The following is a 140,810-nucleotide window of genomic DNA, read 5'->3' on the forward strand; positions in this document are numbered from 1 at the left end:
AAATTAGGTTCAGTGAAATACTTACAATTAGCAAGTCAGTGAAGTGTCAGAGTACATCAAATATGTGCCACTAAGTAAACCGCTATTCCATTCCTTCTTTAAACTCAACTCCAGGCCATTTAAAGGGTGCACGACATCGCCACGGAATTTCGACTTCCGGTTTCCTCGAAGGACGTGTCATTGACTTATATCGTGCGAGGGGGGGAGGTCTACGACTCTGCTGTATATCGTTTACTCAAAACTACAATAAAATGATTTTCAGGTCATGTTACGTGAAGAAACAATTACGGTTATTTGATTGCAGGGGCGACGCGAGGATATCTTTTAATCGGAGGGTGGGGAACCCACTTCAAGCGAGTTCATTCAAGTAAGGGGGGGGGCGGCAGACAAGAAGTTGCGGAACTTATTGTATGTGTTGAACCTGTTTGGGGGGGGGGGGGGGTTAAGGAGGTAGCTACTTCTCCGATGCTGATGCCCCTGATTGGTAACTACCAGTAAGTATGAGAAGCGAAACTTACCTTTTCCAGGGCTTTTCCGAGGCCTTCGACAATGGCTTCGAAGGATTCTGGGGCATTTTAGTCCAAGAAACATTACTTTCAGCACCTTAACTGCTTCTCATATACTGTCAACCCCTTTAACGTTGTATACTTATAGAACTTCAGATCATTACAAATACCTGAACCAAAATAAACTTTGCCCCCAAAGCCAAGGTGTTCTGTTCGATAATGATTTCAGCATGTTTTAAGAGCTGTATGACGTAAAACACGGCCCGCAAAACTGGAGTATTCCGGTAAACCCAGTCCAAAAAGACATTCTTTTTCTTTACTACTTTACGAGCATCCATTGTAGAATACCAGACCTCGTCACGGCAGAGATGTCAATTGAAAGTGTAGAGATTACATTTGTATCGCAAGTTGTAAGACTTGCCCACTGAACATCAGTATCTGGTAGTGTACCATTAGTTAATTGGACAACGGGTGGAGAAAAACACGTCTACATAATGGATTGCGTAAGAGTAACAGAGTATTCGGCTTACACGGATGATGATGATGAAAAACATTTATTATAAAAGAGAGAGGTACGGGGCCAAAGCATAACCCCGCTACATGGTCGGCGTCCTTAGTCCGGGACACCGCATGACGAGGCCCCTACTCGCGCCCGTCTCACCAGAGCCCGTTGAGACTCTAGTGATGAGCAGTTGAGGAGGGCAGTATCCCATGCCTCTCGGAAAAGGGTAGGGGAAGGGGGTAGGTGGGGATTTTTCGGACATGCCCATACCATGTGGAAGATATCATACGTCTCCCCACAGTGTGGGCACCAGCCATCTGTGTTCGCATCGAAATGTTTTAGGATTGCAGGACAGAGTAGAGTACCTGTCTGCAGGCGCCTTAGAGTTCGCTCTTCCGCCTTACTCAGCCCCTTTGCAGGAGCTGGGTAAAGGTGGTGAGTGTCGCGATAATAGGTCAGAATTTCTTTGAACCGCAGCAGCGGTGTATTGGCCTCCGAGTCATAAGAGCCAAGGTGAGGAGCCCGGTGGGTAAGTGCTCGGGCGGCCGCGTCAGCGGCCTCATTACCTCGTAAGCCCTGATGGCCAGGAGCCCATACGATGCGTTTCGGGGCTGGATCAGCGAGAGCCCGTTTTAGAATTTGGCTGGCTAGGGGGGATATCTCTCCTACCAAGTAATGAGCACATGCTTTCCGGGAGTCCGTGATGATAACTTTCGAGTTGGGGTCCACAGCAGCAAGCGCTATCGCGACTTCCTCAGCGCGCTCTGGATTTTGTGCTCGGAACGAGAGCCCATTAATTGACATGCTTTTCCCGGTGAACTACAGAGGCCGTGTAAAATCCCGTGGGCGAAGGCCCTGCTATATCTACGTAGAATACACCAGGTCGGGAGCCGTGTTGCCTCTCAAGTGTCCGAGCCCGCGCCTGTCTTCTGCTTTCGTGCGTGTGCTTATCCATGTTACTGGGGAGTGGAGCGACCGAGAGCATATGCCGCCACAGTTCCGGAATACGCTCCGCCGCCTCTGCAGTGCAAGTGTGCTGTATATGTAAGCGGTTTAGCAGGCGGCGCCCGGGAGCCGTCTGCACGAGCCGCGTATATTGATTCATAAGGTGGGCCTCCCGCAACTCCTGGTAGGAGTTGAGCACACCTAACGCCCTCAGTTTGGCGTTGGAAGTGGCCACCGGGAGATCCAGAGTTCGTTTAGTAGCCTTACGAATGATGGCATCTATTCTTTCGTCTTCTTGCTTGTTAGTGCGAAGGTATGGGACGGCGTAGAGGATCCGGCTAGTCACGAAGGCATGGGCGAGCCGAAGCGCGTCCCTGCCCCGCAGACCACCCCGCTTGTTGGAAACGCGGTGGATCATGCGCCCTACCTGTTCGCCTATTCTCTTGAGTTTCGCGGCTTACACGGAGTGTTTTGTTTTGAGAGTATTGAGCACTGCGAACCACTGGAACCAACACTTCGGCAAGCAGTCTCGTACAAATCCCCCCCCCCTCTCCTCCATGATGGTAGGACGAGTTGTCGAAACAGCAGCAGCAACACCCAGTTTTGAATATTGATCGCTTCTCTTAAGCCGCATCTTTCGAAGCTCAGCTTTGTATTTATATTTTCTCAATATGTCCTTGCATTTGAGTAACCGCTTATTCCAATGTCTCACACGCTCCTTTTATGAATGACTAGCTAAACGACTCTGGTTGTGCCATATTAGGCTTGACGTACCAGTCCACGCTGCAGAGAAGTATTGGACTGGCTGAGCACCAGTGACCACTAAATAAGAAACCGTAACACGCAATGTACCTTTTCTTTTGATTAGTTGCACCAAGTTTTGAACGAAGAATAAACGAACAACACAGCACAAGTCATTTGACAAAAATCAGTTTAGGAACCTTCACGTAGTATTAGGGCAAAGATAACCAGGCTTGATGGGAATTCATACTTCACTGTGCAAAGCCGACATAGGGTATTACTACAGATTAGGATAAACAGCGTATTGCATGCTGTTACATACTCAATCAAAAAAAGCCGTATGCAGCAAAAATAAGCCAGAGAAAACAAAAATAAAATGCAGAAATTTTAGATGCGTAAAAGTACTTAGTAAGTGTTTAGCAATAGAAGAAAGACATTGTATAGTTGCTAATGAGCCGAGCAGCATACAACAAGCAAACAAAATCTCAATATTGCTGAACACGATGTCGCTCTAATCAAGGCGAAATGAAACTTGGCAGCCTTCTAGACCAACTGATACTAATTTAGAGGTCAAAGGCATTTCCTTCTCAAAGGAGGATGCACGCAAGCCGGCACAGACAGGAGTGCACTTAAGTTTGACGTCAACAGCCGGTCCCCTTTCGAGAAAGTTATCGAGTGCAGGAGCATTAATCACTGAGGTGACCATCTGCCGTGCTACAGTTGTTTTGGTCGGGGCATCTCTATAGTCGCCGAAAGTCGTATTCGTCTACATCATGATCGAAATATTTAGGAACACCTATTCACTGCATGTATATCTAATACACAAGCATAATGGCGATATGTATTATTTAGAAGAAACCAACTAGACAAAAAAGTTCATCACTATAAAAATGCACTCTCGCTCATTAACCATCCCCTGATTAAAAATATGTGATTATTCTAGAACTTTCCAGAGAAAAACAATATGACACGTACAGCCGTAAGCACCTTTACCTTGAACGCTCCGACGCGTGGCCTTGCTCGCTTGGACTGAGGTCAACGCCACCAAGTGTTGAAAATGGTATGCTTGCTGCAGTTAATGATAGATGCAGCGCACGTCGGTTTCACGAATAAATTTTCATTTCCAGTCTACCTGACCTGAGGGTCGAATCAATTGGCATCTCATTTTCGCCACGTTTCGCTCGTGGCTACGTTATCGCGCACCCACAGTGTTAGTTCAAACTCGAAAGGCGCGTAAGCTATCGCACGCAATGGTTCATTGCCGAGATAAGTATAAGTTAATAAACGCTATGGGTGCGCGCAGTAACGTAGCCGCGAGTGAAACGTGGGGAAAACGAGTGCAAAGTGATGCATTCGACCTGATGGTCAGGCATACTGGAATCAGAAATTTACTAGTGACGCCGACGTGTGCTACATCTATCATAAACTGCAGCAATCGCATCATTTTCAACGCTTGGTGGCGTTGACAGTCCAAGTGAGCCGAGGCCACGCATCGGAGCGTTCTAGGTAAAGGTGCTTACGGCTGTACGTGTCATATTGTTTTTCTCTGGAAAGTTCTAGAATAATCACATATTTTTAATCAGGGGATGGTTAATGAGCGAGAGTGCATTTTTATAGTGATGAACTTTTTTGTCTAGTTGGTTTCTTCTAAATAATACATATCGCCATTATGCTTGTGTATTAGATATACATGCAGTGAATAAGTTTTCGGAAGTTGTCGGTTTGAAACTCATCGACAGAAGGGGAGGTTTTTCTTCCAATTTAATTCGCTTCGATTAAAGCACTGCACACGACAGTTATAGACAATGTTCCCTATGCTTTTCTTGGGCTGACTGATTTATTTCGTTGTTTGTATAAAAATGAGACGCTATGAAAAGTTTTCTTGTTCATTCGTAGCGGAAACCTCGCTTTGGTAGAAATAATTCCTTAGGTTAGCACATTAGCTTTTAGTCGTTAAATGCAAAGGCCACGTAACATCCTTCGATGACAGTTTCTCCTTGGGCACCTTGCCTAGAAGTGGCACTGGCTAGTACTTCTGGAGAGGCCTAATTAAGCAGACGGAGGCACTAAATCAAAGTTCGATTGGTAGAGCGTTCGACGTGTACCTTGATGGATGTGCAGTCGGGTCCTAGAGATGTAATGAATGTTTTTTCGTGTAATTTCTTTCTGCTTATTTTACAATATAAGACTATAATTAAGTCAAGGAAAGCATGGTCAACATCATATGCTTAAGTGTCTGTTAAGTCATTTTGTACAGCACACATATTAAGTTTACAGGGGACACCACATATACCAGAAAGTCTAATGTCTAGGAACAGTAACAATTTTCAGCCTTTGGAAGTCCAAGTCCCCAAAGCATATGTCCCAGAAGCACCAACGTGCATCAATTCATGGATAAAGTTGGGTGTTTAACTTACCAGTAAAATGTATTTCTCATGAGTGGTTGCGTCCATGAAACTATAGGTGAATGATAGTGGCTAGCACAAGCAGTCTTCGAAATCTAGTACACGGACCAAACTCATGCGTTACCATGTATCTTGCTCACATGTATGCTGCTCTATAGTTGCTCATAATAAATGCAGCGTAAGTTACAAAAACATAAACAGCAGATGTAGGATGAGGGCCCGTAAATTGGAGAGTCTGGGTCGGTTAAGGGGATAAGGTAAGCAAAAATATTGAAACGAAGATGCGCGAGCCTACGGGGCGCGGAAGAAGAAGAAGAGTAGTGGAGCGGCGCCTGGACTGTGTAGTTGGGTGGAAGCGTTCTTGGCCTGTGTCAGAAGTACGCTGCTATTTCACAACGCCTTTTCACCTCATCTGTAAATAAACACAGTCACTAGCAACAGTTTGGTGGAAGGTGCCGGGTACATCGATCTGGACGACCCAGCTCTACCGATTTTGCGACGGAGCAGACGCTTGGCAGGCTTGCCACCACAGCTACCAGACATGGAGGACGCAGGAGCAGGCCATAACAACCTCGTTGTTGATGAGCAACACGCTCACCCGCCAGGACAAGATCGCTGCGGCATGCCGGAACCTCAGCCGAGGACCTTTTCGGGGCAGCCGGATGACGATGTTGACGACTGGCTCAAGCACTACCAAAGAGTGAGTCGCAGCAACCGCTGGAGCACTGCTAAGCAGCTCGAGAACGTGGTGTTTTTTCTCGTCGGCACCGCGTCTCTTTGGTTCGACAACCATGAGAGTGCATTGACCACATGGGACATTTTCGTGGACGAGCTGAAGAGGTGTTTTGGTGACTCAACAGCTAAGGTCAAGCAGGCGGAGCAAACGCTTTCACGCAGGGCTCAGTTACCTGGTGAAACATGCACCACCTACATCGAGGCCGTCTTGAAGCTTTGCGGAATCGTGAGTGCGACCATGTGTGACGAAGACAAGGTAGGTCATCTCCTCAAGGGAATCGCGGAAGACGTGTACAATTTCCTTATCACTAAGGAAGACTTACACACACCTTCCGACTTAAGGAGACACTGCCGAGCGTTTGAAACCCTAAAGAGGAGGAGAGTCCTACCAAAATTTGGACGTCTTGACAACGTGCCCACGATTGCAAGTGTCAACCTTCCATCGCAGGACGAGATCTCTTCTCTTATAGGACGAGTAGTTAAGGAAGAACTTGCTCAACTGCAAGCTGTGGACACCGCTAGTGTCTGCCATCAGTGTGCATTCGACCAACGGCCCCGTGAACCACTGGTTCCTCGGATGCGACAGAGCTACTTTGAGCCTCGCCCGAATCACACCGATCGGTTCGAACGGAGGAGTGAACGACCACTCGGAAACCAGGAACGCAGACAAGCTGCGTCACAGTGATTCACTCCTCGACCACCATCGCCCGGCTTTTATCAACCGACGAGGTTTACTTCGCCGGGGACGACTAGACGCGACACCCGTACTTGCTACAACTGCGGGCTACCTGGACACATTGCTAGGTACTGCTAGCGTCGCCAGCAGCGAGCTCCACGTTTCAACGTGTACACGCCCTATGTACCTGCTGGCGAGTCTCGACCATTTCAGGGCTCTTTCCAACAGCAACACGCAGCACGTGCTGACTCGCCTTGCTCCGACCGCAGCGTTACCCCACCACCAGCACGCCAACAGCGATCCCCGTCTCCGCGTCGCCGCTCGGGGACGCCACCACCACTGGGAAACTAACTGGTGCGACCGATGGGGGCGAGGCCGCAAAATCATCTTCCGCAAGGCCCCCTTGTGTTGTAATGGTTGAGAACAAAGTGAGTGTTTTTGTAGACAATGTGAGTACTGTTGCACTAGTTGATACCGGTGCTGCCGTTTCCATAATGAGCATGTCTTTTAAAAATCACCTAGGACGAAAGTAATGTTTGCTTGGAATCGGAGTGCTACGTTCCGAGGCGTAGGGGGAGAAACGTTGAGCCCGGTTGGAGTTTGTTCTGTTTTACTTTCTATAGGAAATGAAACGTTTCGAGCGGAACTAACGGTGCTTGCACGAGCGACCGATGACGTCATTCTAGGTATAGATTTTTTGCGGGAATGTGGTGCAACTCTAAATCGTGGTAGTGGTGGGATTATTTTTCGTCCCGTGTTGCCACCTCCATTGACAAAAGATACCGTTGATGACTGCTTGGAAGTGTTTTCCGTGTCTGAAGACGTCTGCTTGGCCCCATATACCGCAATGTTTGTGCGTGTAAACTCTTCGCGTTCTTGTGCGGGTTCTTACTAAGGTTTAGCCGAGCCGAACCTCAGTAACGCCCTTAAGAAAATTGTTATTGTGCCTCGTTGCCTCGTGCTCATCGTCGATGGTTGTGCCGATTTGTGGCCTGTGAACGCTTCCGCGCAGCCCATATATCTGCCTGCAGGACTTAAATTGGCAAGCTTTCAGGAGCAAAGTACTCTTACCATACGGTCACTCCAACTGTCGGTGGATGGAAAAAAACCCCACGCCAACTCGTACCGCGACTATTCTGCCAGCATTGACCGTATGATTAACAAGTCACTTCCATCAACTGAACGGTCGCTGCTGCAGGAGGTGATCACACGCTACGCCTCAGTCTTTGACTTTGCCCAAGACGAGACGTCTACCGTTACGCCACCGTCTTCACGTACGCAACACTGCATCTATACAGGCCAAGCACCACCAATACGCCAGAAGCCCTATCGTGTCTCGCCTTCCGAAAGGAAAGTCATCGCTGAGCAAGTTGAAGACATGCTAAAGAAGGGCGTCATACAAGAATCGTGTAGTCCATGGGCAGCTCCTGTCATTCTAGTGAGGAAAAAGGATAATTCATGGAGATTCTGCGTAGACTATCGTCGCCTAAATGCCATCACAAAAAAAGACGTCTACCCTTTGCCACGTATAGATGACGCCGTGGACTGCCTGCATTCTGCCTCCTATTTTTCTTCTGTTGACTTGCGTTCTGGGTATTGGCGAATTCCTATGCATCCCTCAGATAAAGAGAAGACGGCCTTCGTAACACCAGACGGTCTCTTTGAGTTCAACGTTATGCCCTTTGGTTTGTGCAATGCTCCAGCGACATTCGAGAGATTTATGGATACAGTACTCCGTGGACTAAAATGGGAAATTTGCATGTGCTATTTAGATGACGTGATTATCTACGGCAAGACTTTTCAAGAGCATAATCACCGCTTGTCGCTTGTGTTTGAATGCTTACGCGAAGCTGGCCTTGTTTTAAACTCAAAGAAGTGTCATTTTGGAGAACGTCAAGCCCTCGTATTAGGCTTTCTCGTGGATAAAGAAGGCGTGCGACCAGACCCACAGAAAACCGCAGTGGTTCGCAACTTTGAACCACCACGAACAGTGAAGGACCTGCGAAGTTTTCTGGGTCTGTGCTCATATTTCCGCCGATTTATTAAGAACTTCGCACAACTTGCCTCCCCACTGACGTCCCTTCTTCACAAAGACACACCGTACTTGTGGGATGATAAATGTGAGGCTGCATTTCAACAGCTGATGTTTTTATTGACTTCAGGACCCATCCTAAAGCATTTTGATCCTGATGTTTTGACTGAACGTCATAGTGATGCTAGTGGGCCAGGGGTTGGTGCTGTGCTGGTCCAACTCTGCAACAGTCGCCAGCACGTCGTAGCATATGCCAGTCGGACACTGACCAGAGCAGAGACGAACTACACCGTCACCGAGCTCGAGTGCTTAGCAGTCGTCTTCGCCATTCAGAAGTTCCGACCGTATCTACATGGCCGCGAGTACACAATAGTGACCGATCACCACTCACTATGCTGGCTTGTGGGACTTCGTGACCCGTCTGGCCGGCTGGCTCGTTGGGCGTTGCGCCTCCAAGAGTACAGCTTTTCTGTTACCTATAAGAGCGGACGATGTCACACAGATGCCGACTGCTTATCCCGCCTTCCTTCAGTACACACCAATGCTGACGACAATGACATTGATGACTATTTAGTTTCTGTCTCGTCCGACTTCCCAGATACCAGCAGCTTCAAACGTGAGCAGCAGCGCGACCCTACTCTGAAACCTTTGCTCGAAGCTGCACATAACTCCGTCGACAAGCACTTTAAAATTTCAAATGGCTTGCTGTATAAAAGAAACTATTCAGCCGATGGCCTCCCGTTGCTTCTAGTGGTGCCGGAAAGCCTGCGCCAGGTCGTTCTTCGTTCTGCGCACGATGACATAACATCCGGTCATCTCGGTTTCACACGTACGCTGCATCGACTACGTGAGAGGTTCTACTGGCCAAAAATGTGGAAGACCACAAAACAGTACGTCACCAGCTGCGCTATATGTCAGCGCCACAAGCCATCCACCACTGCCCCGGCGGGTCATTTGCAGCCCATCTCTCCACCGACATCCCCTTTTGAAAAAGTCGGCATTGACTTGCTCGGACCCCTTCCTAAGACTCCATCGGGCCACCGATATGTTATAGTGTGCGTGGATTATTTAACGCGTTATACGGAAACGGACGCACTGACATCGGCCACAGCAGCCGCTGTTTCTTCTTTTCTGTTACAACGGGTCATACTGCGTCACGGTGCTCCACGGGTTGTCATCAGTGACCGTGGACGACAATTTATGGCCGATGTGGTTGAAGAAATTTTGCGCCTCTGTGGCTCCTCTTATCGCCACTCCACCCCTTACCATCCGCAAACTAACGGTCTCACTGAGAGAACAAATCGAACTCTCACGAATATGTTATCGATGTACGTTGATGCTGACCACAGGAACTGGGACGCCGTCTTACCGTTTGTTACTTACGCGTATAATACCGCCAAGCATAAAGTTACTGGACATTCACCCTTCTTTCTGCTTTACGCACGAAATCCACAGAGTTTTCTGGACACTCTATTACCTTTCTCGCATCAGGAAGATCTGTCCATCGCTCAGACGTTGTGTCGCGCTGAAGAAGCACGTCAACTAGCGCGCCTTCGAACATTGTCTTCGCAAGAACACAGCAAGAGTCGCTACGATGCCAAGCATATCCCCGTAGAGTTTTCTCCTGGTGACTACGTGTGGCTGTGGACTCCTGTTCGTAGAAAAGGATTGTACCGGAAGTTTCTAGCAAACTATTCCGGCCCATTCGTGATAGTCACTCGTCTCAGTGACGTGAATTACGTTGTCGCCCGAGTCACAGCCAATAACCGGCGTTCGCGCACTACGCAAGTTGTTCACGTAGCCCGCCTCAAACAGTACCATCATAGGCCTATTTAACTCGCTCGGCGAGCTTCGTCTGCCGCCGGGGGAAATGAAACGAAGATGCGCGAGCCTACGGGGCGCGGAAGAAGAAGAAGAGTAGTGGAGCAGCGCCTGGACTGTGTAGTTGGGTGGAAGCGTTCTTGGCCTGTCTCAGAAGTACGCTGCTATTTCACAACGCCTTTTCACCTCATCTGTAAATAAACACAGTCACTCGCAACAATATTTTGAAAAATTGTCTTGTTTTCTTCTTTATTTCAAATCTGCAGCATCTTTTGATCCAGAACCAGGGGCTCCGCTCATCCTGCTACTTATCATCTAGCCAACCATAGCCATTCATGTGGATGTAGTCCAGACTTTATTGACACCTTCGTTCTTTCCCGTCATCACTATAAAAAGACAAGAGAAATAATAGAAGCTTTCACATCAACTGATTGAAACAGAAATGCATTAGTCAAGCATCTATAGAACTTTCATCTAAACAATGAGATTATCTTTTACAGACGTACATAGCATAGTGCTGCTTCGTATTGCCTCTATCTGCTGTATACTTAACGTTGTTCACGTGACACCTCTGATGACAATCATTTGGATGGTTCTAGGTATATAAGTGGCATTTTTCCAATAAACATTTAGTTACGAAAGCAGCACTTGTGTATTTTTTCGCTCGTGTATTTGTGCTAACGCTGGCCCATACAATGAATTACGAACCCTAAGCAAATAGGCCACCTTTCGGTTATTCTGCAACCAAAGGACCAAGCGAGATTGCGTACTACCTGCTGCGCAATAGACCATATTCCTACTACCAATAAAGTAGTAGAGAAATGTGCGGAATACAACCACCTTTCAGAAATGACAAGTCGTCTGACTCAGTCAAGACATCAGGAGTAATGCAGGCACTAGGGAAACAGGGCATCAAGAAACCCGACATAGACATACTAGAATGAATCTACAGTGAATCCACTGCCACTATAGTTCTTCACGAAAAAAAGCAACAGAATCTCAACAAAAAAGTGTATAAGGCAGGGAGACACGATCACTCTAATGCTATTCACCGCATGTGGTTTTCGGGGCCCCACATTGTGAAGAGTTAGGGATAAGAGTAAATGGAGAGTATATTACCTGCGATTCGCTGATCACATTGCCTTGATAACTCAGGGGACCAATTAAATCTCATGATTGCTCAAATGGACACTGAAAGCTGAAGAGTAGATATAAAAGTCAATATGCACAAAACTAAAGTAATGTGCAACAGTCCATTTTCCCTACAGTAAAGTGCTCTGTAACAATTCTAAAGGATAACTTTGTACATTTAATTTACTGTTTTACACGCAATATGAAGTTTGTGTTAGTATAGCGACTGGTATACCAAATTACTTGAGATAACAATGTCGATACTGATGTACGTACTCGTGTAGACATTACGCCGATACGACTCAAATTTAAAACTGGAAAATAAAGTGTGCAGTTTCCAAACGTCGTTTCAAATAGAGAGTACTGTACTTGGGCTTACGCGAAACACTGGAGATCGTCGAGCGAATTTTCATAAGAACGCAAGTGGGCGCTAGCAGGCAGATTAAACGCCGCCTCCTGGTGAACGCCGTCTTCCATGGCTAGCAAAGGCCTGGATGTTGTACACGCCCTTGCGGGACGGTCACTCGCGTGTGCCAGGTGCGAACATTGGCAAGCTGCAAGAAAAAGAGAGGTACCTTCATGTTGATATATCGGTGTACACACCTGAAACCTGATTATAACAAACTCAGATGTAACTAAATATTCGTTATATAGAAAGAAATGAATGTCTAGCAATAGCTTTAGCGTTACGAGTATACTTTTATAACTAAATTTTTATAGACAACCTTTCTTTTGTGGGAGATGCAACTGTTACAATGTGTACAACGCTCCTGGGTTTAAAAGACACCGAAAGTTCAAGGTGCGTAATGACTGGCATGTTTAACTGGTAGAGAAGTGCATGAATTTTTCAAAACTCCTTCCACTGCAAAAAAAAAATAGAGGGCTCCGGAACATGCGATACTTCAATACTAACTATTTCTGAAATTTGGGTCATGTGATACTACCAACATTAAACTCAGGAATATTATTCAATGTCAATTCTTAGGACTACACCAAAACGAAGACAGCAAAGGCTGCGACCCGTTTTCTGTAAACTGAAAAATTGAATCGGGCCGTTCTCACACGCTATCAAGTTGAATTGCATCACAAATAATAGCCATGTCCATTAAAGCATAGCAATTGTCACCATGCACGTGATTCACCTCAAAGAACGCCGAAAAACCACAAATGTTCAGCAGTGAAGAGCTTGCTGGTTCAGCGTTAAGCACCTCGGTATGTCACTGGCATTTATTCACACTAACAAAACTGTATTGGTTGCCATGAAATTTATGCTTGCTGAAGACCTTTACCCCGCGAATATGAACTTATCGACAAACACGGCACACTTGAGGTGCAATGAGGCTAAGAGCTGAAAGGTTTCTAGGCGATGTGCTTCATAGACGAAGTACGGATATAATGACACACAGTGTTCTCGGACTGCCTTCAAAATTACGTGACTATTTTCTATACATAGCTGACTAGACAAGAATATTGACTTTCATACAAGTTTTTTTTTAATAAACCGTAAACCGCATGCAAAAAGTTTGCGCTTCGGCGAGTTTTCACTCACTACTTGCTTTAAAAAAAAAACTGGTCTTGAGCTTTAAAAATGTTGAAGTAAAGCTCTAATATTGATAACTGATTGATTGATATGTGGGGTTTAACGTCCCAAAACCACCATATGATTATGAGAGGCGCCGTAGTGGAGGGCTCCGGAAATTTCGACCACCTGGGGTTCTTTAACGTGCACCCAAATCTGAGCACACGGGCTTACAACAATTCCGCCTCCATCAAAAATGCAGCCGCCACAGCCGGGATTTGATCCGGCGACCTGCGGATCAGCAGCCGAGTACCTTAGCCACTAGACCACCGCGGTGGAGCTAAAGCTCTAATATGTAATACGTGCCCAAAGGAACACCCTTCCGAATTTGCAAAGAAAGAAATTGTTTTTCTCAGATTTTGCTCTATCGCGTGCCCTTAATGAATGAAGAAAAACACTGTCTTAACTCATTTTATTGGTTTGTGGTCTTTGACAAACCCATATCTTGTTTTTCATAGAAATAAATTCACTAGAAGAAACCGAAAATTTTTAAATGAACACATCCGCGGCTAACCAAGTCAGCCATTGAAACAAATAACCATTTAAAGATTCCCTTTTTCTAGGTGTTACTTGATGTTTTGCACTTTTAGGTGACCTGGGTGTGCATAAGTGTGTGCCTTTTTCACCAATAAACAGGTGGAGCGTCTGCTTGCTTGCCTTTTCTTGCATGTATTCTTACTCAACGTGGATTTACTTACCCAAGTCGCTGCAGATTGTTGAGCAAATGCAGTGTTCGAGTGGTGTGAAGGCCCCCCCGAGACAGAAGCAGTGTCTGCTGAAGGACAGTCTACAGTGAACCTCTTCTCCAATGAAGCAAATGCGGAACAAAATACACAAACCTCCGGGAACGTCCATCGCATGCACCAGATGCACAGTTTCAAGGCGAAGCCGGCGTCCTGTAAATAAAAACTTGCGCAATGTTACTCCTTCGTCCTACTCTCTTAACAATATACTATTGGAATCTACCCCTTCTCATCGCTACCTTGGTGTCCATATTTGTAGTAACCTTTCACGGAAACATCAAGTTTATTACATAATAGCTAGAGCAAATCTAACTTTAGCATACTTGAAAAGAAACTTCTATCTTTCCCCACCTGTCACTAAATCTTTTGCTTCATACTACCTTCATCCGTCTTCAGCTTGAATACGCCTCTTCTGTCTGAGACCCACATAGTTAGTTCTTCATTAATACAAAGCATTGAGGCAGTGTGAAGTAGCTGTGCTCGCTTCATTGCTATCAATTATATTCGCAATACCAGTGTCACAAACATAAGAGCTCTTCTTAATCTTCCTTCTCTAGCAACTTGTCTACGTATATTGAGATTTTAATGGTACTTAACAAGTATTCAGCAAGGCCAATTAGTGCAAGATTGAATAGCGTCGGGCTAAGAACTCCGCCTTGAGAAACACCCTCAGAAGTATAGCGTCGCGTAGTTGGGCCATCTTCTGTTAACACAAAGAATGATCTTGCAGCCAGGTAACTCGAAATCCACTGAAAGACTCGACCACCAAGGCAAACCACCGCAAGAGCACCCAAAATGGCTTCATGTAGTACATTATCATACGCGCATTTCACATCTAGAAACAAAGCTGTATATAGTCGCTTACGGTATCTTTCGTGCTGAACGTACGAAACTAGATCAACGACATTATCAATAGAAAAGCGGTGGCGTTGGAAACCAGCCATGGAATTCGGATGAATCTTGTAGTATTCAAGATACCACTCCAGGCGGCCTAGTATCATCCGTTTCATTATTTTCCCTACGCAGCTGGCCAGTGCTATTGGGCGGTATGAGGCGAGTTCGAGTGGAGTTTTGCCCTGCTTCAAGATGGGTAACAAGCGGCTTACTTTCCAGTCGTCAGGAACATTGCCATCCTGCCACGAGATGTTGTAAAGGCTCAACAGTTCTCTCCTTGCACCTTCGCCAAGGTTGCACAAGGCTCAGTACGAAATACCATCTGGGCCCGGAGAAGTTGAACGCCTGCACAGAGCTAGTGACGCCTCGAGCTCCTCCATTGTAAAAGGGAGGTCCATGTGGTAGTCACGGGAACGGGGGACGTCACCTTTCACTGGAGAATCAGGACGAGTGGCTTGGTTGGCGAACTGCGCAAAGAAATCTGCGACATCGATGTCAATTGCCACCCTTGAAACAGCGCGAGCGCTTTGAATGGAAAACGCTGTTCCGTAGAGTGACGCAGACCTTTCACCGTTTTTGAAATGTGTGAGAGTGGCTTGCGAGGGTCTAGTGACTGGCAAAACGTTGTCCATCGTTCCGACGCTAGTCAATCCACGCGACGACAAATCTTATTTTGCATCCTCCTGGCTGCCCTAAGATTTTGTACGCCGATACCGACGCTTCACCCGGCGTCGCAGTGCTCGGAGTCACTCCAACTCTAAATCAAACTCGTTTCGTGTGGAAGATATCGTCACCGTGCGAGTGGCGTTCTGTATTGTGCTCCTAGTTGTTTGCTCTAACCCAGATCGTAGGCCATCGCTGCAAGCATCTTCCATGTCAGATTTGAAGTTGGTCGATTGGACTGCTTGAATGGTCGTCCGTGGACCACAACCAGACAAGCCTTTGATGTTAAGGTAGATTGGAATGTGATCACTTCCTCGTTTCTCAACATCTGGAAACCACTTGACGTATCTCGCGAGGGATTGGAGACAAAGGCAAGGTCGAGGCAGCTGCCGTATGTCACCCCTCGAAGGAAAGTGGGGCTACAGTCGTTCAGGAGAGTAAGGCCATAGTTGTAGGCGATGTTTGCTAACCTGCGTCCTCTTGCATTTGTCTGCGTACTTCCCCATGCGTGATGGTGCGCATTGAAATTACCTATGATGGCCTATGGTGCAGGACACACTCTCAAAATATCCGCTAATCTTCTGGAATCGAAATTATTCGACGGCAACATATAAGCGCCTATGAGAGTTTGTTCTTTTTCATGAGTTTGTTTTTTTTTCAGATATGCAGACATACTGATTGTCATCGTGAGGCGCAATTGGTTGCACAACATACGTCAGTTCACGAAGAACAAAGACGATGATTTTGCGTCACGCACATTTCGTTTAAGACATTACAGCTTCGTACCCCGATAGTCTTGTTGGTTTTGACGAATTGGGTTCACAAATGACGATGAGTGGAAACACGTGGGTAAACACAAACTGGCGAAAATCTGAAAAGCGTGATTTTAGTCCTCTGGTGTTCCGTTGGATGACGGATGCAGCCTTGAACTCTTTACGAAATGATGAGGTGTGAGTAGCCATCTTCCTAGTTGAGAGATTCAAGCACTGGGCTTAGGACGTGCAATAGTCCAAGTGCGCTTCGAGCAGATGGTCTCTTCATGTCGACTAATATCGCTCGGATGGCTTCTATGAGAGAACGAAGCACTGAGATCCCTTGACGATCTGTTTTAGGCAAATCTTCCGTGGCTGGAGACTGTATAAATTGCATAATGGTATCCCGATTGCAATATAATCCACTACGACAACCAGTACAAGATTTGTTACCTCTGCAACCAACCTGCGTTGGTAGCCGGACTGGAAGTCGGCAACAGTGATTTTTGTAGTAGGGTAACGGACCAGCACTACGAAATACGAAGAAAATTAAACAGGCAAATTAACGCACTTTCCTCACGTGCTTTGTCTGGAAGCTACCTACCACGCGGTGCATGCGGATGCCAAGCAACAAGCGGCCCCCAGAAGACTAAGTGTTATATAAACGCATGCGCCTAATACGTCACGGCGACCGCACAGCCAACTTTTCAATGTTGAGCTTAATGAAACGAGTAAGACGCAAAGCCACTATACGGTGGCGTCACCCTTTGAGCACCCCTGCACTTTTCGCGAAGTTCGTATTACAAATTTTCAAAGAGCAATGACAGCAATTAACAAAGCTTGAAGTAATACTGCGCTTCGTGTAAATATATGTATTGTTTTTTTTTCCACGGAGATGTGAGAGTAATGCTTACTTGACGCAATGCCGGTAGCACGTCCGCCATGAAGACTTCGTTGGCCACACTGCAGAAGATACGCCAGAGTGGCACGCGGCTTGTCAGTACTCACGGATTGAAATAGGACACTCAAAACGCGTGGCCCCCGGCACAAATATCGCAGCTTGTGGGTGCTCGGGCAACAAAGGTGTTGCATTGAACGAGGGGGAGAACATTTGAGGAGCAGGATTGCTGCTTCCGGTCGCGAACGAGTTGGCGTGTAGTTAACCAGGTGCACAATGCTAGCGTGGCGCTGCTAGGCCTGTGACTGATTATTTTTTACTTGTGACGACGGAAAGCCCGAAATTAACTCATGCTTTTGCGCAGATATTCATGTTTACCATGCCTGGAAACGTATGCAAGGCGCAATCTCTTAGTCGAATCGTGTTTCTTACTTACAGAGCGTGTGTGCCGCATCACCGAAAGGCGCAGAACGAGAGTGTCGTCTGCTCGCACCGCAATATAAGTACTGTACACCAGCGATAGGGTGGCTACCAGTCAGCCGTTTTGGTTGAAACTATAGGTTGAAACATAACTCACTATGAAACTATAGTGAGTTATGTTCGGTGAACAAGGCCCCAACACTTCGCCGGTCTGTGACATGGACACTCACCCATTTTTTTTTTTGGCGAAGACGAAGCTTGCAGTGGTGCTTGAACGTGGTCACGCGGTTCCTGGTACACAGTTCCATAGGGCCAGATAAAGGCCTCAGGTAAAATCTACACACAAGAAAAAAATCTGGAACGCGACTACGTTTCACGTACGTACTACGTACTACGACTACGACTACGCACGTACTACGATACGTACTACGACTATCGCACGCCCCGTGCCTGAACCAAGCCATCAAATATGGCACCTGAGAACTGCTGTCTGCAGCATTCTCAGCGTGAGTGGCAGCGATTGAAAAAAAGGGAGGTGGGCAACCTGCGAGTAAAAATTTTTAACGGTGATCCTTCGATCATTGAGCATGCCCCGTTGCAGCCACATATTGTGGCGTCAATACGTCATGGGGTCGTTCTTCGCTGTCTTATCGGCGAGATCTGCGTGAGGCGTGCTTCAGGGGAAAGAAATCGAAAAAGTGACGTAGAAAAACGAAATCGCACGATATGATCAGCACGAAACGTAACCTTTGGACTCGGAAATCACTAGAAGCGCCTAAACAACAAAGCTGGAGCTGTTAAATTGCCTCCATGCGCTCGCCTTTTCGTGTATACCTTGCGCTCTTGGATTTTAACTCAATCACCAGTATGACTTGAAATTATGTGACAAAAGTGAGCAAGTAGTGAAGCTAGTTATATTTGTAGCCATTGCTTCAACTTTTTCCTGTTTAGAGAAAAATTATTGTCACAAACGTCAATAACACTCAACAGAACATTTACTTCTTAGACATACTCTAACGATGATGACAAAACAGACGTCATTTACATTAACATGAATATGAGACGACGTTAGAAGAACATGTACATTGGATGGTTCACACAAACACAACTACAAAAAATATTTCAAGGTAAACAAGAGACACAAATAAAACATGAATATGTACATTTTGCATCTTTACACATCGGCATACCAATTCTGCCGGCGCATCGACACATCAGCCTACCAATACCAGACCGGCCGAAAAGCAACTTTCACTAGTCCGTCACATATCGAGAGAAAAGGGCAAGACCAGTGCCGAAGAAATTCATTTTCACCTAGGAAGAAGAGCTCCTCCGACAAAACAGACAGCAGCTCTGAGTACAAGCGCTCTAGAATTGGGTAGAGTGCGCGGCGGCGGCGGCACGCTGCAACCGCCGCAGCGGTTGCGCCAGAGGCAGATAGAGCCGGCAACAATGAGAAGACAAGCGAAGTGGCCTCGCCAACAACGCCCAGAAGGAACGAAGCGATTTACTCTGAGGCAGCGAAATCATGCATGTACGGCTCTTCAAAAAACGCGAACAATGGCACAATACCTCAGAAAATGCTGATTTGTTTTCCGAAGGGAGCAGTTCGGACATGTTGCTGACTGGACCATTCTCCACCCTTTGAGGTGGTCGAGAGTGGGAAGCAGACCATATCCTAGGCACCACATGAAGTCCTGGAGGTGTCCAGGCAGAAAAGAAGCCGTTAACGTGCTTCAAGACACCCGTCTAGAGCGAGCACGGCGGGCTGGGGGACCAACGAAAGCCACAAAGCAGCAGTTGTCTCAACTACGTGGTTGTTCAAAACATCTATGCCAGGACAGCTCGAGTGGACATGGCGAAAAAATGCAACAGTTGTTGCATAAAACGCAGGAAGTGTTACTGGCTGCGGCCCCCTGCTAAGGTGCACTTTAGGCATCAAATGCCGAAGGTGAGTACCCAGAAAGTAATATGCAAGCGTTCGTGCGTGAGATTCCCCCCCTTGCACTAGGCGCAAAAGAAGCGCAGTGCCAGCAGCCGACAGTGTATGGACACTGAAGGCAAAGCAAAGCCTCCCTGAGAACGCTGCTGTCCCAGAGCCATACGAGAGACCAATTCAGTGCCGCCTGACCAAAAAAAAATGGCAGCATATCCACGGAGATAGTGATGGACAGTGGGGCGAAGCATCCGTCCGTCCATTCGTTCTTGCTTCCATCCATCCATGCGTGTGTCTGTGTGGCCGCCCATGCGTCCATCCACCCGTCCGTGCGTGCGTCTGTTCGTGCGTCTGCACGTTCATCTGTGCCTCCGTCCCTGCTTTCGTTCATGCATCCGCTCCTGCGTCCATCCTTGCGTACATCCTAGCATGCAGCCATCCGTGCGTCCGTCCATGCATCTGTCTGTGTGTGCGTTCATAGACCTATTCAACACTCCAAGTACCACGATCTCGCATCTTTTCATTATATGTTCCTCATATAGATGCACCGCCATTTAGCGGACATTCTAAAGACTGAATGAGAGGAAAAACACGCACAATTTCTTACGGCTTGATCTTCGTGTCTACTTCCCACCTTTAACCACCTCGAGTTCATGGTATATACTAGTTCACTGTATCCATGGCACTGCGGCTTAACGCTTGCTAAACCTTTCTAAAACCTAGGAGGTTACGCCCAGCGAGTATAACGTAGGGGCGTCCTGCGAATTTCTTTATTGTTCAACAAATCACAGGAGAAATCTCCCACCGGCACCACCTTGGAGGTAAAAGCGTAAGACTGCTTACACACTACGAATACGAATACGAGAGACGAACGGGTGCCACTATGAGGAGCTTCGCCCCTAGAAATCATTACACTGTCCAGCTTGCGATGGCCCATACACACACAGTATCCTTAATCTGAAAGAAAAGTAGCTACAGTCTAAAGCCACAACCCTGCCCACACCTTCGTAAAAAGCATGATGATCACGCAATAGAGCCCGAATAAAAATAATAATACCTACTCTCGTGAAACAATATGTAGCGAAAGAGAAATAACAATCTAGGTTGAACTTTCGTTTAAAATCAAGCACATCAGATAGCGAAAAAGAAATTCGTTTCCTGGAGGCACAAAACATCACAATTTTCAGCACGGGTGACACTAATTAATTCAGCCTACTTTGCCGGACTGCGAAAACCCTGAACGTTCAATGAAATATTATGCGGTGTAGTAACCATATTGAAAAGTAAAGACTAACCTGGACGCATAGTTCTAGACGGTGTCCTGGAACATGTCCTGGGGACACTTCCTCAACCAAATCACAACGAACTTTTCGACCCTCCAAAAGAGGGTCGAGGTTTTTTGGACCGTTGGGATATATCACGGCCATCACTGCGTTAATCAGAGCAAGAGCTGGAAGTGTGCCTTCGCTTTGTTTTACGTGGAGCTCCCATGTCGACGTCAAAATCGGCAAGGCTAGACAGTCCGATGCAACTATCCATTTCCAGGCTGAAGCTGTCTTCCGAAGACCTGTCCTGTGAAGGTACGGACTGAGTCACCGGCAAGCTTGGATCCACATCCTTGATACTGGTAGCACTGTCCACGTCTTGGCAGGCCGGTGTAGGCACCCTTTGTGTGGGCGATTTTTTACGTGTACGACGCGATGTCGAAGTTGTCGGAGCGGCAGCAACAGAAAAGGCTTTGGTATTTTCGGCACTGTTTCCCAAAATAACAGAGGTCGTAGGGTCACCTCCAACAACAGCAGCCTGAGAACTGGGGTCATTTGTGCACTGAAAAACTCCCATGCATTTCCCCGAGGGTGAACATGGTTAAGTGCGAATGCACGGGATGATGCTATGAGGGGTATTTATTAATTCGCACTATTATAATTATTAATCGCACTATGGTGCCTTTATGGTGTAATTGTTCCTGGGAATCGCAATTTGATCACACGGGGGGGGGGGGGAACGTCCACTCGCCGTTGACGATTGCGAGCGGCGTCTTGATGCCGGCCTTCATCGCCCTTCTTCGCCTGACGCTTGCGTTGTCGTTCCGCTTCTTGGGCCGCGTTCGCGGCTCGATGCTGACGCCTCATCTCGGCCTCGCGAGCGCGCAGTTGACCATCCGCTGCACGCTTCGCCCGCTTGTCCTCGGCCTCGCGAGCGTGAAGTTCGGCATCCTCTGCACGCTTCGCCCGCTTGTCCTCGGCCTCGCGAGCGCGCAGTTCGGCATCCGCTGCACGCTTCACCCACTTACGTTCGGTCTCACGAGCCCTTCGCAGCGCCGCCTTGTCTTCCAACGTCGGCGAAACCACCGCGGTACTGTCACCTCCAACGACGGGTGCAGTGCTGGCATTCGGTTGTACTGCATTCGTTGTTGATGGTAGCGTTGTCTCCGGGACATCCATCGCACGACCCGCTCTCGACAGGAGACTGAGAAAGAAGGCGGGCGCGCGAGAGAGAGGGGTGCGCGCGCAGCTGCAGCGAGCGAGGAGAGCGGAGGAGCGAGCGAAGGGGGAGGGGGTATAAGGCGCGTTACTGACACCGATATCAGCGTCGCGTCCGTGGCTTATTCGGTAGAGCGTCGCGCTGCGGCCCGCCAAGTCCTCTTTCTTTTAAAAATAGAGAGAAGACTGCGGACGCCGCCGACGGTGGTGGATGGTTTGGGGTCGCTTATAAAGTGTATTCACACTTAATATCAACTGGCTTCAGAGAAGAGACGCCGACGCCGTTTGCAGGGTAGTGCGTTGCGTCTTTCGAAGCGCACGGTTCCTGCACCAGCGGGGAAGTCGACGCGCCGAGCGTCCCATCGACAATAGCGCTTTCGTTGTGCGCTTCGTTTGAAGAACTTGTAGGGGTGAGGCCAGCACAGCGTCGGTGACCTCCTCCGCGTCCCTAAAGTCGGTATTTGGTTCCGTTGCGAGTGTCAGTGATGGAAAGGCACCAGCGGCAGCGTCTGAGTAAGAGTGGCGTACAGGCCAAACCACAGTTGGGTGGCCGTCCCCGCCGCGTCGACACGGGCGGTCACATCCTTCACTAACGTGACCGTGCACACCGCAGGAACCACAACACGGTGTCGTGCACTGGGCTCGTAGATGGCCCCGTGAGCCGCATCTTCGACATACACGCTGGAGGCCACGGTAGTCGAACGTGGCACGGTGACCGGAGATGCGCAGGTAGTTCGGCACAGGATTAGCGGTGTTTATCTCCATTCGAACAAACCGCGTTCCAGTGAGTACGCCTTGTCGCCCACTCATCAAACCACTGGTGACAGTGAGCACCTTGCCATATGGGGATAACACTTGGACGAGAGCTTCGTTTGAGACGAACGATGGCAGGAACAGGCAGGCGACGTTGGTCGCTTGTGGGTCAACGGAGACGAATTGAACACCCTCGCCGCCAATCACCAGGCAGCCAGCATGGACCATTAGAGACATGGAGGCCATGCTCTTCACTGTTACTTGGAGCTCCCTGATGCTGCACGCAGTATACCTCTGAGAGGCCGACTATTGAGGCCGTCACATCAACGACGGTCTCGGCACTAGTCCACGTAGGGACAACAACGTCGAAGACAAGCGCCTGCGAAGGCGTCCAAGACGCGACGGGTACCATGACTCCTACTGACGGACGCCCCTGACGTAGAACGCACAGGGACATCCTTAGCACTGGCAAACCGGAGTCCGGAGCACGGGATTTTTAGGAGCGAAGCTCCTTAAAGCGACAGCCGTTCATCCCTCGTAGTAGTGCGTAACATATCTTACGCTTTGCCCAGCAAGGTGGTGCCGGTGGGAGATTTCTCCTGCGCGTTGTTGAACATTGAAAAATTCGCAGCATGCGCGTTAACTAAAAGCCCAATTCTCCTGTCTCTCATTCCCCATTAGCAGCCATTGGCATGTACAGTACAGTTCATTGTTATGGGGAAGACGCGAGCGCGTGGCCGGCGTTCCGCGGGGCACCAACTGCTGCCGAGATTTGGAAATGTGGAGCATGCGCGCAGAATCAAGGAAGGTGCTCGCCCGCGTCTTCTGCTACTTCCCCGCCCTACGCTCGGCGCGTCTTGGCGACAAGCTTTATGTGGCAGCTTCATCGACCATCAATTTCCATGTCTATTATCAAAAGCGGCTGGCTGGCTCGAACAGCGTTTGAAAAACTTACGATTGCCCCACAGCGGTGGTCTAGTGGCTAAGGTACTTGGCTGCTGACCCGCAAATCACGGGATCAAATCCCTGCTGCGGCAGATGCATTTCCGATGGAGGCGGAAATATCGTAGGATCGTGTGCTCAGATTTGGGTGCACGTTAAAGAACACCAGGGGGTCTAAATTTCTGGAGCCCTCCACTACGGTGTCTCTCATAATCATATGGTGGGTTTGGGACGTTAAACCCCACATATTATTACCATATCAATCAAAGCTTACACTTATATTTTGGTGGGCATAAACACCACGCTACGCGAGTGATGGGCTTCGTTATCACTTTCACAGAATTCCACTGCTGGGGCGTATTCATTCGCTGATCGTATTTTCGACGGAGCTAGTGTATTTAAAAAGTGGGTAACGATTTAGAGTACTAGGTACTCTACTCTACAGCGAGAGAGCGTTCTTAGAAGTGGCACGGCTAGAGTATCTGAGGACAAAAGGCTTCGAATAGTCGAGCTGTACACCAAAGAATACAGCCAGCGTGCTGTCACTGCCATCGCGGAAAGGCCACTTTCTCATTACCAGCGTAATCATGAGCATTACTAATATAATTTTTTGGTGCCTAGTACTGTCACGCGTAGTCTTCTTTTGTTTACACAGATCTGCATTTCATTTTGTATTTCACAGGGCACAGATGTGTTTCATTACCTTTGCATTACTCAAATGTTTCGAGGCTACAAATCTAACTTCACTCGACCTGTCTGTCACAAAAGTTTTAGGGACAAAATTCTTTGTTTACTTCGTAGTTTTGTACGTACACCGTTTTTCAGCGCGTGCATAGATGAACCGTGATGATTTTCGGAAAAGTGAGTGCTATCGCACATTCCTAATAAGGTGTTTCTGGCGTGTTTGCTTCAACGAAGAAAACGAAAGGTAACGCTAGTTAGAACTAACATTTGCTGGGTATTGCGATCCGCAATATCTATATAATTTTGTATCACATCGTACTGGGATACATTATTTTGAAACACGTGTTTCCATAACGTTTTTCTAAATACTAAAGGCACGCGCTTTTTGTTTGCGTTTCGCCGGTAATATGAAATCGGCTGCTGTGGCCATGAATGGAATCGCAACGAAGCTGTCGAGAAAGCCCAACAGTAAACAAACGGTACTTTTTTTCTGCGCGCCTATTACCCGGGTACGGGCAGGGAGAGTGGCGGAGACATGAATCGCACCGCGGAAAAGCGAACGCCGTATCCAGCGCACTGCAAGCGCCGAAGCGGAAAGGAGCAGACGAAAGGCGGCAAGCCCCACAATTTCGCGTCTATGCGCATGCGCTGCGTTTACGAATCTCGCCATCAGTTAGCGCCACGTGGGCCGCCAGCCACGCGTTGCCGTGTTCCTTCCAATAGTGGACCATACTGTACATTGAGCACTATCTGACAAGAAAGGGTTGCTACGTTTTACTCGCTGGGCATAACCTCCTTGGTTTTAGAAAGGTTTAGCGAGCGTTGAGCCGCAGTGCCATGAATACAGTAAACTAGAATATACCATGAACTCGAGGTGGTTAAAGGTGGGAAGTAGACCCGAAGCGCAAGCCGTCGGAAAGTGTGCGTGTGCCACGTCTTGTCTGGTCCTTTGAATGTCCGCTGGATGGCGGTGCTTCTATATGCGGAATATATGATGAAAAGTTGCGAGATGATGGTACTTGGAGTGTTGGCTAGATGGACGAACGGACACACAGACAGATGCATGAACGGACCACGAATGGCTGCACGGACGGATGGACGCATGGACAGACGCAGGAGCGGATGCATGGACGAACGCAGGGATGGATGCATGGAAGGACGCGCGGACGCACGAACAGACGCACGCACGGACGGTCACACAGACGGATGATTGGACGGACAGATACTTCACCCCACTCTCCATCGTTCACCCCGTGGATATGCTGCCATTTTTTATTTATCTATTTATTAGTTTTGATTCATTGCAATACTGACATTTTTTAATGGCGTACGCAAAGCTTCGTGTTAGATTTTCACCCCCTGAGCATGCGTCGTACGCTAAGCGCTTGCGGACACCCATTAAGGGACGGACATATTGGGCGAGCGTAACAAACGCTAACTGAGTGAACGCTACTCGAAAACTTCCTAGTAAGAAACCACGTGTACGTTCTCTTATTTTTACTCATGCCTCTATTCCGCCATTGTGGCGCATGGCTGCGGTGGTCTGATGTTCCGAAGGTCGCAAGTTCGATCGTGGCAGTGACGGTCGCATTTAGATGGAAGTGAAATGCCAGAGACCCATCTACCGTGCGATGTCATTGCGTGTTAAACAATAATTTTGCGGAACCCTTCACCACGGCGTCGCTCAAAATCACATCAAGTTTTTGGCACGGGAAACCATCTAAAGAAATATATCATGTTTTAAATCTTGACACAAGGTTCCGAAAGGATATTACAGGCTAGATAGACAAAAAGAAAAGAAAGAAACAAAGGCAGTCTCTCACAATGGATCTTAACAGCTCAATTAAACTGGTTGTAATTTGGTTACAAGGCCACGTCCTCTGGATACGAATTGGCCCTGACCATATGCGTGCACAGACTTCCCCTTCAGGGGTAGGAAGGATCGTCGCAGCGCTCCCGATCCCTGTAATGTCAATGTATGGGACTGAATTCACACCCCTTCTTGTCCCCCTCCTTATTACGTCGATGTATGCTTGGCGCACCTCCTTCACCTCCCCTTACCCCATGCGCGTGCCTATGGCCCTGACACATCGATCCCGGCGAGATGGCGGTTAGCAATTTTGAGGTGAATTTCAAAATAAAACAAATAATGTATTTTTTGGTAAGTCCCAAGTGGTGCGAGTGGACGCCATAAATATAAGGCTTCGTCGACAACGGCGCCATGATTGATGTGATCAGATTGACTTAGAAACATAACTTTATTGGAGCCCTGGGAAGAGGCGGATTTTGAGCTCCCACGCTGGCGCCAGGAGGCCAAGCATGGTGCCCTCGCTGTGGGCTTGGTGGAGTGTCCGGAGATGGTCGACCAGGTGTGGTCTGCGAACTGCACCCACCCACCTGACCCAGAGAGCATCAATTCAGTGCTCGTGCACCTCGCTTCGCACTTCCAGAGCACGTGTTTTGAGTGTAGCGTCGTTTTCATAACATATGAGCATGGATCATTGGGGCAAGTGTCGGGATAAATGACGTCTTCGATTGAACGATCTGATTAATCACTCTGTCGTAATGGAATACGGGAAAGATTTTCGCCATACGTCATCCTGCTGGAAGTGAGGCAGCACACTGAGCCACCACCACGTTGCCAAAACGGGTGGCCTCTCACGTCGGGCACTCCCTGTTGTGCGGCCAAACTAATTAACGAAATCGATATTCGACATCGCTTTCACCAGCCACTTTTTTATGACGGTGACGCGGAACACCATTACTGTGCCAGACAAGTCAGTGCTCTCTGTCGATTTCACTAGTCCTCTCTAGCACTCTTCTCACATTCATTATGCCATACAGACATGCCAATGCTTCCACGCTTCAAATGTTAAACTTCATCACTAGAGTGGTGGTCCAGCATACCCGCCCATGTACCGAAGTTAAGGCGCAGCGGCCGTATTTGCTCCGGGCAAATGTAGGCACCGACTGCCTTGTGCTGCTGTAATGCTCAGTGCGCTAGCGCCCGTGCGTTACGTTAGAGCAAATAATGCGTGCTCTATGCACTTTCACACTTTCACTATCTATCTATCTATCTATCTATCTATCTATCTATCTATCTATCTATCTATCTATCTATCTATCTATCTATCTATCTGTCTATCTATCTATCTATCTATCTATCTATCTATCTATCTATCTATCTATCTATCTATCTATCTAGCCACCTACGTTTGAATGCTCTCGTAAGATGGTGTTTGACGAGTATGGTTTCCTGGCCATGACATGAATAATGTCATAATTTCGTCACGTACGTCGCAAAACACTTTCCACTAGACTGTGGCCCATACCTGCGAGCGGGTATAGCGAGAAGGTTAAAGGGGCCCTGCATTACTTTCTGAGCATGGTCAGAAACCGCTGCAGATCTGTAGAGGCTCCCGACAACACGCGAGCCGATTATAGCGCAGTTGCGGCCTGGAATTCAAAATAAATTATCAGTTGGCTAAGAATCGCCTTCTCTCGACAAATCATCGAAGAAGCCCAAATATCACTCGTTGTAAGCCAATCTATCAGCCATTGGCTGATTTGAAATTGGCACACTCGCTCGTTACAGAGATCGCCTCGGGAGGCTGCTACTTCCACGGGTGCGCGCGCGATCGCACTGAAAAAGCCGCGCCTCCAAAGAAAAAAAAAGAAAAAGTGCTCAAGGCGACGAGGAACGCGTAACGTTTTTCTGTGGCCCTGCCATTCTTCCCTGCTTGGCTTACAATGCTTCCGTCGAGACGAGAGAAGAGCGAATGCAATCGCAGCATGCGACAAATCTTTGTAACTCTACTCACACTGCACGGATCCTTAAAATTTTTTGCGGCGTTGAATTCGTGAGGCAATGAGCTCTTCCAGTGAATTTATTCCATGGTTACTTGAAAAAAGTGTATCAGGGCCCCTTTAAGAAATGGCGTGAGAACGTTAAAGAACGGCGTGAGCATTATGAAAAAGCTGGCATCGTTGTGTGCCCACCGAATTCAAAGAAGAAATGTCAAGGTCTCAGCCAGAATCAAACTGCAGTATTCTGCGTGGCGAACAAGTATTTACCACAGAGCTACGCCAGGTCTCGTATGTACTTTTCAAACTTACTGTAATGTTTCTAAAACATCAATTGTGCTCGCAGTCTTGGCTATCCAATTTTATAAACATTTACATGTACTCTTTTAATACAGCCGTCACGTCGTCTTGGCGTAAATTGTAGTTAAGTGTCATTTACTGAAGTTTATTTATGTAGCTTTGTCCAGGATTACCATCCTCGCGAGCAGCTTACCACTTCAGATGTTTCTAATATTCGTGTTATTGTGCCCATTGTTTCTTAAGTGTCAGCTACTGGCTATATATATATAAAATATGAGTGACTGCCTAACATATGTCTGTGTGTGCAGTTGTACACATTTTAGCACCACTTCGTAACGTTTCGCTCAAAAAAAGTTACAACACAGTAACTTTCTGTCGACATACTTCCATAACATCGATTTCCAAGGTGCATGGGATTTGGCTTATTTTTTATTTCAATGAATATGGGGTGCGACCCGCTTTCACTAATAGGAACCCTGCAAACATTTTCGGGCTACCCAACCGCCTATGTTAGAGGTATGTCCAGTGTCAGAGTTGGCGTGTTGGAAGTGAAACCGGCCAGGCTTCCCCTCCAGCACGCCTGCCTTTTTCCGGCGTCGCTTCCCACGCCAGCAGCAGCGCATGCAATTTGATTCGTCTGTTTCAATTATGCGTTATGCCCTGACAAGCGGCGGTGCGATTTCTCGCTCGTTCGAGCAACGCATGGTGCTATGCTAAGCACACCATGCTTGGCCTTATAGAGGGGAGCAGTTGAGTTCGTGAGCCGGTTACGTATGTTAAGCACGAGGTACGTTTCTCTGTATATGTTGCAGAAAAGCAACATGAGAATGCACCAAGAAGCTTCGCCTGCTGCTGTGGGTAGGTGAACCACGAGTTTCGGAAAGGCAGATATTAATTATTATAGTGCGCGGCAAAGGCTGAATTCCCAAAGATTTTAGTTCATTGATAATGTTAGCGATTTGTGGCCCACCTCTACAATATTACGAGCATCAAGATTGGGTGGATTTTATTTGTATTTATTTAGTACAATTCGTACCTACATGTATTTATTTTGTGAACACTGGTCCACATTCATGTTCACGAAAATAAGGCGTATGTGGCTTACCTCACCGTTCTAGTAGTGCTCGTTAGCATCACTCTTCTTCTGCCCCTGCCGGTGCAGCATCATACGTCATACCTTAAACATGAAGTAATTAACAATATATATATCAATAAACCACATGTAAAAGCGACAGAATTAGAGAGTGTGCGAATTTTCTTGTCTCTCATTCCCACTTAACAGCCATTGACATGTACATTGAGCACTATCTTTTATTGCTCAACAACGCACAAAAGAAATCTCTCACCGGCACCACCTTGGAGGTCAAAATGTTATACTTGTTACACACCACTACAACGTCTACGAGGGACGAACGACTGCCGCTATAAAGATCTTCGACCCTAAAAGGAAGAAAACAACGTTTCACAAGTTCGAAAGCGAAACGCAGCTCGGCCTCAACGCGGGTAACACGAAGTGATCGTAACACGGAATGCAAGCTATCATGGTTAAGTCAATAAATCTGGAGGTTATATCTTAGACATTGAAATGTGGTCGTCGTAATGCTCTAAAGCCGATGCAGTTCATCAAAGAAGCCCGTTCAGCAAACATAGTTTTTGAAATATATTCTTGAAGAAAAAAAATAGTACGAGCTACCGCTAACAAAACCGATAGTGAAGTGAAATTTCCGTCTGCGAGTCAGCTGGAGTCAATTGGCTCACGATAAACTGCCTCACAATGGCTTTACATTCTTACCACATTACTGATAAACGCACAGAGCCAAAATAAAAATGAGCTTGGCTGTAAAGCAGCAACGCAAATGTTCTGGTTCGCCCTGCAGTTCTTTTGATAAGGATAGCGCGTGCATTTTTGTACCGAACAAAGAGTGCATGCGCTTACCTGTCGTCCACTGGATAGCGGAAAAGTTTCCCTGCAAAGTTTCTTTCCGAGTTGTTGCACCACAACGCAGCGCAGTACGCTTTTTGTCCTATCTTCATACGATAGTTTTTCTTGTGGACCTTCTAGGCAAAAATTTTGCTCTGTCTGTCCTTATGTATGTATGTAATGTATGTATGTATGTATGTATGTAATGTAATGTAATGTATGTATGTATGTATGTATGTATGTATGTATGTATGTATGTATGTATGTATGTATGTATGTATGTATGTATGTATGTATGTATGTATGTATGTATGTATGTATGTATGTATGTATGTATGTATGTATGTATGTATGTGCGTATGTATGTCGGCGCACATGTGTATTTCTCCCCTGAAGTGATACTCCAAACGGCCGAAATCCTGCCCCATCTGCAGCGCCCACCTATAATGCTCAAGTTTCGGTGTTCATACTTGTGCGATTGTACGTTAAAAAGCAGATATTTCACATATCTGGGGCACAATAACAACACGTCAATATTTTGCATGTGTCTCTTTATACTAGAGAAGGCATGCATAAGTAATCCTAAGGACCACAGCGTTTATCACGCAAAGCTGACAATGCAACGCTATGCACGAAAAGGCAAGTGTTTCTATCGCTTTGCTAAAACGACATGGTTGTGGCACCTACCCGTCGCCTTGCGCTCATCACGTTATGGCCTCCGAAACAAGTGCGCACGCCGCGCGCTTCGTTTTCCGAAATAACTGCCAGATAGCGCTCATGTCTCGCGTGCCTCAATACGCTCATTCGCATTCGCTGCATGCACGCAACGAGGCACTCGCAGCGCCTCCAGAATACCATTCACCGAATTTCTCACACAACATCGAATAAATGTTTTCTTTCTTCTCTCCAGACGCAAGGTTATCGTCTTTTAACGAAATTTGCAGTGAAACATGCAGACACGGAAGCAATTCTTACTTTCATCGACATCTTGAGCCCGTTCGCACTCGCAAACACCAAAAATTTTACCTTCAAGGCATTCTCAAAACTTTCACATGTGCACAGTGAAAACGGCTGGAGCAGACGAACGGACAGAGAAAGAGAGAAAATATTTTATTGAATTATCCGGTGGACGACTATCCTTGTCAAGTTAAGGGGGGAGCTGACGAGCAGAATGGCAGCAGAATTGATAAGAGCTAAAGCTCCGCACGTCGGCACAACGAATTCCGAGCCTGGATAAAGCTATAGTTTGTTGAAAAAGAAAAATGGCTAACAGCACATTTTATTTCTACACTTAATTACCTAACCTTTAAATGCGTAAGTTGGAAATTAAAGGCGACACATGCAAAACTTGCTAATTTTTTGCGCCATACCAAAACAATGGCGGGTGCTTTGTTTCCAACACCGAAAGTAGTCGAAGTGACCGGCCTCTGGCTAAGCAACAACGCTTTGTTGTCCCAAATGTATATAAACCATGTGAATGCGTCGTACCGACGAGAAAAAAAACAGACTTTCATTACAGCACTGGAATTCGAATGCAGGCCCTCAAGCTCTGAATGCGAGTACCTTAACCAATGAGGTAGGCAACAACCCTTCCTTGGCCCAAATATACATGATCCATGTGAATGCATCCTGCCGAAGAATATAAGGCTTACCTTGTTGGTCAGAAGTGCGCCCACCATCACTTTTCACGAAATTGAACAAATCTTTCAGAAAGCAAGAAATACACGATTTCCAAAGCTTATGTGTTTCCTGTTTTTTTTTTATCAGAAACGCACTTACAATCAGTTTTCACAAAATGGCCAAATTATTTAGAAGCCGAAGAAATACAAGATTTTCAAAGGCTATAGGCTGTACGCTTACCTTCTTTATCAGAAACGTACTCACAATAAGTTTTCATTCAGCTAACTGCCATCGCTTGTTTTTCCGAATGCATAGAAATAATGTGTATGTGTCCTACCAGCGCAAAAAAAATGTAAATTTTCAACCTGGTTCCTCACGCTCCCAAGGCGCGTGCCTTAACCAATAAACTAAGCACGAACGCTTTCGTTGATCGAATGCATGTGGATCATGTGAATGCATCTTACTGACGAAGAAAAAAGGAGTTCTATTGCACAACTGCTATTTGGACCTAAGACATGATGGTGTGAAGGCAAGCGCCTTAACCACTGATGTAAGCACCAATTTTTCTTCCTTTATTACTTGGCGATGGTACCAAACACATAATACACATGACACTGGTCAGAGGGCACGCGTGGTACGAAGTTTACATTGAGACTTGGCAGTCAAGCAGCATCGTGCTGCTTTTGTCAGGCTAAAATCCCGCATGTTCAGTAGTGGCTCTATAGTTTGGAGAACCACTATACACTGCTTGCGCTGCTGCTTTATAAGTCTCAAGAAACCAGAGGATGCTTTAGCAGCATGATGATGTGGCAGCGTAACCCTGGCACTAGGCATAGGCGTGCGGCCGTCCGCCTTGGTCATCAGAGGGGAGGGGGCGAAGTCTGCTTTATGCGGCCACCGTGCAGAACGAAGTGAAGACAAACGGGATGGACGCAGTGTAAAACGGAAATGTTAAGGAGTCCAGTAACACGTCAATTTTTAGCTCACGCTGATGCCTAACTACAAGAAAGTGAAAACATTCACAGCTCCAGCCCCACTGCGAGACAGCGCAGATACGCGCTGTATGTTTACCCTTGAGACATAACACAAACATGAGACTGAAACCACGGCCAACTTTGGCGTACCAACGCCTGTTTTCATCGGATGACGCCGTTTCGTCGTCGGGGAAGAAACTTCCTTTCGGCGTCTCTGAGCATCCAGCCGCCTCCTGACTTTGAACAACGATGGAGTCTACAGGGGACGTGTTCCATGTGCAGCTCACGCGTTTAGTGCTAACACAGCCGTGATGAGGGAGACGCACCCTGGGGAGTTTCATCACACGATGAGACGGAAGTGCAATCTCCACTCGCGCACCTCCTTTTCCTCTTTGTAATGTCTCAAGTTTCTGAGTGTTTCCACCAAAAGGAACACCTGATGATTGCTGTGTTTGACGTCGACGATTGCCTCAAACCACCTATAATTTTCTCGCTTCGTGATCATCTGTACTAATAACCAAAGTTATATTTCGTCACATGCCAACTCATTAAAAACAAGTAAAAAAACAAAAAGTAAAAAAATGGTAGCTCACGCTTTCAGAATACTGTAGCAAAGGAGCAAACATTTGCCGTCTGTTAGATCAAATATAATCGTTCCGTTTTATAAAAGCCTAGAATGAAAAAGACGGTACGTCAAGAAACACAGGATTGGAAAAATGCTCACTGCGATCTGGTTATTCCAAAACATATTGAAATATTTTTTGTCGGAAAACAAACATTCTGTAGGGATCTCTCGCCCCGTATTTTTGTTGATGCCCCTGTTAGTTTATGAGCTTAGGTTCTTTGCGCCGATTGAACATGCGTATTCGGGCAGGTTGGTTGGTAACACACAATTGAATATAAGAATAGTGCAACACAAAAAGGCTGGTGGAGATAAGGTAGGGCTGCCTTGCATTTGCACCACTTCGTTTTTTGCACAACTCATGTTGATGCTGAAGCCACCGACACTGACAGTGAATTCTACTGTTTGAGAGGATATTAAAATTTTTCACCTCAATAGGTAAATATGCGCAAAGCACGTATTGTCTATAAAAAGTAAACATAAAACTACTTGGTTCAAACGTTTCTGACGATGCATTTCAAAGCCTTTTGGTATATTTCTATTTGCAGCAGTCTCGCGGGTAAAGACATTAGTTCTCTATGAACAGGTGTAATACAGCCCCCAGGTTTTTTATATCATAATAGGTAAATTCTTTGCAGTCACTGCAGATTGGTCAGTACTTTCGTTTTATACATGATAGAAGAGCAAGGTTCAAATACAATAAACACATAGTTTGTCTCCAGAATGCTAATGCTAGGTCATGTTTCGAAAAAAAAGGTTCCACTGTACTCTACGTAAGATGAATAGCGGCATTTGTAAAAAATAGTATGTAGCCACCCTCGTTCGAGCGGCGCGCAAGCCAGAAAGCGCGTCACTGAGAGAGAAGAAGATGAAGACTGCGTGGACGCGCGATGAACCAACGCGTTGTATCGCACATGGAACGCGCAGGGACGCGCCAGCGAAACCTGTCCAGCGTGTGTCTGTGTAAGAGGCTGTGACCTCTCCTGCTTGCACTCTCTCAGCGATCCCGTGATGGCATCAGGGAACGATATTTTGTAGACGTGCCATGAACCCACGTGATCTCGTGTGGCGTGGCAACGAACCCGCGTCCCGATCTACAACAAGAGTTCGGGACGAGTAACAGCACCAGAAACTGCAGTGATGTGCTGCGCCTTCAAGGAGGACACGTGAAAATGGCCGTGATAAACGGAACTTTAGGCCGACCCATGCGCTGCTTCGCATGCTGTAGACTCATGGTTCACTTTAGTAGGATAGTGTAATTTTAATGATTTAGAGTACTTCATACTTCATTATCGGAGAACAGGAAGCCGTTCAAGTTACACGAAGTTTTTGTGGGTAGAGATTGAGTCAGTGAAATGACTTTATTAGGTCCACAATAGTCGTGAGCTAACTCAGCGTCACCTGGGTAGGCCCAATCGGGCATGGTTTAAAAACGTTTTAATGATTTAGAGTACTGCATTTGGAGCACTTGGTGTTCATAAAAATGAATTTTTCTTCTCCGACCAATAAAATTTTCTTGTTAGATGCATACATTAATGGTGGTGGCAAAACATTCTTCATTTACATGACCATGGATATGAGATGGCGGGGAAGGAACATGTACATTCAATGTTAAGAAAAAGTGTTTAAAAATTCAGAGTTCTTCGCTTTCTACTATGGGAGAGCATAAAGCCTTTCCGTGGGCCTCACAACTGATGAAGCCGCATCGACAAAAATTTCATTGCGCCCACCTTGTAGGTAGTCGCAATGTTACAGGTGATGCCATTAGGCACGGTAACATTTCGGTGTGTTTGAAAAAAGCTGTTAACGATTCAGAGTACTAGGTACTCCATCATGAGAGAGCATAATACCGCCCCGGGGGCCTCAACATCGTTGTTAAGCAAAAGTTGTTAACGATTTTGAGTACTTGGTACTTTATACTGTTGGAGAGCATAAAGCCATCCCAGGGCCTCACACTTTATTAGGCTCTGCCGACAAAAATTACGGCGTGAGCCGAGGACACAAGAGCGTTCGGCTAACACGCTCTTTTAACGATGAAGAATCGTCTAACTTGCGTCACTTCCGGCTAAAGAAGCGGCACGCGCGCAATCTGCGCGCTCGAGCTCATTTCCGGTCCGGCCGTGCCTCTGTTTAGAACAACGTGTTGAAGAATTTTGAGCACTTCGTTCTCAACTATGGAATTGATTGATTTGTGGCGTTTAACGTCCCAAAACCACCATATGATTATGAGAGACGCCGTAGTGGAGGGCTGCGGAAACTTTGATCACCTGGGGTTCTTTAACGTGCACCCAAATCCGAGTACACGGGCCTACAACATTTCCGCCTACTCTACTATGGGAGCAAAGTGAGTTGTCTCAATTACCGAAAATGCATTAATTAGACAATATATAACAACCAAACTTAACATTGCCGAGGTAATGTTAGTAGACGAGGATTCCCTTATAAATAGCTTTAATAGGCATGAGCACACATCACGTATTGTTGCGGCGCTATGTTAATCTCAAAGTAATCACTGTAGGCGTCTTGGTAAAACAATTGAAATTATCCTTCAACAATTTTTCAGCAGTTGAATATTCGTATAAATAATAAACACTTCCAACATATATTTAAAAGCAACGCATGTCTGCAATGCTACCTCGCTAAGGCAATCAAACCAAATGGCAATCAAGCCGATAAAGCCGTGCGAGGCATTGCAGTTTTTAGCTGTTGTATATGGCTATAATTCTGACACAAATGAGGAGGAATCAAAGTGGACAAGAGGACAACTTGCCGCCAGCCGGGACAGAAAATGCCATCTTTGCATAACATGCCCAATGCTCTGCCATTTGAGATATGGTGTTTTTATTTTATTCTCGTCCACTTTACTGGGTATTCTAGTCCGTACAATCCCAGTAGTGTTAACCAGCGCCACTCGAAGCCATAACGGTGAGTGTGGAACTTTTACTTCTAGTTTTTTTTGCCAATTGGCCCCTCCCAGCATGTGATCAATCGACAAGCATGCAGCTGAGCTATTAATACTTACATACAGCCTTAAGGCATCATCTGCCAGGGCGGGTTCCCCGTTATAAAATAATAAAAGGACAGGAATGGATCAGAGCTCAATACCTTGTTGGAGACAGCCCAGTGAAACTGCGTGTTTAGTTTTAATGTGTGTTGATTAGATGTATCAGTGCAGTGACTCCTGACTAATACAATTATGTGAATAGACAGCCCTCTTGTTTTTTTTTATACCGTTAAAGAGTTCAGCAAAGAAAGTCATAGTTATTACCTGTCTTTGCCATGTCAGGCTTCCACTCGTAACCACAATAAATAATCAAAATATTTTCATCGAAAATGATGCGACATATGCGCCAGCAGCTTTTACAAATGTACCAACAAGAGAAAAACTTTTAAGAGCCTAGACTACAAGAAATTTTTACTCACGAGTGATAATAATGACTGGTTCTTGATTTATACCACATTGAGAGTAAAAATATAACGTCACCTCACCGTTATCATTCAATATTTCCTTGAAAAGCACATAAAAACATTTTGTTCTGTGAGCGTTAGCAAAATCTCAATTATCATTCTTATTAAATGTCAATGCCCTAAGGAGCTGTAATCAAGTAAAAGTAAGTAAGAACTTGATTATTTCTAAATAAAGCGTGGCATGAACGCCTAATGAGCGTTTAAGAACACCTAACCTTTCCAAGTGCGGGTAAGCTGTTGCACTAAGTGATCGCTTCAACGCTTCGATTAAAGCTGATAGGCGTCCATTAGTGGGGCTAGTGGAAGTCCGCAATGAGAAAGCTGATATAATTTTGCTATTTGAAGCAGGATGTCGTACGTGCTGACGCATATCGTGCGTCGGCGCTAAAGCAAATGAAGCGACCCGGTAAGCCACGAGCCCTGCATTAGAGACATGGTTAATGACATAGGACGTACTTTCTTTTTAAGCTGCTTCATATCTCTTCTTTCTCTTAAAATCATGGGCGCTTAAGAAGTGAGAAAAAAAAGAGCTCATTTAGTGTTGGCCTTTGGACCAAATTTTTTCAGTCTGATCTGAAAAGCTTTTAATACGTCTAATCGGTTTACCCCGTAAACAACCCGCGGCTAGCGGCAGGGGCATGTCAAACATCTTTGTGGCGTTTGCTTTGCGACTTAGTAAATATATATGAATGCGAATCAGAAGTTCTCCGGCGGAAGGACAGAGTCTTATTCAAGCAGCATCACGCTGCAACTTATCACGTAAACAATCATTTACTTTACAATTAGGTGCAGGCGAGTGATGCTCTTGCTACTCCAACATTTGCTTCTGATGAAAGGTGTTGAAGCTTGCAAAAATTCCATGCTTGGCTGGTGGAATGATGCGTTGACGAAGTTAAGAAAGAGGAAGCGCAGTAAAGAGATATGCCTGATAATCTGGTTAAATGACCCATGTTAAAGACTTCACGCATGAAAGAGATGCGTTGCTGAGACAGCATGATTTAAAATCAAGGCTACGACGGATGCTCATGGGATCGGGAAGAACGATTGAGTAAAAACTGGCAGGTTCCACGTACAGCGGGAATCAATGGTATGCGAAGCACGAATGAGAAAGGTTGATATGTCACTTTAAAATCAGCACAACGTAACGTGGTGTAGGTAAATAATGCCGTACATGACTTCCGCGCCATTATTATCATGTTTGGATGTGTTATTTACCTTCGCTATCTATTCACACCCCGTGATACCAAACTTAGTATATGTGGAGCTAGCGAAACAACCGCGAGAACGCTACGAGTATGATATGTTGTCATGTTCTTACATGACACGCGTGTCAGGATTATCATGTTTACACCAGTCACATACCTTCGTCATTCACTGACGTCACGTAATACCAAACTTGGCATATGTAAAGCTAGCGAAACGGCCGCGAGCATATCATGATAGTGGCATGTGGTCATGTTGTTACATGACACGCTTGTCGTGATGATCTTGTTTGTGTGTAATTTACCTATGTCGTCCATTTGCTTTGCGTAATAGTGAGTTTGGTACATGCGAAGCTATCGAAACGGCTGCGAGCGCATCATGATCGTAGGGTGTAGTCATGTTGTTGCATGACACGCATCTCATGTTTATCATGTTAGGGTCTGTCGCTTGGGTTCGATATGCAATAATTTCATAACATACCAGTTTCGCAACATGCCATGTGAACGAAACCACCGCAAGAGCAGCAGGATCATGAATCGTGACATTGATGGCATGATTTTTATGTTATGACTTGTCAAATATGTTCTTCATACAGTAATGCTATGCCATACCGATTTGGTATCGATAACATTATCGAAACGGCCAGGAGAGCTATAAGTCGTAGGCAGCTAGATAGATAGATAGATAGATAGATAGATAGATAGATAGATAGATAGATAGATAGATAGATAGATAGATAGATAGATAGATAGATAGATAGATAGATAGATAGATAGATAGATAGATAGATAGATAGATAGATAGATAGATAGATAGATAGATAGATAGATAGATAGATAGATAGATAGATAGATAGATAGATAGATAGATAGATAGATAGATAGATAGATAGATAGATTTGTGTTTGCGGCAATTCGCACGGCAGGCCTATCACGGAAACCAGAAAATTGTCATTTTTGTTACAAGGAATAAAGTTCCTCGGCCACCTTGTTAGGAATGATGGTATTCGGCTGGACCCAGAAAAAACATTGGATGTCGCAGATTTTCCACCACCTGCCAACAAACGTGATGTAAGTCAATTTTTAGGCCTCTGCGCATACTACAGATGTTTTGTGCAAAATTTCGCAAACATTGCTGAACCCCTCACTCGTCTGACAAAAGATGTTCCCTTTGTGCGGGGCCCTGAGCAAAGACGCGCTTTCTCCGAGCTCCAGCAGCGTATCTAGGATGAGCCCTCACTCGGACACTACGACGAAGATGCCGACACTGAACTACACACAGACGCCAGTAACATCAGCCTTGGTGCAGTCCTCGGTCAGTGGCTAGGTGGCGTCGAACGCCATATTACTTAAGCAAGCCGGATTTTATCATCTGCGGAGGCGAATTACACAACCACTAAAGAAGAACGCCTCGCTGTTGTCTGGGCAATAGCTAAATTCACACCATACTTGTATGGTCGCCCGTTCAGATTTGTTACCGATCATCATGCGCTCTGCTGGTTGGCGCACCTTCATGACCTTTCCGGATGTCTGGCCAGGTGGAGCTTATGCCTTCAGGAGTTCAATTTGACAGGCGCGTACAAGGCTGGCCGGAAGCATTCTGACGTGGACTACCTTTCCCGAGCTTCTCTTACGACTGCCTCTGGTGATCACGATCTCGACGGCCGTTTTTTCTGCGCCGTTAGTGTATCCGACTTGGCTGAACAGCAGAAGAACGATTACGAGCTTCGACAATTCATCGAATATCTTGAAGGTCGTAAGCCACATCCACCACCAGCATTCGCCCGCTCGCAATCATCGCTCTGCGTTCGCAGAGATATCCTCTATATATAAAAGAAACTTCGACCCTTACGCGACTGAGAACCTCTCGTCGTCCCGCCAGTGTTACGAGCCGATGTCTTGTCCACCTGTCACGATGAGCCTTCCACAGGCCACCCAGAATTTGCACGTACGTTGGCCGGATTTGCCAACACTACTACTGGCCCAAGCTCAATCGAGACGTGAAGCATTGCGTGAAAACATGTCACGAGTACCAGCGCCGTAAAACACAACATCAGCGCCCAGCCGGCTGTTTGAATGCCGTCGCTCCTCCAACACAACTGTTCCAACAAATCGGCATGGATCTGCTCGGACCTTTTCCCAAGTCTCGTGACGGCAATCGCTGGATTGTAGTCGCTACTGATTATATGACGCACTACTTCGAAACGAAAGCATTAAAACGTGGCAGCACGATTGAGACTGCACACTTTTTCATGAAGAACATCGAACTCTGAGATGGAGCACCAGCAGTTGTCATAACTGATCGTGGCACAGCTTTTACCGCTCCGATGATACAAGACGTCATGCAGCTTAGCGGCACACTACATCGAAAAACAACTGCATACCACCGACAAAGCAACGGCCTTAATGAGCGACTAAACAATACGATCAACGACATGCTATCCTTGTACGTTGACCAACACCACAAAAACTGGGATGACATCCTCCCTTACGTCACGTTCGCTTACAATACCACTGTGCAAGAAACAACTAGATTCACACCATTCCGGTTGCTTCACTGCAGGGAGGTCACCACAATGCTGGATGCCATGCTTGTACCAGACAGGCACTAGATTAGTGTGAAGACGAACGAATTTATCAGACTGGAAGACGCAGCTCGTAAGCTTGCAGTCGAACGTAGCTATAAGCAACAACGCATTGACTCGCAGCGGTACAACGCTCGTCGTCGCGATGTCTCTTACCAACCCGGAGAACGAGTATGGTTGTGGACTCCCATTCGACAACGGAGCCGGTCGGAAAAGTTGTTACACTGCTATTTTGGTCCCTATAGAGTTTTCCTTCGTCTCAGCGTAGTGAACTATGAGGTTCTTGACGAGGGCATGGCTCGTCGATCTCGCCGTTCACAACAGCCACACGTCGTCCGTGTTTCGAGAATGAAACCGTCTTACCAACGTTGACTATTCGTCAAGCTCTCTTGAGTAGACTTACAGTGACTGTGAACACCCCCTTGTGTACTGCTTATCGTATGTGTTTTGTTTTCATCTGGTAATTATGTTATGACATCGGGACGATGTTCTTTGGGAAGTGTGTTAATGCCACTAGTACACATTCTGCAAGTATTATTTCCATAGATTCTGGCAGGCTTGTATGTGCCGCTGTTAAAAAGAGAATGAAGATGCACTTGAGGGAAAACGATAAAGTCGTATTGCCGTTGTTCGAATCAGTTTGACGTCCTTGTGAGCCATTATCTACTGGTTGCAGTTACGATGTAACGTGACAACAATGAGAGCGTACATCAGCTACAACGGAGAACCATAAGGTACTTCCTTCAGCGTTTGTGCAACGTCGAGTCATGTAAACTTACTTACCAGTTTTTGACAATTTCGAATTCCGCAACTTCGTAGAATGTTCTCAGAGTCACCCAACCCTCTTGCTCTTGTGTTTTTTTTTTCTTGCATTGGTCGAGCCTACTCTCATTTTTGGTTGTCTACCACTAAACAGTATGTAGAGTGCACGGAAGTCCTGGACATATATACGTTTGGCTAAGCTTCATATTTGAGGGAGCATACGTAACGTTCGGTATGTCTAATTTATTCAGACGTTTTTTCTCTCGTGTTTGTGCTGTGTAGGCACACATACCAAGGACAGAATCCTTGGATCCCTTATCCATCATCGCGCGATGTAAGTAGCTCTATTAATATTTTCTTCAATGCTATTTTACGTGTATGCGTGTCGCAAGAAAGGGGTGACATGCACGCGTAATAAAGTGTATGCTAGTAAAACACAATAAAGTGTATGCAAGTTATGCGGCGCTTCTTACATCGGTCAAACTAGGAGATACCTCTATGATGTTGAGCCCTATTGCGTAACGGGAGCGATATTTTTTTTTTTTGGCGCAACATGTCAGCAGATCTAGATGTAATGTTCAGTTTGCACAACTGTGACTGATAATGGTAAAAATGACCACACAAGTATAATTATCGTGGCTGAAAGCATAATGAGTGAGCACCTGGCATGTGTGAGTGCTCGCTCATGCACTGTCGGATAAAGAGCTCCTGTGCTTGTCATATGCCGTAGGAGGTAGCTACTTTATTCATGCAATGCACGCTTTGGCAAGGTGTGGCAGATATTCTTAGTGTGGAGCACTTTATGGGGCCGGATGGTGCAATGCTGTCGTATGCTCTAGTATGCCGTAGTGAGGTGTAGTCGTCACTTGGCTTAACGCGACCTGTGTAACATTATGAACATGTGCCCGCGAGAAACAGAGTTCTTCTTCCTCTTGTTCTTCGAGTGCCTTAATAATGATAACTTATGCATAAAAAAAACAAAAATACCTAGCACGCATAGCGTAACGCAGGCAATGCCATGTATAAAATACAAAAAGAAAGGGGCAAGCAGGCGCGAAACAGGGCGACATAAAAAGAAAAATGGAACAAAAAACAGAAACGAAACTAAATAAATCAGTATAGAGGAAGGAATGAACATAAATCAAGAGAGAAAAAAGGACACAATAAAAAGGCAAAGAAAAAAGAAAGCAAAGGAGAAGCACAAAGAAGGTTGCCCACCTCCACACTTCCTCCAGGCTTTGCACAACTCATGCGAAGCTCTTATATATATATATATATATATATATATATATATATATATATAGATGATCAGGGTTTCTTATATATATATATATATATATATATATATATATATATATATATATATATATATATATATATATATATAGATGATCAGGGTTTCTTCCGGCTACCGTAAAACAAGTGCTGTGGTTGTGCTCGACAGGACTGACTACATCAAAGAAGGGCTTCGCCAACTGGCAGATGAAAATTTCTATAAACAACTCCCTTGTGATCAGACAGAAGAGTATGAAAGTACTATTAAGGCCTCACTAATATCAATACGTAAAAGTGGTAAGATAACCTACCCTATGCTTAAAATGATGTCCCCTGGCAAATCGTCTCCCGGGCGTTTCTATTTACTACCCAAAATTCACAAGATTAACAATCCCGGCCGACCCATAGTTTCCAGCAACGGTACTGCTACTGAAAAAATTTCTAGTTTTATTGACTCTCTGATTAGGCACATCCCACAATCATTCCCATCATACATCAAAGATACCAGCCACTTCCTTCGAGAAGTCTCAAAACTTGTGGTACGTCTAGATTGCTATTTGGGCACCATGAATGTCTCATCACTGTACACAAACATTCCCCACACCGAAGGAATCTGCGCCACAGTCGCCGCCTATGGAAAAATTAAATCGACGAGTGAATTCGACGAAAGCGCTTTAGAGGTGCTCCTAAATCTGGTACTTAAACATAATAACTTTGAATTCGACCAAAAACATTATCTGCAAGTAAACGGAACTGCCATGGGAACTAAAATGGCCCCAAATTACGCAAATATTTTCATGGCCTCTTTGGAGATTCCTTTCCTCGAAAATTCTCCATTCAAACCTATATTTTGCCGACGCTTCCTCGATGATATATTCTTCGTGTGGGCCGATAGTGAACATAATCTTTCCAAATTCATTTCCGGTTTCAACTCCGTGCATCCTTCGATAACATTCACGCACACATATTCGCAGAAGAGTGTTCACTTTCTGGATGTCACTGTATCACTCAGTGGCACCACCATATCTACTTCCCTGTATAAAAAACCAACAGACCGCCAACAGTATCTGCATTTCCATAGCAGTCACCCCCATCACTGCAAAACAGGTGTTCCTTACTCTCAAGCCCACAGATACAGAAGAATTTGCTCTGAAATCACGCAATTTGACACCCACGCACAGGAATTGAGAACAGCCTTCTTGCGTCAAAAGTACCCCGAAAACATAATTGACAATGCAATTGAGCGCGCTCACTCTTTGGACCGAGAATCAACAATCAGAGAAAAAAGGTGGGAATAAAGATGATATAACTTCAGGGGCAAATTTAATCCTCACATACTGCGCCGCCGCCCCTCGGCTGAATTCTATACCAAACCGCCACTTCAACATACTTAAACACCGCCTCTCTGCCATTTTTCAAACTCCACCCAAGGTGGTTTACCGAAGAAATAAAAACCTGAAAGACTTACTGGTCAGGGTGAAAACACACAAATCCGACCACCATCAGGGCTGTAGACCGTGCGGGAAACCTCGCTGCAGGGTGTGCACACACATGGTGACCACAGATACGGCCGAAGCCTCCTGTTCAGACTATGTGTACAAAATTAAGACGACCTTAACTGTGACTCAGCCAATGTGGTATACAAAATTCGCTGTGAGGTGTGCAAACGGGAATATATTGGACACACGGAAACCGCGTTCCGTTTGCGTTTCAACAACCACAGGGCACACGTAAAGAGTCTCCCCAATTTGCCGTTCTCCAAACATATCAATCTTCCTTGTCACTCTTTCGAATGCGTAAGTGTCATACTCCTACAATCCGGCTTCCAGAACACACGGGAGCGCGAACAGCGGGAGTCATACTTCATAAAGAAATTCAGATCACTTACCCACGGAATCAACGAGAGCCCTGTGCGACTGACGTGCCTTCGCGACGTTTCGTGAAACACAGAAATTGAATTAGTGAATTAGTTTATTTATACATACGGGAAGTCGCACACGCAAGTTGGTCAATATATCGGGTGAAACTAAACGAATTCGATGCTACGTGAACCAAACGGCGTGTGTTAGTATTATTAGACTTTATTTTCATTTCTGAGTACTTTTTTAGTATTATTTATTTTTATATATTTTTTGTTTAAGTTTTTGTTTGTTCATCCTTTACAAGAATACCCATTCATTTATTTTCAGTACGACTGGTTGTACATTTTTCTGCAAGAGATGGCAGGTGGAGGGAGGGGGAGAGGGCACATTAGCTTTCCAACGTGGCCATTATATTCTGAAAGCTGGAGCGGGTCGTATGCTTCTTGTGTGTGTGTGTGTGTGTGTGTGTGTGTGTGTGTGCGTGCGTGCGTGCGTGCGTGTGTGCGTGCGTGCGTGTGTGTGTGTGTGTGTGTGTGTGTGTGTGTGTGTGTGTGTGTGTGTGTGTGTGTGTGTGTGTGTGTGTGTGTGTGTGTGTGTGTGTGTGTGTGTGTGTGTGTGTGTGTGTGTGTGTGTGTGTGTGTGTGTGTGTGTGTGTGTGTGTGTGTGTGTGTGTGTGTGTGTGTGTGTGTGTGTGTGTGTGTGTGTGTGTGTAACTCATCCCCTGATGAAGGGAGGACCCCTCCCGAAACTGTTGGGAAATAAATATATTTATCCTTGTTGACAACGCTCCCGTTGTGCCATATCCCATACCTTCACGAAGAATAACTGGCCCATTGAATTATTACTCCCACTATATATATATATATATATATATATATATATATATATATATATATATATATACTCATCCCCTGAAGAAGGGAGGACCCCTACCGAAACTGTTGGGAAATATATTTATCCTTGTTGACAACGCTCCCGTTGTGTTGCCATATCCCATATATATATATATATATATATATATATATATATATATATATATATATATATATATATATTGCAGGTCTCTCATCCTCTCATCACTTCGATATCTCAGTCGTGTCTGTGGCTCTCTGTTGTTTAGCCCGAGCTTGTCTGCGCCCTAAGAAGCAACCTTGAAAAACCTTAAAACTGCATCACCTACTGAGAACGCCTTGCAACAACAAATAGGTCACCATATTAGTATGTAAGATCGTGCAGTTTCGCCTATTCAAGCCTTGCTTGACTTAGTGCAAGTTTCGCCTTTCTTTGGTTGTGATCAAAGGCAACATAGAATGACAATTTTTCAGATATGAAAAACCGCTTCTTGCTTTGAAAAAAGTCAGTGGACAGCTACATCACGAGATGCCAGTTCGCAGCCGTCGTAAAATAGCACAGTAGAGATGATAAGCAAACAAGCAAGCGTATGTGCGTGCATTGTTCCACATCCAAAGGGGATGGGGCGAGGTTCAGTCGTAGTCATACCCTTCCCCTTCACCTTACCGTTGGTCGTGTTCGAACTAGAACAGACTTCGTAGTGGATCCGAAAGTGTAAGTGAAGCTATGACGCGCTGCCCACCACGGCCTGCCTTCGGTCGTTCGTTTTCATGGGAAGTAAGCAGCTCCTGGAATGCAACGTCAACGTCCCTCAGCCGCCATTATCTGCATGCTAGAAAAGTGCAAAGCTGTCACCTCACACTTCAAGGTGGGGTGGGACATGTCAAACTGAGTAAAGGTATGGGGCAAATTTCCACCCCACCCTCCCTCTCTCATGTGACTGAGTGTGGCGAGTGGGTGAGCGTGGACGCCTCCTGTGTCCTTGTCGTGCACACGCCTGCGATGTCAAGGACACCTTTTACAATAAACTATCCGCCTGTGGAAACGTCAGAGAGCGTGCCTGAAGTAAAGCGAAGTTTCATTCTACCTTGTTGTGACCGCTCGATTGAAATCTTGACATTAGATTAGCAAATGCATCGAAGAAAGCCACTCATAACGCGCTGCATATCATAGAAGCTTGCCTGGCTTAGGAACAATCTAAAAAAATCATTCCTGTATAGGCGTACTTCAAAAGACAACATTGCACTCCTGTGTCAGCCTACAGAAGAGTTGTGCATCTTTGGAATGAATTACTCTGGAAAGTAAAAGAGATAATGAAGAGCTAAGGTGTTGCGATAAGGAAGATGACGTGCTCACTCTAACTTAGTTATCGAAAGAAAAGAAACACAGCGATAACTTAGATCTTGAAAGAAGGCGTACGTCACTGCCTAAATTAGATAGAAAAACTTCAAGGAATCCTTCTTCTCCAAGGAACTCTTTACTTTTACTCTTACTCTTACTCTTTTCTCTTTACTCGACCAATGGGTCGAGTAAAGAGAAACAGTGCTGAAGCTTTAACAGGAAAAGGAAAGAGAACAAAACATATCCGCAGCATAATGTGACAGCTTCTCGAGTAGATTCGAGTGAACGTGGCTTTAAAAACGACACCATCTCGCGATTACAACGGCACCATTTTCGGAAAGTTACTCCCACCATGAATACTTCCGACACGTGTGACACGAAAAATTTAATGCAGCAGGCAAAAGCTGCAAGGTGTCGTGGGTGCTCGACAGCCGACAAGAAATTTATCTACGGATGCAGAAGGTAGCTCGAGCCTTCCCGTAACACTCTCATCTTTTCTCTTCTTTACGATTTGGTCAAAGGCATGCTTTGACGTGCAGCGTTCGCATTCTTTTTGGCGAGGAAGACGAAGTGCGGTGGAACGGGTCTGCTCTGTGGGTGCTTGTCACTGAGTCGTGCTCTCAACTATTTATTTGCAGAAGTTGTGTCTTTTCTTTTTCTCAACCTCGGTCTTTTTAGCTGCTCGCAATAAAATAGACACATTGCAAGTGATTGGTGGTTCACTTTGAAGAGACATGCATAGTGATCTTGGCATGGCGATTTTGAGCGACAGTTTTCCTCTTATACCCAGTGTTTTTCGGAAGAGTTGACAGTCAACGTTGTCAAACCGGAAATCTGGGCAAGGATTGGTCTCGATATTCTGACGTGTGTGATGAAGGCAGAGAGAGGATGGAAGATAGAGGTATAAGTAGAAAGTAATGCTGGAAAGAAAAATAATTGAATCAGGCTGGGAGAAACGGGGAGGTTGAGAAAGATACAGGGGTTTACCCGTTTGGCTGCTGCCGGGGGTGGCCTCAAGGGCTATAAGGGAAAAAAGAACGCCCAAGCTGCACTACATCGAGGGCATCACTCATGCAAAATGAAAAACAAGCTCTTGTGCACTATGTGGGCGTTCGTATGAAGCACCCATTGGAATAAAGGGCAGTGGTGTTAAGTGCTAATAATAAGTTTATAATACGTCATCTCAATGTATTTTGTGCTCTATATGGGGCACTTTTGTTTCAGATCACTGCTCAGCCTCTTCCATTCCTGAAAAACATTTGAGAGACATATTTGACAAAATAGCGGGAAGTATGTATAGAAGGCGACAGAAACCCTTTAATATGCTGCTGAGTGAAATTACGGTAGAGCAAGCACAAAGGCGAAAAGCGAATAGTGTATAGGCAATCATTTTTTTCCGCAATTAGTACTTGAACAGTACAGAAAGACGGCGATACGTTAAGACCGCTTAAGACATAACTTGTAATTCGCGAAACAAGTTTTTGGCCGCTGTACAGTGTTGCGACGAGAAGAAAAATAAATATGGTGGGGCAGTGAAACGAATAAGAGATGCTCTTGCATGATGGCGAGTTCAGGCACAGGAAATGTTTTGCTATTTACATAACAGCACACCACGGCAAAACAGTTTAGTGCACGCGTTCGAACAGATGATGTTTGGAAAAAAATAGAAAACACAGATGAAAATGAGACATGCTCTGAACGCCCCAAAAGCGTACAAGAAATTTCAGGCTTTCAAACACTTTCATTCTGTCCATTGAAAAACAATCCGGTACGCGAGGATAATTTATCACTTGCTAAAGTAATGGCCTTCAGAAGCAGGGAAGATGCTTGCACACATGGAAAAAATAAGCACGGAGTTTTTCTTGATTTATCTATTTCTTTATTTATTCATTCATTCATACAATCATTTATTATTCATACATTATGGTGTGTACCCGATGCAGTACGTGTATGAAATTATATAGTTGAAGTGTAGCGCGAAAAGTATGTAAGCTGGTGAGATGAGGGATATATCTTCTGGCCTTGTTGGTGCGACATATCAGAAGTTGCAGTAGGGTTGACAGGCGGGCTAGTTGGTACAAATTCATAATGAAATAATTGGAAGCGCAAACCAACGTTGTCCTATTGGTTTGCGCTTCCAATTATTCCATTATGAATATCAGAAGTTATTTAGCACATATGTTTGCTAGACGGGACAAAATGAAAGTACCTTCGAGCTTGTGTATGTGCCTTTGTCCATTCTGGAAAAATCTGCGCAAAATTACACCAGGGGCAAGTTAACTAAGTCGTATTGAGTGTAATGGGTGTGGTGGCTATTCGGCAAGTATTCTGCTCGGCGTTACCTTTAAATATCTACTCTGTCCTTTCATTGTAATCATTACTTCACCTGCAACGAGGAGTTGTTGAAGGTAGTCATCATTACCCGTCAGTATGAAGAGCATGTGACATAGGCCACATGGGACCAAAGTAGACCAAAGCACTTTCTTCGTACAGGGGGTGCATGTTGCGCTCGTAAAGGTCACTGAGTTATTCACGGACATAATCAAAGGGAAGGAAAATTAACTAAGTGAAGATAAGCCAAGGCACTTTTCTTCCTAATTATTCTTTTTTTTTTATTCACTCGCTGCCTTTTAGTCAAAGTAGCACCACCTCGTCATCATTTTTTTCTTTGTTCCTTCCAGCTGTTTTTTTTACTTGGCACTTTTTTTAGGATGCTCGAGGCTCAACTCGCGTCACTGCCTCTTCTGTACTTTTTTTACCTTAGAAGAACCATCTCATTCATCTTTGAGCAGAACGAAGCACTTACACGCCCCTTATATGGAATAAGTCTTGAGCAGTCTGCATCACTAAAAGCTTTCCCCGTTTGCAGACGTGTTAGTGAAATCACAAGTGCAACAAAAAGTCCGACTGGTCCCTAAAAAGAACGTACAACACAGTTGTGCAGCCTGTGCTTCAATTATGACTTTTATGACACTCCTATAATAATTATTATTATTGTTCCTCTGTTGAAGCAAAATCTGCAAAGTACTGCAACTCACAGTTTTCCGGTGACGCTAATGATGAAAGTTTAGAACGAAATATAGTGTGCTATTTTTTAACACAAAGCACAGTGTGGTAAATTTGCAAAACGCGCTGACTAACGTGTAGCTATACGCAACACACTCTTGTTTGATTGAACTACATTTGCCGGAAAACACTTAGATGATAGTGTTGATAAACTCACAGGGGCATTGTGGTACATCACTGAAAAAAAAAACGCATGACAGAGCAATGAAGAAGGTTGCAGTGCTTGTTAATGTCTTCTTTAGTGTCTTCTCCTTTGTTTTTTCTCTCTCTCTCTTAAAGCACTGTATTGCAATGAATATACCGCAACAGTGGTTGCAGAGCAGTATTATTAGTGCTCCAACATTCTGTGTTGTTTAGTTTTTTTCTGCGCTGTTCTGCAATTAACCACTGCAAACTGGCAGAGCTTACCACAATTTATGAGGGCAGATGATGCAGTACTGTATTTAAAAGTGAGGCATTAAAATATATGAGCAATGTGAAGAAAAATGGCACAAAAGACTGCGCATTTTGTTTAGTTGCAGGAACATTTCACCTGGCTCACAGTTATATTCGGCATTCTCAGATATGCTACTTTAAAAAGGAGGCTACTCTAGTGGTAAGTGATTCCTAAAGAAAAAGAAGATAAAAGTGAGCCCCGTAACTGTCTCTCAGGGGCAGGACACCTCAATAGTAGCTCACGAGGAATGGGGGTAAGGAGGAATTAAAAGGATGGGATCAAAAGGTATAGAGGTAGAAAGAGCAGAAGGAGAGAGCGAGGCGCTGGGACATCCGCATACGGAAGTAAGGAGAAGATAGGAAAGATGGACACTGTTGTAGGAGTCCGAGGACGGGGCCCCACTCGGCGAGAGCTCTTGTCGGCGTCGGGAGATGGCGTAGGGCGAACCAGTCGGCCAGAGTTGCGCTGTCATCGGAGATCGCAGGGGCACAACCAGTCGGCACGAAATCCAGCCAGCGAGTGCTATTATAGCTGAAAGTGTAACAGCGTTAAATGAGCTGGTTCGCGAACTTTATCGTATTAAGATTCTGTAAAAAAACGCACGTGCATTGGTCGGCTACATCCCTCATGAGATGACACACTCAGCTGGCACAAACTGGTATCGAGGCGTGAACCTGAGTCTGAAGCACCCTGAGTGAATAATAGTTCAGTGAGTTTAAATGTGAGTGATCCCGGACGAGAAAATTTTTAAGGGTCAGTAGAGTTCAGGTGAGTCTGGTAAAAGAAAATTTTGGTGAGTCTGAGTTCAAGTGAGTTTTAAAGGCATAAAATATTTTCTCAAATAAGTCTAAACAAGCATGACATTTTCTGCCGACTCATGCGTACGCTAGAAGATTTTCAAGATGATCCCGTACAGCCCTTCAAACGTGAGCGAAACTAATTTATAGCCTTTTTATCTTCAGTATCAAATTGTGTAGGCCTTTTTTATCCAGCAAACCTTCGTGCCTTACAAAAACTACGCCATCTTTCGCTAAGGGAAACCATGTGTGGATATGAAGCAGTGGGGAGGTGGAGAGCAGCACCCAAAGAAGCTCGTTTACGTAACTTTAAGCAGGTGCACCAACATTCAGAGCCTTTACATGACTAACGCTGCCGGTGACCATTGCCGTGAATGCTGTCACGGACCAACTCTGCTGGTGATCATGCCTATACCACTGCTAAACAGCCGGTTCCTCAACGCACACGCGAAAGACATCGAACGTGATCTCTTGCTAACCAAAGCCACGGAGGTGACCAAACCAGGCGTGCTCCGTCCCACGGAAACGTGGAACGCCGCCAGGCCGATGATCAACGACTATCATGTGATCATCTGTACTGAGGAAGCATCTCGTTGCCTTCGCCGACGACTTGGGAGGACGATAGGTGGGATCGTAGGAGAAGAGAGAGAAAGGGGGAGGTGACGTGCATGCGCTGTTGGGTTGTGGACGCCACAGGAGGAGGGAGTGACGGGCAACAGCCCCCGGCATAAGATGCTTCACATATAAAATGACGTTCTCACTTTAATGTATTTTCGTCTCTCCAGACCGATAATCTTCACTGGCGCGTGATAGATGGTTATTTTAAAATCTCATTAAAACACGGCTGGCGTTTACAGACGGGTAAACAACGTGTGTAAACGTTATCAAACACGCGAAATACCGAGACACGAGTAAAAAAAAACACAGAACAGCACGAACGCAGTGTTCTGTGTTCAATGTGTTTTCTACTCTTTTCTTTATCCCTTCACGCTGTTTAAGAACGTTCAACAGCAATGAACCAACTAGACTGCCTGAAGGTGCGTGTAAACAGCATGTGACATGCCATTCCTACTAGGGTGCCGCAGGAGCAGCCGCATTCCAATTGTAGTTCACCGCGTAGCTTCCATTATTGGCTAGCAGCTGCGAAACCTGGCTCACAGCCGTAAGAAATCTTTATGAACCGCGTGTTATCAATCACGCGTTGAACCAAGCAGCGTGCATCCCTGGAAATTCCGTGCAATGCAAATACATGCGCGTCGCGCACGCTATGCCTCATTTCTCGTGTAGTCGATAGCAGGTCCATCAGCACCCTTCCTTGCTTATCAATTCCTTCTCTATAAGATTTGAACAAATAAACAAAAGGCGGAACTTTTGTGTGTACTGTCTTTTCTTACTTCGGAAAAGTACGAGTAAGAAAAGCCTTCATAGGGAAGGAGCACAATGACTATTAGACTCCTCTCCACACTTGAGAAGATGACTATACGTGGTGGCATAATGGCTTCAGCGTAGCCTCTGCTTATAAGCTCGCGGACGTCGGTCAGATTACCTGCCAGTGCGACCACACATCACATGGAAGCAGAAACGCAAAATAGCCCGTGTATAGCAGTTTAGCCGCACCATAAGTAACTCCGAGTGGTCAAAGTTGTTTCGCTGTTCATCGGTGCAGTGTTCTTCACGATAATATTTAAGTTTTCGGCGCGTTAGTCACTCCTATCTTATTCTGATTTGAGAACAGACATAAAAATAAAATCCTAAATCGGTGCATACGCAATGAGAGGAGTACCAAATGATAGCTCTCCATCTACGTTTACACACCTGCCGTTGACCTGTTACCAGCGTCACTGCAGTCTAGAGAAGCCGGGATCATAGAATCGTAACAGCATTTGCCTTCGCGGTCATGATATTTTCTCCTACGGTTCCTCAGGCGCAGCAGTAAAGTTTGCACTGACACTGAAGTTAAGGGTTGCACTGTAAACGATAAAGCATATATATATATATATATATATATATATATATATATATATATATATATATATATATATATATATATATATATATATATATAGAGAGAGAGAGAGAGAGAGAGAGAGAGAGAGAGAGAGAGTAGAAGTACAAAGTTACTCTACACATTATGTAATTCGCTACATACACGGCACTCTTTATCGAAACGCGATATCCCTATGCGCTCTTCGCGAGGATCGCTTACGGAGCATGTTAAAGGCCCACAAATACTTCATCAGATGCCGCGATAGCTTCTTAAACACGTCATTGAGCAATACGGGTTTCTTATGCGCGTAATGTTATATCTCGTAGGTTGAATGTTGACGCTGCGAACGGAAAGACGTAACACCAATCTTATGGCTCATGCAAACATAGCCCAATCGAATGGGAGGCCTCCTATGTCTGTATGCTATGCCTCCTGTGTCGAAACACATTAAGGGAGCACGAAATCTTGGGTTTGTCTCTTTACACTTCGGGAATCGCACCATTAGCGTTATCTGATCCTGCCCTGCATGTCAGAGCTGCGGGAGCGATCGGTATGAGCTTATGTTCCCCCGAATCAGTGGCAGGGGCGTGTCTGGTGATCTCTGGAGCAGCTAATGTGTAGGAATGCTATACATATAGCGCGTCAGCTCAGTGCCTATATACGCCGAGTCTCGCGACGCAGACAATAGCGTCGTCACTCGTCATGTGCGGCTGCAGTGAACGGGGCTTCTACGTACTTAGAAGACCTTCTCTAATCTTTGACTGTAATCGCTAGCATCATATAGTATCGAACGACATTCCAATGACATCGAAGATGGTTTGTTATCACAGCTGTCGGTTTCCCATTTATTGGGATGAACGATGTTGCAAGCAAGGATTAGAGCTTGGCGAAGTTGACAATGATGTTATTAAGTTCGCACCCGTGAGCTGTGAATACTGTTGATATTGATTACTCCCATATTGCTGCTTCCGGAAGTGTTGAAGTGGAAAATTATAGGCAGCAAAAATATTTCGAGAGAAAAATTGTGGTGCTGTTCTTACGTAATCACGCACCAAACGCGGGTGACTTATGGTGAGATTGTGAAGGGTGACGTTACTCAAAGTTACCTTCGCGTTACAGAAATACAGGCACTCAAGATTCACAAGTGGTGGTTTTTATGTGGTGCCAGCTCAGAAGAAATATTTCACGAAAAAAGGAAACTAGAAGATTGCCGTTACCAAAATTTAAAGCATGAGAAGCTATGCCAAGAAACCAAAGCTATCGATTTTTTTTAAAGTTCATATATACTGGTATATACTGGTGGCCATAGCCGGACCCAAGCAACAGTCATATACAAAAATGTAAATTGAAAACATGAATGGTGCGTTTAGCCTGTAAAAATACAACGTCACAGGTAAACATAAAGTTAGCTGAAATATACAATATATTTGCAGTAGATTGTTGCGTTATGAATAGCTCCAGTAATAATATAAGGCATTCTACCAAACAAAAGCAAACCGGAGAAATGAAGTGATCGTTTTCGAAGGATAAAGTTTGATTTGAACGCTACAAATGTGATGAGAATCGTCTTGGGATGTAAAAGACAAGATGATAATAATAATAATAATAATAATAATAATATGTTATAGAGTATATATATATATATATATATATATATATATATATATATATATATATATATATATTATTAACAAAACATCACATCATCATCCTACATTGCTGATATTAGATGTAACTGTTTATTCTTCTTTTCTCGTAGTTTATTTTCGCTATCTCTACATGGTAATTATCTAAAAACTACTTAGGCGAGTTGAATTACCTCTATTTTTTATGTTGTCTCATTTCAGTTTTTGTTGCTGCTTTCTGCTAATGTTTTTCTTAAATAGAACGTCTTTTTCGTTTTTATCTGCGATGTATTTCATTACCTGTTTTCTGTACCACTGTTTGCTGCATCAATTAGTTTTTTCTACATTCGCTACTGTAGGAGGTCCCGATTCAGTCTCTGACTATGGGTACTCCTTCTGTATACACAAATTTTTGTAATTGATTCGATGACAAAATAAAACCATTTTGACAATTATTATTATTATTATTATTATTATTATTATTATTATTATTATTATTATTATTATTATTATTATTATTATTATCTGCATTACTATTACTATTATTATTATTATTAAAACCTGACAAATGAACGTTCACGAAAACACTCCACTTAACTTATATTAAGGACTTAGCAAATGACAGCTTGCAAACTACTTACAGGAGGCGAGCACTTATTCGCCGCATTCAGCGAATTTTAGCCAATCAGGAGGCATCCAAGCAATAAACTTGAAAAATTGTAGTCTACTGAAGATATTAACCACTAAGGTTATATGTGCTACGTGGGAGCGTTGTTCACTGTTCATTTATTGTTTACTACTAGCAAGCACTCATCGGTAAAACGCATTTTGGCCTAAGCTAAGCACTGTTGCTCTGATGTGGCTGCTCTACAGAAAGGACAGTGACGGCATGTCTCAGCTTTTTCTTTTTTGCAATCCTAGTCACTTTGGTTAAAAAAAGGAGATATAAAATGATGTTCCACCATGGTACTGACACAGCTCTTCTAGGCAATTTTGCGGACCAGTGCGCGTTAGGGTAAGTCCTTATACGGCACTGTTGGCAAAGGAAACAAAATAAACGCACATTGAAGCTAGTGACAACAAAAATGTCCATTTTAATCTCCAAGCTGGTTATTTCCTCATTTTTTTCTATGCTGATTTCGTCCAATGGCGTGATGGCGAAAAAATAAGGCTCTTGAAGCTCTTCAACGGCTAGCACTTACTGCAATATATAAGAAGTATATACATATAACATCGTTTCACAGCAACACTGGAGTAATAAAGATGCTGCCAGTACAGTATACAAAATTTGAATATAACCATACGTAATTGGGCACTGCGTTTTGTGCGTTTGCGCAGTTCTGCTGCATGGTCGAAATTACTTCGCATGGAATACTAAGGAGGAGTGGAAGCTTCTGTGATTATAGGACTGGGACTAGAATCAAATCGAGGAAGCAGGATTCAGTGAACAGCATCGTCAATAGCCCGCCGACTTATTAATCGCCCATGGTGGCTCAACTTCAGAGTGACGATAAGGGACTGAGTTTGAGCAGGAAAATATGTTTTGCCTCTTGTTTCCAACTGTGTTGGGACGGCACCGCACCTCTTTGTGTATTTCCACAATTTATATTTCACAAATGGTGAGAACGAAGCTCGCTAAACATATTCCTGTTATGAAGCGTGGAAACTAGGGCAAGTTCGTAGGACATGACTTAATATACGAACTGCGCAATTTATGATTAGTTACAGCGTAACTTCGGAACAGAAAAAAAAAACAAGGATAGAAAAGTGCGCTGAGTTTCAATATTCTCAACAACTCAGCGCTCTTTTCTATCGTTGTTTTTTCGCTTCCTTATTTATGCTGTAACTACTTCTAAGTTGCGCTGTTCGTATATTCAGTTTTTTTTGCATATAACGCTTCGCCATTGTTTATCTACGTCGGCATCAGTGAAATAGTTGAAAGAACCTGTAAATGATGGGTTATATACAAATTTCTTTTGCTCATTTTGTGTCATTTTTGTACCCCTTGCTTTGCATATTTTATTGAACAGCATGAAAATTAAATGCTTTATTGTCAAAATCTATCTTCCGTCTGTCGTTATCTTTATAGAGGTTCTAAAAAGAGAGAGAGAAAGAACTTTATTCGAAATGGCAAGCTTCAGATTAATTATATCCTCTGCCCTAAATGGCAGCTAAGAGTACGTGGGCCCTAGCAGCATCTTCGGCTTGCCTGATAACTTGTATCTGAGAAGGAGAAGTTTTATTCAACTGCGAAAAAAGAGGAAAAAGTACATGAAGTATTACGGGTATGGGCCCAAGTCCAGAGCCCCACTGGCCTAAATTGCTCGCCGACAATGACCCCAAAGTTTCAACTGCACCTAAATATCTGATCCGAAGCACTTTCCAAAGATGGATTTTTTAGGGGAATTTCGAAGATTACGCATGAAAGAGCAGTGCATGGCAGGGTAGCAAAGAAGCCAGGGCGTGAATGCTAAAGCATTCAAAATCACGCGCACCTGCTATTTTCATCAATACTTGCCGTTGGGCTGGTTGGTGCGTGTTTTATGTCATGTTTTTTTTTTTGTCCGTCTATGCACTTCTCTGTTCAAGCGTGGTTGCATTTTTGGAGCCGAGTAGACTACTGCGTTTCCTCAGCAATATCCCTGTCTTTTTCATTCATTGAGACAAAGCGTCCATCTCTCCAGCTAGCTTCCGTTTCTCAGCATGACCTGTTACAGCCGCGCTACGTGTTTACGCGCTTCGTAGACTGCGTCTGAGCAGTCGAGACTGAACGACAAGACGGGGAAAAATAAAAGTAAAAACATCAGGAATATCACATGGAATGAAAAGATGACAAAGCGTCCAGGAAAAAGCACGTTCTCCAGCTTATTCGCGAAATCGAGGCCCTCGGGGTCATTTGTGTGCAGCGTGCCGCGGTACTTTTTGTCGTCCACATGCTTTGTTAGCTTTTGTGGCATCGTTCAGAGCCTACTTTGCGATAGCCAAGGCCTATCAGCTGGCTACTTACTACGCTTACTTGGAAGCTAGGGGTCTTTATGAGCACGTAGCCTCAGGTTCGACGTTGTTCAAACACATCTAGATTGGGAGGCAACGTCAGGTGGCATTAAGGGACAGTTATTGAGGCGAAACTTCCCATCTCATCATTCAAGGAGCTTTCGAAATTCGGCATGACCAGACGCTACGTCACGAGAAGTTGTCAGAGGCGTCGGCGTAAGCAGCAGTGATGAAAATAATACAAGTAATAAAAGTCGGTCAAAAGGGACGCAATATTTAAGTGGAACCAAATACTTTGCAGTCGGCTGACCATAAGCCACACATCTTCAATAAAAAAATGACAATGCGAGTGAGGGGTTAAAGTGCGCTAGGCTTGTGACGTCATTGGGACGTAAGTTTGACGTCATGGTGCCGTATCTACATGATCTCATCACATGACATTGTCACTTGATGTGTTGAGCCTGAAGGCGCCGTAGAAGCACGTGAGGTGCAGAAAACATCAACCACCTAACTTTTAATAAACAGTGCGAAGAAACAAGGGTGAATAATAGACAAAGACTTCAACTATTCTTGTTTTCCTCTTGGGCCTTGTACATTTATATATAGCCTTTCAATTATGTCATATGGTACTAATACACGGGCCCTCATGTTATTGCATTTGGCCAAAAAGGGCTTACATTTGATATTGGTACTTCGAGCAACCGTGCACTATTTTTATCGTGTATTGTTTTGCTGCTGGCTGTTGAATACTGCCTTGTTTACTTCGAAGTTCTATTTGAGCAATGTCTATGACACAACATGTAGTTCACAGAGACACCCCCCTGTGCTTTTATTTTCTTTGTAAGCATTGATTGATGTGCTCTGCTATTTTCATAGAGTCAATTTCTCGGTCCGTCCAAGAACATTTTTGGCGTATAAGTTCCGTTTCTAGAGTGAACAAACGCCTCTAAAACCCAGAGTCCAATTTGATCTATTTAACCTTTAGATTTGCTATAGAACCGGCGTTGATTAGTGCCTCTTGCTTCACCGTATCACTTATTAACATTGCATGACAGAGACGCTCTAATTCTGTAGCTTATAATTTTAATGATTTCTAAATTCAAGTATTTTGCATTCCATTGATTTGCTGACTCTTTGAAATGGTATTATAATGACTTGAATATTTTTTTATTGAAGTGATCTTGTACTTCAGTGATTTCGAGATGCAGCTGAATGATATCAACAATTTCTTTATATACCTTTGAGCAACGCATAGCTCTACATGCGTAAGTACTGAAGTGATAGTTACCTCTCAGGGGACGCCATAAAACAATATGCATGAAGAAAAAGCTCGAATTAAAAAAGAAAAATTCCAGTATACTAGTGTCTCTCTAAATGTGTCCTAGGGTGCAGACTTAAATTTAATTCACGGCACTTCTTAAGAATTTGTTCAACTTTCTATCGTCATTTCCTGAACGTCTTCTGCCTGCTGCAGACAATAAAGCACTTTGATTTGTTGAAGACTCAAAAGCTAGGATAGGGCACCATCATAAAAATTTCATGCCCATACAAGATAGTGGTGGTGCTGTTCATGCACCGGCGAGCTAAAAGAAATGAACTAACGCGCCGGGTGTTTGCATTTCTTTTCATAGCGCTCTTACTATGATGGCGATTTGAGAATTATATATGGCAGTTCTCCGTCGTATCATGAATGATCCCACGGTGTCTTCATTAGCAGCCAGTTAACAAAAAAGCGCTTGAAAAATATTCAAACAATTAATGTTGAGGGTGCCATGCTGATCATTTTCTTTTTATTAGAATAGTTTTTTTACGAGAGCACCCTACCCTTCAGCGTTTGTATGAAACGAGAATGCAACATTTGTTCTCATGTCGTCACTCAAAGATGAGTGAAGACGGCATGTTAAAACAGAAAAAAAAACAAAAGACAGTCAGCATGAACAACTTGCCAAGGATTGCAGAAGACACGTCATAAGAGCGAAATCGGTTCGCCATATTCATTTTACTTGAACAACATAGGTTAATTTGGAAGGAGAGTGACGCGAACTTATCTCATAGTTATGAATTTTTAAATTACCTTCCTGGAGAGAACTTCGTCGCCACAGTAAATTGCTCGCTTTGTAACGATGTAACTGTTCTTTAAATAAGAAATACTACTTTTCTAAATACACGTGCAATTCTACAGAGCGTGCAAGGAGGAAACACGTGGGCGGGAAAGATTAAGATGAAATTTTGAGACAAGGAAAACTCATTTGCGCGACTAGAACAGCAGGCAAGCATTGAAAAAGTATACGAAGGTGGCAAGAACAAAGATAGAGAAGCGATGGTGGTGGCAGCGGTGGCCAGAGTGTGAGTGTGGCGGCATCGTGGAGCTGCTGATGATTGCGTCAGGGACTGGGAGAGCATGTCGTCTCCTGACAGACATAGGGCCAGCTGACAAACAGATGTCTTATTTGATCCAGCCTTCCCAGCCTAAGACGGCAGCCGCTGGGGCGAAAGAGAAATCACCTCCAGCATGAGCGACATTTCTTGATATCAGGTCATTTTCTGCTGCGTGTACGAGAATACTCTGTTTATTGATTGATTTTGTTTGGAGTAAATCTTTCTTATCTTTATTGTGAGAGTATTGCCTTTCAATGACGTGAGATCAGCATTTCCTCATCCGACACTGTTCGTTTACTCTACATTAAAGTAATTTCTCGGGACATTACTACGACGACAATTATGTGGTCACATTCAGCTGGCTTTTCTCGTCATCATGGTGATTGCCTTCAGGCTTCATGTGCCGCCTTAGATCCAAGTCAATAACTGTACCCCACACGTCACATGTTTTGATGACAAAGTGCTCAAGCGCTGGCATTGAACGAGGTTGAAGCAGACGTGAAACGAGCTGGCCATGTGGGTTGCATGACCGGTGCATGCGATAACATCGACCCACGGGCGAGGCTTCTCAAGTAGAGTTAACGCTCCGCTATTCTTTCGTTGGACGAGAGGGCATGAAGGGGCACCGGAATTTGTGGATTTGAAGAGGCGTCGTTCAAGCAGCAGTTGCAAACTCTGACCAAAATAACATGGTGACGAGCCCTGGCTCGTGTGTTCACCCGGCAGAAATTAGAAGACAACTCTAATGTTGTATTGACTCCTGTGCGCTCACCGTTTGCTTAGAGTTACGTTAAGCCAAGAGACAGGACGAAAACAACTTTGCTGCTTGGAGCGACCGCATTCCATCACACCAGCATTTTTTTAGAGTTACACGAGGTCCGATCCAAGGTAGTTATGTGCGAGTCTTACTTCGCATAACGTTACAATTTGTAGCCAGCTCATTCGTTTCATCGTACTTGCAGCTAAAGTGTGATTTTTATCTCATAGTTTTGTGATAGTTTCGTTCAAAGTATATGTACGACGCTGAGTAAAGCGACCTTTACAAAGCGCGCTGACTCGCAATGATAGACAGTTTAAAAAATAAATTTCCTTCCTATAAGTTCACCAAAAAAGGAAAAAAATGTTTTTTTTTAATCAGCAGAGATTTTTGCAATACATAGAGGAGCAGAACTTCGCCACGCATTTCATTTCTGCATGGCTTCAGAGATTCGCTGCAACAGTATGATAAAGCAGGGAATTAACATAGGTACTACACCAGAGCACATGAATGTCGACACCTAACTAAAAAACTACAGTTGCTTACAACGCTGCAAACAGATCCGAATCTGTCGTTTGGTTTAGATGTTTCCAAGCATGTTCCCTAGAATTTAAACGGAAAATTCTAGAGAACTTAAACTGTATTTTGTCCCGTTTCTAGACGTAAACGAAACTTCAGATTATGCCTTGAAAGAGCTTCCGATTTCAAGTGAGAGGGTCAGTAAAAAAGGCGAACGAAATATGAATAGAGTATAAAGTTTTGCAAAAGGCGAGACGAGACTCATCTCTGAATGTTATTTCCGTAACCTAGATTTCGAATCTTTATCGACAAGAGCGCAACGAGCGAACAAAAAACTTCATGGAGCGGTTACGTTGGGATTTATATTCACTCATCCAGCGAACAAATGAAGCCGAGATGGAAGAACGCGACAGTGCTAACGAGATTATGATTTTCATAGAGCATTCCTTTTTCGTTTCAGTCGGAAGAGTTGCTTCAACATCAAAAAGCTTCCTTACAACTAATTAAAAACAAGACGAGAATCAACATTGTGACATATATCCTAGTCGAGGATCAAGAAAAATGTGTCCGTAATGTAAAATTCCCGTACATCTTTTGAAGATGCAAGATGTTACAGGCAACCCAAAGAAATTGGGAGGCATGATCTGTAATCTGAACGTACAGCGTTCAAAGCAACCTCGTTCACTTACCGAGTCCCGTGTCGAAGCACCTCATGTAGTCTAACTTTCTCCACTTTGTTTTTTACCTGACTTACATATCGAATTAAAAGCACTTTATACCCATGACGTTCTTCTTTTACCTATTACACGAACAAAAATGGACTTTCTGGGGAACAATATTAGATTTCACAAGGCCGGAGCGATTTCAATCTTGTTGTCGAGCGGGTCAATTTGCATTTAAACGAGGTAGAAAACTCGGCAGTGCTTTTCAAAAAAATAAATGCGCTCCTTCTCTTTACTCTTTAGGGGTAGCTTTTACTGTAAGCATTCCTGATGCGCAGATCAATACATTGCTCTCACAAAAAAATTATTTTTTGCATTTCGTAGTGCCATTGTTCTTTTGGAATTGCGTTCTGCTCTATTATTGCCCCACATCGCACGGTGATTCCCACGAACTTCACGCACGCAGCAAGACCGTCGTTACCATTGTGGTGTCTACATCCACTGGAAGCCCTGATAACCATCCCCGGAATGCAAAAGAAGAAAAATTTGTCAAATTTGACCCTAAAACAAACAACATTACTGTTTCTGCATGAGAAACACAGTGGACGGATTCACATTTACACAGATGGGTCGGTCACTTCAACAAGTTCAACAGGCGCAGTGGTAATTCCGGAGAAATCCATCACGATAAAGTTCAGGACCTCGCATCTGACATCATCCACGGCGGCAGAACTCGCCGCCATTCGTGCCGCTCTGGAGTTCCTAGTTGAAGAACCGCAACAGACATGGTCAATATTCTCCGACTCCAAAGAAGCTCTCCAGGGAATTGCCTCGCCATATCGCCATGGACCAAACGAACAGCTAATTGCTGAAATACGACTGCTCCATCACCGGGCTATAGAGAAACAACATGACATAGCATATCAATGGATACCAGGCCACTGCAGCATTGATGGAAACGACCGTGCAGATGAAGCAGCCCGAACTGCTCATGACGATGCCCCTTGTGTAGCTATACCATTATCAAGAACGGACGCCGCTGCAAGGCTTCGATCACTTGCACGAGAACTGACACTCGCTCAGTGGAATTCACCGGCATTCACCAACGCCCGCCTTCATAATTTGGACCCACACCTACAGCTCCGTCTTCCATCAGGAATAACCAGAGCAGAGGAGACACTTTTGTGCCGTCTGTGGATTGGGGTGGCCTTTACGAATGCTTATTCGCTTCGAATCGGAATGGCCAGAAGCCCGACATGTGACAACTGTGGCTGCGCAGAGACTTTCTCCCATCTTCTCTGCGAGTGTCCCCGCTTCAGCGTGCCAAGAAAAGAACTGTCGAAAGCTTTAGATAGAATAGACAATCGCCAATTGTCGGAAGAAAGGGTATTAGGACACTGGCCGAGACCGTCCTCTGCACGGAAGGCATTGAGAGCGTTGTTGCGCTTTCTGCGGGCAAGTGGTCTTAGAGACAGACTGTAAACAGCGTCGTGGATCGTCTGATGACCTTCTCTCCCTTTTTTTTTTACAACGTCTCTTTTCTCTCATCTTTTATCCCCCTTACCCCCTTCCCCAGTACAGGGTAGCCAGCCGGTCTGAGAACTGGCTAACCTCCCTGTCCTTCCTCATTTATTCCTCCTCCTCCTCCTTCGCTACTCGCTCAAGAACAAGTTAGGTTTGTTGAAACTGAAATAGTGTTGTTTGACCGTTGCTATGTGGGCATGTCGCAGCATTAGCGATTAAAAGTGGTCTCGCGGTGGTTGTTTTATGAGAGAGCTTTGTTTGCGAGCCTCCTCAGGCTTTGCTAAGTGAGGCGCGCCTTCGTGGCGCCGCCTGTGCAAGCGCAGTGAGTATAAGCGCCTGCCCCCACCCTCTTTTTTTTTTCGCCATTTTTTTAACTACAGCTGAATCCTCGAATACACGATATAAAATGTCACAGGACCTCACCACTTTCTCCCCGATCGCGTCTCTTAGCTGTCTCCTCGTTCAAGTACCGAGCGTATGGGCTGCTCTGATAAGGCAACGTCTGCGGTGCTAGTCTTTCCCTGGAGGGACTTCCTGGCGATGTAAGATGAGGGTGATTTTTTACCTCGTCGCTACGTGCTTGGAGCGCTCTATTTCCTTTTTTAGTGCTTTACGTTTAATGCACATTTGTGTCGGCGGGGCAGCACTTACTCAGTGCTGCCCCGCCGCGGTGGTCTAGTGGCTAAGGTACTCGGCTGCTGACCCGCAGGTCGCGGATTCGAATCCCGGCTGCGGCGGCTGCATTTGCGATGGAGGCGAAAATGTTGTAGGCCCGCGTGCTCAGATTTGGGTGCACGTTAAAGAACCCCAGGTGGTCTAAATTTCCGAAGCCCTCCACTGCGGCGTCTCATAATCATATGGTGGTTTTGGGACGTTAAACCCTACATATCAATCAAATCAATCAATCAATTACTCAGTTCTGAGTAAGTGTTTTCCACTTACTCAGCACTCTTGAACTTAGCCGAGATTTGTGCCTACGTCCCAATTCTGCATTTAGTTTACAATTCTTTCTGTTTCCTTACAAGCCGTCTATCAGGATAGTATCATCATCATCGTCGTCGTCATCACCAGCCTGACAACGTCCACTGCAGGACAAAGGCCTCTCCCACGTTCCGCCAGTTAACTCGGTCTAATTTATACCCGCAAACTTCTAAGTCTCATCTGCCCACCTAACTTTCTTTCTCTTCCTAACACGCTTGCCTTCTCTGGGAATCCAGTTAGTTACACTTAATGACCGGCGGTTATCCTGTCTACACGCTATATGCCCGGCCAGAATAGTATACTATGACTCTGTTAATGGCTGACTCTACGTCTTCACAGAAGCGTTCAACGAAATGGTCATCATTTCAACCAAATGAAGCATTCGGTTAACAAAAATAACTCACCTATCGATGCGCGTGTGTGTGGGAAGGGCAAGTTACGGAAAGGGTGCGCTGAGATAGAGAAGCGAAGTAGTACAAATGCCAAGTAGGCCCCAATGCGCTTCAGACAGTAATACCAATAGCGTTTATAAAAAATTCAATGCTTCTGTGTTTTTAACTGAGCCCAGTCAGTAATTTAAATTTAACTTAGCTAGGGTACGCTACCGATTCTACGCTTACTGCCTGCAGTTTCTAACAAAATAGCAAATGGTATGAAAGACAGTTACGTCGAGCGGACAGCCATTCAAAAAGAAGCTTTTCTGAAAGGCAGGATCATTCACAAATGATGTAGGATGGTGTGTGGGGTTTAACGTCCCAAAACCACCATATGATTCTGAGGGACGCCGTAGTTGAGGGCTTCAAAATTTTTGACCACCAGGGTTTCTTTTAACGTGCACCCAAATCTGAGCATACGGGCCTGCAGCATTTTCGTCTTCATTGAAAATGCAGCCACCGCAACCGAGATTTGATTCCGTGACCTGCGGATCAGCAGCCAAGCACCTTTTGCACTAAACCACAGCAGTGGGGCCGCAAAAATCGCGGATACAGAATGGCCTAAAAACTGACGCGCAACTTTATTTCAATAAATAAATAAATAAATAAATAAATAAACAAATAAATAAATAAAGCAAGAAAAGCCGGATGTGAGATCATCATTTGTGGCTGTCGACACGTCTGCATGAGTGGCCACTATAGTACTGTGGATTAAAGATGTGCAAGGTTTTGACGTTCATGTTTTGTGCTCCTTTTTCTTTTTGTCCCGCTGTGACACGAAGCAGGTTGATCACACATCAGAAAGTGATGCCAGTTTGTGAAAGTTCTCGCTAGCTTAATGGGGCCATGACACGGTCAATCAACAATTTGCCGGTTTCAGCAGAAAACTGAGGTAGATGATCAAATATGCCTAGACACGCGCAAAGACTGGACTCTAAAAGACTATTTCAGTGTAAAATAGGCTGCAGAAATTGTCGGCCATTAACTCCACTCACCGACGGCGACAACCATCTTGTCGTGGCGTGCATGACGTCATGAGAGGCGCGGAGCAATGCTGTCGTCTGCTACCAAACAGCCACCTACGCACGCGGTCAGTGTGTAGCTGTGTTGCTTGCCAGGGTGTCCGCACGTTGTTAGTGGGTTGCGAGCGGTATATGTGTGACGGCGTGATACCGTGGTACCATCCCCATGTCGTCGACACCATCAAACGATTGGGGCAGTGGGTCCCCTAGCAGCAAAAACAGCGAGAACGTCGTATACGCTGTGCAGTTTGATTATGACCCCATAGCCACGAGCTCAAGCGACGATGAAAGCGTATAAGACGTGGCCAACCCAGTCGACAAGGACCTCAGCGTTGTTTCAAACGTTGCTGATGGTCTCCCCCACTGGTAAGCAACCTCATTTCATTATTTAAAGCATGCATGGTTTCTTGAATAGTGAGCCGCTTCTGGGATATGGGTATCGATCAACGCCGCATTCGCGCGCACGTGTTACCTCGCGCAATGGAATCCGCAAAGTGGGCAGAGTTTTGTCCTTTGCTTTCCGCGCATGTTCAGCTCCCAAGCTTTGCGCTTGGCGGGCTCCTTCGGGTACCTGAAGAACGACAATTTACTTTCCCGGCTCCGTATACGCTTTGGCACCCCACAGCACTACAAGGGCGACGCAGCGGGATTATTTCGACCGCTGCAAGTCACTCCGTTCGAATGACATGTTGAACGAAGCTGACACCGCTCAATTGGCCACGCATCGAACCAAGTTGTCCTCCGGCATGCTCACACACTAATTCTCTCTCTACGTCACGGCTGGCGAGCGCGCCAGTTTTTCCCGACTCTCAAGCCGCTCGCTCGCTCGTTTATAAAGAAAATTCAATTATACAATAATGACTCAACCAAATGCACTGAAGTTTCGCCAGCTTGTTTGTGAACGTACAAGGATTAAACGGCGCGTCACTTATTATGATCGAATATTAGGTGTCATGACCCCTTTGAGGACATGTGCACAAATAAAAACATGGAGTATTTTGTACCCACGTAACAGTGCAATGCCAGTAAAGTTTGTTGGACAACACTCTCTGAACAATTCAGTAAAACGGTGGTTTTGCTCATCAGTGGTTTTTCGAACGGTTTATGCTCTTAATAAAACATCTGTGTATACACGCATACAATCGAGAACTGTAAATTACTGACTAGCAAGATATACGACAAGAAGCTTCATAAACTAACCACAACCATGAAGTCTAACTTAGTGCTTTGCAATCTTTTCTTATTTGTCCTGGCAACAAGTAATTTTTGTCTGAGTATTTGATTACGTTGGAAATAATGTCGATCTCACAATGCAAGAGAGACAACTGAGACAGAGAGGGAAGGTGACATGCTGATTAATTAGTACACGTATTGTGCTTCCTATATACATGTCATGCCCCACTAACCATCCTTATCCACTGCTATAGATTACGTTCAAGTTTCTCGCTCCCAGTAATTTATGAGCAACTGGTCGACCAACTTTAAGACACATGGCGAACAAAGGCCCATATTGTTCCTTGCTTACCATGAGAGCAAGATAATTCACTCTGTCCTTCGACTAAGGCGTACATCACGTACGGTGGCAGCGCTTCAAAAGGCTGTCTCGGGCGTAGTGCCTTTTCGCTGTTTACTAAGTCGTCCTCGAAACTTTTGTGTTTGGTCTGTAGGTGCTCCTGTACGTCACACATCTATCGGTACACAACGTCGCTTGCAACACTTTGGTTTATTTCTGCGTTAAGGTAATCCTTTCGCGAAGACAGACTGGCCGGAAAAGGTTCGTAAGAAAAAGGCGAAAAAACAAACAAAATGCAAGAGAGAAAGTGAAAATAGATTAAGAAATCCAAGCAGATTTAATTACGCCATCTTTTTAGCACAGAAATAGAAAAAAAAACATGAGAGGGGAGCTCGGGAGAAGACGTTCTGCAGAATAAAACCAGCTGTGGCTAATGACGACAGGAGGAGTACAATGAGAAATGTAAAAAAAAATAGCAGCTTATCCACAGACTGAATGATAGATAGTGGGGCGAAGCATCCGTCCGTCCATTCGTTCTTGCTTCCGTCCATCCATGCGTGCATCTGTGTGGCCGCCCGTGCGTCCATCATCCCGTCCATGCGTGCGTCTGTTCGGGCGTCCGCACGCTCATCTGTGCGTCCGTCCTTGCTTTCGTCTATGCATCCGCTCCTGCGCCCGTCCATGTGTCCATCTGTCCGTGCAGCCATCCGCGCGTCCGTCCATGCATCTGTCTGTGTATCGTTCGTCCACCTCCAAGTACCACCATCTCGCATCTTTTCATCATTAATTCCTCATATATAAGCACCGCCATCCAGCAGAAATTCAAAGACTGAACGAGAGGAGGCACACGCACACTTTCATACGACTTGCTCTTCGTGTCTACTTCCCACCTTTAGCCACCTCGAGTTCATGATATATACTAGTTCACTGTATTAATGAAACTGCGGCCCAACGCTCACTAAACCTTTCTAAAACCTAGAAGGTTACGCCCAGCGAGTATAACGTAGCAACCCTTTCTTGTCTTCTGTGCGTTGTTGAACAATAAAAAACTCGCAGCGTGCGCGTTAACTAAAAGCCGAATTCTCCTGTCTCTCATGCCCCCTTATCAGCCATTGGCATGTACATTGAGCACTATGTTTTATTGTTCAACAACGCACAGAACTCTTTCACCGGCACCACCTTGGAGGTCAAAATGTTATACTTGTTACACACTACTACAACGGCTACGAGGGACAAATGGGTGCCGCTATAAGGAGCTTCACCCCTAAAAAAAAACATGGTAAGTACAAGGAAGTTCACGTATATGTACCACACTCCAAAAGTATGTGTGACCCCTTTCTGAGAGTCCCGAGTTTCCGCGTATGTGACTTTCTTCAAAGAGGTAAGTTAACTCTCCTATGCGTAAGAGGACACTAAGAAAAAGAGTATTATGACCCCAAAAAGAGTTGCCGTATTTCTTTGAGGAGAGTCATCTACTTAGCAAGCCAGGACAGTGAGAAGGTAGCCACTCGTACTCTTTTGCTTTTCTTACAGCGAATAAGTCCTCACATCGCGGAACCTATTGAATTCCGTAGGGAGGTTCCGGTAGCAATTCATTCGGAATCAGAAGGCAAACAAACCCGGCAGCCCACAAGCGTGTGTAAGCAAGTGACGGCAGTCGACGCTGTTCGATAAAAGAAAAGGTGAGATTGACGAGAAGATGGCTAGACGGCAGAAAAAAACAGGTCATCAACAGCGTAAACAAAGCGTTTGATTGGAGTATAGAGCAGCATGGGTGTCGATGAACAAAGGATTATATGGGATGATGCCACCCAAAGGAACAACATATGGGGACGGCTGCCTCTTTTGTTGCGAAGGAAGGAGGCCGCGTGGCACTGCCCTTCAGCTTTTTTGCGACCAGTGCCAGTGGCAGTTGCAAAGGCAGCCTTTTTGCTACTGGCGTCGTACTACGATGAATGCAAACTAGAGGAGACTCCAAAGTGCCTTGCTGAGAATAATGGGGCTTCGCTATACTAAACGGAAACGGTTACGCTTGTCCGTGGCAAGCTTAGGTTCACCAAAAACCATATTTGTGAAGCGAATCATACGCGTGTAACGCTCCTTTGCCAGCTGAGAAGGTGCGAGACATTTCTCGCATGCTCCGAGCATCACGTCTGGCATTAGTAGGGTAGAAATGCTTTTTGCTGGGACTCTATATTTCAACAGCTTTGTAAATATACAGACTACTAATAAAGAACTCCTACTTGGACTTCATGTGCATTTATTACATGAAATGTTTTCTTTCGTTCGAAATCAGGATATCGGAATGAACGCGATCAGTACCGTAACCATTAGTATCATGATCATTAAGTAATTTCCCGTGTCTTCATTACCTATGAGTGTTCTTTTTGAATGCGAAGCATTTCTGAGCGAACTTCGGCGACTTTGTGCGTATCTATCTATCTATCTATCTATCTATCTATCTATCTATCTATCTATCTATCTATCTATCTATCTATAACAACATATATCTGGCTTCTCCTGTGATCCCACCTTGATAGCCACAGAACTGTATGCATGATGAGATATTTGAGGGATATGGCTGTTTGGACGACATGAATAACGTGAAAACTTTGTCGTAAACACCTGGAAACCCTTTCCCCGACAGTTGTGTCATATTCATAGATACCAGGGGCCGCGGTACGTGGGTGTGCGTCACAGGTGATTGACAGTTCATATCTACCGCGAAACGACGAGCACAGACATTAGTTACCTAAGCGTGTGAGTGTTGAGAAAAAAATTGCAGCATATCCACGAAGTGAATGATGGAGAGTCGGGCGAAGAATTCGTCCGTTCATTCGTTCTTGCTTCCGTCCGTCCATGCGTCAGTCAGTGTGACCGTCCATGCGTCCATCAGCCCGTCCGTGCGTACGTCTGTTCGTGCTTCCGTCCCTGCGTTCGTCCATGCAGCCGCCCCTGAGTCCGTTCATGCGTCCATCCATGCATCTGTCCGTTCGTCCGTCTATTCAACACTCCAAGTACCACCATCTGGCATCTTTTCATCATATATTTCTCATATAGAAGCAACGCCATCCAGCGGACATTCCAAGAACTGAACGAGAGGAAGAACACACACACTTTCTTACGGCTCGCGCTTCGGGTCTACTTCCTACCTTTAACCACCTCGAGTTCATGGTATATACTAGTTCACTGTATTCTTGGCAGTGCGGCCCAACACCCGCTAAACCTCTCTAAAACCAAGGAGGTTACGCCCAGCGAGTATAACGTAGCAACCTTGTCCTGTCAGATAGTGCTCAATGTACATGCCAATGGCTGCTAATGGGAAATGACAGACAGGAGAATTCGGCTTTTACTTTCTTACGGCTTGCGCTTCGTATCTACTTCCCACCTTTAACCACCTCGAGTTCATGGTATATACTAGTTCACTGTATTCGTGACACTGTGGCCCTACGCTCGCTAAACCTTTCTAAAACCAAGGAAGTTATGCCCAGCGAGTATAACGTAGCAACCCTTTCTTGTCAGATGGTGCTCAATGTACATACCAATGGCTGCTAATGGGGAATGAGATACAGGAGAATTCGGCTTTTAGTTAACGCGCACGCTGCAAATTTTTTATTGTTCAACAACACACAGCAGAAATCTCCCACCGGCAACACCTAGCAGATCAAAGCGTAAGACATGTTACGCACTACTACGAGGGATGAACGGGCACCGCTTTAAGGAGCTTTGCCTCTACAAACGCCACAAAGAAGGAATACTTAAACAGGTTGAGCCAAACTACCAACTGTTTTATTGTCTGAACATCGTCAGTTACATAGAGAAAGTGAAGATAGCTTCACCGACGCGCCAGGGTATATTACATGCTAACGCACATTACTGATCAAAAAGGACATTTCTGCCCCATAGAGCGATATCGAGGCCTCACGTACACAGCCATCACTTTTCACGTTAATGAAAAACGCTTCCAAAACCTCAGGAGCACACGTGTGTCTGCTATGACCCAGTATCTTGGACCGGTGAAATAGCGCTTCACATCGACAGGCTGCGCAACGGGCAGGCAAATTACCCATTTCGTCATTTTTTATTGAAAGTTGGTGTTCCCGTTAGTACAGGGCTCAGGCAGTTTTGAACACCTGTGGTTCTTTAACCTGTCCGTAAATTTACCTCTGTCCATCACGGTGCTGTAATGGTTATGGTGCTCGGCTGTTGACTTGTAGGTCATGGGTTCGATCCCGACTGCGGTGGTCGCATTTCGATAGAGGCAAAAGTCCGTGTATGGTGCGATATCAGTGGACGTTGAAGAACAGTACACTGTGAAATTTTCCGGAGCTTTCTTTGACGGCATCCCCCATATACATATAGTATTTTTGTGACAAGAAACCCCAGATATTACTATCGTTAATAAATCTAAGCCCACAGGCCTCGAGCATTTCAACCTTTGTCGAAAATGAAGTCGCCGCAGCCGCGATTCGGTTCTGCAACCAGCGGGTCAGCAACCTATAAGTCAAACCTTATAATGTTTTTTAATGAAGGTAGTATAGAGATAGCGACGTAAGGATTGCACGTCATTAAGGCGAGAAAACAATGTAACCAAAAATTGATAAAAGGCCGCACGGTTTCATCCATTTATCTGAAACGACTCGAAAGCAAAAGCAGTCTTCGTTTTCTTTTTCTTCTATGTTATAATCTTATCCCACTCTTCCCCACTTGAACGCTTTTTGCAACTCATGTGGTTTTGCGTGCTTCTAACACCAACCTTAGCAACAATGTCACTTGACGAAATTATTGTGTGACGTCACGCTACGCTACATTATAGCAGCGTCGCGGTGACGTTATAAGGACGTCGAACATTTCTGGTGATTTGTGATGTCAAGATCACGTAACGTGACTAACGTAACGGTGATTTTCTGCACTAGATCTCGTTGACAACGACACCTCGGCCAAAAATTGTTGCACGATGACACTTAAAAGAATTTCGCTTTTCACAAAAGTCTACACATGATCGAAATGCATTAGAGCTCGGCAACCGATAAAGACAAAGTCGCGAGGATGTTGGTGACAGGTGCGGAGACGACCGCATCGTGCGGGCAAAGAAAAAGGCTGTATTGACTAGTTCCACAATTAGAAGGCACCCATAATTGCTTGCTCGTGAAGTATCGCAACGAAGTGTACGCCACATTGCAGCGTGATCGATCGAAGAACACGGCTAGCGTCTAACACGACGGCGAGCCTCCAAATCTGGCTTTGACTACGAGACGACACGTGACGCAAATGTTACGGTCATGAAAAAGCTAAGATTCTTTTCATTCTTTGATCATGACCAGGGTTTAGAGACATCTACACGTAGCGCCACCTCTCGTGAGCCACGGTGGTCTGCCGTAAGTGAATGGAAATTAAGCAAAAATTTATATCTGACAAAATACGTTAGTTGTCAAAAATGACTCGTGGTTTTTTACAACAGTCTGGCAAAGTTAGAGTGCTGCACTACCACCCCTGTGACTTCCCACAGCTTTTCATATTTACCAGTGAAATCCCGTATGTTTTATGGGCAGGGTTCAATTGCCCTGGGAAGCCAAACCTTTGGTTGTACGATACTGCAATTGTACCAAAATGTGCCAGTGGGTCTCCGCTGCATATAAACTTGAGTCGTTTTTGATAACTAGCTTTTTTCCCACTGATATGGTTTTTTTCACCTGTTTCCTATTCAGTCATGGCAGCCTGCTGTTCTTGCTGCTGGGAAATGACACCACATTCACGTGTCTACAATTCTACTATGAATGTTCGCTTTTAAATGCAGAGGGTGATATCTTCTCGATGAAAAATTAAATAACAAAACGATTACAGAGAGTTGACGCGAGTGCTTTTGTAAAGAGCGAAATTGCACGTCATCTTTTTATATGGGCGACCATGGTGGGTGGTGCGCATTGAGTTTAAGTTTCGTTTTACTTGACAACACACTGAAATAAAAGTTAGTTTGAAAAAAAGCCATAGTATAGACAGCAGCTATTTATACGGGATTTTAGTGTCTTTATCAAGAGATCGGAGGTCATACATAATTGCTAGCGTTGGTGTGCGCAATATCTGAGTTTAAACCTCGTTGGCTTCTTCCTGTGATATGCAAATGAAGAAGCCATGCTCAAGGCGCAGACGAAGGTGGCGAAAATTCTCAGTGAATGCGTCTTTTAGAATGGAATCGAATGGAATGGAATGAATGGATGGATGGATGGATGGATGGATGGATGGATGGATGGATGGATGGATGGATGGATGGATGGATGGATGGATGGATGGATGGATGGATGGATGGATGGATGGATGGATGGATGGATGGATGGATGGATGGATGGATGGATGGATGGATGGATGGATGGATGGACGGATGGATGGACGGTCGGACGGACGGTCGGACGGATGAATGGATGGAGGGATGGACGGACGGATGAACGGATTCTCCTTCCGCGCGCGGAAGGAGAATCATCGTCGACTTTGGGAGTCTTCGTGCAGCTCAGAAGCACCTGCGAGCTATGCACACGCTCAAGCCCACCTGACACCCGAACTGGACGAGGCGAACATATTCACGCCGCATCTGCAGAAGCTTGACATGAAATACCAACAAAATTTCGAGGATCATGCTGATTATCAGGAAACCTTCCAAGTGTACGAGAGCACTATAAAGTCAGACTCTTCCTACTACAAGAAGCGACGCAAGAAGCACAAAAGCCACCAGCATGAGTTTCCTTTTCCCCACTTTCTAATCTCATCTACCCCTTTAACTTTCTGCTTCCCCTTCACCCGCTTGCCTTCTCTTTGAATCTATTCTGTGATCGTTAATGACCAGCGGTTATCTTGCCTTTGGGCTACGCGCCCTGCCTATGACCATTTCTTCTTTTTGATTTTTAGTATGATTTCAACAGAGTCACTTTAGGTTTGCATATTCGCTCCAAAGCCAAATTTCAATGTCTGAGGAGGGCTTGAAAGCATTATTATTCTTTGCTAACATTGCGCATTATTAGCAAAGAGTCTATCAATTCTTAGCATGTTCTAAAAAAGCATGATTTGCACCATTCTAAGATGCGACACAAAGAAACGTGTTTATGCTAGTACCAGGGCCGCTACGTAACTTTGACTTATTATAAGAATCCTACGGTGACTCTAGAGTGCCAGTTTGACATTTCTTACCTGGCAACCAAACAACCGATTAACTGCATTAATGATCGGAAAGAAAGCGACAGTCGACAAGCTGTGTCTAAGACGGCGTACGAAAAAGCCATCATACTGAGAGAAACGGTGCTATTGAGGGAGGCTACTTTCCGACGTCAACTAGTGATGATGCAGGGCCACAATAAAACTTGCCGAGTGGGAAACGTCAAAGAAAAGTCTTACGGGCAAAAATCAACAAAATAGTTCAAGACCTCCTCAAAAACACAGTGCAGTCACTATTTACAAAAAAAAAAGCAACTGATGGCGCTACTGAGGCGAACAATGGCTCAGCTAAACAGGAACAAAGGGCCTTGAGAGACGAACGTCTTTGGTCTGAACGCTGACGCCCGCATATAAAGACGAGGTCTGCTTCTTTACAAGCCGCATGCTTGGAGCGATAATGGAGTAAAAGCTTTAAGAGTAATCACTTCAAGAACGTCACTAATAAAGAGAATGAAGAAGGGCAAATAACAGTGGGGAAACTCACGAGAAAGAATCAAGATGGTATAGATGTTCATTCCACAATGCCATTGAGGACAGCTGCATGCGACACTGAACAGAAAAAAAACTAATTAGCAAGAAGCTCTGGTACAATAGAATATATGCTAGGGTCGTGAAAGCTGAATTGTGGTGCATGATTAAATTCAAGACCACCACCACCAAAAACTACAAGTATTATTATTATTATTATTATTATTATTATTATTATTATTATTATTATTATTATTAAGAAGAAGAATACACAGCTTTCATCAGGCCAATACGCTATACATTCGCTGAACTCCTATCAGCTACCTGTACGGAAAAGCGCTACATCTGCAAACGCTTACCCTCATCTCATGAATAGTGCGCAACGTCTTCGGACCCAGCAGTTCCACTCCAAACAACGTATGGCAACAGTACGAGTGCAGCAACAGAATTTCAAATGACCTTTTGCCTTTGCTGGCAGTTCTTCCAAGTGCCGGCTAAAATGAGATAGCTGCTTTTTTATATTGAACTGGTGTTTTTTTTTACTCATACTCGTCGAATTCTTTGTCATCTTTTTTTCTTCCTCAACTTCTTTCCTCTTTCTCCCCTCTAATATTTGTTTCCTCTGTTTCCTTCCCCCCCTCCCGAAAGAGTGAGCAGTTGTCAGCTTGCTCTCTCCCTTTTTCCTCTGTGTCCTTGTGTATCTGTGTATGCAAATCTAATATTAATAATAATGGTGATGCCAAAAAAAAGACGGCTGAAATAAAAAAAAAGATTTTCAAGTGCTTACTGCATGCAACAACGACGATTGCTTTCTTTTCCACAAGCATAACATTCCATAAAATATAGTCGAAAATAAAAAAACGCATACATTCACGTAATAGGAAAACCTAAATATAATATGTGAAAATGGACGTAGCGACTCAAGTGGACAAGTACTCTTGCTCTTGGATCATATCCTGACCTCGAACCGATGCTTCGAATGAAAGAAACTGCACGAAATAGGAGCGTTCACATTTTTACATCATTCTGTAGAGTTTACACATTCAAGTTAGGGCTCCTAGAGACAGAGTTGTACTTGAGCACGCGTCTCAGTTTTTCATTCCCGGTTTTCTCGATAAAACGAGGCATATCCCTCCAAGAGCACGTTCCATGAAAGGACTCTATTCACATTAGCGCTGAGAAGCTCACAGACTGAGATGTACCTCACGGTAGAAATCAAAATACTTTATATGCCATTTGCTGATTCTTGTTATGCGTAGGTTGCCTCTTGGAGAAGAAGGCACTTTAAACAGGCCACTCATTCGCGTACGCACACTTTGCCCTCTACTCCTCCAAACAGTCTTCCAGAGTGCATAAAGACGACGCGAGCATTACTTTTAAGAGGTTCACTTGGCCAGTAGAAGCACCTTTTTTTTTACTTTGTTCCCTTTGCACCCACCAACTCCTCCTCTGCTTTCTACACTTTACGAAATAATGTCGTTGGAGAGGAATCACACTAAAACGGAATATTAATTAGACCTGACAATGAAGCCAAGAAAAGCATTGGACGTGTTATTAGGAGTAATTGTAATGTAAATACAATTATTCGTGACGTGGCCGAAGACAGGAGACTTCGTGTTGGGATTTAACTGTTTATTTGGGCGAACCTGTGCCCGGTAAACGGAAAGTCCAATTACAGCAGCAGTCTCGCACAGATAGCAGTTTCGGACTGATAGCGGCGAACGGAGCGTCGGTCTTCGATCAACAACTGACAAGCGGCGAAGCACGTCGGCATTTATACTCTTGCCGTCGAATGTTCTAGCGTTATCGCTGGCGGTGGCGTAGGTTCGAGAACAATCTGTACCGTTCGCACAGTGGGCGTGATCTTATCGAAATGATCTACTACAGTCCGAAACATTCTCGAAAACTGCAGGCGCGGTTTGCGCTGAGAATCGTGTGGTGTTTTGGGACAATAACAAAAACTTGGGAAATGGAACGTGGCAATATGTAGAAAGTACAATAGGTGAAAAGAGCACTTGTCACCAGCAGGATCCGAGCCTACGACCTTCCAATAACCCATACGATGCTGTACCTCTGAGCTACGGCAGCACTCATTACAGTCGAGCTTATAGGATTATAATGTGCATTTAAATGTGGGGGGGTCATTCAGCGCCACTTATTGCGATTGTGTGTGGAACACTCGTTGCGGCACGTCTGAAGTGAATTCTCAAATTTACGCTTCTTTTCTGCATTATTTTCTACACTTCTTTTCTACGTGATTGATATGTGGGGTTTAACGTTCCAAAACCACCATATAATTATGAGAGATGCCGTAGTGGACGGCTCCGGAAATTTCGACCACCTGGGGTTCTTTAACGTGCACCCGAATCTGAGCACATGGGCCTACACCATTTCTGCCTCCATCGGAAATGCAGCCGCCGCAGCCGGGATTCGAACCCGCGACCTGCGTGTCAGCAGCCGAGTACCTTAGCCACTATACCACTGCGGCGGGGTGCAAAAACGCAGTGGGTAAATGAACTTATTAGGTTTTACACAACGCCAACCTCCAACACTTATCTTATATACTTCAACAAACAAACATGTGTACATAACTTCTACGTGCACCTCTCAGACAAACAATGCTTTCAATGTTTTCTTTTTCTTGCTAGCTTTTACAGCGAGTGTTTATACGTCAGCGTTCTAGCAATTCACGGCTGAAGTGGAAATAATACGTGAAACAGCAAAATTTGGGACCTCTTGTGCTTCGCAACCTGCGATGCTTCTTAAACAGGTGTCGTGACAATCGGCTGGGGCACTTTTTTCCACTTGTTGCACTCCTTTGTCTCGTGACGTAAAGATTGCGCTCGTACAGCTGTCAGCAGTTGCTCTATCAAATTACGATCTGACAGACGCGTATCATTCGCTTTAGAAAAAATGAGCGGGAAGTGAAGGAGCGCTGAACTTACGAAGAAGCGTGAATCGTACAAAAACGATGTGAAGCTGCTGCCGCAGAACGTGCCATCGTGGCCTTCCATATTTCACACTTTTCTCATATCGGTAGTCTTCATTCTTCGAGGCAGGGTATGGAACACAACCTTAGTGGGACTAAGCCTTCTTTCTTTGCTATGTGTCTATTGTCGATCTCTATTTGATCGAGAAGTCATTCGAAGCTCCACAGTTTATTAGACGATGGAGCCACTTCAGAGGACGTCAGACATGAGATCACGCGTAAATCCAGCCATCCGATATCGCGGCTTCCCAAACCGGCGTACAGTCAAGAAAGGGGTCCTCCTTTGCTTTGAGGCCTGTCACGTTAAGTCTGCTTCCGACGGTGATCACGGTGGTGTGTCTCTTCTCGAGCAGACTGAGTCTGTTTGCTCGGCCCACGTGCCAACGCAGTCCCCCGTTCTGCGGCTCCTGTCAGCCGAGAGCCGCTATTTGATCGGTTAGGTCATCATCTCAGAAGAGAGGACACTCCGACAGTGTGTCTTTTACGATGCGGTAGGCGGCTACGCGTCACTTGCGCATACTGAGGAAAAAAACGGAAAAATGAAGACTATAGACGAGGTTCCCTATCCATTTTCAGACTGCTATAACAGACAAAGCCCCTGACGCACTTTTTTTATTGATTGATATGTGGGGTTTAATGTCCCGAAACCACCTTAAGATTATGAGAGACGCCGTAGTGGAGGGCTCTGGAAATTTCGACCACCTGGTGTTCATTAACGTGCACCCAAATCTGAGCACACGGGCCTACAACATTTCCGCGTCCATCGGCACTTCTTTTTTTTTTTTTTTTGAAGGGTACCGAAAGTAACTTTCTCTGCATGAGCCACCTGTCATAATATTTTCAGTACGCTGTCTTTTGAGAATAATCTTTTTCCTACAAAAGTTTGCAAAGCCTTATACTGTCGCATATGCCACGATGTATACCTGTAGTATCTTTTGCTGGTTATTCAGTATGCATAACCCATTTTGAGTTGTTACATGTTAAATGACTAGAGAGAGAGAGAGAGAGAGAGATAAAGATGCAAGGAACGGCAGGGAGGTTAACCACACGCACATCCGGTTTGCTACCCCGCACTGGCGAAGGGATTAAGGGGAGAAAAGAGGTTGCAGAGAGACGAGAAGGTACACACAATCACGAGCACACTCGGGGAGCACACACAGTCTACAGGCGGTCGCTCAGGTTTGTTGACTTTAAGTAAAGTAGCAGTGCTTTAGTCGCTCTCTGCGCAACTGAGGCAGATGCCCAAGGTCCTAGTATCTTCTGCACACAAAATGGTCCGGGTTCAAGTTGATTCAAAACCATCCGTAGCTGGCATCGCTGTGTGTCGTAGCAAGCGCAGCTGCAGAGGACGTGTTCGATGGTCTCTTCAGCTCCTCAGTACTCGCATGTAGGAGTGTCTGCCATACCGATGCGAAAGGAGTACACCTTTGTAAATGCAACACCCAACCAAAGGTGGCATAACAGCGTCGCATCGGAGCGGGAAAGTTGTCAATTTTATGAACTGGATCCTTATTCACTCAAGATAAAATGACTAGAAAGGTTCTAATTTTCCCCATAACCTGATCTCACTGCAAATTACTATTTATGTACACTGTCATTATTGCTTAAAGCTAGTTAGCTGTGGTTTGTCTTAACGAGATATTAGTTATTGATATTGCTTTTAATGAGTGAGCTAGGAGCATAAGAGAGTTTAGAACAAAATTTGAAAAAGCGTGGTTACTATTGTATTATTGTTGAATTGTGGCTCGTAGTGTATAAAACAATATCAGGTGTGTACGTCGCAGTCTAGCCGAGCACTTCGTACTAATTTTTATTATCTCGCATTTTATAGCGAATGCTTAAGAAGACACGTGCACGTGTTTTTTTATAAATGACTTGTATTTAGCGTGCAACTTACAGTTGGATTTAATTGTTTATAGGCCACCAAACCCGAGAGAACATTTATTTTTCCCTCAAGAGTGCCTGGTTGTGATCAAAAGTTGCTGTTGTGACGTCGGTACATCGTAATAGTCCACCACTAGGCCTTTTTCCCTCTTCGTTCATTTCACTTGGCCAAAATTATGAGTGAGCAAGCAGAACGCGGCTTAAAAGTTGAGTTCTTATACTAAAATAAAAAATAAGCTATCCTAAAACAAAGAAAATAGACATTGGCAAACGTATAACATTTACTTTCGATGGCTTCAAGAAGCGGAGGAAAACATTTCGATCACCCGTAGTAGTGACTTCGTTCAGTCGAGCTTATTCCACTCATTCCAGTCGAGCTTATAGGATATTAATATGCATTTAAATGTGGGAAGGTCATTCAGCGCCACTTATTGCGATTGTGTGTGGAACACTCGTTGCGGCGCGTCCGAAGCGAATTCTCAAATTTACGCTTCTTCTCTACATTATTTTCTTCACTTCATTTCTACGGGATTGATATGTGGGGTTTAACGTTCTAAAAACACCATATGATAATGAGAGACGCCGTAGTGGAGGGCTCCGGAAATTTCGACCACTTGGGGTTCTTTAACGTGCACCCAAATCTGAGCACACGGGCCTACAACATTTCCGCCTCCATCGTAATTGCAGCCGCCGCAGCCGGGATTGATCCCGCGACGTGCGGGTCAGCACGCGAGTATTTTAGCCACTAGACCACCGTGAAGGGGCAGGGTCCCGTCCTCGAAGACTTCCTGCCTTCAGGTTGTATGCAAGGGAATGTTTATCAGTTGCCAGCTCGTAATAACATCACGTGCTGCGTGATATCAACAGGCAAAAAAGTGTGTTGCACTCTCGCCGCAACGGCAACAGGTGGCGCTGACTGACGCACTACCTGTATGGCCCACTACACGACCCTTGTCTCGATGACTGCGTCTGAGCTGGTCAACACGGCCTCCCTTGCTCGAGAGAGGGGTAACGCATGATGTCCGCCGGCGGCGGCACCATGCTACATTGCAAAAGTATGTGATCCGATAGTTTGCCACTGCCTGGCACCATTTACATTACGGTTTTGTTTACTCCGGTATATTTTGTTCAACACGCAAGGGTTGGGAAAAAATTGCTTCTGCAGTTTGTCTCCAGACGCATTCCTGCGCCTTAGGCAACTGCTTGAGCGTGGGGCAGGCAAAGCCACCGCTCCAGTTTATTAGCAATATTGTTAAAGGACACCAGCCCGTCTCACGCGAATCATTTTGGAACAGGCGCCTCACCTGCCCGGCTGCGAAACCTCGAGCATTCAGGTGAGCCGCCTCGTTTCCAGGGTTACCAGAGTGTGCTTATGTTGTAATCTATTCGCGACTCCTGCTGGCCTAGATAAAATTGACTGAACATACTCTGTGATTTTGCTACCCTGTCATAACAACAATTATCACTGCTCTCCGAACAGCATTGTAAACCAGCAGGAATGAAGACCAAGAGCCAATATTTTCGTATAGCATAGCCGCTCTTGTCGATGCAACAAAAAAGCTAGAAAGGTTCAATCGTCTTCCTTGAACACTTGAAGCTGAGGCTTGTGATTTCGATTTGCTGACTTTTATGAATTTTAGCTCATACATTGCTCGAGCTGAACCAGTTACTCCTCCCCTGCGGCACAGGCACATTACAGCCACGGATTCGCAGGCATTCAAGCACGGTAACTATGTATACGTGACACTGCCATCAGACACCGTGAATCAGATCATAGACACATAAAAACACAATGCAGTAGCTTTCATGCATATCGCTGACGCTTCAGAGGAACTAAGTAAGCTCTAAAAACGTGTATTTATATTTTCAGTATTGTCCGAATTTTTTCAATCGTAAAACTAGTACATCTTGCGTTCTACTTTTACAGACGCTGTCTAACTGTTTGCATAAGACATTCAAATACTTCGGCTTTGCCGCAGTGCACCGCAAAATTGGAGCGATCACTATATTGCGTGATTCAACCACACGGACAAACGCCAACTTAGAAAAGCGTGGTTAAGATTGAATATAAGTGAGGGGGACTGCGTGCTAAGTATGTCCCGAAGCACGCTTCACAATTATTTGTTTGTGAGAATCCCCACATTATTTGCACGGGTGACCGGCCACAACTAAGAAGATTTTTGAGAGAGCCTTTTATTGCTTTATAATGTGCTCGAAATTCACTAAACAGGAGTGAGTCGCCTTTGTTTTGTCTTGGACTAAAGAACCATTCGCTAGTGAAGGAATAAGTCTGCTCGGTGGGACCATTAATTTTTCCGAGAGTGTCTTACCATGAAAAAATTCCGATTAAAAATTCAAACAACTACCCACGCCACCACTTGCACTTCCCCTCCCCCCCCCCCACACACACATATACACACACAAAACACACTTCATCATGTGTTAAGTGCTAATACATACAACATGCAGCGATCAGTTTTACTGATCGCATTGCCATGGGTATACATTTTCTCTGCAGTTACAGAGCCCTCTATCCTGCGCGGCGCAATTCGGCAGGTCGACAAAAGGCTCACAGAGCGCATGCAGTCATTCATTCAACACATAACGAAGGACCAGTATGTCTCTCCGACATGTTAATTTCACGACTGTGTATAAGAAAGTAGGGTGTATGTTATTGTTTCAATAATTCTTAGTGTGCAACAGTGCCACTGGTTTCAGCGTCATACATGGCCATTGAAATGCCGCATGAAGAAAATTCCTGCAACTTATTTTCGCACTACAAGACCCACACTTGAAGAGGCAGTCTATCTTGCGAGTTCTCGCAAAAATAACGCATATATAGCTTGAATCGCAGAAGTAAAGAAGCAAAGAACCAGAGTGGCCGCTGTGCAGAAGCAGTGATGAAAGGACGGAGCTGCTTTGCCATATTGAGAGCGCACAGGTAGATACACGAAGCAGAAAAAGAGACACGCATACAATACAAAATTAAACGGGTTACATCAGCTGTATTTTTCATATAAAAAACCTAAACACAGTCGCTCAAGAGGCTCTGTTTAAGTTCGCTATCTTTATTCTTTCCAGGCCTTCATTTTAACATATCCGAAACTTTCAATAACATACCTTTCGTATAGTCCGGTTTTGATATTCGAGCGAGAAAAGAAAATGACCGTTTTCCATTTCCAGTCGGCAATGAGTTGCTAGGTTTTATATAGTTCTCTCCGGAAGTTCACACTCAAAGCTTATATATATAATTCATCTGCTCCTCCTCAAGAAGATGACGTGGAAAATCGGCACTGCTGAGCTCCACGCTACTATTCAGTGAAAGTGAGCTGCTTCCCTTTATTCAACGAGCTCTGTGTTTGCCGCTGAAGCATTTTCTCGAATACATTTTGTTGAAATAGGGCAAAAGAATGTACTTCAGAAGCCTTCTCCTCCCCTGGTTCAGCTTTAGTCAAAATTAAAAATCTGTACTGTGAATTATTTTTGGGGAAAAAATTAATTGCTTATTATTTTTCATATTGGTAGACTGAATTTGAAAACCTATTCGATAGGTTGATGCTGTTCCAAGAAGGTTTAAAAAAAGTTTCAAACCTTCTTGTGTTATCCCGACATAAAGTTGCTGAAGTTAGCACACTGTGGAGTCGTCTCTCTTACGTCCTCCTCTGCTAGCGCAGAATAGGTTTCAGAATCATGAAGTTTCTACAACTCGACGAAGCGGTATCATGTCTGCGAGAGTAAAAATAGGTATGTCAAACTCTGCGTCCAAAGTTCCTTTTGAAAATATTTATTTCGTTCCTGCGAGAAAGCAGGTTATCATTACCAGGTCACATCCCAGCCAATCTGATAATTTTGAGCTCAGTTGGTGTGGCCGTGTGTTGTGGGCTCCACGTCATGGGTCCAATCTCAAAATCACTTGTTGAATTCTGCTGAATGTACCACTGCAAACAGCTGGGCCTGGAACGAGTCTTAAGAAAAGCGAGATGGTGAAAACTAAACCGGAGTCTCCGGCTACTGCGTGCCTTACGAACACGGACTGTCACTGGATTTAACGTTTTGACAAGTGGTCTTGATTCTTTCGACCGGTTTCCGATTTGTTGGCTTCAGTGGCACCTTATTTTATAGAGTTCTTCCACTTCTCACGCTTCTGTATTCCGTTGAACTTCTGCCTTTCTTGCGTGCCTTATAGTGGTGTGATTGTGTTGGTCCTTGAGGTCCCCAAACCTACAATTTTAATTTCAATGCTAACGCTTCCGCATAACATCATCCTTGTTGATCATTTGTGAGTGGTGGGAGCACCACTACGAAGAACAAAATATACGCGTTGCGAAAACAAGTGAAATAGTTCGGGACGTCACACAAAACATCTTAAACAGCTTTCACAAAGAAACGGGCCCGGAGTGAACGCTCGATATATTTGGTCTGTTTTCATGGTAAGGTGACACGGGTGCAGACCAATAAAATGAAGTATTATCGCTGAGTTTTTGCAGGCTGTGCGTAAGGATGGAACTGCATCACTACAGAAAAATAGCTCTAAACGTATCGGAGTAAACGAAAGCCGTAACCTGTCGCCTAATCTCGAGTTACTATCACCGACAATAGAGGGCTGCTGTTTACGTTCGACAGTATACATAGTGGTTTAATAAGAGTGAGTACTGATTCATCGAAATTAACAAGGTAAAATATGTTTCACGGATATACGATTTCGGACAGTAGGAATGATGATCATTGATCTAGAATCGGTAACTGCTGCAAACATCCAGCGTTTGCACTTTTGTTATAGCGACAGGAAAGACGCACTTTGTGGAAGTAAAAAGATTTGCACGGAACTTATAGGTTACGTACAGAGGAAAACAAAAATGTATTCAATCAAAGCTGAAGCCTGCAACCACCCCTATTTAGTTCAAATGCGGCAGTTCCTAAAAGATGTTATACCGAGGATTGCAAGGCAATCATTTCTAGTATTTCGTTTTTCCTAGTGTAAAAACGAAATATTGCGTAGTTTATGTTTCCGAGTAATCTCGGAGTACGCGCAATAACGTTGCTGCAATTTCTCGGTAGCATCGTCAGCGAATTCCAACCATCTCCAACTGATGTTATTGCCCCCTGCGCGAGGCAAGAATCTCACAATGATCTCAAATGTACGGTGTCCTACGGAAACAGATTGCATTTTAAGCATGTCAACTTAATTGTTTAATCCTTCCACCTAGCTCCCTGGGATTCTCGGAAGCTTTCTTGTACTCATATAAAAATTTTACACAAACACAACAGGGCAAGGAACCGGTAACCTAGAGTGTCTGCTATATTGCAAGAATATCAGCCTAGCGAGCAGAAATACTTGTATCATTTTTTATGCACATTTCTCGCCCTAGGACAGATTATTAGGTCATGACGGGAAATCGGGCGTGCATATTTTTTTTTGTGATCCAAAGTAAAACCAGCGAAGGCGGTCATTGAAAGGAGAGCGATGCACACAACCACACGCCAAACAGAATTTTAGGGCAGCCTGTGTCTTTGAGATCGTGCACGTGTGCGTGTCGTTCTGGCCCTTACCAATAATACTTCCTTTTGCATGCGGACCTTTTCTTATACGCACTTTGTCGCGATTCAGCGTCGGTGCCGTCCACACACCCACTCGGCTCGTCCCGTGCCTCGTCTCATCTGCCTCGAACGCGGGCAGTATGTACATACATAAGCGGTGGAGCACGCGTGCGGAATTCAGTCAAGGGTGTTTGCTCTCCGCTCAATACGGCGACGGAACCAAGCATTTAGGACACACTTTAACTTTGCACACCTTTTCTTAGCTTCTGCTTCATTCGATAAGTCAGAAAAATAAAGATGAAATAACAATGAAGTATCCCGAAACCATACCCAATTACGCAACATTCCCGCGGTACCCCCACCACTCTGCGACGCATTTACTCGAGTTCCCCCGTAGAAAGATTGGGGCGCCAATATTTCTTAGTATTGCTCATGCCTTTCCATTTTTTTATTGATTCATTTGTAAGGTGTAACGTCCTAAAACCACCATATGATTATGAGAGACGCTGTAGAGGAGGGCTCCGGAAATTTCGACCACCTGGGGTTCTTTAACGTGCACCCAAATGTGAGCACACGGGCTTACAACATTCCGTTTTCTTTTTTTTTCATGTGTGTGTAATGTGTCAAACGGGGTGCAACCTCACCTAATTAGCAACATCTTGTCGGTTCGGGCGAGTCTTATTTGGCAGTCAGACAGTTTAGTCTCAATATTCGCTGAGGCTGTGTGTAGTATTCAAGTTACGTTTCCTGTGATTGGACTAGCAGTGTCGAGAGAATTTCTTAACGTTACGCTAATCGTAACTGAAGTATTTCTGCGAGTGAACTAGTCTTTAGCTCTTCTGTTACCACCCCTATTCAAATAGGTCACCGGAAATTGACGCTTTTGGATAATCTATTTTTTCATGTTAAATTTACTTATCGTGCACTCAGAACTTTCTAATATTTAGTCCAGCCACTCACTTTTAAGAATCAATTCGAATTTGCGCATTTTGGCAACATAGCGATTTTTGACAGACCTTAGCTTAAAATATTGCGCGTGTATTGTTGAAAAAGGGCTCTAGGCTGGCAAATTTGACAAAAGTGCGTACCCCGCGTGATTATGCTACAGCAACATCGAAGTTCTGAAATTAAAAGAATCTTTGCAAGCCAATTATATAATTGAAGTGTCAGCTTCGCAATTCTCCTATGTTGAGCAGTAATAAATGCCAGAAATTTTTGCCAGATATTCAATAAAGAGCTGTTCCTAGGAGTCGGGGAAAATTTGTTGTACAAAAAGCAGTTACGAAGGTCCCCCGCGCATATAAAGTGTCGAGGTGGCCTTCTCTGGCAGTTTCCAGCAGCTTTGGTTTCGCTTGCATCGTTATATCAGATGCAGGGTCACATCTAGTGTCTCTAGCCGCTCTTATGACATCATCGTCATGCACCCATCTGTGCGCACCAGTGCTGCAAAAACATGCTCTGCTCGAAACTGTCTGGCAACCCCACCTGAATTGAGTGAGGACGCGTTTATAGTTCGAGGATGACAGCAACTCAGCTCAACATTTATAGAGACCATGTTTCGTGTCAGCCTGAGACATCCACATCCTTTCTTGGGTTTGTTTTGTTTACAGCCTCAAGTTGTGTCTTCTACCGCAAGTGCGTAGCTTCTGAGCCTTGTGCACAATCTTATAGCTACTCGGGTAACGTGCGTAGTATATACTTCGCTGGGGCGTGGTGTGCTGGCGCTGGCTGCAGAGGACCTCCTAACGGAAAGAAGGCCCCTGGAGCACATCTTCACGCTAACTATAGAGAAGCGTGAAACAATTTAGAACTGCGTATGATATTGTCTTTTCTTAATTACGATATGCACAAAAATGCAAATATGCTTGGATGCGTATATTGGAACGGTAACTTATGCTAAGTGAGGTGGCTCATGAATATAGGTGACGCTAAATGAATTGGCAAAGTTCATTAGACATCCAATTTATTGAGGTATTATTCACATCACCGGTATCCATTTATATTGGAATGCCTGGACACTGTTATCGCAAGGCAACAAAAATTTACTGAGAAGAGTGCACAAGTACACTTGTGTCTCGTGAAAAACAATGCAATGCTTCACTGCATGGCATAAGCAATGAAGCAGCACCTCGGTTTTGGATTTCTTTCTCTATGTGAAAAAAACATTTTGTACGACAATAATTATTTATAATCTGTTTCTGGGCCATTATCTACAAAATTTATATTTTTAATCTTCTTTTCCTTGAAATTTTTTGCGTATATAGGGCTTTTTCTTCCGCTGTTTACCAGCTGGCGACCGAAAATTCAACACTTTTCACATTTTTATTTATTTTAAAATATTTGTGTTGCTCTACATCATATATTTTTGGTGAAGAGCATTTCAATGTGGAAAGTTTGGTATGATGCAATGCGTACTGGAATACTTTTTAAACTGGCAAAACCGATCTTCCCGAGCCATATGAAAAACAACCATCTTCACGTGGTAACGAAAGAGTTAAGAATTTATGTTGAAACAAAAAAGGACGACCCCTTGAATTCTGATGCTTCCACTGCAGTGCGTTAGTCGATATAGGACAATTACATGCATGCTCATACTAATATACAACGGAAGTTGCACTTATGTGTTGACTTTGAACGCTCGGCTTCATGCAGTATTAACCATTAACGAAATAAAAAGAAAACTATCCCTTCCGCGCTGAGGTACTAGTTGCGTTTAGCAATCTTTTTATAAATTTAGTTGTAGAAAGTCCTCGGTATTCAAGTACACTCTCATAATAAAGTAAGAATAACTCACTTCCTTTTGCTAGCACCTTTTCATCATTCAAGCACGACGAATGACGTTAGTTGAAAAAAAGCACAGCTGAAAATATTTCACAAGATAGGCAACGTTTGAGCATGGAGCATGGTCTGCGGAGAAAATAAACCATTTTTGCTTTATTAGGGTTATAGACCTTTGTCGCGCTAAGAAGTTATTGTGACGAAAACAACTGTTCATGTGCAAAAAAGAAGCCAAGGTGACATGACCTGTTGGAGCAGTGTTGAGTGTTTCGAATTTGTTGTTGCGTAATGAAAGAGCTTAATGCAGGCAAAAAAATCTTGACTTGCTACAAAGACGAGAGAAACGTTAAAAAAAGAAATCAGTACTCATGTTAAATTTGCGACAGGAAAACAGAAAAACGCACTTGCGAAACAAGCCAAATGTTGAAGTACTGCCAAGAAAAGATAGCCAAAAGGCATTACGTAGACAAAACAAAGCAAAAAGAAACAACAACAGACCGATGGCATAGCACTCGCACAAATGCGCCAACGTGATATCATCCATGATAGTCACCGTCTGGGGAAGAAAGGCAAGGCATATTGCATCAACCGGGTGCGTTCCTGGAAAACTAGCCAACAAGGCCCAACCGTGACCAGAGTTTGGAACGACTAAAAAACAGTTTACCCTGATGAAGAATATTGTGATGCAGCTTCACAAACAACAGGAGAAGCCTGCCCGTTTTCATGTATGTGTGAGGAACTGGAAAGGATAGCAAGCGTCGGTGAAACCGTGTTTATCAGTGTGGGCTAAGTTTGGAGACTAAAGAAGCGCTGAAAAGATACAAAAGTGGAGAAATAAACGTAGATAGGAACCCTTCGGGAAGTTAGTCGCAGGAATAGACGGATCAGGAGTAAATGTGCTGCTCCGTAGGTAGGATTGGCTTTGAAGACCGATGAGTATTGTATAGTGTAGTACGCGCTGAGGAAAAACAACTTGCGCAGACGCGCAAATGCTAACAGAGAAGGCAGGCGGAAAGGCAGGTCTTTCGAAAGACCATCACGCTGAAAGGGCGAGGAAGAAGGGATGAAAAGAAGAAAATCAGCGCGATAAAGTACAAGACGGAGAAGTGACGGGGGTAGGAACGAGGTTCAAACATCTTCACGACGACTGTTTTTCGTGCAGGGAATTGAGTTCTCCACAGAAGAAACGTGAGCCTTCGAGTGATGGAAGCGTATGTCCCACATTTCTTCTGCTTGAATCAGAATCTCAGGCGTCGTGTATGGCACACAGTATTCCAGGTCTTGCAGTAGGTCCAAAAAGAGGTGGTTGAGTTCAATGGATGCCTGCTGGTCCTTGCACTAACAGCTTTGGCTTTCCATGCGGAAAACGCAGGAGAGTAGAAAAGTTAGTAACTGCCTTCTAGTACTAGAGCGCATTGAGCGACAAAGTGAAAGTATTAAAAGACTCACAAAGATGACACTCCGCATTTGTTATCCAAACGGTCAGGTGTTTTGTTGCTTAGTGGTTTGATCTCTATAGCGGAGCTACACATGCGAAACTGATTGCTTATTCAGAATAGCAGGCTTAGCGTGAATAAAAAACTGGACTAAAAAACAGCAAATGCAACGGCCTTGGTGTACCTATACCATGCTATGTAAAATAAGGTGTGTTTTTTCTTTGAGTACCATCAAGACATCTGCTCTGAAACTCAGTCGTACTGGGTGGCTGTCCACGCTTCTTTGAAGTAGCCTGTGAAGACGTAGGTCAACGTTTTACGATTTACTAATTATTCATTGGCACTTTTTATTAATACTTTCTTTGAAAATCTTGTTGAAAGAATAAGCGAATGAAAACCAGAGCACCTGTTAATCTCTACACTTCATACCCTTTCGCTCTAAGTAAAACCGCGTAAGCAGTATGGGGAAGGGAAAGCAGTATACGCAGAGTGTATACCTTCGATGCTCAGCATGGTTGGAACATAGGCCCACTCCCACTGCCGTAATGAGTGCGTCATTATGCCTGTCTTGTTTGTTTATTTCCCCCTAGTACATTTCATCTGCTATGTTGTTTTGTTCTGAAAAGTAAAGTGGAATACCACGGGATGCCTCTTAAGTTGTCGGTTTGCCAGTCACTCTGACATCGAGCATGTGGGCGTCTATGTCGAATCTTAGAAGAACAGAAAGCTTTGCTAGTTGGTACGTGTTCATTTCTAAGGAAACAGGGCGTGCAAACAGAAATGCAAGGAGGAAGTCAAGACACCAGGGAGTCTGGTAGGCGTCTGTGGTGTCCGTACTTCCGTTTTGTGTCTGTGATTGCATGCACTGTCTCTTTTAGAATGAATAAGTGGGATTCCAGGTTCCCTGCACTCGTAGTACGGTAAGGATTCTGTGCTCGTCGACAGCGTTGAGTCACCACCACTCAGCAAGTCGGTACACTACACCTAAAGCAGATTTGAGGCTTAGAATGCACACGAAGGAAATAAATAGAAACAAGGAGAGGCAGAAGGGTCAACGAGGCACACGTCCACTTTGCTACCCGACACGAAAAGAGCAGATACAGAGGCGGCAAAGGAGGACAGAAATAAAGATAGACATAAACAGAATCCCGCCTACCGTTTGTTCAAACAGCGTCGACCCCTCAAAACAGCCATTATATCGTAAACTCACGTATTCCTAATACTCGAAATATAGTTGTTGGCTAACGACTTATCTCTTGTCATTGCGAGCCTCTGTAAAAAATTACCGCTTATACGCAGAAATCTAAAATTAAAAAGACAAATGCGCGAAAAAGAATGAAAATAAACCTCTATATTGAATTAAGAAACGGTGAAGCTTGCACAAAGCCACGCCAGATTTGAACACAGCTTATCTGAACCATTTCGAAATCTGATATACATCGTTGCTTCTAGTTTGTTGCGAGGCTTTAGCTAGGGGATATTAGGTTGTTTTTTCTGTTGCTACTGAGCGCACAGAGGTTCGAAGTAAACCACAGCCAATCATGGACATGACATGTGTGTATATTGTAGGAATTCATTGGACTTCATCTTTCTCGCTGTTATTAACCGTCATCAATCTCCGCGTCGTTCTTTTTGGTCATCGGCGCCATCTTGCTGTTGCTTGAATAAAGCGTCAGCTGAACCGTGGTATTTCAATATATACAGACAAACCCGCACGTAAACCGAGCGTTCCCCCCTCCCATAGCTGTATACGGGCACGCTGTCGCTCGTGTGGATATGCCATTGCGTCGCGGTCTTCTCGCAGCAGTCACTGCCTTTGCCACGTCCTAGTATTTTCTCGTTGCACGCAACATTAAAGTGCTCCACACAGATGTTTCAGCAAGGCTGAAACAGGAGGCCATTGGTTTAATTCCAACGGTTTAGTAAAGCCTATCTCAATTTTGTTTACGTCATTCTCCGAATCTTGATTGCTGTTTAACGCCCGTTTTGCCGCCATCACTTTTTTTGGGGACCAGCGGCGAGTTGATGGATTTTGCCCATTTCTGTGACGCATAACCAATCGTAATGATGATACTTCTGTTCAGACCCCTAAGATTGTTGCGACCGACATACAGAAGGCTTCGGTGTAAAAATACCGGTTTACCATAGGCCGAACATCGATGCAGTCATCAATACGAAGACAAAAAGTGCCCTTATTTTTTCACCTTCAAACCAAGCTGGTGGGTGACATATATGGAGTGTAAGGCATGCAAGTGACCACGCCTTCACTCCAACTGGTGTCTGCGTGTTAATTAGCTGGATGCCGTTAGTGAGAGCTTGTTGCGTCTGTTTCTGATAACCAGAGCGTCTGTACAGTTGTCACGGGTCCCGTTAATTAGGGAGGCGATCGCCGGGCTAATTCCAAGGGCCGAAGTACCGGCCCCCCGAACCGTACCACGAAAGCGTGGACAATTTAGAAGTGGTCTTTTTGGCGCGCCAGCGGACGCCGGCTGTGGCCCAAAAAACAAGTCGGAGCCGAGAGTTGATAAACAAACAAAATTATATTCTCAATATTGGCAGATCAAAAACAATACACAAGTATGCACACTCCACAATAGTTGAATACAATATGTCATCAAACAAACAACGTACTACACAGTACAAACAGCCACACTCGAAACAACGGACACAGACAACAATACGCACTACAATGCAGTCGCATCCATTGAACAACCAAGACACTTAAAGACTAAAGAGATAGGAAACCTATTCAGTCCAAAGTTCTCAGAACAAAAGTCTGGATGATACTCTTCCGAGAATCACTCACTCAAAGTCCAGCGTTGTTGTCGTTCCGCTGCCCTCGAAGTTTCTCTTCCAGGAAACCTCGCCAAAGTTTCTCTTCCAGGAAACCTCGCGTCTACAAGTGGCCACTCTCCAAGCTTCAAACGTCTTCGCCGGAAACACGTCGGCTTCACACACGCAGCTGTTGCCACGCGTCTTCACTCGATAGCGGTAAACACACACTGTTGCCTGTAGCTCGAGTCGTCACCCCTCAGGTGGAAATCATCTTCTTCTCCTGCTTTGTCTCTACGGACAAAACATTCGCCGACTACACGGCGGAATCTCTACGCGCTCTGGCGCTAACTTCCGTCTTCTCCTGATCTCTCACCTCGGCTGCTCAATTAAATACCCTCCGCGTGAGATTCCAGAAAGTTCTCGTCATTTCGTCGGCGCGATACGCAGTGAAGGCTGAGTAGAGGGCGAGACGGCTCGAAGGCCGTCCGCGATGGATGACTCAACCCGGCCTTACCACGCCCCTTTCCATCTAGAAAGTTCGAGTGCTTGCTCGGCCGCCGTTGTGGGGTGAGGAGGTTCGTCGGCGAATCTACGCTTCCGAGGGAGAGCGAGCGTGCCCGGGGAGCTTGTTTTCTTTTTTCTCTTTTTCTTTTGACCTCGCGGCGTCACTCCAGCGTTTCATCGCGGGAATTTGGCAGCGCGCCCTTTTTGAGCGCTCGTTCTGTGACAACAGTTGACGCCTAAATTACAACGCATCAGAAGCACGTACCTGTCGTACGGTAGCCCGCCACACCTTGAAGGTTACAAAAAAAAAATGAAAGGAGAGTGGGAACTGAAAAATTAGAATACTAGGAAAGAAGACCTGCTTTTCCAGCGAAAGTCATCCAGTCAACGTCAGTTACAGCTGCTATTCGCGTATAATCGTCTGTTACCTCCTCTTCATGTTTATTTTTCTTTTTTAATTTCTAATCGCAGCTGTTGCCAAGTTTTCATTGAATATCCAACATTCAGTGAAGTCTTTTGTTGATTATGAAGCATTCAGTATTCTAATTTCTTAAACTTGAGCGCTCAAGTTCTCGCGACGCAATCTCAAGGCAAAATATTTCGGGAATGCAAGAGAATCAATCAAGTGTCCTCTTTATAGTGAGTGGCTTGGTCGTGCTAATGTGAAATAATAACAAATATGCATAATATGTTGAAACTAGTAGAATGCTTCATATTGTGCCGCAAGCAATCGGCTCCGCAGGATGTTGCGACAGAGAAGTAAAGCTTAAACAAACCTTACGCGGAATTTCGGGACCCAAAATTACCGGCTCCTTACTGATCCATTTTGAGCTAACTTTGCTCCTAATGGGAACAAGGACAGTGTTTTACTAACAGAATAATTAAGAGCACTTCCCCATGCGGCTGCATAGTGCTGGGTTTGAAATTTTAAGTAACGCAGCGTCGTTGAAATCGGGTACTTCATCATAGCTACTGAAGTGAAAAAATTGGCAGATCCCACATATCTTGAAAACGAACGTTATGCAAAGCATGCGGATGGAAGTACGTTAGCTGCACGCAGTACACACGCTACCAGCATCAACTGTGATAGGCTGAAATGTTTTATTAGCACATGATGGTGGTTACGTGGGCACACTTCATGAGGACGCGTACATCTGTGACATATCTTTGACGTCCATGCGTTTATGGCCCATGAATACGCGTCCAGCGGGCTGTTGATACCTCCTTAATTTAGGCAAAATCACTGAAATGTCAACACCATCAGCAGAAGTATAAATGTTCCTATAATCATGTGTTAATGCGGTGATGAGGCACCCATTTACATCGAAGTATGAGGTGTTGTTTAGTAACTCGAAATTGTTGGTGTCTGTTATGAAGAAGTGGTCAATAACACCTCCGTTCCCCATCGTGGGCACGAGATCTCGGGAGGCTCTGTCTACATAGTAAACTCCTTTCATGCATAGTCTGAACCAGGTCTGGTTGTGCTTTCAAACATCCGCGTTAATAGCATCAGCAATGATGAGAAGCCGCTAGCTTATATGTAGCGCTTGTGCAAGCGAGTATGGCGGCCCTGGACACTGCTAGAGAAATGAACATTACTGGATGGCGGTTCAAAACAACCGTCGTTATCTCGACGTGACGGATGTATGAAAGAAGTACGTATGTAATGTTCATAAGATTGGATATAGACAGCGCTGCAACCGCAATTGATGTTTCACGAACATTGCAGTCCACTTGAAAACCAGTTCCGAAACCTAGCGTGACTCTGAGATACAATATTTGATTGCCACGCAGAATTTGTGGTTCTATTCCTGCTGGGACTATGATAATTATTTTATTCGTTCGTTGGATCAACGCTGCCAATGCCAGAATTTAGGGGTGAAGCTCCTTTGTGCTCCCATCTAGACCCGAAAAACATGTACCGAAACTTAACACCTGCACAGGAAAATACTAAAATATACGTGTAAACAACCGACATTCGGTGTAATCAACTACAGGACAGAGCAATACATGATCTACCGCGCCGTCCATCTTTCCGTCCATTCATGCACCTGTCTGTCTGCCTATCTGTCCTTTCGTGCGTCCCACGCCATTCATGCATCCGTGCTTACGTGCGCCTGTCCGTCCGTCCGTGCGTCTGTACATCCATCTGTTCATCATTTATACTATTCGGCAAGAGAGAGAGAGAAAAGACAGGCCGGGAGGTTAACCAGATATTGGCATCTGGTGTGCTACTTCAACGTAGACATTATGGACCTTAGGACCTAGCTTTGCCCACTCACATCATTCACTTCGTGGAGATGCACTGATCTTTAATTCCCTCGAAATAAAATTAGCAATGTCTGTTCCCACCAATATTGGTAATTTAATCTGTCAATCAATTTCAGTACATTGCGCTTCACTACAGTTGATCTTAGCATGACGTGAGGGCTGTATCGTAGAAGTACATATGTAATGTTCATAAAATTCAATAGCCATCCCTGCATCCCCAATGAACACTTCATGAAGATTACGGTCAACTTGAAAAGCAGTTGCGTGTCCCGGCGTGGCTCTGTGGTAGAATACTTGGTTGCCATGGAAAATGCTGCGGTTGGATTCCTGCTGGGACCCTAACATTTTTGGGGGGAAGCTCCTTAGGCCATCAGTCGATTCCTCCTCCGTATATGTAATGTAGCCACCTCTAGTTTATGACTTGCTCAATAGATGGCGTTGTGTGTATATGTCCTTGGGAATAACAGAATTAGATGGCGTTAGAGGTTTTCACAGCGTATACACGGAGTGAATGATGATGAGTGAGGCGAAGCGGCCGTCCGTCCATTCATGTGTCCAACCGTCCGTGCGTCGTCCATTCGCCCACATGTCCATCCCTCCGTGCTTCCGTCCGTACGTCCGTCCATCTGTTCGTTCTTGCTTCGGTCCATCCATCCGTCCGTGCGTTCATTCATGCGGCCGTCAGTCCATCTGTGCGTCCGTGCCTCTGTCTGTCCGTCCATACCGACGCACGGACGGATAGACACTCGTGCCTACCCTGTTAACAGCGCGTGACATACCTTATTCGTAAAGCGCTCATAGTAAAATCGCAGAGCAAGAGAGATTTACAACTGCACACATCCACGATTGTTTGCGTAACAAATATAGCAAAACTGCATTGCTCTCGCTGCCCAAACTATCTGTCGGCATTGCGCAAGTTTTGTTCCCGATTCCACTTCACTTCACCATAAACAGAATTTAGCAAGCGCCGCATAGCTGGTGGCAGGATCAGACCTTTGTCTGATCCTGCCATCAGTTATTCGGCTTTGCAAATCAGACGTCGCAACACAACGAGAGCACGTTCGTTCAGTGATCTCAGCATTCACTTATGTGCATATATTTGTTAGTAATCAAGAGTCTTTACACATAGGTTTGAAGCATCTGTATGAGTGACTTGCTTTGTTCTGACCTGACTGTATACATTGCTTGTACCTGCTTGGGCACTCGCAATAAACGATGAAAGCCTTATTTAATTGACGTAGTCTATGTCAGTTTGGTCCCCGGACTATAATTAGACGCGCGAACTACAATTTGGCAACGAGAAAAAAAAATGGCAGCATAACCATGGAGTGAATGATGGGGAGTGCGGCGAAGCATTCGTCCATCCATTCGTTCTTGCTTCCGTCCGTTCCTGCGTACGTCTGTGTAACCGTCCATGCATCCATCTACCCGTCCGTGCGTGCGTCTGTTCGTGCGTTCGTCCCTGCGTTCGTCCATGCATCCGCGCCTGCGTCCGTTCATGCGTCCATCCATGCATCTGTCTGTGTGTGCATTCGTCCATTTATTCAGCACTCCATCTCGCATCTTTTCCCCATCTCACGCATCTTTTCCCCATCTCAAGTACCACCATCTCGCATATTTTCATCATATATTCTGCATATAGAAGCACCGCCATCCAGCGGACATTTCAAGGACTAAAAGGGAGGGGGCACATGCACACTTTCTTACGGCTTGCGCTTCGGGTTTACTTCCCACCTTTAACCACCTCGAGTTCATGGTATATACTAGTTCACTGTATTCATGGCTATGTGGCCCAACGCTCGCTAAACCTTTCTAAAACCAAGAAGGTTACACCCAGCAAGTATAACTTGGCAGCCCTTTCTTTTCAGATTGTGCTCAATGTACATGCGAATAGCTGCTAATGGGGATCGCAGCGTGCGCGTTACCTAAAGGCCGAATGCTCCTGTCTCTCATTCCCCTTTAGCAGCCATTAACATGTGCATTGAGCACTATCTTTTATTGTTCAACAACGCACAGAAGAAATCTCTCACCGGAACCACCTTAGAGGTCAAAATCGAAAGGACCGCTATTTCGGGTATGTGCCACTGGTGGTTACGTACTACGAGGGACGCACAAGCGACGCCATAAGAAGCTTCGCCCCTAAAACGAAATAACACATGGAGCTTGCGGCGTCGTAGCGCGAACTACCAGTAGGCCACCCAACCAGCATCAACAAAAGGCGTTGGTCAAATTATGATGAGAATAGCAGCGCTAATTCGCTTCGCAGTATTGCGGCTCAGTAAGCCACTGTTACCCTTATTTTAATAAGGGTAGCAGCCAAAGATAAGACAGTCAAATATAGGAGTTTCCGTTTTCTAAGGTGTTAGGTATTCTCTGGCCAGGCCTTAAGAACCTTCAACGTTAAAGATCTGGCTAGAGTGGAGGCTTCCGGAACGCTAGGCCAGCGAAAGTGAACACATAAAGAAAGAAAAAAATGGCAGATCCCACGTACTATGGGCATCGATGATATGCGAACCACGAATGAGAAATGTTGATATGTCACTTCAGAGTCAGCACAACGTTACGAGGTTGAGGTAAATGATGCCGTACAAGACTTCCGTATCATGATTATCGTGTTTGGATGCGTCGTTTACCTTCGTCATCTAATCAATTCCCGTGATACCAAATTTAGAAAGTGCGGAGCTAGTGAAACGGCGGTGACCATGCTGTGAGCGTGGTATGTTGTCCTGTTCTTACATGACACGCGTGTTAGGATTATCATGTTTGCACCAGTCGTAGATTTCGTCATTCATTGACGTCACGTAACACCAAATTTGGTATATGTGGAGCTAGCAAAGCGGCAGCGAGCACATCAAGAAGGGTTCAATATACTCCAATGTAGCGTTGACGTGCGCGCCCGCTGAGCACCGCGACGCTACGTTACCAAAACGAGAGCACTCTATAGTATGACGCCAGGCGCGACCAGTGTTCGTCGGCGCAGCCCGACGGCAACCGGCGCGAAATGCGACATGCTGCATTTTGCGCCGATGCGTTACCCAGACAACACTGCGTCTCCCTCTTTTTGTGACGGAGGGACGCCGGACACGCCGAAACCTGCATGCGTCAAAGCAACACAGTGCGGCGCGCGCCCGCGAGTATATGGGAGGACCGGCGCCTGGCGTGGCAACGCTGGCGTGACGCAACGAAATGAACGCCGGCGAACAAGTGCACGACGTCACGTCGAAACGTATTGGCATCTAGATCGTTGCATGTAGTCATGTTCTCACATAAAAACGCATCTCATGCTTATCATGTTTCCACCACTCACATACCTTCGTCATCCATTGACGTCACGTAATACCAAATTTATTGTATGTGAAGCTAGAAAACGGCCGCGAGCGCATAATGAGTGTGGCATGTAGTCATGTTGTTACATGACACGCATGTCGTGATTATCATGTTTGGATGTGTAATTTACCTATGTCGTCCGTTCGCGTCACGTAATATAGAGTTTGGTACATGTGACGCTAGAGAAATGGTCGTGAGTGCAGCATGAGCATAGAATGTAGTCATATTGTTACATGACAGACATCTCATGTTTATCATGTTTGCGCCTGTATTATACCTTCGTCATTCGTTCACGTCCCGTAATACAAAATTTGGTACAAGGGAAGCTAGCGACACGGCCGCCAGCGCATCATGACCATGGCATGTATTCACGTTGTTACATGACGCGCATGTCATCATTTTCATGTTAGGGTCTGTCGCTTATGTTCGCCATGCAATCATGTCATACCATACCAGTTTTGCAACACGCCATGTGCACGAAACCACCGCAAGAGCTGCTTGACCATGAAATATAAATCATGACATTCATGACACACATGTCATGATTTTCATGTTATGGCTAGTCAAATATGTTCTTCATACAGTCATAATATGCCATATCATGTTTGGTATTGATACCATTATCAAAACGGCCATGAGAGCTAAAAGTCGTAGGCGGCTAGATAGATAGATACGCTCAAAGTCGCCGATGTTCGCTAAAAAATACTTCGCATTTAAAGAATTTTTTTCTCACTATGTTGAAGCCAGCTTTTGCACACCCCCCCCCCCCTCAAATATCTAAAAAACATACATTTCATTATGGTGCCCACCTAAGGATTGGGTAGTTTAGCCCTGTTACTGTAAATGTTACTTTAATTATAAAATGAAAGATTGAAGTTGTCGACGAAAGTGACCTATAGAAAGTATTCTTCACTTGCTATCACAATAAACGTTCTCCTTAACTTGAAGCCCATTTGGGAAAAACTAGTGACACAAAGAAGCACTTGGAGTAGTATCTGAAGTTCTGAACGAAATACTTGCCGCTTTGAAGAATCTCTTAAACGTCGTCTTTGCACTTCTTTAAAGCACACGTACCCTATGCTATCTTGCTTGTGCATCCCACGGAAGTGATTTCGTGCAGTTGTTTTCAGCTGAACTGCTGTTACTAGTGTACAATGAAGTTCCTGTTAAAATGTTATTTATATCTGCAATAATAAATTTTAACAAGAAAGCGTTTTAAGCCCGGGTACACCATGACCCGCCTGACGTATTTTGATAACGAATACGACGTTGCAAAGTATATACTAACAGATGGCACACACTAAGAAAAAAAAACAAGAAGGAAAAGTGCTGTTGTAGAACGTCGAACCAGGGACCTCGCAATCTTCAGCATGTGGTGTCAACCTTTAAGCCACGGAGTGTACGTTGTGTAGCTAGCTAACGGCAAGCAAATTACATGCACTATATACCATTTGACGGTCCTGAGAGCTCCGTAACTTCAGGGAATTTTCGTTACCGACAGTGAGATAGCGCGGAGGGCTCGCATAGGGCACGCTTCAAAGGGTCCTCGCCTATCACGTTTCGATGAGCACCGCCTCCGTTGTGAATGGCTTTTCCTGCGCACATGCTTATCTGAATCACGATCCAGGCAAGCACGAAGCTCACTTCACTCGCTGCCGTGGCTGCGTTCACGAAAATGTCAGTCACGCTGCTCACCCACGAAGTCAGAATCATGGCCATTGTTTGCTCTTGTGCTGTGTATGCTTGTGCGTCTGTCTCATAGATATTTCTTTGTGTTGAAAGCAGCGCCTTTAAGTGTCGAGCTGTTACAGTTGTTAGTCCACGCTTATGTGTGGTGTGCTCATTTTGTGCGCCCTTTCTGCTTCAGGTGGGCACTGCAACTTTCGAGCTGCTTGACGTTCTTCGCGGGACTTTTGTAATTTGTTGCTTAAGCATTCATTTCTTCGCCCTTGTGGCGAAACATTACACCCTGAATGCTGAACTACTTTTGTGAAGACACGTTTCACTTTCGTGTTTTACGGATTCCTAAAAAGAGGTGTCAACCACGTTTTTTTAACACCAGTTGCACGTTTCATTTCAGTTTAAGCGAGACCACAAAGAGCAACAGAAGCAGTGTACGAAGTGAACGAAGGGACGTAAAAAGACAGCGGTGTCATTCCCGTCGAGATTCGTAACGTGGTAAAAGAGCACGAACGCCTGAATCTTGCCCTAAACGCAATGGTTGTTACGAAACGGAAAGGTATCTCGGATTACGTGCCTGGCGAAAACGGCCCTGACAGTTGGAGCTGAATAATTTAACAGCCCTCTCTCTGCCGGTTCACGCCAGCTCAGACATAGTTAGGTGTTTGGCCATGACTATGCGTGAGATAGTGAGGCGCAAGGAAGCTGAGGTGGCGAACGAGTCGAGAATCTTCTCAGCCACTTGAGAACGTTTTGCTTGGCAGGTGCTTCAAGCATACGAAACTTTTCGGAGCAATTTAGCACGCAGACCTCTTCGAGAGTTCTGCCAAATAGTTTTCACTACTTTCGCAATGCCAGTTCTGCCCTTCGTTATTTCTGTGCGTTCTAGTAGAAGCACGACAGCTGGGATTTGGTCGAGGAGAGAGGACGAAAATTGTGAAGATAACGGGTGTTACTACGTCTCTGAATGTACATAGTGGCGATGTTTTTTCTCTTCACCCACTCTCTCTTGCAGCAAGTGATTTTTTTTGTTTCTGTTTTCGCCAGTGTTGTAAATTAAGCAACTTTACTTTTTTCTGTTCTGTAGAAGTGGTAAAGGCGGAAAAATGAAGAAACTTATGAGATTCAAGTTTTTCTTGCTTTACTTAAACCGAGTAGTAACTTACTGGACAAACTGAATTTTGCTCACACTTTCATAGCTCTAAGCTCGTGTTGTCATTGCGAAAAAATATTGTACTGTACAGGTCTTGGGTCTATTGTAAAGTCTAGGCACCAAAACAGCTAGATTCTCGTTTTCCACAAGTTTAAATGGAGGGCAATGTCAAACTTCGAGGCTGTAACATTCCTCTTGTGCATTTCCTCTATATGCAAGGACACTCCACACGAATGGTCGGACAGAGCAAATGTTTAGATCATATTTTAATTCACTTCCAAAGTGCACCCAAATGCAGATTCTTCCGAGTGAAGCCCATCGCGAGCGCATTCAGCATTGGCGTAGTTCCATAGGCAGGGTAACAAAAGTTGTAGTGACGTTGCACCAAATCAGGGGTGGTCGTAGGAGTTCGCAGGTTTCTCCTTCAGAAGGGACAAAGGCTCATCAGAGCTGCCTTCCGCCTCCCTGTTATGTTAAAGTATAGGGTTGACTTTGCGCCCCCCTCCCTATTATTTCAATGTGTGGACTTTGCACAACCGCTCTTAGGTGACTACGGAAGTGGCCTCCTCTCTTACCCCTCCCCCAATGCGCGCACCTATAGTAATGATGTGAGTTACCCCCGGATCTTTGTCCCGTAGGTTCCGGCGAAGAATCACGGCTGCTGCAGCTAGCCATGGCCACTGTTGGTGCGCTTTTTTGCAGATGCTTGTGTGGCATGCGTGTGCGAGAGCAGATGATAATCAGCATGACGTGCGTCACAGCCTTTTGTGGACCAAGCCACCTACACTGCTGAACTCGACGCCCAGAAACCAAAACCGAAGATTGTCCACATAAAAGGGTAATATGGACTTAACTAGTGACAATAAAAGAACCCTGGTGTGTCTATCGTGGTTCTTGGAGCTGTAAAAAACTAATAATATTATTAAACGCTTGCAGCAAAGAACGCACATGCCGCAATTATGGTGGCACCACCCTTTCAAAACCAGTCTTTCTTGTTTATTATGTGCGCGAATTTTCACTTCGGGAAGATTACCGTTTATATATAATGATTTATTTATCAGCAACGAAGAATTTTTCATACAGATAAGAAAGGGTTTCAACAGAAGTTTATGAAATGGTAATTAAATGATAAAAAACAAACGGCGAGGTAAAACCCTGGAAAAAAAGCCATGCTCTTCTCTTCTAAAACATTCTGAATAAGATAGCGAAAGGAATGTCCCAGCGCCACCTAAAAATATATTCCATTTTTCTAGTTGCTTAGTGCTTCAACAGTGATGTTTCATAAAAATAGCTAAGAAAAGTCATAGGGCAACCTCGTCGTGTTTCTTGCAATTTTTTGTATGCTAAATTACGTTATACTTTTTACGGATTTTGATGCCTTTTGTGCCCTGTCATTCCCCAGAAAGATCATAATGCAAACAAATAATGCCAAAACTCTTTATAGGTGAGCTCTTTGAAATTTTTAAGCTGCAGCGCCGGACGTCTTCCAATAACGTCAACCTGTAAGCCCTTTAGATAACAGCTGGAAATCTCCGGAGACATCATCCGTTCATGTTCTCAACCTTCCAGTTAGTGATCACTAAATTGTCCGCATGAAATTAAACGCAAACAAAGCAGAACACGTAGATACCATGCCAAATGAATAAAAAAAAGCTTTGAAGTATATGCAGCGATTGAGTGAATATTATTGATTGTTGCAAGAATAGAAATTGGTGCACTATTAAAAAACAGAAAATGTGGCCGAGATTTCCACTTTGACAGTCAGTCTAGAAAGAAATTTAAAATTCACAGAAGGAAGAAAAAATTGGGGCCCGCTAAGCTTCGCCTTTAAGAGTTGAACGCGATAGCGAAATCAGGCGCCTTGTGCACCCTTCAACCGCTAAGTGCACACTTACTGATATGTTCTGTTACACACACACGGACACACACACAAACGTGCGCGTGCGCAAGCGTGACGTATCTATAGTAACGCAGTGACTGTGCAGTGTGGCCACTTCCCTCTGCTATAACGGCTCTGTGCTGTAAGATTGATTGATTGATTGACTTGTGGGGTTTAACGTCCCAAAACCACGATATGATTATGAGAGACGCCGTAGTGGAGGGCTCCGGAAATTTCGACCACCTGGGGTTCTTTAACATGCACCCAAATCTGAGCACACGGGTTTACTACATTTCCGCCTCCATCGGAAATGCAGCCGCCACAGCCGCGATACGAGCCCGCGACCTGCGGGTCAGCAGCCGAGTACCTTAGCCACTAGACCACCGTGGCGGGGAACTCTCTGCTGTAGTCGAGACACGTTTTTCACAATGTGTCAGAAATGGCGCGCGCGCACGTGCGCGAATGGTACATACAGGTTTTTATCTAAAGCAAGAGTCGCATGGCCTTTAAGATACACGCCGCACGCTTGCCATCTCGGGGACCATCAAAAGTCTCACAATGCCTCCCAGATGGCAGCACAACATGTAGTGTTTGCGGTTTGCTTGATCAGCGCCTCTGGACAGGCATGATATTTTTCCGCTAAATGGACATGCTTGCCCATTTTTAGGGCTGTCTGATAGTTCCTGTGTGTTTTTAGCGACGATGGCCGTACTATCCCGGTCTTTTTCGACGTAGTTCGATGGCCTCCCAAATGCGCCAACAAATCGCCGACCGGGGCTCGTTTTCGTCGTGACAACTGTTGAACGAAATGCGTTAAGGAGACTCCGCTACATGGCATTTATTTAGTGTTTTTTTTTTCGAAGCAGCTGCAAGTAACATTGTAGGACAGGTAGGACACCTGCTTGCCACGCGAACGGCACGATCTCGATCCTCAATGGAACAGGAAATTTTACTCTTTATTGTATTTGCTTCTTTCTTGATTTTTCGCTCACGGATGATTTTTCGCTCCCAACTAACGATGCCGACGCCAACAGTAGCTCTCTGCGACAGTAGCTCTCTAACGCTATCACGTTAAAGCGTGCACCCTATGCAAACAAATATAAAACGATTGCCCCACTGATCTTTTTCGTTTAGGTGATGCTGATAAAGACCCCGAAAACAGTCATCAGTTGTCTCAGCACAGGCGGCGAATCCAATAACACATGGTGCTGGCACAACGATAAGTGCAACGCACCCTTCCTGAAAGCAGAACGTTCAAATTCTGAAAAAAAATAAAAACTTTGAGCGCAAATTTAACCACTTTTGAATATAAAGTCAGCATGCGCATCCCAATCCATGGGTCGAATGCAGAGAAATTGCGCACGAAAGAGTGCATTCTATATGACCAGCGCAGGTGGTTAGCTGCCCCCGGTCACAGCCAGGAGTGAGCACCCTTGGGGGCATCAGCAGGCGACGATCAATTGAAAGCCGACGTGAAGGCGCGCCCAGATGCAGCGGCGTCATTGCCGTTCCAGGAAAACCCAGAATTACCCGAGGATACGCGCATCTGTCGAGACAAATGAAGCCGACGCGTGCCAGCTGAAAAAAAAGTGGCGACGGAGGTAAGAGTGCTCTTTAAAGAACTACAAATGATGGTAAAACAAGGCATTGTCGACAAGAAGCCCGACATAATCGTGTTCTCGCTCTGACATATATATATATATATATATATATATATATATATTGTTGCGAATGTATTTACTACTTTAGAGTAGAAAAGTACTCCAGCAGTCAAGATGGCAGCCGTTGTGTATTTTCGAACAGCCCAAAAACGTCGTCGTCTTCTTCTTCGCACCGCCCGCATAGCTGCATAGCCGCGAACCCGCAACATCGACCTCCGGCGGCGAAAAGCGCCGACCCGGCGCTTGTTAGCAGGTGTTGGACGAGATGTACGGCTTGAGGCGAGCGACGTGGACGATGTCGGAAGATGTGGAAGGTATCGAAGGGTTTAGAGGTGCTATTTCATAGGTAACATCAGTTACCTGCCGTAGCACACGATAAGGTCCGGAATACTTGGGTAGAAGCTTTTCAGCCAGACCAACATGTCGCGACGGAGTCCACAGAAGAACGAGGTCACCTGGACTAAAGTGGATGTCCCGATGGTGGCTGTCATAGCTACGTTTCTGACGGAGCTGCGAGTCCGAAAGGCGCTGGTGGGCAATCTGACGGGCTTTCTCCGCGGTGCTAATAGTGCGGCGAGCATATGCTGTGGACAGGTCGGCAGGGTTGGGTACAAGCGTGTCGAACGGCAATGTCGGGTCTCTTCCATACAAAAGGTAAAAGGGAGAATATCCAGCAGTGTCGTGGCGTGAGCTATTGTAAGCGAAAGTGACAAAGGGTAGCGCAATGTCCCAGTCACGATGATCCGTCGACACGTACATGGCGAGCATGTCAGTGAGTGTGCGATTCAGACGTTCTGTGAGGCCGTTTGTTTGAGGATGGTAGGCCGTCGTAAGCTTGTGCTTGGTTGCACAAGAACGAAGTAGATCGTCAATTACCTTAGATAAAAAGTAGCGACCGCGATCGGTGACCAGTTGACGAGGAGCACCATGATGTAAGATGACGTCTTGAATCAAAAAGTCGGCGACATCTGTAGCGCAGCTGCTTGGAAGAAGTCTCGTAATTGCGAAACGGGTCGAGTAATCTATGGCGACGGCGACCCACCTGTTACCGTCGGTAGAAAGAGGGAAAGGGCCCAGCAGGTCGAGGCCGACACGATAGAAAGGCTCGGCAGGTACGTCGATCGGTTGAAGGAGCCCGGCGGGGTGTACCGCTGGCCTTTTGCGGCGTTGGCACGACTCACAAGACCTAACATAACGTTGTACAGAACGGTAGAGGCCGGGCCAGAAAAAGCGTCGGCGGACACGGTCGTACGTTCTGGCAACACCAAGGTGGCCAGCCGTTGGTACATCATGTAGTTGCTGAAGTACGGTCGAGTGCAAATGAGTGGGTATTACGAGTAGTAGTTCGTTTCCCACATGGTGCATGTTGCGGCGGTATAAAATGCCGTCTATGACAACGAACATGCGAAGCGAACTGTCTGTACAGCCTGTGTTCAGGCGGTCGATTAGCTCGCGTAGGGACGCGTCACGCCGTTGCTCACATCCCATGTTGCCGAAAGCAGAGAGCGAGGAAATACAGATGGACGCGTCGTCGGTTACTAGATCTGGAGCGTCAACGGGGTACCGGGAGAGGCAGTCGGCGTCTTGGTGTAAACGGCCAGACTTGTAAACCACTGTGTATGTGAATTCCTGGAGGCGCAGAGCCCAACGAGCAAGGCGCCCCGTTGGATCTTTGAGGGCTGAAAGCCAGCATAGAGCGTGATGGTCAGTGGTAACTGTGAAAGGCCGGCCATATAAATAGGGGCGGAATTTACCAACTGCCCATACAAGCGCCAGGCACTCGCGTTCCGTAATAGAGTAATTGCGTTCGGCAGGAGAAAGGAGCCGGCTGGCATACGCAAGAACTCGATCGTGACCGGATTGACGCTGGGCTAAAACCGCGCCAATACCGTAGCCACTAGCATCAGTGCGGACCTCGGTTGGAGCAGACGGGTCGAAGTGGGCGAGAATCGGTGGCGTGGTCAGAAGTGTTATGAGCTGGGAAAAGGCCGTGCCTTGATCAGGACCCCACTCAAATGGTACATCTTTCTTCAAAAGATCAGTGAGGGGGCGTGCGACCTCTGCGAAGTTTCTGACAAATCGTCGGAAATATGAGCATAGGCCCACAAAACTTCGAACGTCCTTGACACAAGTCGGTACAGGAAAATCCAGGACAGCTCGGACTTTGTCGGGATCGGGGCGGATGCCGGAGGAGTCAACGAGATGCCCTAGAATAGTAACTTGGCGATGCCCAAAATGGCATTTCGAAGAATTAAGTTGGAGCCCAGCCTCTCGAAATACTGAAAGAATTGAGGAAAGGCGCTCGAGGTGAGACTTAAAGGTTGGGGCAAACACAATCACGTCGTCCAGATAACACAGGCAGATAGACCATTTAAAGCTGCGCAAAAGCGTGTCCATCATCCGCTCGAACGTTGCCGGCGCATTGCACAAGCCAAACGGCATTACCTTGAATTGGTAGAGACCGTCGGGCGTTACAAAGGCGGTCTTCTCCCGGTCGAGGTCGTCCACGGCGATCTGCCAGTAACCGGAGCGTAAGTCTATCGAAGAAAAATAGGTTGCGCCATGAAGGCAGTCCAGGGCATCATCAATACGAGGTAACGGGTAGACATCCCTTTTGGTGACCTTGTTTAAATGCCGATAGTCCACGCAGAAACGCCAGGTATTGTCCTTCTTTTTAACTAAGACTACAGGGGACGCCCACGGACTCGATGAGGGCTCTATGATGCCTTTTGTGAGCATCTTATTCACCTCCTGTTGGATAACTTGGCGCTCTGATGGTGACACTCGATAGGGACGCCTGTGAATTGGAGCTGCATCACCGGTATTAATGCGATGTTTGACTTGCGATGTTTGACCTATGGGCCTACCGTCAAAGTCAAATATGTCCGAATAGCTCGTGAGAAGATCAGTGAGGTCTTTGACCTGAGACGGCAACAGGTCTGAGGCAATCATCTTAGTTACATTGTTGAGCCGTGTAGAGTTGGCTGCGTCGGTGCTATGCGGGTTCGGCGAGGCGACTGTGGCCAGTTCACGTGACACTGATGAGATCTGGCACTCGTGTGACGGTGAAAGAGTGGCGAGAACAATGCCTTGTGGTAGGATTTGAGGGCTGAGTCCGAAGTTCAGAAGAGGAAGGCACGTCTTGTTCGCTGTGACAGTTAATATGGTGTACGGGGAGGAAACGTTGCGGGCCAGTAAAACACCAGGAGAGGGAAAGACCACGTAATCCCCATCCGGAACACTGGGATATGGTTCAACTGTGACACAAGTTAGGGCTTGGGGTGGGAGGCGAACAAACTCAGCGCACGAAAGCTTGTTCTGTACCATCTTCGACTCTTCGGTGGCCGCAGGCAAGTCAAGTTGCACGACGCCGGCTGAGCAGTCAATTACAGCGGAGTGGTCGGACAAAAAATCGAGTCCAAGGATGACGTCATGTGGACAGTGAGCGAGAACATGGAATAGAACGGACGTCTGGCGGTCGGCGAATCTCACACGCGCGGTGCACATTCCGAGCACAGCCGGGGTCGCTCCACTAGCGACACGTACAAATAGGGACTCTGGCGGCGTAAGGACCTTGTTTAATCGTGCACGGAGGTCAGAGCTCAGAATTGAAATATGTGCGCCGGTGTCAATAAGGGCAGTAACAGGAAGGCCATCCACTTCTACATCAAGCAGGTTTTTGTCCGTAGTCAAGGTCAGCAGAGGGTTTTCAGGTCGGGAGTCCAATGCAGCGTCACCTCCGGGAGCTGCATTGCTCAGTTTTCCGAAGAAGGGCGTCCACTAGGGTGGGGCGACGAATAGCGGCGGTGCTGAGGTGACCTGGAGCGACGGTCATGCGGGGACGGCGAACGGCTGGACCGGCGGACTGGCGTCGCAGGAGTGCCATTGTACGGTCCATCGTCACGAGCGCTGTACTGCAGGGGCCGGTGGTTGTCGTCACGTCGATAGCCAGGAAACGACCGAGGTGGATACGTGCGGAAACGACAGTAGCGGGAGATGTGTCCTACACCATGACAATGAAAACATATAGGCTTGTCGTCCTGTGTCCTCCACTGAGCAGGATCACGATAGCGGCGGAATCTTTCTGGTGCAGGAGAAGGCGCTATGGTACTGACCCGAGGTTCCGTCAACGAACATACAGGCTGCAGCCCAACGTTTGCCAGCTCCTCTCTCACGACCTGTTGGATCAACGAGATCGTTGGTCGATCATCAGATGGGCGGGTCAGAAAAGACGGAGACGCGGCCTCGATTTCTCTACGAACGATGCGAACCACACTCTCGTTGTTATGTGGTTGACTGCATGGCGGCTGAAGGTCCTCGCAAGATGACGTAGCGGCCGTGTTCGGAAGACGCAAGAAATTCTTGGCGACCCGGCGACTCTTCAGCTCTTCGAATCGGCGGCACTCTTTGATGATGTCATCAATGGTGGAACAGTCTTTGGAAACCAGTATGTTAAAAGCATCATCTGCAATGCCTTTAAGTAAATGGCTTACTTTGTCTTCCTCGGACATGTTGGGGTCGGCACGATGGCAAAGGGCGAGAACGTCAAGGATGTAGGTGACATATGATTCGGTCGTAGTTTGTGCCCGACCAGAGAGTTCTTTAGAAGCGGCCCGCTGGCGTCCGACGGCCTTACCAAACAGGTCACGAAGCTTCTGTTTGCAAGTATCCCAGCTGGTTATGTCCGCTTCATGAGCCTCGAACCACGCGCCAGCTGTTCCGCAGAGATAGAAGCCAACGTTGGCGAGCATCATCGTAGGGTCCCACCGGTACACTGCTGCAAACCGCTCGAACTTCGGAATCCAGTCGTCAACGTCAACATGGTCGGTGCCGCAGAAGTTGCCAGGGTCGCGCGGTTGCGTCAATACGACCGGCTGTACAGGCTGCGCCGGAGTCGCGGCTGAAACAGGAGCGGCAGAATTGGTTTCTGTTGCCATGGTCGGGCAGTCGAGAACACGTCCGCTTCGAAGTTCCGTCTTGCGTCGTACCCAGCGCCACCACCAAAATGTTGCGAATGTATTTACTACTTTAGAGTAGAAAAGTACTCCAGCAGTCAAGATGGCAGCCGTTGTGTATTTTCGAACAGCCCAAAAACGTCGTCGTCTTCTTCTTCGCACCGCCCGCATAGCTGCATAGCCGCGAACCCGCAACAATATATATATATATATATATATATATATATATATATATATATATATATATATATATATATATATATATATATATATATATAACGTTTTATATTTGTTTGCCCATCCTGCCCACGGCAAGTTATCTTTTCACCCACTTTTCTTTCTTCTTAATTTCATTACAATTGGCCTAATGAATTCTCCTATACCTTACTTGGCATTATTGTCTGTTAGATCATATATATATATATATATATATATATATATATATATATATATATATATAGTGAGAGACAGAGAGCAGCGCGCATGAGAGCGGCAGGCCTTTTTTTTTTGTTTAGCGGACTGTTTCATGAATGTGAAATTGTCTTCCGACTACGTTATGGCAAAATCATCGACCCTTCTTTCTGTTTCCCTTTGTATCTTTTCTCTCCAAGAAAAAGCACGGAGAGAGAACCGATGGATGTCGGAGACAGCGACGCGTGTGCATTTTGCAGCACTCTTTCTTTTTTTTTTTCGAGTGGAGGAGAGAACATTTGAGTACTCCAACATGTGTACGCGACAGCCCTCATTATATACGCTTTTCGCAAATTTTCCTGGCATCGTAGAATGCCGAGCGTAGATTAACATATTTTGACAAGGGGTCACCTGCCTAATACCACCGACGCAAGTCCGATGCGCAACAAACTCGTGGACAGCTAAACGGTCACTTTTCATTTCACCGGCAAGAATGTGATGTTCATTCCTCCTTTGTCAGGAACGACGTTGAACAGAGCAACGAATGGAAGGAAAAACAAAGAAAAAACACGTTCTTATTAGCAGCATAGCGCTGAGAAAAGTAAAAAAAAATCTGTCCGTATAAAAGGAGTTTGATAGTGAGGAGAACATTGCCTGTCATCGAGGCACAGCGGTAGTCGGTGTTGATGCGGATTATCAAAAGAAATGGGCACCTTTTTCAAAAGGAAGAATACACGAACCATAAAATCACTTGAATAACACGCAGAAATTCGTGTTTCACCCGAAAAAAATGCGTCATAATTGTGCTCTGTGGAATTTGATGAAATCTGACAGCCTTTATTTTTTTTTCAAAGCTGGTGTTCAATAATATACTTGGGGTTCTGCGAGCCAAAACTACTGGATGATTGTGAAGCCCGGCATATTGGTGGACTCCAGAAATTTCGACCATGCGCCGTTCTTAAACGTGCACTGACATGGCACTGTAACGAAGCATAGGTGAAAAAAATGGCCCCGTATCTGCATGTTTCACTGCAATTGCGATCGAATGACGATTGTCTTGCGTCTGGAGAGAGTGAGCAAAACGTTTATTTGATGTTGTGCGCAAGAAAATCGGTAAATTGTATTCTGGAAGCGCTGCGTTAGAGAGTCTTGATCCGTGCAGCGAAGGCTAGTAAGCGCATCGAGGCACGTTAGACACGAGCGCCATCTGGCAGTTATCTTCGAAATGAAGGAAGGCGTGCGCGCCCACGTAGAAAGATGCGTGCCTGTTTCGGAGGCGATAAAGTGTAGAACGCCAAGCGGACGGGCAGGTACCACCACCACGTCGTCGTGGCAAAGCGTTGGAAACACTTGCTTTTTTGAGCATCACGTTGCACTGTCAGCGCAGTGTTATAAACGCTATGGTCCTTATAATTACTTATGCGTGCCTTCTCTAGTATGAAGACACACATACAAAATATGGATGTGTTGTAATGGTGCCTCAGATATGCCCAATAATTGCTTTTTAATTGACAATTGCACAAGTATGAACGCTGAAACTTGAGCAATTTTGGTGAGTGCTGCGGAGGTTGGCAGTTTGGGGTGTCGTTTAGTGTCGTCTGGGGTATAGTTATTGCAAACAAACGGACAAATGTACAGACAGACAGACCAAAATTTTGACGTCCAATGTCCCGAAGAAAAACTATCGTCTTTATTAGCTGTACATGAAGAAAATAATTGAGGCCTGTGGCACACGCCGGGGGCCCGTAAAGTCTCTTCGGAGTTTCCAAAGATGCAGGTGAATATATCCGTGATACAACTCGACGATCAAATGCCACTGGATTCGCCCAGATTCGTTCTTTCCTTTCACGTCAGCCGGCACCAGTTACGCATTCGTTATAAATTAGAAGTTCGTCGTTTGTTGTTAATTGTTACATTTGGCTGAGCAGTGAAGCCAGAATGTTCAATAAAAATTAGGAAGTAAAATTTTTCTACCGAAAACAAGAGCAATGAACCAGTGCTTGTACGGCCGAGTCATATGTTCGAAATACGTGAAGTGCCCTCACGTCACGTATTCACGGGACTGCAACTAGTGAGACCCTTTACAAAAATTCTGCCTGTGTAGCACCGTGACCGCTGTGGGCGAAGCTTACATTTATTCTTAGGCTGTAACCGACTTTAGGAGTTCATGTTGCTGGAGCAGCAGTTCCGAAATTCGAATGCAAAGACACGGTCACCAGCACGTGTACAATCTCAATAGACATCACATAACTATACAGGTCCATACACTAGGTGTGCTCTCTCAGCGCTAACTTCGTGGTAAGGCTATACAGACAGCGTGAAAACCCACTTCACTGTGTGGAGCGGCAGCAGTCGCTCTAACCCAAGGCTCGTAGAGTGACGCAAGATTGAACTCAAGAGAGCTAGCTGCTATAACTTTGCTTCATAAAACATTCCAATTCGTCGCAACTGATCACATGACTTCAGTCTTGCGGTGAAACTGACTTCGTTTAATATGAACCATTTTTTTTCTAAAAATTTGGAAAATAGGAAGTGACTAAAAGAGAAACAGGAGTAATCAGTTGCTCATGGCACTAAAGTGTGTGTGCACGCATGCGTATGCGCTTGTTTCTTACGTTTTCCCGGAAGTATTTTGCATAGGGCCGTTTTCTCTTTTTCCTATGTTACCTTATTATCTTGCAGGAGCGTTGGCAGAATGTAAGAATAAACTTAATAGGAACACCTCAGTACAGCGCTGTATAAATCAACGCGTTCGAAACCATGAAACGCGAATTTCTTCTGCTTTTAAAGCATGCATGCTTTATTGTACAACAGTCATCAAAATAAGGAAAGCCCCGTCGTGGTGGTCTATAGTGGCTAAAGTACTCGGCTGCTGACCCGCAGGTCGCGGGATCGAATCCCGGCTGCGGCGGCTGCATTTCTGATGGAAGCGGAAATACAGTAGGCCCATGTGCTCAGATTTGGGCCCACGTTAAAGAACCCCAGGTGGTCGAAATTCCTAGAGCCCTCCACTACGGCGTCTCTCATAATCATATGGTGGTTTGGTTTTGGGACGTTAAAGCCCACATATCAAGCAATTAGAATAAGTAAAGGGCAAGTGATGAAAACGTTCACATTAGGAGCGTGCGCAGGACTTGTTCCCAGCGGGATTGAGTACCACCTACTTAGCGACAAAGATGGATGCGACTGTTCTGTTGCCGTTACTCAGAAGCACGGAGAAGTGACCAGAAAAGGAAGTTGGATGGAGTCTGCGTTCATGAAAAGTCTTTTTCAAGTGAAAGAAAGAAAGAAAGAAAGAAAGAAAGAAAGAAAGAAAGAAAGAAAGAAAGAAAGAAAGAAAGAAAGAAAGAAAGAAAGAAAGAAAGAAAGAAAGAAAGAAAGAAAGAAAGATGTAATAACAGGTGGAAAGTGAATCAAATGGAAGGGTAGGTCGACAAACGTGTCTAGTTCTCGTTTATTCCATGCTAACCCGTGCAGTCCTTTCAACTATTTTTTTCACTCGGAACAAGCAGCTTGTGTGCAGAGAAGCTCCTTCGCACGATAAAGAATGACCGCACTAACACCCTTTTTGTTCGGCGTTAGTTTAATGAGAACTCGACCGTTTGACACGACAGAAGGATAATTTTTCCAGTGATCAGATTTCATGTAGAGATAGTCGAATGAATTAGACAGACAGTGAATCAAAGGGAGACATAGCGTGAATAATTCCTGTTTGTTTCTTAGCTGTGGCGTAAAAAAATACGACAAATCGAAATGTGTTAAGTTGGACGAAAAAACACCCTTTCAATCGGTGAGAATGAACTTCACAACCTTTGAATTCAGTGACCGATGCTCTATTGAGTTACGACTGAGGCACTTCTCCGCCAATTTTATACCATATGAAGACGCATGGTAATCAGCGGCAAGGCGAAGGGCTGATAACGTTTTAATGATTAGTTCAACATTCCAAGCAAATGACAATCTGGCTGACTAAACTAGGCCAGCCCTATAGACATTGCAATCGAAGGTGATGATATTGTGAGGCTACATTGGCCCTAAAAAGCGTTAGCTTAGCTGTTCGCTCACGAAAGCTGTTAGTGTATTCTTCGTACAAGTCCTCGCATCATACATTTACTACTGTAGTATGTATGTCGGTGTACAAACATTTATGAAAGACTTATAAGGCTAAGTAAACTGACTACAGAGAGCTTTGATGGGAGACTTATGGCAGTATGTATTGTCACAGCGTCGTGACGTTGGCGAAGGTAGCAGACTTCAGGTCGAAAATAAAACTCCTTATTCGGGCCGAACTTGTGGCCAACAAAAGAAAAGTGAGATTACAGCAGGACACTGGCACTGATAACGGCGAACAGAGCGTCGGCCGTTGATCAACTGACAAGCGGTGAAGCATGTCGGAACTTACACCTTGCCATCAAATATTCTAGCGTAATCGCTAGCGGTGACGCAGGTTCCAGAAAAATCCGTAATGTGCCAGAAGTGGGCGTAATCTTAACAAAACGATCTACCATAGCGTTGAAGCCTCGAGGATATCGTAGGCGCGACTTGCACTGAACGTAGTGTAACGGGCGATAACAAAGCTTAAGAAACGAACGTGGCAGTATATATACTGTAGACAGCCTGAAGTAACGCTAACTCAAAACAATGGAAACAGATAAAAAAAAAAGGCTCCAAAAATACGTTCGAATAAAAAGTGTCGTTGGCTACTCCTTTATGCTGAAGTACCGGTACTGAACTCCACAAAAACGTAATGTCAACACGAGCATTCTCGCATTTACTTATTGAACCTGCACAGTAGAGTGCAATGACATCTACTACAAAATGTCGCTGAATTCCTATCCCGCGCAAAAAACAGAGGATGCATCGCTGCCCTAATTTTCAAGAAAAATTTCGCTTCGGTAGCGCAGTTCCTCTGCTTATCTTGACTGAAGTCTATATAGAACGTGCACCTCGTATTTAGTTTTCAAGTTGTCGTCAATGTCGTGTGCTACACCGCATCGCAACACTTCTTCGCTCATTCGATTCAACTCCGAACGGCGAAATTTAACTCCCAGCATAAGTTAGAAATTCAAATGTAAGCGTTGCGCTACGACAATGCGAAGAAAGATGGTCATTAAAAGAAGAGAGTGCATTGTTGCCGTTCACCAAGAGGAGAATATGGCAGAAGATTGCACGTACGGTGAAGTGCTGAAAAGCTTTCGTTTTCTTTGGTATAACTTCAGCGCAGTTTAAGGGACCACTCTGTCGACGTTTGGTTTCTCACACCAGCGTCGAGCAGATTCCACGTTTGGCACACGTACTTGAGCCGAGCAGGACGCACGTTTGTAACACCAGCGCGCACTCACTCGTGAACGTGAGTGACACTGAATGGTTAATTTCATCAGTCTGAGGCAGCGAAGCGACAGCGAAACGCCGGCGTCAATTGTTTACACGCACCGAACATCTAAATCAGAGCAGGAACCAGAAGAAAAACAATAGACACAGTATATAACTAAAAACAGATAATTGCAAAGCATAAGCGATATTTCCAAGAAACTAACGAGAAAAGTTTACAAACATCATAATTTCGCACGAAGCAGATCAGAAAAGAGGAGATTCACACAACCAAGTAACACAAATGAAGAGAAGAAAGCAGATGAGCACAAGGTAAGCACAATAGAAACTCAGACGAATTAATGTTCTAAACTTCGTATACAGCTTTCACTTCATGGTGGAAATGGCTTAAATTTCTTGAACCTTCCCCGGTAAGGTCATTATTTTTATGCGTAAATGAGAAGTACAAATGGCCTGTCATGTCGATGTGTAAAGAAATTAAGATCAAAAAGCTGCCTTGTTGTTTTTGTTTTTCTTATTTTACATGGCTTATTTCTCCCAACGATTACTAAATGGTTACAGGGTTGTCATGTTGTTGCATGCATGAAACCAAAACTTGTGTATGGCTAAACTGCATCATATTCCTTGGTATCTACTCATTTCTTTATGAATTGCTGTACTCACACGCTTGTATCTCACATGTTCCTGCTAAAAAAATTCATTTTCATCCTGCATTTTTTTTTCGTGTGCTAGCTGAATTAATTCTTGTCTGCTGTTTGTTGGTTGTGCCCTTCAAGTCCGTCGAGTTTAACTGTTTAGTTTTTTCGTTTTCTTTTTTGTATATTTTTAGAGATTGGCAGGGCTATAAAAAATATTAGGCAATAAAATTTGAAGCAGTGTGTACAGCTCGTCGTTTGAAGAGTAGGCACAAAATACCACTTTTTTCCTTATTCTTTTTGCTGTTCATGTATGCTGTGGTTACGTTATTCCCGCACTTTGTCACAGCTTTCTTCCATTGTGTGAGTGTGTGTGTGTGTGGGTGGAGGGGGGTATGTTCTTTGAGGCGTATTTTATCGTTGTCTGAATAAAAGAACCGTATATTCAAAATTAGAAATATTGAGGTCGTAGAAAAAAAGATTTTACAGGGACACTAAATTTAAATAATGATCTACGTCAGAGTGAAAGCTCAATGTATGACATCTAAAACGATAGTATTATCAACAACATTACTCTACCTAATGAGACAAAGGCACACATGTACCACAGTTGGAAATTCTCAAAATAATCCCGACAACATCAGATGAGCCACCTACAATTACTCACTAGTAATTGATCTAGCTGCACTAAATAAAGAACCTTCCGTGCATCAAGAGACGCAATGAAATGCTGCTTCTTCGTTTCTGTTTGATTTACGCAAAAGAGAACCACCAGACTTCATCATGGGGAATGGCGTGAGTGGTTCCAAAATTCAATTTTCGTGTAGTTACACTGGACAGGTGGTACCATCTAGCGGGGTGCAGTTTAAGCAAAATTCGTCTGCAATCTCGGAGCCAATGGTGGGAAATTGATAGATGACTGTTATTGCTGCTGTGGCTCCCGCTGCTTTCGGTCTGCTGCTACTAGCCCAGTAAAGCCGGGCAACGCTTTGCATGGCAACAGTGACACGAGTCGGTGCGGTTGGTCTGCTTCTTAAAGCGGGTAATTTGAAGTGTATTAACCCGATGCGATCCGCTAAAACGTGATTTTATTATAAAAGCAGGTCCTTCCTTGGCACAAGAGTAACACTACGAGGTTCCTGGACCACTATTTCAACAATCAACGTCAACCTAATAGTTGCATTTAGTGTCCCTTTAACCATGTGGGCGGACAACCTTGAGATGCGCCCTGCTAGAGTATCGTCCATGTAGTGCATAGAGACGAGCAGTCTGAATTTTAGTACATGGCAGATCATCATCGGAACAAATCATTCTTGGAATTCTCACCTGAGAATTCGTTGCAACAGACGACGACATACAACCACAGTGACATCAATCCTTAAGCGCACCAAAGTGATGTGCAACCCATTTTAATCCTCAACCAACAAAGAAGATTCACAAAGTGTAGCATCAGTGCTGGAGCCAGTTCATGTCATTTACTGGTTTTTTTTCTTTTCACCCACGAATTCTGCTCGGCGAATTCAATTACTATCGCGCTCGGTATGAGCTACACCACACGAGTGCGTGGCCCAGAGCAATTTGATCTTGTACAGTGACGTTAATCGGGGCATAATTTAGAGTCATCGGGAAATAGTTTCGTCATTCCCGTGAACGCGTATCACTCTGTATGCCTTGCTTTTACCCTCGCCGTCCTTTATTTAAAGGAGTGCTTTGCGATTCATTTTTTGTGTACTGAAGAGAAATACGAAGTTTATGTTTCAAGCCATGGTGGCAGCTATCACTTTCGAAGCTGATATCATGACGTCTAAGCATGACGGAAGAGAGAGAGAGAGAGATAAAGATGCAAGGAAAGGCAGGGAGGTTAACCAGACGCACGTTCGGTTTGCTACCCTGCACTGGGGAAGGAATGAAGGGGAGAAAAGAGGAAAAGAGAAACACGAAAGAAAGAGTGAAAGCAAGTAAAGGCCATGCGCCATCAAACTAACCGCCAAACCTACCCCTGATAACTCTATAAAGTGTATTCCGATCGGCGCCACTGTGCAACCTTACAGTGTACACTACTGACGAATTGAAACAGGACACTCGGAGCGCGTGGCTGACGGTACATGTGCCGCCGCTAGTGGGTGCGCGCTGAACCAATGTGTCGCATTGTGGTATAGAGCGAGGGGAAGAACACCTATGGAGCAGGATTGCTCTTTCCGGTCGCCAAAGTGTCGGCCTGTAGTTAACCATGTGTCCACCGCCAGCGTGGCGCTGCAAGGCTCACGCACATTCGCATGTCGACTGCACTAGCTCGCCGCTGCGCACCACTTTTATTGCGGCGCCAGCGGACGACCCTCTTGTTCTGAGTGCTTAGGCGATGCGGTACGCATACTGTGCAACAAGGACACAAGATTCAGTTAAGAGATTGCGCCTTGCGTGCGTTCGTATACCTGATAAACATTTGCAGAAAAGCATTCAAAGTTTTTTTCATGCTTTCTGGCTCGACAAGAAAGAAAATGAGTGGCAGGATTGATTGCCTTCATGCAACATGGAAATATTATCATGTATTAGTGTCGCTAGGGAAAACTGTGGCTTATTGTATAAATATAGCAGAAGCTCGCTCGTCCTTCCGTGGCCGGCAGCTCTACAAAAGTTTGGCACGCAGAATAGCCGCAATATTGGCTGCTTGGGGTGAAACAACAAAATAGTGAGTGATTGTTTTAATGCTGCACGGAAACAGGCCCATGGCTGCTGCTTTTCTTTTTCTTCATGACAAAAAGCTTGACAAACTTTGTGCTTTTGTGCAGCTGTTTATCATATCTGCGATCATATTTCAGGCCCAATATCTCCTACGTGCCTCATCATCGAAGAGCGCAGATCGAGGGCGTCGTCTGCTTAAATGGTGCGCATCGTTCATGCAATTCGGGCTGCATGCATGCGAAAGCGTGCGGGCCTTGCACCACCACGCTGAAAGTGTGGGCTTTGTGAACTAAATACCAACTCTTTAGCGACCGGAAGGAGTAATCCTGCTCTGTAAGTGTTCTCTCCCTCACTCTATACCACAATGCAACGCCTTGGTTCCACGAACGCCCACGAGTGGTGGCATATGCACCGGCGGCCACGCGCTACGTGTGTCCCGTTTCAATCGATAAGTACTGTACTTGCCCTCGAGCTTCCACGGTGCAGCACACATACTGAGCGTGATAGTGTTTAGAACTCAAGAGTTATAAGGACGTAATTACTAAGCCACGGTTACTGCATTACCAAGTAAAGCGATGTTAATGAGTACTGACGGCCGACATAAGCCGGCTATAGCTCAAAGCACTGATCTGCTTTTATTTCACCGTTTAACGGCACTCTGATATAAGCACATTTATTCAACCTTATCTACTCAAGCTTAAGCTAAACTGATCCTAACAGCAAATACGTTATTGGCAGATTTCAACCGCCAACACAGCATATGGCGAGGATATTGCTATGTTCACGCGCCGTCCCTATAGATGGCGACACTACATGGGAAAGCGGCCAGCGAAGGCTCTACTTTTCTCCTCAAGGCAAACCAACAAAAATGAATACGAGACGACGTACCTCTCTTTTTTTTTTCTTCTACCGCTGGAAACGAAAAGTGGCATATGGTACAGCTTGACCGCTGCACTTGACACGTCGGTGAGCCGATAGCCCGCAGGCGGTAGGCGTTTTCTTGCTTGATATATCGTGCACGGACGGTCGTTGCACAGCACAGGCGTTTTTTTTTTTTTTGCACGTATCGCACCACTCCTTCACGCGTTGCCACGAATGGCGAAAGAAACTCCGCGTAGTAACAGCGTACCCGTAAAGCGGCCGTGTGTCAGTTCGCTTCCCTTACATTTTGCTCCGCACAGCTCACGTTGCAGAGCCTTCCATTCTTGCGGGAGTATGACATGACTTAGGGTTTACGTTTCATAAGGAGTTCACAAAAAACATGAAAAGCGAAGATCGCCCTTACCGGAAAGCATCGGAAAAAAGAGACGCTCATCTCGCGGTTTCCGCGACGTGAGGGATGTAGCTTGATTCAGAGAGGCGATTAGTTGAACTGTCGAGAGCAGGAAACACAAAGCGCTGAAGAAATATTTAAAATAAACAAGAATAAGCGGGAAACAAAAAAAGTAAGTCGCAAGAAAGCTGTGGTAGCTAGACAGAACAACGGCGCTTCCGTAAAACACAAAATCTGCTACCAGTCGTTCTTGAAGTGCTTATCAGTTTCCCTTTCTCCGCTTCGGCGAATTGTAGTTTGTTCTACAATTCAGCATTTTTTTTAATGCAAAACATTTCTTTGCGCACTGCAAGTACTTATGGTGTCTATCTACGTATCTATTCATCTATCTATCTGTCTACCTATCTAGCCACTTACATCTGTGTGTTCTCATGATTTCACCCTTAACTTGGTGTGTACCAGCATTAGTATGGGAGGGTATGACGATCTGGTCCAGAAATGAATAATGTCCCATTCCTGTCGCGTACGTTGTCAAACACTTCCCCCCAAACTGTGGCAGATAGCCGCTTGTTTGCATGCGCCACTGGTATTACCGTATGTGCCACACGTGATTGACAGTATCTACCAACGATGAGAACACACATGGGCAACTTTAACGCGTGAGCGTTAAGAAAAACCTAACAGTTTCAGCGTTAACCCGACGAATGTAAAAAATAAATGTTACAGTCCCAGCAAGAATCGAACCCAAGCATTCTGCGTGGCAATCAAGCATTCTACCATAGAGTCACGCGAGGGCCGGGAACTAGTTTTAAAATAGACCCTAATGATCAGGAAACGTCAAATGTGGTTGCAGTGCTGGCTCTCCAATTTTATAAGCATTACATATGTAACCTCATGATACATTCGTTACGTTGGGTTAACTTCAACGGTAGATGGGTGCAACGCACAGATGTTGATTCATATAGCAGTGCCCAGGGCTACCATCCTTGCAAGCATCAGCGCATCATATCAGCTTAACACTTATGGTGTTGCTAATACTCACGTTCCTGTAGGCATCGTCGGTCAAGTGCAAAAAACTGGCAATGTAAACTCTCCAATTTTCAACTTATGTCTGTGTGTGAAACATTCGTACATATACTTACTGTTTTTTAATACCTTGTCGCTCAATAAAATAACACAACAAGGTCATCTTCCCTCCGCATGCTCCTCGTAGCGTCGATTCCCGAGGTACGTTGGATCGGCTGAATTTTTCTTACGATTATTGTACCACCCCCCTTCACTGTAAATGCAGGAAAGGACGAACTGTTCGACATGTTGCCAGATGTGTGCTATGAACTAAGAATGTCTTAAAAGAACAGAGAGGTGGGCTAGTTGCAGTGGCATATATAGAGGAGGTGGCACACGTGGTCCCCTTCCCCCTGGAAAAATTTATGTCAACGAACCAGGCTAGTTGGTAGTTCACAACTCATAACAGCAGCGTAAAAATCACATAGACGACGGAGCAAGACGGGACACAGCCCGAATCCAGAGTGGACAGAGCAATAATGTTAGCTCTTAGGTCTGTCATTTCTCGCGCTACCATTCTGAGGCGAAAATGTCCTGCTTTTTCTCGGTGATGGGCACTAATATAGCAAAGGTTATAATAATTTCCGAGGTATTAAGTGACAAAATCATGACATGATTAGGATGCTCACTTTATGTTCCGGAAAGTCTCTCCATCTGTTCCTTACCATGCGCTGACATCGCATAGTAACACGGGTCTCCAACTCTTCACCTCCATCAAAATTTGACCACCACGACCGCAACCGAACTCATGACCTTGGCACTGAGCACCATAGCCACTGTACCGTGGAGGCACACTATTCGTAAAATTTAAATTTTCATCAATGGGTAAACTACGCAGAAGCTTTTCGAAGCAGGTTATTTTAGTTTATGGCAAAGCAAAAACGACAATTCCTCACTATTGTATTAGTACTTTACAAACTAATGAAGGAAATATCGCTTTGAATTTTGTATGATTTCTCGGCTGCTCACCCGCAGGTCATGAGTTCAAATCCCGGCTGCAGCGGCTACATTTCCGATGAAGGCAGAAATATTGTAGGCCCGTGCACTCAGATATGGGTGCACGTTAAAGAACCCCAGGTGGTCAAAATTTCCGGAACCCTCCACTATGGCGTCTCTCATAATCATATCGCGGTTTTGGGACGTTAAACCCCACAAATTATTCAATATTGTATGATTTCATCATTCAACGAACGTCTAACACTAATAGGTTCATGGATTCAAACACATCAAAAAAAAATAAATTACTCTGATTAGGCTGCGCCTCACCCGAACGAAATCACCAGACTTATGGGTCATTCATTAATTCATTCATTCATTCATTCATTCATTCATTCATTCATTCATTCATTCATGCGTTAGACTGAGAACGCCATACGACTCATACGTAGAGCAGCCAACCGGCATCGTGGCATCAAAGACAACCTGTGGCGTCTCGTACACGCGCTTGTTTTGTGCCACTTTACCTACGTCGCCACCATACCCAAATGGCAACGTGTTGAGCGTGATCAACTCAACGCCGTTATTAGAAAAGTAGTCCCTCCGACGCAGAAACTCTTCGCGCTGGGTGTACACAATACGCTATAAGAGATAACCAAGGCTCAGGAACGAGTGCAAATGCCCCCTACTCACTACCACCAAAGCATGATGCCATATTCTGTGTCGCTCGGCTTCTTCTCCTTGACGGCCAGGGATACCCCAGAGTTGGCACTGATTCTCCGTGAAATCCGTGACCATATCACAATCGCTTCCATTGCGTGAAATGTACACGCTCATTACAACAGACGCAAGCACGTTGGGCGTGCTACAATTCTTCTTAAGCGCGCAGACATGAAAGTGGACGACGTCTCGTTCGCGGACGCCGGTGCCTATCGCAACAACCGAGCCTTCGCCGTAGTATCATCCGCGCAGCGGATTCTTAACGATCCTCATCCGTAACCCTGAAGTAGTGGATCAACTATAGCTATAGCTGTAGCTGTGCTCGACAGCAAACGGCAAGTTATCTACAGCTACTCCAGACCGGCCATCAAAGCCTTCAAACGAGGCGTAGTCTCCGACCAGGCATTACGCATTCTCCGCAGCGCAGAACCAAGTACCCTGAAGCACCACACTGTCCTCTGGTTCCCAGCCAATCTCGTACAGGTACCGGGTGCCCCGGCCAACCTCAACGAGATCGCCTATGACGCAGCGCGCGCACTTACCGACCATGCCACCACACGGAAACCCATTTACTGCGTTAGAGACCAATCGAGATGCAGCCAATACGCACAACAACATCACAAAACACATTTACCTTGAACGCCGCATTTTTCCGCCCCCACATCCCAAATTTAACAGACCGCAGGCGCTAACCCTACTAGTTTTATTATAGCGGAAAAGAGCACATGCAAGGATCTAGCAATAGCGCTTGCATTGCGTGCTCTAAACTGAGTATGTGCAGAACGTTAAAGTATAGCCCAAACTCCTGCGCACAAATGCTATTTCTGGCATATAGCGTTCGACGCTAACGCACGCAAGACATTCCATATGTAGGGCAAGATGGTGTCGCCTGTTGAAGTGAGAGCCCTCCCCATCGAATCTGAATAGTCCACAACCTCTATTGCTAAGCTCTTCACTTCGAAATACTTGTCGTACTGGGTTTAAATTTCAGTAACGACGCTTCGCCGGCTGTACAATGCCAATAAAACAGGACAAACAACTTTATTTGGTCCTGAGAGGCAAGGCAGCGGGCCAACTATGTAGGTCCCCACCCAGCCGTTGGCTAGTCCCATGTCGGAACAGAGAGGCCATGCCTCTCCGCTCGTTCACGGGCCCTCTGGACAGCCTGAAGCTGGACGTCTTGTCTGGGGTCTGTGATTGCCGTCGTCCAGTCTTCTTCTGTTTTAAAATCCTGTAACGCAGGGCACTGCCAGAGCATGTGACTCAAAGAGCAAAATTCACCACAATCTGGGCAAAGTGGATCAATATCCGGATGAAGCATGCTCAGAAAGCCCCTAGAGGGGTAAGACCCCGTCTGGAGCATGCGGAGCGTGCTTGCTTGTGATCTGTGGAGCTTATAATGGGGAAAGGGAAAAGTTTGTCGCTCTCCTCTGTAATGAGATGTTATCTCGTGAAAAGTAACGAGAGGATCACTGTGGACGAGCTCTCCCGAACCCACCCGAGAGACCACCCCGTCGCGGCTTGTGAAACCTCGCGCACAGTCGTGGCCTATCTCGTTTGGGTTCAGGTGACCCGGCAGTACGTCTGGTCCCATGTGAGCGGGAAACCAGACTATGTGATGAATAACGTCTGAGGGGGGTTTGCTGTGGAGAATTCTGGCTGCCTCTGTGGCTATCAATCCCGATGCGAACGCCCTAACGGCCGCTCGGGAATCGGTGTACACCGTGGTGCGTTTGGTGTCCAGTAATGCCAGCGCTACAGCGGCCTGTTCTGCTACATCGACCAAGGAGGTCTTCACTGAAGCTGCCGAGACAAGTTCTCCCCTGTCATTGACTACTGCCACGGAAAACCCGCTGCCGCCGGCGTGGCGCGCCGCGTCCACAAATGTCTCTGTTCCGGAGAGGTTCTTTATGAAAGCCCTAGCCCTCGCCAACCTACGACCTTTATTGTGTTGGGGATGGATGTTTCGTGGAAGAGGGTCAACAATAAAGGAGTTCCTTGTTTGATAATCAAGCTGCGTAGTTTCTTCCTGATTGAAGATAGGACGGAGGCCTGCCGCATCGAGCAGTTTTCTTCCTGTTTTGAAACTCGATAACCGAATTATTTGTGCTGACCTTTGCGCTTCAATTAATTCCGAAGTGGTGTTGTGCACTCCCAACTTCATGAGTTTTTCTGTGCTAGTCGTGATTGGGACGCCGAGCACCTTTTTGACACTTTTGCGCATGAGCGTGTCCAATTTATCCCTTTCCGTTTTGGTCCAATTGAGAGCCGCCACTATGTATATGATATGACTCATGAGGAAAGCGTGGTGGGCCCTAAGGAGGATATCCTCGCCAATGCCGCCCTTCTTGTTGGACACCCGCATAATTAATCTCAGAATGTTCTCTGTTTTTGTGGTGACATGGGCTATAGTCTTTGCGTTGCATCCCTTAGAGTCTAATAAAAGCCCCAGAATTTTCATAGAATTGACTCTAGGAATTGTGCGACCATCCTTGGTGCAAACGCTAATGGGCACCTGATCGAGAGGGGTGAGTCCCCTAACACCTCGTCTAGCCTGTCTGTACAGCAGGAGTTCCGACTTTTCCGGCGAAAGCGCCAGTCCCGTACCTTCCAGGAAAGACTCTGTAACGTCCAGAGCCTCCTGTAGAGCTTGTTCAACCGCCGCCTCCGATCCTCCGGGACACCAGATTGTAATGTCGTCAGCATATAAAGCGTGTCCGACATTAGGAACTTTAGAAAGGCTTGCCGACAGCTTGCGCATGGCTATGTTGAATAGAAGGGGGGAGATAACTGCCCTTTGGGGAGTACCCCTTCGTCCGAGTTTGAAAGGCTCCGAGACTGATTGTCCCAGTTTTATTGCCGCCGTCCGACTCTCGAGGAAAGATTCAACAAAGGAGAAGAATTTAACTCCCAGGTTCAAAGCCGATATCTCCTTAAGAATATAGTCGTGTTTCACAGTATCGAATGCTTTAGTGAGGTCCAGTGCGAGGACCCCTTTTACATCTTTGCTTGGAAAGTCAATTATTTGTGTTTTGAGGAGGAGCATGACATCTTGCGTGGAAAGTGAGGGCCTGAAACCTACCATATTATATGGAAATAGGTCATTCCTCTCGATGTAGCGCGATATCCTGTTGTGTACTGCATGTTCTGCTACTTTGCTAAGGCAAGAAGTAAGGGAGATCGGGCGGAGGTGATCTAAGCTGGGTGATTTATCTGGCTTGGGGATTAAGACCACTGTGGCCCTCTTCCAAGTTTCTGGTACGACGCCCTCCTCCCATACCCTGTTTATCTCCTTCACTAAAGCCTGAATGGCTTTATCATCCAAATTTCTTAAGAGCCGATTCGTAACTCCATCGGGACCTGGGGCAGACCTTCCGTTTAGGCTATGAAGCACTTCCCTGATCTCAGCTTCGGAGAAGGGAGCGTCCAACTCTGGGGAAGGCACACCCTCATACCGGTGGGGGACAGAAGCTGAGCTCTGGCTAAGCGGGAGGTACTTGTTGGCAAGTATCTGAAATTGGGAAGCTTCTGAGATGCCTGTCATTTTCTCTTTATTAATAAGTCGGTCTATGGCTAGTTTCTGATTGCCTTTGGATTGTCCATCATCTAGGAGGTGTTTGAAGAGGGTCCATTTGCCTCCTTTGCGCATTTTCCCGTCCACAGCCGAGCAGGCGTCCCTCCATTGTTGTTTATGGAGTTCGGAGCAGTGCTCCTCAATATGCCGATTGAGCTCCGCAATCTTTTTCCGTAGCCTGCGATTTAGCCTTTGTTTTTTCCATCTCGCGATGAGAGAGCGTTCGGCGTCCAGGAGGTGCGCTAACCTTGCATCCATCCCCGGAGCATCAAATTCTGTTACTATTTCTTTGGTGGCCTTCTCGACATCCTTCTGGATTTGTACAAGAAGTTCACTGAAGGTGTCATGTACTGACTCATCTTCACCTCTGATTTGCCTAAAAAGGTCCCAGTCTGTATATTTATAGGTTCTTGGGGGTGGTGCTCTTATTTCCATCCGGAGTTCTATGATGCTGTGGTCGCTTCCCAAGTTCTCCTGTAAGTTGGACCACTCGACCACCGCATTTCTAGTGAAGCTGAGATCAGGCATCGTGTCTCTGGCGACCGAGTTTCCCAGCCTCGTGGGAAAACGCGGGTCGGAGATAAGCGTTAGGTTTAAGTCTATACTGGCTGCAACTAGATTGGCCCCTTTCTTTGTCCTCGTAACATAGCCCCAAGACGGATGGGGAGCGTTGAAATCCCCAGCTACTATTAAAGGGTGCGACCTGGCGGCAGTTGCGACCCTATGAAGGAGTGAGCGGATATTATGTTTATAAGCTGAAGGAGGGCTATACAGGTTAAGAACGAATATGTTGCTTCGGATTTTGCCGTTGGGGATGATTTCAATTAATTGTGCCTCGAGACCGGATCTCTTATCCGAGTCGCAAATTTTGACTTCGTGCTGCTCAAAGGAGGTATCTTTCCTGACCAACGTGGCGATACCTCTGCCATTTGCGTCTTTTTGGCTAATCGAACGGTAGCCCGAGAGAACTACCTTCTCGCTAAGTGTTTCCTGCAAGAGCAGGACGTGCGGCATTGACGCCTGTGCTTTGATGAGCTGCAGTAGAGCAGCTTTACACCTTAAGAAACTTGCGCAATTCCACTGCCAGATAGTTATGTTTCCGGTTTGGCCCGCCATTTTGAATATTATTGAAGGAGCATAGCCTGCGGCGAACTTGTAGCGTCCGAATCCTGCTGCACTATCTTGGCTTTTGCAATCGTACCAGTGTTGGTCGTCTTGAGTTTGCTAGAGTCAATCATTTTCATTTTAGATTCGAGGATTCCTACTCGACGTGTCAGGTGGGAGACGCTCCCGTCCATACGTTCGATTGTGCTAGATTGAATGGCTAAGGCCTCTCTCACCTGCTTGAGCGATTCCTCAATCGCCGCTAAAGACGCGAGTACATTTTTCTCAGGGACCTGAGCGGGGGACCCGTCACTTTGCATTGCCACGCTTTCCGCGATCGCGGGGGGCGAAGCGGCCTTGCGCTTATTCGACCCTCCTGCTTGAACCGGTATGGGTGTGGCTACTTCACGGGGTTCACGCGAGTTGCGGAAGAGCTCGAACTCGGCCCTCAGCGTTCGTAGTGCTTCTTTAAGTTCTGCATTTTCTTTTTTAAGCATTAAAATCTCTGATTGTTCTCTTTTTTGCTCTGGTAAAATGCCCTGCGTTACCTTTTGGCCGCTTGGGATGTTCATCCTGGCCTTGTCCGCCCAAGACATTTGCTTCTGAACGCGGCCCTTGGAACCCGATCGTCCTCTCGAACGGGAGCGACTGCTGCCCTTGTCACGCCCTCTGGAGCGAGAGCGCGATTTGCTGCCGGAGCGTGCTCTGGAGCGGGAGCGTCCTCTAGATGCCGATCTGCTGCGATGAGCGCTGGAGAATGATTCTTCTTCCGCCAGTCCTTCTTCGCCTCCAGCTGTGTCGGAGCCACGCCGCGCACGCCTACGGTGGCGCCGCCGTCTTTGGCGCACGATGTAGGGCACCTGGAAGCGCTTTCTGCACTTGCGGTCCGCCGTTGGGTGCGCTCCGCCACAGATGGCACACGTGGGATCACACTGATGATCCGGTGATGGTGACTGCATGACGCATCCGCGGCATTTCTTCTGTTCATCGCCCTTGGGGCAAACATCGGACCTGTGGCCCAAATCACCACATGCATAGCACACATCCACTTGCCTGCGATACAAGGAACAAGGGTATCGAACACCATCACACACGACGTGCTGGGGGACCTTTTGTCCGTCAAACAACACGATCACTGTTGGTGTCTTCTTGATTCTTCGAACCCCCAGAGCGTCAGGGTTCCTCCGGTTGACGATCATCTCTGTCAGTTCTGCGTCACTGAGATCCACATTGATTCCACGGATCACTCCTTTACATGTGTTGTCAGACGCAGCCACGTAAGCCACCAAGCCTATGACAGTCGAGCCCATACTTATCTCTTGGACCCTGGCGTAGGCGCGCGCATTCGCCTCGAACGGCGTGGCAACGACGAAAATGTTCTGGAAGGGGTTCGTGCACAGCGTGTCGTCGAACACCTGCTCTGCTGTTAGGGAAGCCGCCTTTGCGAGCGAGCGCTTGAAGATAAGAAGGTCTGTCTTCTTGACATCCATCCCTCCACGTGGCCGTATAATGGTCTTAAAGTGATCCCTGGGAAGGTTTGGGATCCTGGAAGCTTTCACAACACGCCTCAACACGTTCTGTGAGGCGGCAGTGCGGGAGCCGCCTTTACCGCTTCCTGTCGCTGACGTGGGCGCATTACCAGCGTTACAATCCGCCCGCTCGGCAAGTTTCTTCTTTTTGCTGGCTACTTCAATCCATCCCGCGCACTCCGCTTCTTCCGGATTGATGTCCATGCCTTCTACAACCGACACATTGGGGTTGGAGGCCATTCTTCAGCTCGACGACGCGTTAGGCGTCGTCGCGACGCTGTTGCAGCGCCCGAGAAACGCGTCGACGCGCGAGGCGTCTGCGTGGCGTGGGTAAAAGTCCTGGGGATGTCCAAAAATTTTCACCTACCGGTAAGATGTTGGTATCTGCTGGTTCACTACAACAAACGGCGTCGAATGATGCACAGTTCTTGCTAGTTGAGGCAAAAAATCCGTGCCAGAACACTTGAACAATCGGGAGCCGACGTGTTCGCACATCCGCACTGGACGAGCGCCCCCTGGCTGTCTCCAATGCCAATAAAAGAACTTCGTTTTGAGATATACCATGGCCGCTGGATAAAAATAAGGTTGTTTTTATCCAGTGGACGTGGATATACACTTGATTTTGTAGTACACAAGGCTAAAAAAATCGTCTACAAGGTTCGCTCATGTTTTCAGTTGCAACGCAAGGATGGCGACGCCGTACTTACCTTGTTTACAAGGTAAGGCAAATGCCGCTGTAAGTTAAGCTGAGCAAGGTAATTGGTGTATTGAGGAATACTCGATTATGGTACATGTTGAAATAAAGCGATGTGTTCTGGGCTGACAGATGCAATACTGAACCAAATACGCTATGGAGACGCAGCAATGGCGACTTCTGGGCAAATTGTATTAGTGGCGCACTTGAGGTTTCCACAGTGTATACAGTGTTTAAAATGTGAATGCATTTGTTAGTCGGGGCATGTCAGGTGTCTGTCAGTGTCCGCGTGCCGGGAGGTGTTCTTTCTCCTCTCTCCCTCTCTCCCACAGCAACAGCTGCGGGCGCGCACCTTTGTCCTCGCCCCTAGCAGCACTGCTCCCAGAAACCGGAGCAGATGGTGCGGGTGGAGTAGCGGAGAATAAGTAGAGAGGAAGTGTGCGCTCTTGCAGAGAGAGTGTATACGAGCAAGCAGATGGAAGAGTGGCAAGAGAAGGAACGGCGAGAGAAAGAACCGCGAAGCACTGCACATAGCTTCTCCTACACTCTCTCTGCAGAGTGCAGTGCACTCTTCCTTTCTACTTACTCTCCGCTACTCCGCCGGCACCATCTGGGAGCAGCGCTGCCAGGGGCGAGGACATGTATATATATATATATATATATATATATATATATATATATATATATATATATATATATATATATATATATATATATATATATATATATATATATATACCGTATCTATCTATAATCTAGCCGCCTATGACTTTTAGCTCGCCTGGCCATTTTGGTAATGGTATCGATACCAAACTTCATATGGCATAACATGACTGTATAAAGAACATACTTGACTAGCTATGACATGAAAATCACGACATGTATACCATGATTGTCATAATGTACATTTCATGGTCCTGAAGCTCTTGCGGTGGTTTCGTTGACATGGCATGTTGCAAAACTGGTATGGTATATGACATGAGTGCTTGGCGAACACAAGCGACAAACCCTAACCCGAAAATAGTGACATGCGTGTCATGTAACAATATGAATGCATGCCACGTTCATGATGCGCTTGTGGCCGTTACACTAGCGTCACATATACCAAATTTGGTATTACTGTACGTGAATGATTGACGAAGGCATCTGACTTGTGCAAACATGATAATCATTATATGCGTGTCATGTAACAACATGACTATATACCACGCTCATTATGCGCTGGCGGCCATTTCTCTGATTTCACTTATACCAAATTTGGTATTACGGGACGTGAATGGATGACGAAGGCATGATACTGGTGCAAACTTGATAAACATGAGATGCGTGTCATGTAACAACATGACTACATCCTACGCTCATGATGCGCTCGTGGCCGTTTCGCTACCTTCACATATACTTAATTTGCTATTACGCGACGCGAACGGGCGGCATAGGTAAATGACACATACAAACATGATAATCACGACATGCGTGTCATGTAACAACATGACTACATGCCACACTCATGATGCGCTTGCTGCCGTTTCATTAGCTTCACAAATGCCAAATTTGGTATTACGTGACGTCAATAGATGACGAAGGTATATGACTTGTGCAAACGTGATAATCGTGCGATGCATGTCATGTGAGAACATGACTACACAACAAAGTCAAGGTGCTAATACATTTCAACGGGACGTGGTGCGTGTGCTCGCCGGCGTTCATTTTGTCACGTCACGCCAGCGTTGCCACGCTAGGCCCTGGTCCTGCCACATACACGCAGGCACGTGCCCCGCTGCGTTGCTTTGACGCATGCGTGTTTCAGCGCGTCCAATGTCCCTCCTTTACAAAAAGAGGGAGACGCAGTGTTTCCTCGGTAACGCATCGGCGCGAATGTCGTGCCGGTTGCCGTCAGGTCACGCCGATGGACGCTGGTCGCTCCTGGCGTCAGACTGTAGAGTGCTCGCGTTTCGACAACGTAGCGTCGCTGTGCCCAGCGTGCGCGCACGTCAACGCCACGTTGGAATATGTAATTGGGCCCTTCACGATGCGCTCGGGGCACTTTTGCTAGTTCCACATATACCAAGTTTGGTGTTACGTGATGTCAATGGATTAATAAATATATGACTAGTGCAAACATGATAATCCTGACACTCGTGTCATGTAAGAACATGACAGCATACCACGTTATTATCGTACTCGCAGCCGTTTCGCTAGCTCCCCATATAATAAATTTAATATCACGTGACGTGGATAGATGATGAAGGTAAACGACACATTTAAAAATGATAATCATAACACGGAAGTCATGTACTGTATCATTTACCTCCACCGCGTAACGTTGTGCTGATTTTAAAGTGACATATCAGCCTTTCTTATTCGTGCTTCGCATATCATCGATTCGCACTGTACGTAGGATCGGCAAACTTTTTTATAACTAGATGGCGCCATCAGCGCGTGCGTTTGCGTTAGCGGGAATGCCTTCTACTGTACTAACAGGCCACCAGTTGGCAGGAAGCGCGTTCCATTTTAGCATTAGCGTTGAGACGCACGCTGATAACGCTAACGTAAGCGTCTTCTAATGTGCTGAAACTTCCTTGTTACAAACTCACACCTACGCAAACCTTACCAAGCTTCACGCTTTCTATCCGAATGCGTACCCCAGAGACACGTGCCCGTCATGTGGACACATGACCACACTCACACACAAACTCTTAGAGTGTAGAAACGCTTATCTCGATTCTACCTCAAACAAGTGTGAGGGTTTCTTTAGAAGCTCACTTTTCGTAGACCAGCAATGGGCCATCCAGCAAGCCCACGAAGCGGCCGCCAGGTACTCCCTGTCGGTCCCTACGTGGGAGACGCCCGCTACGCTAATCGCGTTCTGCAGAATAAAAGGAACGTTTTTTTCATTCTATTCCGTTGCATTTGTTCATTAATTCATTAGGCTTTCTTCATTTACTATAACCCATCAATACACAATCTCACACACCTTCGACGAGCCCCTTAGGATGTTTTATCGTTGCTAAAAGAAGTTCCATAGCTGAAGCAAAAAATAAAAATATATAAACCCTCTCTTCACTGCATTTCATCGGAAGCCTCATCTCATTTCAATGCAAATTTACTCAAGCCACAAAGAGACAAGAGCTAATTTACTTTTTTGCAGATCGAGCATCACAGTTCATTTGAATCGGCCCAACGCAGAGAACACAATAGCTTTAAATAGTACAAAGCGCAAAGCAAGTCGTACGTTTAATACACGTCTTATGCAAACTGGATTACGCCTCGCTGGCCGAGACACCAGTTGGGCATTCAGAAAAGGCGGTTTCCATATTTGTACGCCGACTATATTAGACTCGGCTCACCACACAACGTTTCTATTGCGTCGTTTGCTTTCATTTTCAATTCACTTGCGAGCAGCTAGAGCTAGTCTATTACCACGTGAACTTTTCCATTTCATTTCTCTGCTTCGATTTATTATTTTAATTATTATTGTTGCATTCGATCAACGAGCTCGCGGATTGCCATTTAGAGAATTCTTAGCATCAATTGATGCGTGCTATGAACGTATACGTTTCTAACTTTTTTTTTCCTTAGGCTCTCGTACAGTACGCAGTATACTGTGTCCTTCACAGCGTACCTCTGTAAGATCATTTCTGAATGTTTAAATTTATGTAAAAAAGAGCAGTTAACAACGAATATTTAAAAAACATGGGGAATACCACATAGAAAAATATCGACTCCATTTACAAAATTATCTTCGATATAACCGCAGAATCGTAATTAGTAGTAAGAAGGCTATACTCGTTGGGCCTATAAATATATACTTTGTGTATATTTGGAAAAAAGAATCGCGATAGAAAAACCTCTTTTTGAGAAGTCGTACAACTCTCTTCCTCCCCCCCCCCCTTAACTAAACAAAAATTTCTCTCTCACTTTCGTTCCTTGACGGCGTGTTATAGAGGCATTAATTAGTACACAAACTACGAGACAAAATACGTTGAGGTATCACCTTTTTTTACCGCTGTATGCACGCTAGGGGCCACGTTTATTAAAGATCTCTTCAACTTTGACTAATGTAGATACATGTAGCAGATGTCTCGATCTCAAAATTTTGCGCCACACAACAATAACAACATGCTGTCGTGTTACATGTATATTTTTTATACTAATGCAGTCGAGAGCATCTCGTTTGTTAAAGTGAATTATGCCTTTTTATCTGCAATAAATTAGAATGTTTAATAATTGATCAATTTAGGTAATACTATTGTTTCTAATAATATTATATTTATTAGATGCTTGTGGTTTTTCAGTAAGGAAACTTCGTGAAGCATTCATTCTTCGGGGAGGCAGAAAACGTGAACCTAAGAAAAAAAAAAAACGCCAGACCTGCGCGGCAGGCACAGCACAACCAAAGCGAAAGATAAAAGAGCAGCCATTCGAATCCTTTTCTAAACAATCAAAGGGTAAATGCTGCAAGCAGACTTGCTTGATGTCCATTACGGTATTAATAATAATAATTTTAGGGTAGTAAACCGGCATTCGCTGTGCTATTTTTCTTCATTAGAGAGTTATAGTTTAGCGTTAGCGTGATAGCGTAGGTTAAGGAAATAGCGTTACCGTGCAGCAAACGTTCGTTGTGGGAAGCGTCTTATAGTTTAGCGGAATGGCGTTTACGTGGTTTACATGCCTCAGCTGGGATGGTGGCGCCACCTATTATATGTTTAATAGTTTGAACAGTGAAAATTTAAATAAAACGAGAATATTTGCCTATGCCACCACGCGAAGCATTGTTAGAAGTTTATTTTAGTGATAATAAAAGTGAAGAAATATGAACAACGCACCAAACGCGAAAACATAAGTTCCCGATTTGTTTACATCGATCTTGTAGTTAGGCCTAGACGCGTTTGAAATGGAAAGCTATCTCAAAAACTACGCCAACTTAACCGTAATACTAGGTCATCGAAGCTAACTGAAGGCAAGCGAAGCAACTTTGAACAGTCGTTTGCTGTGAACAAGGTGAATCTATGAACAGCTACGCCAAAATCACTTCGAAGCGGGCGTCTGAAAGCGCCGCCATGTTTACGTATACACTACGTACGCCTGCGCTACCCCGGTAACGGGAAATCTAAAAAATACCGCGCTTACGGGAAGTGGCATGAGTGACGTACTTATCTGCGCATGCGCACTTCGATTCTGTTGTCACGGTACACCCGGTAACCCGGTAAGCCCGGTATACTATAACTCACTATTCTTCTGAGAAACGCGGTATCCGCATAATTATTGCGAGGAATTTTGCGCCAATAGTTCATGCAGTGGCTGACAACGATGAGGAATTATGGCTGAAGTGGGTATGCGCCATGGTTAATAGCTGAACAAAAACAAGCTTTTGTATTGGTTTGGAGCATTGAACGACCCACTCGTTACGCTATTCGCATTGTGTGACGACTGCTTGTTCTTTCGCTGTTTTAAAATCCCTAATAAGTCCTCTTAACGAGGTTGCTCTTCCCGACATCAAGCCTGCCTAAGGCAAGTGTGGCAAGAAGTCGTAAGCACCGGCGTACCTCAATGGTAGAATTGCTGGCACCCAGCGGACTCGGGTTCGAGCCCCACTGTGTCTCTGAGTTGTGATCTCCTAACGGCTTTTGCTGTAAAACATGCTCAATAGTTTCTGGTATTATACAAAAGATACCGTCTGACCCCCTAGGTTTAAAGAAACCCTGTTCTTCGAGAGATACGTTGACATGCACTGTACCAGTCTAAATGCTAAAAGAGAAGGTCTTTGTAGCAGGAGTTACTCGCATTCTTTGCACCTTTTTCAGCACGTCCTGCCCTAGGCCTACATTGTGCAGGGCCTTGTACGGGAACACCGGTGGGTGTCTGAATTAGCGTCTGCACATCAAAACGCAAGAGCATGGTACTCACTGGCTGTCCTCTGCTGTACCAGGTTTTTTTTAAAGAAGCAACATAACGTGAAGTTATTGTGGTTAGCAAGCAGTTTTTCTTCCATCACTAAGCTGCATGAAATTTTCAGGGTCATCCAGTGCGGGCCATGGAATTTTCAACAGGCGATGCACCATTGAAAATGCTATGGCATGGCAAGAAAGCTCAAAAGCGGCCTACCTTCGCACGACGCTCATTCAAGAGGTGGTCATGTTGCAGAACTTCACCAAGTCAGTTGCAGGCCAGCCAAGCAGAAGCCTTGAAACTTGATTTCACTTCGAGCAAGTCAAGTCGTCCGCAAGTCATCCCCATGTTTGACAACCAATAACAGTGGGCAGCAAAGCTGTTTTTAGACTGTCTCAAATCTAGCACGAGTGAAATAACATCACTCTGCATTCCCGGGTTATTGTAATAAAGACAGATTTCTTGTTCTGTGTCAGCAACAAATATCTAAGAAGATGAAGTCATCACTCAGCAAAACATGATAATGTACTTTTACGACTATCTTCTTGTGGCATCCCTTGTTTTATTTTATGATTAGTTCTGGTCATAACCTCTAGCTTGAAATTCTACTGCCTCTCTGCTGCCTCAAGGGCACTCTGATACGAGTATTGAAACGAGTAATTCGATAAATCAGAGGATATGAGCATGAGCGAACTTTTCTTTTTCAGACAAAAAGTAGCAAACGTATAGACGAGAAAGGTGGAAGGAAAGATTCGTGTGCTTCACTCCCTATGCAGCTTATTGCATACGCCACTGGGTCTGAAAAGCCAAACACCATAGCCGCGATACGTAGCAGGCATGCATACTTCAGCAGCGTCGCGGTTTGCAGCTGCAGGTGACGTTGTTCGGGAATATATAGAAGAACAAAATATAATAATGATGACGTTTTCCACGACAGGCAGTGACGCTGTGGCGGTCGCGGCAACTTTTCCACCCATACTGTATAAGAAGAGGATTTCTTGTCAGCCGAGACGCTTTGTTTTTCCATTTTGTTTTTCTGATCATTGTACTTAAAATGTAATTTCCCGTGCTTCCCTGCAGTAGATGTTCACTGTCTTGTATGCATGCATGCATTAGATTGCAATGCAGCTTATAAAGAGAAGTTTATTTCCTCTCGCTTATTTTCCTTTTACTTATCAATTAAATCGGCGTATATGTACACTAGCATCTCCACAGACGTGGGCACGAGGACGATGCGGGAGTTGCCCCGGCCCTCCTAATCCCTTACGTCGGGACGGGGTTCGCAAAATCTGCCGCAAACGTTTACCTAGTTCTAGTCACGCAAGTTTTTAACCGTAACGGCTGCTAAATGCCTCTAAGGTTGCATTTCAAGAAATGTTTGATTCTGACCTTTTTATGAAACACCTTTTCAACAAATGACGTACCCACAGTACACAAAAGGACAAATGATTTTGTATGCAGCAACACGTAGATCCTCATCACAAGCGCTTATCTTGTCCAGTGTGCACTAAGACGTCTTTCAGGAACGTGTTCATCTTTTGCTGAAGAAACTTTACTGGCCGTAGCCTCTGTAACCTTTGTAATATCACAGGGGATCCTTCAAAACTTTCTAGTTGTTTCTCTGACATTTTCGCCGTTATATATTAAAAGTGCCCTTTATTGAGAACAATATATGTTAGCGAAACTAAGCCATTTCAGTAGTAACTCTCAAGTGTTATTCTTCAGTGGCAGTGTTTAGAAAGGGGTTAACATAGCAATGGTTAACACCACTCACCTCTTTCCTCTGTCACGATATTTTTGTTCGTAAATTCGTTAACACAATGCGGGAAAGAACACTTCTATGAACATTCCTATAGAAGAAAGTCTCAGTGGTACAATATAAATGTTCACGTAATAGCTTTCCATCGAACAACAATGTTCGCTGCGCAGAACTGTTTACCTAAAAATTGTTAATATTATTTTGATCGTATGAGCTATTACAAACGAATAGAAACGCAAGGAAGAATACATTCTTCCTGCCATGTATGGGACAAAGTACATATCTTCATGCATTACTTATTCTTCCTATCAGTTTACCTAAATGATGTACCTATATGAATAAACCCTTTTTTTTCAAGCCTAAAACTGCGTTTATACGTTCAGCGCTGAAAGCATCCCCCATTTTGTCACTACGCTACTTCCAGGTCGCTTTCCTGCAGCATATAAAAATACGCTATCAAGCTCCCCCTCGACAGTCGTGCCCTCTATTCACTGCGAAAGTAAAAACAAATGCCGCAGCATTCGCGCAACATCGCACCACAATCGCTTTATATTATATTGTGTTGTGCGCCTACGTGGGGCTCTTCTGTATACCTCTGCGGTCGCATCTACAGTGCGGAAGCGCCCGATGAAACGCACCGCTTTGATTTGTGGGCTCACTGGCAAGGAGGAAGACGCTGCAGTCGTGGTTTCCAGAGCGCAATGGAGGCGCTAGTGGTTCGGCCACCGTATACTTCTGCGCACTACTCTCGTTCTGCACCTTTCATTTTTTTCTTCTTCATCGAGTTGCCACGTTGACAGGAGCTCTGCTGACGGTCGGGGTTTTTTTTTTTTTTTTTTTTTTTTTTTTTGCGGCGTCGCGCGTGGCATCATGCCAACCTTCCTCTCCTTTTCCGAGCGTAAACTCGGGTTGGCTCTGGGTCATAAAAGCCAGCCAGTTCCACTCCATTGAACAATTTCCCGCTTTTTCTCGGATTTTTTTGTATCAATTCACAGGTCTTTGGCAGGGGGGGGGGGGGGGGTGCGTTTGCTTTGTTTGTATAGCCGCAGCCCACAATGTTTCTTGATGTTGATAGTCCTATTGTTGCCGTGCCTTTTTGAATAACGTGTCTTCACAGCATGCTTCGATAGATGAGTTTTATTTTTCATCCACCAAAAAAAAAAAGAAAGTCAGCAGTTTTGCGAGTCTGACTTGGAGTACACGCCATCTGAGGGGTTGGCAAATCAAAAAGGAAAAACGAAAGAGACATGTATATTAGGCCTCTTGAAAATGGAGTCGCCTATAACAGCTTCGAAGGGACGCCATGTGAGACGTGATGCAGTCATTAATGCAGTCGGCTGTTTGTGGCGACAGTTCTTCCACAAATCAAAGAAAAAAAAGAAAGCTTATGTCCAATAGGCACTCCTCGATTCGGTAAACTGGACGTGCACCATTTGAAAGCGTACGTATGAATTTTCTAAAATATATATGTCATCCTGGAGTTCCTGTGTCGCATTCTTGCACGATCGCTTTTTAGATGCATCACCAAATGTAAATTTCAGTGAGCGTAGATTGGTTGGATGAAGATGGGCGGGGAAGAGGTCGCTTAAAGAAGCACTGACACAAAATTTCGAAGGCGAGGTGATGACTGCGATAGATTTATGTGAAGACATACATAACATTTACGAGATATAAAGGACAAATGTAGCTTAAAACAAATTTAAAATAAACTTTCAAGTGCACACCACGTGATTTAGCGGGAAACGGAGCTCCTCACGACGCTGACATCAACGGAGAGGCAATGGAAACAAACCTACGTCACGAGTTTTTGTTGGCTAGTTGCTGCCATGCGCATTGAACTTGCCCTATCTTTGACGATCCCGGCGATAATTTAAACCTAATTGCCATTGCTGCAGATGGAAGGAGAACTTCGCCCGACTGGTGTGCTTATGGAGGAGACCGACTCCTGAGTACAGATCGCTGATGCCCTCCCTCGTTCCCTTGGAGGTAGTTGGCAAGGGTAGTGATGCTATCTACTTCAATTTGTTGTTTTGTTTCTCTCTCTGTCTTTTCTTCTTCGATATCACTATTTGACAATTGTCCTATTCATTTTTTTTAATCCTTAGCCTGCTATACTTTGGTACAGCAGGCAGGGCGTTGTTTGTTATTTTTTATTATTTTAGTATTAAATTTGTTCCACACAAATCTGTTAGTGCGTACAGATCCGCAGCATGTCTTAAGTGATAGCAGCAGGGCCGGTTGTAAGGCTACTTGTGAATGGTTCATCTTGTTCGTTTTCCCCGGAATTTCAGGGATATCATCTGGGTGGCACATTCTTCAATGCCCTCATTGAGATTCCTGATTATGATGGAAAGTGTGCAAGGAAGTTACACTCTCGAAAGAGGATTTCAGCTACCACGCTCATGAAAAGGTTGACTTTACGGACCATTCCGCGAGCGCTACTGGGAAACAACCAGACCTCCAAGTACATAATTTTAGGTTACCGGCGAATTATCTGGGAGGGGTTCCGGAAAAGGTGAAAAACCTCGATAAGCACAAGATAGACCCGACAAAAATCGTGAAATATTGATGGAAGGTGTCCCCGTTTCACAAAAATGAACCTGCGAGTCGAACTGGAGGACATCTTCATTTTGGTCACGCCCAGTGGCAAAGGTTGTGGCGACGACAAGCGTCGCTCAGTCCTTCTTCTACAGGCACTCCCAGCTCAAGGAGATAATGGAATTTGGTCGTGAACAACGTCCACAAAGACACGACGAGAGAAAAAGGCGGTGAAATCGAATGTCAGCGACAAATGCAGAAAGTCGGAACAAAGTGGCTGAACCAAAGCTGGACCGTAAACTCGGAATTACGTTATGACGACGACTGCGTATGACACACCGAGAGCTACAAGATCAAGAATGAGAAGTGGAAAGAAGAAAAACAAAAGCGAAATAACACTTGTTCGCCGAAATTTGGAGGCGTTAGCCCCCACACTCGCCGCACCACAGTGGCCTTTGCTTTGTGTTCCACATTTTTTTATCCGGAACGATGGTACTCTTTGAAGGGAAAGGACAGCAGGACAATCGCCACAGATTGTTTTCTCCTTTTTTTTTCATATACTGTAAGAATAAAATAAAAATGAAACAGCTGATAGAACAGTCAATGACAGGGAGCTATAAAAAGTCGAAATCGCTCTCTACCTT

At 45.3% G+C, this 140,810-nt stretch overlaps 1 protein-coding gene across 5 annotated transcripts; it reads right to left on the bottom strand.

The window, feature by feature from the left end:
- Positions 1-10,605: 10,605 nt before the first annotated feature.
- LOC119186019 (uncharacterized) lies at positions 10,606-120,500 on the bottom strand. Of its 5 annotated transcripts, XM_075895695.1 has the most exons (6): positions 17,674-18,217; positions 17,040-17,088; positions 13,913-13,969; positions 13,772-13,845; positions 11,874-12,048; positions 10,606-10,749 (listed from the first exon to the last, which is right to left on the bottom strand). In XM_075895695.1, exons 2-5 carry the CDS (start codon positions 17,067-17,069, stop codon positions 12,015-12,017), a joined length of 195 nt encoding a protein of 64 aa, XP_075751810.1. In that variant the 5' UTR covers positions 17,070-17,088; positions 17,674-18,217; the 3' UTR covers positions 10,606-10,749; positions 11,874-12,014. The 5 variants fall into 5 exon arrangements, 4 of the variants coding, with proteins under 4 accessions (XP_075751810.1, XP_075751809.1, XP_075751808.1 ...); XR_012895382.1 differs by lacking the exons at positions 17,040-17,088; positions 17,674-18,217 and adding exons at positions 29,451-29,522; positions 119,974-120,500 and having other exon boundaries at positions 13,772-13,969; XM_075895694.1 differs by lacking the exon at positions 17,040-17,088 and having other exon boundaries at positions 17,674-18,213.
- Between the last annotated feature and the right edge of the window lie 20,310 nt (positions 120,501-140,810).

This window comes from Rhipicephalus microplus, chromosome 5 (genome assembly GCF_043290135.1).
Source record: "Rhipicephalus microplus isolate Deutch F79 chromosome 5, USDA_Rmic, whole genome shotgun sequence".
Lineage (NCBI taxonomy): Eukaryota > Metazoa > Arthropoda > Arachnida > Ixodida > Ixodidae > Rhipicephalus > Rhipicephalus microplus.

Coding starts and splice junctions, on each gene's coding strand:
- LOC119186019 (XM_075895692.1), bottom strand. Junction 12,049..13,771: donor AACAATCTGCAGCGACTTGG/GTAAGTAAATCC, acceptor TTTTTCTTGCAG/CTTGCCAATGTTCGCACCTG. Junction 10,750..11,873: donor GACGATCTCCAGTGTTTCGC/GTAAGCCCAAGT, acceptor GTCTTTTTATAG/TGATGACGGGAAAGAACGAA.